General features: G+C 33.2%; 3 protein-coding genes across 3 annotated transcripts in view; 1 reads left to right on the top strand and 2 right to left on the bottom strand.

Annotated features, from left to right (window-relative positions):
• Window positions 1-2,775: 2,775 nt before the first annotated feature.
• On the bottom strand, window positions 2,776-59,250 carry LOC145260592 (V-type proton ATPase subunit S1-like). Its single transcript, XM_080118868.1, has 9 exons — window positions 58,991-59,250; window positions 40,549-40,672; window positions 30,951-31,028; window positions 28,797-29,019; window positions 27,308-27,396; window positions 21,259-21,470; window positions 12,703-12,753; window positions 7,765-7,981; window positions 2,776-5,319 (listed from the first exon to the last, which is right to left on the bottom strand). The coding sequence occupies exons 1-9, from the start codon at window positions 59,089-59,091 to the stop codon at window positions 5,107-5,109; spliced, it is 1,308 nt and encodes a 435-aa protein (XP_079974994.1). The 5' UTR covers window positions 59,092-59,250; the 3' UTR covers window positions 2,776-5,106.
• Window positions 59,213-70,550, top strand: LOC145260594 (small ribosomal subunit protein uS12). The gene is made up of 4 exons (XM_080118869.1): window positions 59,213-59,347; window positions 63,287-63,446; window positions 64,395-64,515; window positions 70,348-70,550. The coding sequence occupies exons 1-4, from the start codon at window positions 59,344-59,346 to the stop codon at window positions 70,492-70,494; spliced, it is 432 nt and encodes a 143-aa protein (XP_079974995.1). The 5' UTR covers window positions 59,213-59,343; the 3' UTR covers window positions 70,495-70,550.
• Window positions 70,551-93,446: 22,896 nt separating this feature from the next.
• Window positions 93,447-120,145, bottom strand: part of LOC145260591 (transcription initiation factor IIA subunit 1-like) — a 99,664-nt gene continuing 72,965 nt past the window's right edge. Inside the window, exons 4-9 of the mRNA XM_080118867.1 lie at window positions 119,559-119,632; window positions 116,985-117,072; window positions 113,144-113,322; window positions 101,610-101,747; window positions 100,065-100,154; window positions 93,447-96,106 (exon numbers count right to left, since the gene is read on the bottom strand). Coding sequence (XP_079974993.1) covers window positions 95,999-96,106; window positions 100,065-100,154; window positions 101,610-101,747; window positions 113,144-113,322; window positions 116,985-117,072; window positions 119,559-119,632 — 677 coding nt within the window. The 3' untranslated portion in view covers window positions 93,447-95,998. The remainder of the gene's footprint in view (window positions 96,107-100,064; window positions 100,155-101,609; window positions 101,748-113,143; window positions 113,323-116,984; window positions 117,073-119,558; window positions 119,633-120,145) is intronic.

The raw sequence follows: 120,145 nt of genomic DNA, 5'->3' as shown, positions 1-120,145 counted from the left end.
TGGGATTTGATCTAATTCTTGCAGCATAAATTGCCAGATAAATTGCATTCTCCCAACTAACTCGTGTTGGGTGCATTTGATCATTTTGAGGCTTAACTTCCAAGAGACAGCAACTTCATGTATATATAGCTCTAAATTAACTTTTGTTCATTTAACATCATTTTTCCTTTGATTAGGAGGTCAGACATCATCTGATATTTTGCAAACTCCCTCTTCAATTCTCACAGGTAAACTATATACTTCCAAAGTTCTTTTTTTTTTTTTTATAAACAAAGGAGGCACCACTTATCAAGGCCCGTAGGCCACTCAAGAATAAGGGTTAATGAGTGTGCAGTAGTCAATGGGACAATATCGTAGTAATCATTAGTAGTGGAAATTTGGTAAATTGGATTACAGTAGGACTCTGGAATACTGTAGCCCTAGGATACAGTTTTTTCAGGTTACTTGCCCTGTTTTATGGTGTTATGTTATTTGATTATATACTGTACTGTATTTTATTACTAATTTTTAATGCCAGATCCCAGGGTCCTACTGTACTTAAGGGGATGGCTCATGAAGAACTTGTTTATGTTGGACTTGATGGTCACACTTGAAGACGACTATATTGTAATCAGCTGGAAAGTAAGGAAATGGAAGAGTTTCACAGGCGTGCAGTTCTAAGAAAGAAGCTTTGTTCATGGAATCTACGTTTAGGTTTAGACACAGATAAAGAGTGGGGAAAATTATTGATGGTCGTTTCAGCTAGATATGTTTTTTGTGAAAGTTTAGTGAGGGGGGGAACTCAGACGGGCACTTGCATTGAAAATAAGAATAAAACAGAGACAAGTTCACAATATCTCTTCTGTGGGAAAGAGAAAAGGGCATCCCCCACTAGGCTACAAAGTCTATTTTGAACTCTGTTAAGACAGGATAAGGTCTTTCTAGCAGATCCTGCTTAGATGTGGCAACAGTACTCCATCCTTCGACGTACTTGGCTCTTATACAGGTAGAGAATTGCATCAGCAGTGGCATATCTACTGGAGCGGTAGAATTATCCCATCATTTTTCCAGTGACCTTGGCAATGGATTTAATGTACGTTTCATTTTAGACCAAGAGTAAAGGTCAGACCCAGAAGCTTGTCAAAACATGAAGCCTCCCAAAGTCGAGAGCCATTTATTTCAATTTATGTCAGACGGAGATCAGAGCATTGATGATGGAAGCTTGGTTTTAGATGCATTAAAATTAACCAGCCAACCTCTTTCCCCATTGTACCACATGCTCAAGATTAGACAAGAGAGAACTTAGTCATTTATAGCCTTGGAAGTGTTGCCATAGATGGTAGTGTTGTCAGCATAAATATCTACGAATGATCTTAGGATGTGATTTGGAAGATCATTGATGTAGATCAGGAAGAGAGTTGGGCCTAGGAGGGACTCCAGCATTAATACTGTGAGCTTCTGATTTATGCCCATCGACCACTACTCTTATGAACCTATTAGAGAGAAATGATTTAATAATTGAGAAGACATTTCCAGCTATATCGTTGCTGGAGATCTTATGGAGTAGACCTTTATGCCATACCCTATCAAAGGCCTTTGATATGTCAACATGTCCTAGAAAGAAGGCCTCTGTCAAGAGATTCGCTAATCCTATGAGATATAACAGTAAGCACATCTGCTGTAGCTCTACCAGAACGGAAACCATACGGCATGTCACTAAGGTTATTTTTGCTGCGGTGGTTGACTACTTCTCTATTTAACAGATTTCAGCAACTTATGCACAGGAGACTTATTGGTTTGTACTTAGAGGGAGATGACTGATCACCTGTATTCTTAAATACAGGGCATACTGATGAGATTTTTCAGGGTGTTGGGAAGCAACTTTCCTTAAGACAACACTTGAACAGTTTTGTAAGTATGGAAGCTAATTCTGGTTGAAGCTTTTCAGCACTATAATTGGCATGCCGTCTCAGGGCTAGTTGCTTTACTGGAATCAAGGTTTTTGATTAGCTTGGCAACATCACGCACAGATATTTGTATGTCGCATAGGGTGCTTTCAGATACAGGAGGAAATATGGGGGGGGGGGTTCGATCACAGAGTAGAATTAGCTGAAAAGAGTCTGGCTTCGTCCGATGCTGACGAGATTACCTCAGGTTCTTTGATGATGGTTGGGATAGCGTACACGCTTCTATTCTGGACCCTGTTTATTATTTGCTCAGCTACTTTGGACTTAACGAACTGAGCATACAACTCTCTCATTCTTTTACAGTGGTTGCTTCTGAAAGTGGCTGTTTAAATCTCAGTACATCTATTCTGTTGTAAGCAATGGAAAAAGTAATTTCTGTGCTAAATAGTAGCAGCACATTCTGAAGAGAACCATGGCTGGCTGTTAGGTTTTTGCTGGAAGTTTTTGAAGGGTATTTTTGAAATTATGTTCAGAAATATTTTTTATCTGGATAAAGACTGATAAAAGAGATAATACACTGATAATTTGCATACAAGACTTTTTTTTTTTTTTTTTTTTGCACATTACCACAATAAAAGTGGTGCCAATATACTACATATAGCAACAAATAAAACCATTCAAAAATGCACAATTATCAAAATTGCTTTGATTTATATTCTTTGTATGCAAGAAATGACCTTCCTTGAATCTTTGCTGTTGATTTCTTTTTGTAACCTCCACCATACCAAAGCAGAAACATCTTGAAAAATCTCACATGCAGTGAACACCGAAATAGTTTTGATAAAACAGTTAAAATAAAAATAAAAAAACAAAAAAGAAAACAAACAAAAACATTTTTAACATTCATTTATTCACAAACAAACTTTTTTTTTGGAATGTTGTCCATCAGTTAGATAAGAGATTTTTTTTAATTACAGTTCAATTATTGCTAGTCAACATTAACAAAAGGGAAGGGAGATATTTTGATCTAAGGTCTCTCTATATACAAATATATGCTGGCTTGGAGGATTCCAATTTTGATATTTTTTATGGAAATGGAACAGTTTGAGAAATGCACAATTCATGTTACTCATTCAGAAAATTTCTAAAAACATACTTTAAACAAACACGCACATATACTTTGAATTTATCCATTCATTCAGTTGGACAGATTAAAGTCCCAGTTTTGCTTGTTCGTATACAATCCTAAACGACATGGAAGAAGAATCTAGACAATCACTTAAAAGTCCAAAGAAATTGCATTTTCTAAACTCAGATAAAAAAAAAAGCTATTGGGAAATGGGCAAATTAGCAGTTTAAAAGACAACCAAAAACTGATTTTTGCTTAAGAAAGGAGGGAAACATGTCAACTGATACATTGAAAAAAAAAAAAAAATGCATGATCATTTAATAATATTACACTAAAGCCGAGTGAAGCAACACGTTTCCTAAAAGTTCTTATAGTTTAATGACATAAAAGTACATGCTAAAATATTCCTTAGTTCTGGATTATGTTTGAAAAAAAAAAAAAAAAAAAAATCAATTTAAAGCCATGATTTGTAATTAGTCATCCATTTCTCACTTCAATAATTTCTATTCTTTATTCAACAATAAATAATTTTAATGTCTATGAGTGAGGAAAATGGACTTTTTTTTTTTCAACATTATGTAGTTGAAAAAATATTTTGATTAATTAAAACCAATTTTACTATCAAATTTGCATACATGTTTATGATATGTATAAACACACACACACATGTAAATAAAATAAATCTCTGCAATTCTAACGTATCCATAATGATAATATAGAAGTAAAGAAACTAATTTTTGGTTATGCAAGAAGAATGGCTTAACAGACATCACAGTTTGGTCTTAATAAAAAAATCAAAGTGAAATAGTCTAGAATATATTAAATTAAGTTTTATTTCATAGAAATATTTCATACAATTCATAATTTTTCTTTTTAAAACATCTTATTTTCAGCAGTAAAAGGTAATATTTTTTCAAAGACAACAGAAAATGAAATAAAAGTTAAAGATTTAAAAACATCGTCATGTCTAGGCCTATAATAGAAACACGTTATGAAATTTATTTATTCAAAAATGTTTGATTTGTGAAAAAAAAAAAAAAAATTAAGTCAAAGTAATCAAATTTCTTTCAATAACAAGTTTAATATGATAAGATGATGATAATCCAAAGTTAAACAGAAATTGTAAAATAATACACTTAAATATGCTAAGTCTTGATGAAAAAGCAGAACTATTTGTAATCATATTTGTAATATAATTTACTGACCTATTAAAATTATTTTCTTGAAAAATTAAAATTATTTTCTCTACACTCAAACAATTGTAATTGACCAATAAATCCAATTACAAATATTGGCAGATAGATGAAATACGACAGTTAAAAATTAACAGAAAAACTGATATATTAGGGAAAAATTAGGGAAAATTACGGAGTAGAATTTTAATAAGAAATATCAGTTTTAGAGTGTATTATTGATTGTTTATTAGCACAAACACATTTTTATGTCATTAAAATGAAGAACAGGTAAAATCTTTCATTAAATATGTGTGCAAATGTTGAATCAGAAATACAATAAAATCTGGTATTTTTTATTTGAAATTTTACCCAATAATTTCCTGTAATTTTTGGTGTACATAACTTTTTGCCTGATACAAAGTTTTACAGTTAATTTATTTTGAATTGTCATATTTCAACTGCATATTTCTAACTACAAACCCCAAAATATTTAGTAACATCTTTAATATTCCAAACTTTTTTCAAAAGTCAAAGAATGTCACATTTTAAAGTAATATTTTTCTAAAAATAGATATAAAGTTCATATTTTGATTAAGAAAGAAAAAAGGAAATTTTAGTTGTCTTAACCGAAATCTACTCCTTATTTCGTTCTGTATCTTTTTTTTTTCTATAAAGGAATTTAGAATTTTTGCAGAAAAAAAAGTCCCCCATCCATTTTTGTTTCCAAAAATAATCGAAGAGGATTGCATATAATTTAATGGAAGAAAGAAAATAGATGAAAGAAGTTTCAAATGCAATTTAAATTTCCAGAATTTATCAGTAGAATTTCTAAAACCTCAGCAACAATTAACGAATGGCCGGGGAGGGAGGGGTGTGGTACAAAAACAAAAACATTAGAATAATCAGAACATAAGATTCAGCCATCAACTGCCGTCACAGTAAATGCTTTCGCTTTAGGGTCATCAAATCTGTCCATGGTTTTGATGTCCATGATCATATAAAGACCAAACGCTATGATCAAGGCGAGGATGAGCGTACTGAAGAGACCCATCCAGATTCCAATGGTGAAGAATCCTGTGCAATCCCAAACTGTTGAAAAAGTTCCATTTACTGCATTGAATGGCTGCAACTGTGAAGAAGAAAAAATAGTATAGTTTGTTAGATTATGGAAATTTTTTTTTCTTTTTTAAAAGCATATATTGAAAATAAAATGAGACAATCTGAACAGTATTGAGAGACGTTTGCAAAATGGGAAGTTTCATTGATTTGCTTACGTTAAAAGAATTAGATGAGTGCTGTTGCGTTAAGATGTAAAACAATTTTTTAAAAATGTTAGTCGGCAAAAGAAAGCAGAGGGAAACACAAGTGGAAGTGATAGAGAGATGTGAGAGAAAGAGGGATAAATGAATACCTAGCCAGAAACAGATTAGTTTGGAAAGCGTCAATTTCTAAAGGCCAGGAAATTGAAACCTAACCAGTGAGGGTTGAGGACGTGTTGGATGGAGAGAAATAATGAGACTGATACAATGCATGCACAATGCAAGTTTAAGAGACCTAGATTGGTGAGGTCAGAGAAATATTAAGTCTGCACCCTATAGGGAGAAGTGTTGCAGATTAGATTTTGATGGCATGAATCTGTGGAAAGAGTAGAGGAGTTCTTGGATTAGCAGATATAGAACAGTCTTAAAGTGTTAGCAGAAAAAAAAGCAAAGGAAAACAAAAGTGGTAAAAAGAGGGATATATAAAGACCTGACCAGAGACAGGTCAGGTTTTAATGTAGTGGAGAAATCTAGTCTCCCACTCAAAACTGATACTCTGGATAGGAATAAAAATGACCAATATAGTCTTGTTGACATTCCTTCATGAAGATGCGCACCTCAAACAATAAATCCATCCCTTCTCCAAAATGATGACCTCCTTAGACAAAACACATACTACACTTTAATCCTAACCAAAAGGCTGGATTTGTTTACGCGTTTCCTGTAGCAACACAGTTAAACAGTCATATTATAGGGTGAATCCTCCTATCAAAAAAGGGGTACTCTGATCAGATCACAAAAATAGTCTGGTCGCTTATCCATTCCCTCAGCAAGTCCATACTCAAAACATTAGCATCATAAGAAAAACGAAAAGTTATCATCTAAAAATATTCAAAAGGTTTGTCAATCATACCGATGAGAATAACATTCATGTTTTTCTAAAAAGGAAACCATAAACTTATTTATGGCCACATATTAAGGCAAAACAATTATTTATGGCCACATATTAAGGCAAAACAATTATCTGCAATAATTGTATTTGGAATGGAAACTTTTTTTTTGATAAAATTTATATTTATGAAATTATGAGACAACTTCATGCTTGTGTTTTTCTTCTGTCAATAGAGTTTTAGTAATTACACATTGAATTATTTAAATTTCTTTTTAATCAAATATTTATTGAAATCAAAAATGCAAAAGTGTAAACTAAACAGAATTCTTAATATTTTTTCAAGCTTCAATAATATTCACTTTGTTCAACACACAAGAATGACACTACATAGACAGTTTTACCCCTTCCTGCATTCATCACATAATTAGCACACCATCACTCTATAAGTCTGTTTTTTTTTTCTTTAATGAAGAGCCAAACCGGAAAATTTTTTGGGGGAAAAAAAAAAAAAGAAAAAAAAGAAAAAACTGGGCAACAAAATTAGTTTTCAATAAATAAACCATTTTATTTCATTTTCATTCTTTAAATTACTAAAAACATTTTTAAGCCATTTGCTGCTTATCAAGATAAGAGTAGAGGAGTCAATTTTTTTTAATGTCGTTTTAAGCAAAAACAGTACTTACTTGTCATGTTCAAAATAGTAATATATCAAAAAATTACAAAAATTCATTGAGTAGAAAATTATTTATAGTTGAAAGCAAATGGCAAATGAGAGAAATTGCATTTCCTTAGAAGATTGCAAATACAAGGGATATACTTATCTCCCTTTTTGTCACTTTAATGACCGATGGATTTCAGACCATAGCAATAAACTTCTTTTTTTTTACTAAAAACTCAACATTTTTGGATATATTACTATTTTCGACATAATTACATAAGTATTGTTGTTTTTGCTTAAAATTACATATTTAAAAAATCGATCTGCTGACTATCTTAACAAGCGCCAACCATTTTAATAAATAAATGAACTCAAGTTTTCATCTTAATGTTTTACATAAAAAAATTTCAGGGAAAATATTGTTTAGCTTTTCTCAGAAACAAGTGAACTAGCTGGTACACAATTTGGTAAGATTTTGCTAGAATGTAAATGAAGAGAAATACAACACAAGTTGATGTACAAATTGGAAGAGATTTAAAAAGTAATCTCCACTGCTAAACGTGAAAGACAAATAGTGTTGATGTCGAAATTCAAACAAGATAGAAAGATGAAAGCAACGTTTTATTTGCTATATTTTTTGTTCTCATAAAATTCTATAAAAATGGAAATCGCAAGAAAAAAAAATTTACAAAAAGGGGGAAAAAAAATGTAGAATTTTACAAAAAGTGGGAATGAAATTCAAGAAAATTTGCCATTTTTCCTCACCTGAATATTTTCCAGTCGTGCCATGACGACACTTGTAGCTTCTGTAACGTTAGATTTCAGCAATGGTGGTGCCGTACAATGGTATGAAAAGCCATTTGGTGCTGCAACATCAGAAACAAGCAAAGCTACACTGTTTGCTGCTTGACCCTTCACAGTGTAATCAATATTAAAGCCTTTTAAGTCCCAGCCATTTCTTTTACTTATTGTGAAGTTCAAACTGAAAATAAAGAAAAAAGTTTTTAGACTTGAAACCAACTGATATAGCCATTTTGAATGCAATTCCTTTCTGGATTAATAAATATGTTAACAAAATATTCAAATACATTTTAATAAAAGAAATTTTTTACTGAATCTAAAGACACCATTGAAATTTTCCTTAAATTCTACCTACGATCACGAGGAATAATCATCGATTAGGTCCATAAAATAACTGAAACATTAGAACATAAAGAAATAAAATACATTTTTTAAAATAGATTTTCCTCATTTCAAAAAACAAAATTAAAACAAAAATATCTCAGTAAAGTATGTGTTTGAAAGGTTTAAACATTCAAATAATTTTCATTCTTATTTTTAGGATTTAAAGTAATTTGTTTTTTTAATCATTCAAATTTGTTCATACATATTCATTAAAGACAAAAATTGTAAACATATCTACATTTGAAATTATTTTGTTCTTTAAAAAGATAAAACTTTTCCCCAGCAATATATCTCCAAACAGACAACACGAGGCGAATATATATATATTTTCCCCCCAAACCTCTGGCCTTGATGGAGAGGAGACAAAATCTTGCTGCTTTTGGAAAAAAGGTACGATTATGAATATCTCCAGTATCAAATAATTCTTATACACTATGCAATTTACTTTATGTATGAAAACCAAAGAGGGGAGATATAACATATGAGAAATATTTGGAATCAAGTCTTCCCTTGCTGTTATTTCAGATCATTTGAAACCATAGCAGCAAGTTTTAGTCTTCTCTCCATCAAGGCCAGAGCTTTTGGGGCAATATCAGATACTAGCATGGATACCCAGCATTGCCTGGGTTGACATGAAGTTCTGTTTAAAACACGCCTGCTTTACTAATTTTCATCATGGGTAATATGAATACCCCCACAACAATTTCAAAAATCAAAGAACGGATAAAAACAGGTAAATGTAATCGCCTCCAAAAAGAAGTATCTGATACCCTCTCCATCAGATAGGGATCACTGTCCTAAGAAAACTCACGATTTTGTGAACCTAAAAAAATAATGTTTATAAACATTAATGCGTGCGTTTATTTTGGTGAATGTGTAGTTTAGCGGACAAAAATATAAAAACTATTTTTATATAAAACACATTGTTAGACCCAAAGGCTGAAATAAAATCAGAAAAAAAATTTCATTTTTATTATTTTTTATCATTTATATTTATTATTTATGGCCGCTATATTGATTTTAAAATTTGGTCTTTCTAAGGTTTGGCAGATTGGCCTTTTTAAGCTCTTTCATGAACTATGTTTTTAGGCGCCATCTTTTTTTTTTTTTTTTTTTTTTGGTAATAAAAGAGCGTAAAAAAGGCCAAATTTGGCCTTTAAAAGGCCAATCTGTCAAACCTGAAAAAACATCCAAATGTTAAACATGTAAGGCGTGCACATTTAGTCGAATAAGAAAAACATAAAAATGAATTTTTTTTTGTTGCTTTTATATCAGCCTTTTGGGTTTTTATTTTTTTTTGTCTATCAAATAATTTACGCTGCTAAACCACGCATTTACCTTTATTTTTTTGTAAGGGCACTTTTTTACTGGCTTTTTTTGTAAAGGAAATTTTCGATTTGCTTTTATTGGGGGGGGGGGGGCTTTTCGATTTACTTTTAATGTAATTCCCTCGCCCCCAATTGAATGTGTCATATTTTGGGGTCAGTTTTGTTTATTAAATTGTTAGATGAAAGTAGAGAATGGTCTCATAAAAAAATAATTAAATTTATCGTTATTTTATGTTTCCAATGTAATTTCCCCCACCCCACTAGAAAAATTACCAATTTAAGTATAGCCCTTTAAGGAATAAAATAAAACAAACAAATGAAATCTTTTCAGTTTTTTTCATAAGGGTTTTTTTTTTAAATATTAAAAAAAGCCAAACATTTTCCTATCTACACAGAACAATTTTTCCAGCTAGAAACTTAATGAAATTACCAAATGATTTTATTTGGCGAACGTTTGTTTTTTACGCATAGCATCTAGAGGCAAATAACTCTAAATAAAACAAGTTTTTAAAAAAGATCGCTGTTGGAATTCCAAATAAATTGAATTAAATATATTATCAATATAATTGTTGTTTAAAGTTTATTAAATAACTATTTTAAATAGAATACTTAAAACAATTCTTTCGCTAAAAACATTAACTAAGATACCACTATTTAGTAAAATCGATTTTTCTTAATGTCATATGCAAATAAGGTGATCTCTTAATTGTATATTTTTGCAAGAATCATACTATATATAGAAATAACTGAAAGATTAAAGTAAGACACGTTTTGTATATATTAATCAAATTGTAAACAAATAAACAAACAGGAATGCGAATTTATATATATAGATTTTATAATTCATATGCAAAACTAGGAAAACAAATGACACACTAAATACCACTAAATTATCGCCCCATTAGTCTCCTCCCGCTTTTCGCCAAAATATTTGAGTCCTTAGTTAATCAAGCCCTGGTCTAACACTTAACAGCTGCTAAATTCCTGACCGACAAAAAATATGGATTTAAGCAAGCCCGTTCAACAGCAGATATCTTAACTATAGTCTCTGAACGTATATACCATTCACTGGACAAAACAGGGGAGGGTAGAGCGGTAGCCCTTGATATATCTAAGACTTTTGACAGGGTATGACATGATGGTCTTCTAAGGAAAATTAGATCATATGGGATCACTGGAAGAATACATAATGTAATTAATTCCTTCTTAAGTAAGAGAAAAATCCAAGTTGTCCTCGACGGTCGTACATCTAAACAATATGATATAAATGCAGGAGTACCTCAGGGGTCTATCCTTGGACCTTTATTATTCCTGATATTCATAAATAACCTCCCTGATGAAATTGTTTCGGAGATGGGTATATTTGCCGATGACACCACTCGCTATAACAAGCATGAGGGGAAAACAAATGAACACATATCTAAGGAAATGGCAGAAACACTAGAGAATGACCTCCAATCTGTAGTGGAATGGGGACAAAAATGGATGGTCACATTCAATGCTGCCAAGACTAAGCTTGTTTCCTTCAATAACTACAAGAAACCTTCTCTACTACCAGTAGCAATGGCCAAGAACACATTGCCCGAAAGTACTTCTTTTAAACTCCTCGGCCTAACGTTTACAGGGAACATGAACTGAAATAGGTACATTGAGAGCATTGCCAAGCCAGCTGCAAAGAAGGTGGGCTCTTTCCACCGTGCTAGAAAATTACTTACGCCTGAAAGTATCCTGTACCTCTATAAGACCACCATTTGCCCATGTATGGAGTACTGTTGTCACATTTGGGCTGGTGCATCTGCTGCTTGTCTCTCACTTCTGGACAGAGTTCAAAAGAGAGTTGCCAACCTGATAAGTCCTGAACTGTCATCTAGGCTTCAGTCTGTCCCATCGACAAAATGTTGCATCCCTCTGCCTGTTCTACAAATACTTTAATGGTGAATGCTCTGACGAACTGCAAGCACTTGTACCTCCTCAACGTGAATACCCCGGACAAACCGGACAAGCAACTAAGTCCCATCCCTTTACAGTAGAGATCCCTAGGTGTAAGAAAGCCTTTTACTCCAATAGTTTCTTCCCCAGAACTGTAAGTCTTTGGAACTCCCTTCCAGGATTCTGCTTTCCCAACTGTACTGATATACAGAAGTTCAAGTGTAATGTGAACAGACATCTTGCTACTCATCTCCCTTCATAATGCCCCTGCAAATTATGTCCCCAATAGTAGCCCTCTACTTCAAAGTGACACTGACTTGTTTGGGGTGAAAATTGAAATAAAAAAAAAAAAAAAATCCTTTAAAATTACCACTATTATAGGTTTTCAAGGATCCTGAAAACGAAAATAACAGTTAAAATCCCAGGAAACAAGTAGTTTATGACGAAATTATAACTTTAAAAAGTATGAATTTAATGTAAAATGAACACCCACTCAAATTTTAGAGTGGGGCACCTTATTTTTTTTAGGGGTAGTGTTTATTTGGTAATTGTGGCCTGGTAGACCAACACAAAACCTTGCCAAGACCCCACCCCCACACACACTACAAGACCTGTAATTTTTTTTAGTGATATCAACAGTTTGAAATGCTGTTTCTTGTATTTAATCTCACTTACCTAAACAATGAGGAGTTATCTTCCCTTCATTTTTGCATATAAATGTATCCTCCCTTTTTATTGATGGGACATATTTATTTATTTTTATTTTCTTAAATATTTAAAATAAATATGCCCTGTCAATAAAAGGGAAGATGCATTTATATGCTAAAAACAAAGGGCAGGTAACTCATCACTTAGGTAAGCAAAGTTAAATACAAAAACAGCGTTTCAAACTTATCGCAAAAAAAAATGTTTTAAAATAACATCTATTTAAAAAGTAATAAAATCATGCATAAAATTTGACAGTAGTAAAATGCCATATTTCAGATCGTGTAGTCATGGGATTGAACCTTGCCAAACAAGTTTAATCATGCTTATAATAGCTGATAACTAGAATCACACATGTCTATGGATAACTTTTATGCACATAAAAAAAAAAATAAAAAAAATTATTTAATATATATGTGTGTGTGTGTGCGCATGCACACACACACACACTACATGCACAAATTTTCATTCAACATTTTGGTCATGTGGAGGAAAACCATAAAACGATTGACATAGTGTTATTTGATATATAAATAAAAAAAATATGATCACTTACTTGCATGTTGCTGTCAGTTGCTGGTTTTCAGAAACCAAAGTGAACCCCATTCTGAAAAAAAAAAAAAAAAAATTTCTTAAGATTTATTTTGAATTCGTGGAGATATTTTGTCTTGTATCATATTGATGTGACAAAGACAGAAAACATCACATTCCAGCCAGAAAACAAATAACTGCAGGTATCAAATCAAGCCTGCAAGATTTTTGTTTTGTTTTTGCAATGCTTTTAATGTAATCGAAAGCAGGCATACACACACTCACATTGAGCAAAACACAGCTGTATAGCTTGTCCTTATTTTAACAGTATCTTGAGGAAAGTCTCATATTTCCATCATGTTTTCTTACTATCCCCCCATCCGTAAACATCTCACCATTTTGGAGGCACAAATATAAAAAAAAGTATATATTACTATAAGAATACTTGATTAACCAAAATCATCTTTTATCAAACCACAGTACTTGTCAAAGAAAACCTGAATAACAAAAACAACTCTAAAATTTAAGAGATATAACAAGCACGTTCAATAACAAAAAATACTAATTCCAAACATCACTACTGAATCAGTACTGGGAGCTTAAAGAAATCAAATGCTCGCCAATAATCAAATTGAAAATATTATAATGAGCCAATACATGTACATTTAGATTATCCATGTAAATTATGTTTGAATGAGAAGTGTGAAATTTTAAAGAACTTACAAAACTGTAGATCTAAAGTAGCAACAAATAGGAAGATGAATTAAAAAAAAATTATTCCATGCTAAAATAAGTCACCTCTTTATTTGACACACTTACAAAAGACGTCATGTAAAGATCAACTGAGTTTTTGTTTGAAAGAAGTTCAGCCAATGAAAACATTAATCCAGGAGAGAGAAATAATAATGAATCTGATCAATTAGTTACACTACTTAGATATATATAAAAACGATCAGTAACAAAAAATAATGTACTTAACCTGATGATTTCCTGCAGGAATGAAACAGAAGTTTCTGTATTGCTTAATTGCCATAAATATATTTTCGTACTAATATATAGTGTCTGAATGATGCATATATTTTATAGATTTTATGGGAATACTTCATTATATGGAGACGTAAAGTCTAGATAAGACTTTGGCCCATCCTCATATTATCAGGTGGACATATGCAATTACATGAATGACTTATCTTGTTTATTATCTTACATTGGTTAATTGTAGTCATGGCTTTCAAATGAAAAAAAAAAAGTACACTCTTACTACATAGACTTTAGAAAAACTACTATTACTAATTTATAACTAGCAAACTTATTATTGTAGCTTTTTGTTAAAACTAAGCTAGCATGAACGCCCGACAAAGCCTGGTCATAAAATATGCTTAAATATCATATTTTAATTCTTGCAGATTTCGTATATATTATTATATTGATTGATTGATTGATTGGTTTTACGGCATATCAACCTATGTGGTCATTTAATGCCGGAGTCCTTTTTTTTTTTTTTTTAACTTTTTTATTGGGAGGGGGGGAATGACTTTTTCAGCCTTTCCTCCCTTTTTTTATAAAATTGAACTAAGAAATTAAATGTTGTATTTATACATGGATGTGTATATTTGGATGACTTTAAATTTCCTTAAATTTTCTTATATAAATTTACTTTCCTTAGGTATGCTAGAATATTTGCTGAGTTGACCTTTTCAAAAAGGTCTTCCATATTGCTTTCTGTATAATATAATTTTCTAGTTGGGGCAAGGTCATCACACCCAACTAGGATATGTTTTACTGTGAGTGTCTCCTGGCATGGGATGCACTCTGGCGCCGATTCTCCATTTAGTATATAAGAATGAGTAAAGTTGGTGTGCCCTATGCGCAGCTGAGTCAGTATCACATCTTCTCGGCGTGATCTCTTGATGTCCGGACATCGTTCCTTAAGTTCAGGTTTGATTGAGTATAATTTGTTGCCCTCTTGCTGACTCCACCGCAGTTGCCATTTTTCCTGTATGTATGCTTTTATCTGGGGTCTAAGATCAGTATGTGGAATCTTAAAATTGTCAGTTGGAAGGTGAGAAGATCTTTTTGCAGCTGTATCTGCCCTGTCATTGCCTTTGATCCCCACATGGCTGGGGATCCAGACAAGAATAATGTTTTTAGTAGTTGAAAGGATATTGATTTTTTCTATTAATTTTGTTGTTAGTGGATTTTCTTGTTTTTGATTTTGTATAGATAATAGGACTGATAGAGAATCTGTGAGAATGATGAAGTTTTTGGTGGTTTCCTCTGAAATTATGTTGAGTGCTAGATCGATAGCTATAGTCTCTGCAGTGAATATAGATGCTTCATTTTGAAGATTTCTCTTCATTGTGGTTTTATGGTACGTTGCTGCACATCCAGTGTGATTGTTGCTTTTAGACCCGTCTGCGTAGATAAAGGTGTAGTCTGAATATTGTAATTTTAAATGTTGAAGTTCGTCGTGGTATTCAATAGGGTTTGTGGTAGATTTGGACTTTTTGTTTAGGTTGAGTTTTATTTCAACTTGTTTCATGGTCCATGGGGGTGTTTTAGGCAGTATGAAGTTGTGAATGCTGGAGATTGGAATTTTCGATTCTTCAATGCTTTCCTTCATTCGGAGCCCGAACGTTTTGATAGTTTTTCTTCTCATGTTAAAGAGTTCTTCATATTTAGGATAGAAGGTACATTGGTATGCAGGGTTGTTTGGGCAAGACTTCAGTTTCAGTAAATATTGAAGGGCTAACTTTTCTCGCCTTAGATCTAGTGGGGGTTCGTGTGCTTCCGTGTATAGACTGTTCACGGGGGAAGTTCTGTATGCTCCTAGGGCCAATCTTAGGCCAGTATGGTGAATAGGGTCTAGGCTTTTTATATATGATGTTCGGGTTGATCCATATATGAAACAACCGTAGTCTAGCTTTGAGCGGACTAGTGCTCTGTAAAGTTTAAGGAGTGTTTCCCTGTCTGCACCCCAATCGGTATGTGCTACCACTCTCAAAAGATTTACAGCTTTGTTACATTTTTTTTTCAGATAGTTTATGTGTGGGATGAATGTTAACTTTTTGTCAAATAAAATCCCTAAGAATTTGTACTGGTCAGTAACTGGTATGGGCATTCCTTCCATGGTTAGGACAGGATCATTATGCATGTTCTTTAGTTTGCAGAAATGCATGCATTTCGTTTTTCTTTTGGAGAATCTAAATCCATTCTCTTCCGTCCATCTCATTACTTTGTTTAAGCACAATTGAAGCTTCCTTTCTATTATAGATATATATCTAGATCTACAGCATATTAGGAAGTCATCCACATATAGGGAGCAATCTACCCCAGGGTTAAGGTTTTTTACAATGTTGTTAATTCGGATACTGAACAGGGTCACTGACAGTATACTCCCTTGAGGTACTCCATTCTCTTGTTCTTTCAAGTCCGAGAGAGCTGTGCCAACCTTTATTCTGAACCGTCTATTTTTTAAAAAATTTTCAATAAAAATTGGCATTCTGCCTTTTAGTCCAAGCGCCTTCAGATCCCTTGTAACACCGTACTTCCACACAGTATCGTAGGCTTTTTCCATGTCAAAAAACACTGCTGTTAAATGTTCTTTCCTTACAAAGGCTTCTCTGATGAAGGTTTCAAGTCTGACTATGTGGTCTATTGAACTTCGGTTTTTCCTGAATCCTGTTTGAAGTTCTGTAATAAGATTCTCTGTTTCCAGGAACCAGATTAGTCTTTTGTTTATAATCCTTTCCATGGTCTTACAAATGCAGCTTGTTAGAGCTATTGGCCTGAAATTCAATGGATCTGAGATATTACTTGATTGGGATTGGATGTTTGAGTTTTCAGATTTGGGGATTGGTATTATTGTGGCCTCTTTCCAGGTCTCGGGTACGTTTCCACTGGACCATATAATATTGAAAATTTCAAGTAGGTATTTCATTGAGGCTTCTGGAAGTTTTTTGAGGATTTCATATGGAATTTCATCGGGCCCTGTAACTGTGTCATGGGATTTGGTTAGCGATTCTTTTAATTCAGGCAAGGTAAGAGGTTGGTTGTATTTTTCAGTATTTTGTGATTTAAATAGAATTTTCTTTTTCTCTTCCTTTTCTCTAATCTTTTTGAATTTCTCTGTTTGTCTGTCACATGATGAAATTTTTGATAAATTATCTGCCAGGTTATTGGAAATATCTTTTTGATCGGTGTATATTTTGTTGCCTTTAGAGATGTGGGATATTGGTGTACTACTACACTTTCCTTCTATTTTCCTCATCATGTTCCAAACTGTTTTCGCCTTGGTATTCACATTAATTTTGGATATATAATTTCTCCAGGTTGTTCTTTTGGATTCCTTTATGATTCGTCTGGCTTTTGCTCTGTTGTTTTTGAAGAAATCCAGATTTTCGCTTGTTGGATACTTTTCGAATTTTCTCAAGGCAGCTCGTCGAGCTCTGATGGCTTTTCTGCATTCTTTTGTGAACCAAGGTTTGTTGTGATTGTTGGTTTTGGTTGTTTTCGGTATGGTATTATTTGCTATGTTTGTGAGTGTTTTAATGAAGTAGTTCAAATGGTCATCTTCATTCTTTTCGATAATTAATTGGTTTTTGCACTGTTCCTGGAAGTCTTCCCAATCTGCTTTATGTAGGTTCCATTTGGGTGTTTTTTGTTCAGTGCTAGTACTTAGACTTTCCAGGATGATTGGGAAATGATCACTCCCACAGGTGTCATTGTGTACTTTCCAGTCATAGTCCATATATATGGAAGGATCACATAAGGTAAGGTCAATGGCGGTGAAAGTACCTGTTGCTGGGTACATATAGGTGTAGTTTTGATTATTAAGGAGGCATAGATTATTTTTATTTATTATGTTTTCTATTTCTTTTCCTTTTTTATTTGTTTCTTTACTTCCCCATATTACATTGTGACTGTTGAGATCTCCTAGTAGAAAAAAGGGTTTAGGGAGTTGTTTTATTAATTGAGTTATCTCAGTTTCGTTGATTGTATCTTTTGGAGGGATGTATATTGAGCAAAGTGTTATAGTTCTATGTAGAGTCACTGAAACTGCAATTGCTTGCAAGTTTGTGTTTATATTTATTTGTCTTTGAGGGACTTCATTCTTCACAAGTATTGATGTGCCTCCAGAAGCTCTGTCCGTATCTTTATTTATGTAGTTGTAAGATGTGTAGTGTTTTATGTTGATGGTATTATTTTCTTTCAGAAAGGTCTCCTGTAGACAGACAAGTGCTGGGCTCATATTTGTTATTAATAATGTGAGTTCATTTTGGTTTGCTTTTATCCCTCTGATATTCCATTGTAATATTTTGTTCATCATTTGGAATTGTGTTCAACTTCCATCGTCTCCAATCCCTCAAATCTATTTTCTGTCGGAGTCCCTGTTCGAGATATAGATCGGGATCTTTCTTTTCCTGTTTTTGTTTGTTTGTTTTTTTTGTCTGGGGGGATTTTTGATTCTTTTCTGGCTTGTGATGTGTTTGATGGTTGTTCGGTTGTTTTTGTAGAAATGGTTTGTGGTTTTGTTTCTTTTTGTGGTTCAGTAGTGTCTTTACTTAATATCATCCTTGGATTGGTTGCAGACATTGCACTATTCATTTTCCTCATTTCTTCTAATAGTTCTTTCATTTCCTTTATTAGTTTGCTTAGGACATCAATTTTCTTGTCAGTTGTATCCGTTACATGTATATGACCATTTTGATTGTTGATTGGATTAGTTTTTTTTGTTGCATCTGCATATGTTTTAGTTTCGATGATTTTCCTGGCCTCTGGGTAGGATATATTCTTTATATGTTTTAGTTTGGTCACTTCTTTTTCTCTTTTCCATATTTCGCAATATCTAGAGCCAGCGCCATGGTTTCCCAGGCAGTTGGCACACTTGAAATCTTTTCTGCAGTCAATGTGTGGGCCACTTTCTCCACATCTTCCACACACTGGTAATCGTGTGCACCGATCTTGATGGTGTCCAAACTTCTGGCACTTGAAGCATTGGAGGGGGTTTGGAATATAAATTTCTACATTTATTTTCATATATCCGACTTTCACTTCTTTGGGTATGGTGAGGGAATCGAAAGTTAGTATATATGTATTGGTATCGATTTTCTCACCGTTTTTTTTAATTTGAACTCTGCGAACATCTAACACATTCTGTTTCTGTAAGTTTGTCCGGATTTCCTCCAAGGGACAAAGTGCAAGTTCGTGGCTTTTCACTACTCCTTTGCAGGTATTTAGGGTTGGATGTCTGTAGCATTTGACTTTGATGTTTTCAAATAATTTTAGTTTCAATATTTCTTTAGTTTGTTCTTCGTTATGGGTTTCTATTAGTAGGCTGCCGTTAAATTGTTTTTTAATAGACTTTGGTTTTAGAGTTTTAAGATTTTTTTCAATTTTAAAAGGTGATAGTTTGCTCAAAGGAGTTTCCTCCATTGATTCTATTACTACGAATGTTGAGTTCCTTGGTTTTATCGTCTCTTCGTCAGAGCTACTGATGTCAGAGACATCAGAGTGGGTTCTCTTTGGGTGGTTGGGTGGTTTTTGGGAGGAATAAGCCATATATTTTGTTTTCTTTTTTCGTCATCTTTGTTCCCCACCCACCTCGGAGTCCTATTTGGGAAGAGCCTGGGGGGAAACCCATTCGCCCAGCCTCTACAGGGATACAATGATGATATAACCGACTTTGGTGGTATCATAATGATTATCTGTTCTCTCTTGATATTGCTATGGGATCTGTAGCAATCCTGAGGGGTTTACAGCCTCGTCATCGATATTCACACCTAATCGATTGACCCTCAGCCACCGCTTTCCATCATATATTAGGGAGTAGGGTTATTTGTGGGAGAGGGGGGATGTGTTGTATTAGTAGTGGGTTTTTGGAATGGGCAATATATGGTGGGGCTTGGCGTGACTGGCCGATTGGTCGGATCGGGCCTCTCCGACCGCCCGTCTAATCGAAGTAAGGGCCAAAGTAATGTGTTGCGGTGCCTAAACTTCTATGTATCCTGGTTTAGGTTCGCTCAATCACCAGGATCACGTCCTAAGACTTTACGGGTAGCAACCCACGGCTAACTGGTTGCCCCATTGAGGGATTTTTACCCTCTGCAGGGGGACAGTCGGTTTGTTCTCATGCCCTACCGACAGGGCAAAAAAATAAATAAATAAATAGATAATTTAATAGAATATATTTGTTTTCTTTTTCTTTCTTTTTTTGTTGTTTCTTTTCCTTTTTAAAATCTGTTTCTATTTAACCCATAGTTGGGACCCTAACAGGTACTACCACTCCGGGTCAGGGTGGACCTGGGAGCAATGGCAATTAAGAGGTGGCTCCACACTCCCCAAGCCCGTAAGCTGGACCTCACCATCGGATGTAGTTTAAGGTCATATCCAGGACCGGGAGTAAGGTAGGAAAAAATAAAATAAAAAGGGGGGGGATAGGCTGTTGTTTTTGTTTTTGGTTTTGCAGAACATAATTAAGTTTTACAAAAAAGATCAGAAAACAAAAAAAACGTCAATGTAGGTGCATTTCGTCTCAGGAAGCCACAGGGCAGCCTGATCTGGTAGCACCAGTATATTATTATAGAGTTAATGTTCTATCTATTTTTATATATCATAAAGTTGCGATTTCAAAAATAAAAAAAAATATATCCATATGACTTTAGTGCATTAGCTTGAATCGAAATCAAAATAAAAACTTATGAAAAAGATATATTTATATAACTTGAGTTCCAAAACTTATGAACAATTCTTGATAAAATTATTAGAAAAAAATTATTAGAAAAAAAAAAAAATAGATTACTGGAGTGCCATCAGTTATAATCAAAAATGAAACAAAAATTTATAAAGAATTCTTGGTAAAATTATGACAAGAAATGGAAGTACATACTAATTAAACGACCTGGATGTAAGCATGACACAGAAAATAGCACACATGCTATTATAATAATAATAATAATAATAGAATTGTAAAAGTAAAGAAAAGGAAATGAAAAAAACAACTGATAGAATTTTAAAGGTTGACCACACGTGTTTTAAACACTTAGTTGTTTGTTGGTTGTTTTCCGACATATCAACCCTTTTCGGGTTATTTAATGCCGAATCCAGTGATTTTGAAGAACAATTTTTTTTAATAGAATATATTTTTTTTTTCAAGTTGTTTTCTATTTAACCCATAGTTGGGACCCTAACAGGTACTATCACTCCGGGTCAGAGTGGACCTGGGAGCAATGGCAATTAAAGGGTGGCTCCACACTCCCCAAAGCCCACAAGCTGGGGCCTAACCATCGGATATAGTTTAAGGTCATATCCAGGACCACTTAGATGGGAGGAACGCACAAATAGCCAAGCTTTGAAGTTTGTATCAGAGATGGGGAGTCAAAATAAAATCTTTGCAGGATTTTGAATTTTTTAAATACTGCTTTGAGTTAAGTGATTTCAGCTGGAAGTTAATTATTTTGTAGGCATTAGATTCAGAGGAAGAAGAAGAAAAAGATCTTTGAGTCGCTTCTGTTTTTAGCACTCCTGCCACTTCTAGTCAGTTTTAGCTTAAAGAAAAAAGAAAAAAAGGATAGATACTCACAATGATGTAGCATTTGAACAGGTTGCAGTCTTATTGGTAACAGTGGTCATGTTGTAGATAGTTGCATTCTCACCAGTTTTTATAGAGAACATAATTTTACTTGCATAGAAGGCACAGTTGGGAAAATCAACATAAATGCCTGTGATATTTGTGTTATTGGTTTTAGGTTCAACTTGCAAAAGATGACGGCCGAGGTAGTTGGAATCCTTTTCCTATTGCAAAATTTAAATAAAATAAACAGAATTGTATTTTCCGAAATTTCTGCAATGTGATTGAGGACGTGTTATATATATAAAAAAAGAAATAATATAAAAATGATACAATGAATGTGTAATGCAAGTTTTTTTTTAGTTTTTTATTATTATATTCACTTCAAACAAGGTACTTTGTCATTAAGACATAAGGGGCTAGCTATTGTGCATTTAGGGGTCAGATTTATAAGGCATTTTAAATAGGATGTTGTGAAGCGAGATTTTTTTCACATTATATTTAAACTTCTCTATGTTGGCACAACTGAGGAAACAGGAAGTCGGTAGGGAATTCTAAAGGCAAGCTGTTCTAAAGAAGAAGCTATTAGAGTATAAAACTTCTGGAGATCTCTACAGTGAAGGGTTGGAATTTTGCTGATTTAACAAGTTGGTTGGGAGTATTTACATCCAAGGGGTACACATGCAGCTAGTTTATTAGAGCATATTCGTTAAAGTGCTTGAAAAACAAGCACAATGATGCAGCATTGTGGCAATGTGACAGGGGTTGAAGCTTGGTAGATAGTGCGGAACTTATTAGATTAGAGAGCCTTTTTAGGCCCTGTCTAAGAAGGAGAGACTAGTGGTAGATGAAAATGTGGCAGGAGTATTCCATGCATGGACAAATATTGTGATTGTAGAGATACTAGTAGGTATACTAGTAGATACTAGCCCAGTAGAGAGTGGCAGACTTGACAGTATCTTCTATATAAGACTAGCGGGGGTACCCAGCATTGCCCAGATGCTTGGGGGGGGGGGGGTATGTAGGCGAGGGTGACCCAGTTTTAATATTAAAAAAAGACAAACACGATGTTAAGAAAAATTGGAAAAGCCAATACAAAGCAAAACAGTGAACAAACGTTTAAAAAAAAAAAAAAAAAAAAAAAAAAAGGGGGGGAAAAAAAGGTGTAAAAGAGGAAAAAAGTTTAGGTAGAAAGACAGGCTCAAACCTGAAACATCGAGGCTAAGGTGGAAAAAAAGTGCCCGACTCATTACTCCTATGCTAAAGAGACATACACTTAATAACGGATAAAATTAAACCTTTAAAAACACTTGCAGGTGGTTGAAACTAACGCAAACGTTTTCTCGGTCAAACATGATGTCATTGTCATAGTAGCAGGAGCAGAGAAAATGAAGGAATGATTTTTTTTTAGCACACCTCCCTGTACAAAACTGATGATTTTAGGGTGAAGGAATTAATGTTTTTGGCCAATTTTTCGATATTTGTTGGGTGAAGGTTGGAACTTTAAAATGATACCTACCTGGTGAAAATCCATGACCCATGTCGAAAGTTTTTACATACAAACACACATACATACATGCACACATTTTCGCTTTTATATATATACTAGCGGGGGTACCCGGCGTTGCCCGGGTGTTTGGAGGTGTGTGTGTGGTGTTAAATAAACGAACCTGAAGTCCTGAGGCGAAGTTTGAAAATAAAATCGGCCAGCTAGAACGAGTTAGTGAAAGATGTTTGAGTTTAAATAAGAACCAAATTGACAGGTGCGCGCACGGAAGTTGTCGAGCATTACGACGCCGTCACTGACCAGGTTTGTTTGTTATAAGCGAAGTAAAAAAAGAAAACAACATTAAAACTTAAGCGCAGGGGGATCAAAACATCGAGAAAAAAAAACACAAAAAAAAAACTAACATAAGGCAAACAAACGATGAAAACAGAAAAAGGAACACGTGAAAAATGGCTTAAATAAGCCTGTTTCGATATTAAAATTTAAAAAAAAATCAGTGGGTATCCGGGTGTTTTTGGGTGTGTGGCCGGGGGTGGATAAGTGAAGTAAAAAAAAAAAAAAAAAACGAACGTTGCGTGAAAAATGGCTTAAATAACACTGGCTCAATATTTAAATTAAAAAAAAAAAAAAAGACATCTCACACCATGATTAAAACCCAAAACGTTTAGATAATGAACCAATGCATTAACCAACTGACCTAACACAACGTACATGAAACTTAGTCAGTTTTTCAACTATTTAAAGTAAATCAGGTCATGACGTCATCTAGCGCATGTGTAGAACCGGTTGTCGTCACAAGAGGACCGTTTTTGTTTTTCATACTTTTCAACTGTTTCCTTCTCCAGCCTTCTTCCATCAGTTTTGGCAATTTTGAACCAAATCATTTAAAAGGTCGACTGTGTCCATATTGCATTTCATATTTGTCATGATATCTCATAGCAGTTCATTTTTCTCAAGTTTATTCAAGTAGGATTGAACTCACAACCTCTAGGTAGAATTAACTTTATAATCTACAATGTCTACATCCAGTTGGCCATATGTATAGTACAATAATGTGGGAGGATTTTTTTTTTTTTACCTTTACTCATATAGTGCTTAATTATTTCTAATTCTACGATTATCTGAAAAGATTAGCAAGATGATGATTGGTACCATTTGTTTTATAGCACATCAACCCTTTTGTGCCACATAATGTATTTATAAAGTAATCATTTGAGGAGTTCTGGAAAGTGACTTAATTTTATTTTTGGTTTCTCCTAAACGAGTTGAAAATGATTATCTTTTTCAGATAATTCATTAATTGTAATTTAGGCACATTTTTTAACATTTTTTGGTGACATTTGGTGTGTGGTAATATTTCTGGCAGATATTCCTGCATTTTGAATAATCGATTAAAATATGTTCGTCCATGAGTAATTGATTGCAGTAAGTGCAGCGTGTGCTTTGAGTAAGTATTTTATTTACCCTCTCTCCAAGAGCTTTGTTATACTCAAATCGTGTCCATTACAGTTCAAACCTTTCTTGGAGCCCCCCCCCCCTCCCATGCCGTCTTATACCATTGGAAAGGAACAACCAAACAAAAACAAATAAATCTGACTCGGCTTTTTTTCTGTTTTAGCAAAAGGCATTTATTATTTACTTTCCAAACAATGCTTTTTTGCTGCTCATTTCATCTTCCATGAGATTAGAAAACACTGCCATCTCAGCACCAGCTTAAAAATCTCTTGCCGCCACCACACATCCATCTCACTCAGAACACATTTATCTTTCTTCCGACCTCACACTGGCCATAGCCAGCCATTCATCGCCTTCGACTTTACGCATCTAATTTTCCTGGTGCATACTTTGCTTCCTTTTTCAGCCATATGCGGTTCTTTTCTGATATTTGCTAATTTGCATACGTGCTCAAGCAGTACATGATATTATAAAAAACCAAGACACCTCAAAAGCATGTGGACCTGACCTCATTCTGGCTGTGCTATTAAAAAAAATGCTCCGCTGAGGTTGCCCCTGTTCTCTCTAAACTCTTTAACAAATGCCTTAATGAATCTTGCTTTCCTGGCTGCTGGAAAACTGCTTCTGTGGTACCAGTTTACAAAAACTCTGGCGAAAGAACTGACCCATTAAATTATCTCCCGCTTTTCGCCAAAATATTTGAGTCCTTAATTAATCAAGCTCTAGTCCACCACCTTACAGCTCCTAAACTTTTGTCTGACCATCAATATGGATTTAGGCAAGCCCGTTCTACTGCAGATATTCTAACTGTAATCTCTGAACATTTATACCAAGCACTGGATAAGGCAGGGGAGGAGAGGGCAGTAGCCCTAAATATATCTAAGGCTTTTGACAGAGTATGGCATGATGGTCTTCTCATGAAAATAAAAACCTATGGTATTATTGGACGAATGTTTAGCATGATTAGATCATTCTTAAATGATAGAATTCAGGTTGTCCTCGATGGGCGGACGTCCAAAAAATTTGATATAAATGTGGATGACCTCAGGGATCGATCCTTGGACCTTTATTATTTCTGATATTCATAAATAACTTAGGACTTAGCTGATAAAATCGTCTCTGAGATGGGTACATTTGCCGACAACACCACGTTCTATAGCAGACATGTGGGGAAAACTAATGAGCACATATCTAAGGTAATGGCCAAAACCCTAGAGGAAGACCTTCAGTCTGAGTGGAATGTGGTCAAAAATAGATGGTAATGTTCGATGCTGCCAAGACAAAGCTTGTTTCCTTTAATAATTACATGAAACCTTACCAACCACCAATAGCTATGGCTAGAGATACTTTATCTGAAAACACTTCGTTCAAGCTCCTTGGCTTAACGTTCACAGGAAACATGATTTGGAATAGATACATCGAGATCATTGCTAAGGCTGCTGCAAAGAAGGTGGGCTCTCTCTATCATGCTAGAAAGTTACTTACGCCTGAAAGTATTCTGTACCTCTATAAAGCCACCATTTGTCCATGTATGGAGTACTGTGATCATATTTGGGCTAGTGCATCTGCGATTAGTCTCTTGCTCTTGGACAGGGTCCAAAAGAGAGTTGCCAACCTAACAGGTTCCAAACTGTCATCTAAGCTTCAGCCCCTGTCCCATCGACGAAATATTGCATCCCTTTGCCTGTTTTACAAGTATTTTAATAGTGGGTGCTCTGACAAACTACAAACCCTTGTACCCCCTCGACGAAAATACCCCCGGCCAAACAACAAAGTCCCATCCTCACACAGTCAAGATCCCTAGATGTAAGAAAGCCTTTTACTCTAATAGCTTCTTCCCCAGAACTGCAAGACTTTGGAATTCTCTTCCAGTTTCCTGCTTCCTCAACTGTACCGACATGCAGAAGTTCAAGTGTAATGTGAACAGACATCTTGTTGCTAAACTCCCTGCAACTTAGGTCCCTGATAGTAACCCCTACATCAAAGTGGCAATGTGCCATGTTTGGGGTGAAAATGTAAAAGAGTTGGAAAAAAAAAAAAAAAAAATAAATAAAAAAAAATAACCTTCACTAGCCATCTATCCTTTGGCTGCTGCGGATATTTTCAAACACACTCATATGCACTCTGTTAGTTAGACAAAAGGTCATGCATGATTTGGAAAATCCAGCACGTTATGATTAGTATGCTCTGGCCTAAAAAATGCCAGAGTAGGCCTATCAACATTCTTTGGTTGGAGCACCTCAGGCAATTAGCAATAAATTAATCCTTTTTCAAAGATTAGAGGATTATAGGGACCATACCTCAACCTGATAAAGCAGGGCCAGAAGAAATCCCAATGATGCACCCTTTGTCGGACTGACTATTGTGGACATATCCTTATCTGTGCCAGATATGCTTTCAAGGATTTTGAGTAACTGTATTCATGTGTGTGCAAGATACACATGTCCGATTCTAACTCTGCTTAATATCATATTTTGTCTTCAGTCGGATAGCATTTCTACATTTTCTCTTCCAAACAGATCCCTAAATTTGACAAGACGTACATAAAGGAGATTGGTTGGATGTTACAGTGATTGAAACAGTGTGAGAATAACATCCGAGATGCGAATGGTAGTTCGAATAATCCAAAGTATCAATTTCTATCACAAAAATTCTGAAATAAACCTTTCGGGTTATTTAATGCCAAATCCAATCATTTTGGCCAAAACTTAATCTCTTCAATATCTTTAAATACTTGTGGAATTTAATTAACAAAGGTGACAGAACTGATGCTGCTAATTGGAGTCATCAATTTATTTTTACTATATTTGCATGAAAACTGGAATTATTTTATTCTTGATAAAACAGCGGAAATTTATCAAACCCAAAACTTTGATGAGAATTTATTTATTATGCAACATTGTTTGTTTCAAATGAACGCATAAGCTGATGGGATTTACATGGATTAAATCAGATGTGGGAATGGTCACTGGTCAACAAGTGCAATTTCAACAAATGTAATTTACTCTTTAAACAAATGGACATACGATACTTCAAGCTATTTACAAATAAAAGAGAAATTACATCCCTTAGATCCCTAAGGGAGTTTAAAATATTTACCTCATGGGGTGCTTGTTCACCAGTGAGCATGGCTGCATAATCCACACCACGATTCTTTAAGGTCTTCAGCATTTCAGCAATCAATTCATCTGAAATAAATTAAGAAAACATTTGGGAACAAAATCATTTAGACATATATATTTTTATAACTTACTAACTAGCTCTACCTATGTATTGAGCACTGCTGAAGTAAATATTGTAAAATTTATGCATATAATTATATCTTCGTATATTGATTTAAATGAAATAATCATGTATATATATATATATATATATATATAAAAAAAAGATTTTTATGGGTACAAAATTTTATGAAGGATTTTAATAGCACTGGGGGAAATGCCGACAAAAAAATCCTCAATTTCAATAATGGCATTTCCCCCAGTGCTATTAAAATCCTTCATATATATATATATATATATATATATATATATATATATATATATATATAATTATTGAGAGAGAGAGAGAGATAAATAAATAGGGAGAGAGATAGATAAATAGAGAGGGAGAGAGATAGAAATGGAGAGAGAGAGAGTTAAATATTTCAACATACAAGCATGATAATGTTCTGGTTTATCCTAAATAATTATTTTGTTTATTTTTTTTTCATTACAATAGATTTGCAGAGCCAAGGAGCCATGCAGCTTTCTGGAGCCTTGTTAAAAATCCAAGAATAGCAATCCTCACAGAACTGTTAACGTTTCATCAAACACTCAGCGTGGTTGGAAAATCAGAATTTTGTTAGAAAACTGGGGGTTTTCTAACCAGAAATTTTTATTCAAAATTCAAATTGTTCAATTTTGAACTGAATTGTAACTGTAAAATATTTGAGATTTAACAAATCCAAGAGAATGACATCTTTGACAATTCCCATGTAGTTGTGATTATAAGCAGGTACAAGTTTAGTAAGAAGTTTTACAATTCTAGTCCACAAAAAAAAGGGGGGGGGTGTATTTGGCTGCAAATATTTTTCACAATTCTTTATATCTCATTAGCATCTACATAATATTGCTAAGGAAATTTTATGATCGTTCATATGTTATCACACTTCACCCTGTTTTTTAAAAGACGGGATGCTAAATATGCAATGCCAAACATGTTTCTTAATTTTATCTGATGTTGCTGTTGTATTGAACATGAAACTCCTACCAAAATACTTCCTTGCCCTTCTGAATGAATCAAAGTTCAAAATTCATGCTGGACATCTATAAAATGTAATATGTTACAAACATCTACAAGGGTTTTGTAGATAGACCCGTATAACCAGACATATTCTGAAACTACATTAACATGAGTACCAAGATAAATTGAACAAAGGTGGTACAAAAATATTGTGTGCCAGATGATCATAGAATGGAAATATGTCAGAAACTCCTTTAAAGCAAGGCAGCAATATACAACTGTGAAATTTCCACAAGTCCCACCCGTAATTCTGTATTTGTAGTAAGTTATTTTGTTAATTGAAAGGTCAATTGATGAAGCTCACCATTATTTCTTATAGTAGCCTCTTCATTCTTTTTACCCGCTAAGTCAGGAAGATGTACAAGAATCAGTTGGGGTTTGTCCTTTTTGATATCCATAATTTGTAGCTTTGATGGTTCATGAATTTCAACCAAATCATTGTGAAAAGTTTTCCTTAAATTATCAATAGCGGACATGGGTTCACGGACAGAAGGTAAGTTGGTAGAGAATTGATCCTCCATGAAATGCTAAAAAAGAAAAATAAATATAATAAAATGAATATCAAAATATTTCTAATTTAAATTTATTACAAATAAACAACAAAAAAGTTTTCTTTTTAACAATAATGAATCTGCCTTATAAACATTTTACTGAAGTTTCATAGTTAATCCAATCTTTTGAAATGTATTAATTCATTAATGTTTTTATACTAGGCAATTTAAATTCATATTCAAATGTATAAAAACGTAGTCTTTTGATGGGACTGACGAAAAAATTTGCTGTAAAGTATACAATAAGGCATATTATTATTCTTATACATCATTATATGAAGAGTAAACAGGTTTGCTGGCTGGATTTGAATTGGTTCAGATTTAAAAATTTTTTTATTTTTTAAATGAATAAATTCAAAAGTTTTTTTAGGCAGAACTATATTATCAATCCAGCTAATAGTTATTTAATTCTAGTATACAACATTTAGAAATACCATATCTATAGTAATCTACAAACACTGTTAGGTATTCCTATTTGTTTTTTTTTAAATACAATTCCTACTAAATTAATTATTCTGTTTGTAATTTGCATTATCACACATGAAGTTAAAAAAAAAAAAAAAAAAAAAAAAAAAAAAAAAAAGCAATAGTTTTGTTGATAATAAAACATTTGATGCTGAGAAATGATACTGCACTTTGATTTTATCTAAAAAAATTAATCTATTATTGCATTATCTTTTAATGGAGGTGGGTAGTGTAGTATCAGGTCTGTTAAGACTATCCTTCCATGAATTACCTCATACTTTTTAAGGGGGTGGGGGCTAATCCTCCCAGATATTTCATCCTCCTTTAAGGGAGAGATAATGTAGCATCTTTTCTGTTATGAGATAATCTTCCCAGGAACTGTCTTCTACCACTATTTTTGTGTGTGTGTGTGTGGGGGGGGGTATAGTATCATTCCTGTTGCCATGATACAATACTTTTAGCCATTAACTTCTCCTTTTATAAAAAAATCTCTCCAAGTATTACCTCCTCTATTTTGTAGAGGGGTAGTGTAGTATCTGTTCCGTTATGATACCATCTTACTAAACATTTTTTTTTGGGGGGGGGGCGTTCGTGTAATATATGTTTCTTCATCATGATACCATCCAACAAGGATTACCATCTTTTCGGGGGAGGTGGGGCTGTCTATCTCTTGCTATGATATCCTCCTCCATGCATCAGGTACTAATTCTTCTTTTTGAATAGTCGAGTAGTATTCATTAGTCATGAAATCACCCCTCCTCCAGAGTCATTACCATTCTCATTGGAATTTCATGTATCAGTATTATATGTTCATTCATCATCATATCATACTACCACTGTAGTAAAAAAAAGTATATATAGTTAGAATTGACATAACTTATGTAACCTGTTCAGTCACCCATTCAGCTAAAGTTAAATTGTTTGAACTAGAAAAAAAATGAGTTTGCAAAGCCAGTTATATATATATATATATATATATATATAAATTCTCTTTTCCTTTCACAAATAGTTTTATACCTTGCGGTGTTATTCTGTTATAATGTGACATAAAGGTGTCATTTATAATATAAATCTCACTTGTCCGTTTAAATGTATGTTTGTATGTCTGCCTAAAATATTCAACAGGGGCGACAGATTTTCACGTGATCGATATATATGTATAGATAGATAGCTGAATAATGTTTTCTAGTCAGCATTGCCTGGCAATTACATAACAAAAGTAATAGAAATGGTATAAAATAAGAATGTATTTGTGTGTATGTGAGGGACAGAGAGCTTAAGTTTGAGGTAGCAATAGTTTTGCGGATTTTTCTTTTTTTTTGTGATTAGTTTCATTGATTTCAAGCATGTAGCAAACAGAAATAAAATTGCAAGGCAAACGAGAAGTGGCCGCTAGTTTTATTAAATAAATGGCAATAATTGAAATTGACCGTGTTATATACCTTGACATTTTTAAGAGCTCCTCCTGCACTGTCCTTGTTGTAAATATCTGCAAAGCGGGAAAAATAATCCAATCCAAACTGAAAAGAAAGAAAATAAATGAATTTAGATTTTATTTATTCACAGATAATTTTAAGAATTTCAAAAACTAATCTATATTATGGAACATGGATGACTACGTGTTGTTTGGCACATGAACAGCTGACCCCTCATCCCAATGTTAGATCTTCGAGAGTAACATGTTCAATATTTGATATTGTTACCCTCTTTCTGTCAGTTTGATATTATTGCAGAGAGTATATGGACTCTAAAGTTTTCCACTCTAAGGAATAGTTTTGGGATTTTAACTATCCTCTTAAGCACAATTGTTTTTATCCCTCTTACACTAAGTTCATCAGGTATATTTGCCAGGTAGTTTCTTTTTCATAAGCAGCCAGCTCCTATAATTATTGGAATAATAGAGATCTTCATAAAATTCCAATTTCTTTTCATGTCATACATTAGACCTTGACATTTAGTTATCTTTTCTCTTCCAATTCTGTTTAAGCCAGTATCATTAGGGACACCAGCTTCAACTAGGTTTCCTCTTTGTCTTCCTCTTGTTCCATATCACTATGACAGGTTTAACAGCTCGGTTTTCTAGATTTGTAATTGTAAGGATTGCATAGTGATAGTGGATCATGTAGGTTTCTAGGGCATTCTTCTACATTAGATAATTTTTTTTCAGTCCGAGTTGCATCATGTCCAGGTTTGATTATAACAAAAAAATTTATAGAGTTCAAATCTTTTTTTTTTTTTTTTTATCGAGATATACTTTGATATACTCATCTGCATATTTCAGTAGTGTGACATAACGCATGCTGTGGTGAAAGTTGTTTTGGAAATAGGGTTGACATGACTGAAGTTATGGGTTTCGAAAAAGTTTTATCTTATAAAGTAAACCTCACATTCTGAAAATTTGTATAATTGTCATTGAAACTTTGTTAAACTTGCACAGCAAAATGAAACTCGTTGCAAAAAATTAAAAGTAATTTTTTTAAATACATTTTATATTTGTTCTGATGAACTCACTTCACTTGTACTCATTAATCGAAAATACTCCAACTATCTGTTGAATCATACTCCGATCCTGTAAGTCTTTAGAAGATTTCCTGATAGGTTCTTCTGAAATTGCTTACCATTGGAAACCTTTCATGGCTCTTTGTTCCCCACCCCTGAAAGTATCAACATACTGAAATTGTGAAATCTGACCAAGCATCTTGCTACCTAACTCCCGATAATTTCCCCTCTATAAGTCTACTCGCTATCACAGAAACCCCTTATGCTTCAGTGGTAATATGCCTCGTTTGTGGATGAAAAAGGTTGAATAAAAAAGAATCTTATAAAAGAAAAATTTGAGAATTTATATTACACTTGAATAGCAAAAATGAACCTCCTGCTAAAAATTGAACAAATTTTTTGCTTTTTTAAAAATGCAACTTATAATCTGTGCTTCAACTAGTTTTATTTTTATAAAGAAAATCATTTTTAAATGATTTTAAGTGATTAATGGGAAATCGTAGGCATTACAAAGCTAGTCTTGCAAGTTTTAATTATTGTTGCGTTATCTCTATTTGTTTCTTCAAAATGTCAATGCAAGACAGTCCTTGCTTACTCATAAAATTGGATTTTCTTAGTTAAAAGTAAAACAACTTGATCAATTTACGGGATTTTTGGAATATAATATCTTTGTTGTCAAGAGTATGTACATCATACAGATTTTTCTGTATGTTTTTTAATATTAGGAGAATTCTGTAGAAGAACCATGTTTATATGCTTTGTGTTCTTATTATCTTTATATGTTTATGATATAACTCAAACGGCATTCACGTGGATTGGATGCGAGTCAACTCCAAATGAGTTTACTGTGTTTCACGTCAAAGTAGTCAACATGTGCTGATCAGCAGTTGAATCCATAGCATTCTTCAGCCATTCCCAGTTCCAGCAATGAACACTAAAAATATGCGAGGGAGCCACCAGCTCCATGTCTTTCACCGTTCCAAGTCTTCAGTTAGTTTCCTTTACAGATAAATTCCTCCTCAGTACATCGAAGAATGTAATCAAACTAACAACATCTTTTCAGAAGATTCATGAATGCCAGTTCTTTTTGCAGGAATGGTGCAGCGTGAAATTTGTTTGGAGAGACAGATGTACATGTGCGTCAAACGCAATACATGCCGAAAACCTCAAGTGTGTGAAGATTTTTGTGCAGGGATCATATCTTGCAGCCATCAAGCAGTATTGTGTGCATCAGCATATGGTATAGCCACAATTTTGCTGGGACTACAATCTACTTTGGAGGTGGCAGGAAGTTGGAAATTCTGTGTAATTCCTTTCATGTAGTCAAATATCATTCTTTTTATGTACTTTAATGTTTTTTATTATACTGTTGTGGTGCCCACCTCACAGATAACAAACTTTTCCGCTTACTATAAAGACAGAGAATACACAAGTTATTCACACTTTGCAGTCAAGACTGACATGTAACCACTATTTGTATTTCTTGTATTTGTTTTTTTATTTTCAATATATTTCGTTTCCACTAAATACAGAGTTGTGTCTTTTTCCAGACCCTTACAAGTCCATAGCACTGGGGATGAAGGATTATTAAGGAACTTTAAAAACCTTAAAACTGGTCCACAAAACTAATGAATCACTTCTCATCAAGGCCAAAAAAGCAGCTCCATGATAAGGATTAATGAGCTTGTTAATAGGACAAGGAATGACACATTGAGTGTAACAAGCAGATTTGATTAAGAGGGTAGTTTGAAAAAAATTTGTTAGCATGAGACTTGAAAGCAGCCATGTTATAGTCAGCTGGGAAGCAATCCTGTAGTATTACATTTCATAAATGGGAATTCTTTCAAAGAAACTTTATTCATGGATATTCCGTTTAGTTTTAGATACACACAGGAACAAAGGAAAATTTTTTGCTGTGAACATTTTACAGAATGAGGGGAGGCAACAATTAAAACTTAACATCTACTATGAAAATAATGATTGACTAGAAAAAGACTAACAACATCTCTTCTGTAAGAAAGAAGCTGTCAGAAAGGAAAAAACAGATTATCTTTAATTTTTAGGTTGAGAAGAAAGTTCTTGCAGAAATTTTAATTTTGATTTCAAATGATGTATTTTCAAATAAGTTTTCATTATAATACCATTACTTTATATATCATTTTAAAGAGCGTTTTTTAGTCTATCTAATCGTTTAAATTACAATCGTTTTAAAACAATTACATCTTTTCAGAACGTTAAATGGAAAAAAAAGTAAATTCACACAATTTTCTTATTTCAATTCAAGCTAAGCCGAAAAGCTGCTGAAACAGCTCGTGATATCAACCAAAGCACTTAGCCCAGGAACCACTATGGAACACAGCACAATAGTGGTTTAAGAAATTTCGTGGTGGCAACAAGAGTCTTGAAGCATAGTGGTCGGCCATTGGCTATTGACAATGATTAATTAAGAGCCTTAGTCAAAGCCAATCCATGCACAACTGTTCAAGAACATGCTTCTGAATTAAATGTAACATATGACGATTTCCAATCACTTCAGAGAGATTGGAAAGGCAAAAAACTTGATAAATGGGTGCTACACGAACTCATCGCAACAAGAACAACCTGTTTCTTGACCAGGTTATGACTTGTAATGAAAAGTGGGTTCTTTACAACAATTGGCGACGCTCAGCTCAGTGCTTAAACACTGACGAAACTCCACGACACTTATCAAAGCCAAAGTTGTGCTAAAAGAAGGTCATACTGTTTGGTGGTCTGCAAATGGTCTCATCTATTATAGTTATTTGAATGTAGGCAAACCCATTATGGTGGGGAAATACTGCCAACAAATGGATGAAATGCATCAAAAACTTTGACAACAACACCCAGCATTAATCAATAGAAAAGGCCTAATCCACGACAATGCTCAACCACACATTGCTAAGCTGACCCTGCAGAAGTTGAATGAATTGGACTACGAAACTGCCTCATCCGCCATACTCTCCAGACCCGTCACCTATCAAATAACACTTTTTCAAGCATCTCGACAACTTTCTGCTTAAGAAATGTTTCAAAAGCCTAAGTGATATCAAAAACGCCTTCATCGCCACCAGAATGCAAGATTTTTACATTACGCAAAAAAAAACAAAAAAACAAGTGTATTTATGCAAAGACACTTGTTTTTTTTTTTTGCGTTGGCAAAAGTGTGCCGATTCTGATGGTGCTTATTTTGATCAATAAATTTTTGTTTCAGTTGAGATATGTTCATCTGAATTTAAAAGTTAAAAATTGTAAGAACTTTCTTGTCAACCTGATAGATTTCAAGTCAATTTTGTACTTTAAGATATCATACACATGATAAAACAAAAATACCATATTCCATAAATCATGTAAGTTGATCAAATAGTTTTATTTTTATAAAGTGAATCATTCTAAGCGATTAATAGGAATTTATAGTCATAACAAATTTCAAAAGTTTGAATTATTGTTGAGTTATCTTCCTTTTCTTCAGATATTTTTGAAAATGGTGGGTGAGATGATCACTTCTTGGATACTTCTAAAATTTGATTAGTTTTATCCAAAAATAAAATTACTTAACTTGTGTGATCTTTGGAATATGATATTTTCATTTCATAATGGGTATGTACATCTTACAGATTTCTCTTTAATTTTGTTTTTTAATATTTGTGGAATTCTGGACAAAAACCCAAAAGTTTTTAATCAACAGATTAGAATTTTATTTATATATATATATATATATATATATATATATATATATAAATGATCAGGATTGCATAGTGATAGTGCATCATGTAGGTTTCGAGATAGATAGGAATTACTGTGTCTCTATACATCTTCTATTATTGTAAGGTGAATAATCCAATGACGGTAAAATCCGAAAATATAACTCCAAGAAAGTTAATTGAATTTTCGGATGAAGTAAAGAATAGATACCCTGTAGCAGACGACGCCGCCTGGCGGTGCCAGGCGCACAATTCAACTAACACCGGTGATTCGACCTTGACATTGGCACAAGCACATGGCGTCAGTTGTTTTTAAACACGTCAAATAGCAAACATGCTCGAATATTCACCAGCATTTTTTTTTTAAATATATTTACAAAACCTTTGAAGATTTAAAAGAAAAAGTATATATTTACAAAACATTTTTTTAAAATAAGTAACAAAACGAATGTATTTAAATAAAAGATATTTAAATAAACGGGTGTCTCTTTCTGTTTCGGATTTTTGCGACCAAGATTGATTTTTATGTGCCGTGTTTTGGGGGGTTCTGTGTGCGTTTTTAAGACAATTCAATATTTATTTTTTAAAACATTAACTTCAGCGACAATTAATATATTTTCAAAATAATATTTTTAAATATTACATTTTTACGAATATTCGCGAGCAAGATTTAAAAAAAAAAAAAAAAAAAAAGACGAGGTGTTTTTTTTTTTTCAATTAAATTATAAACTTTATTTGAACTTTTACAGACATAAAAATAGACTTTATAGATATTTTATAATAATTTTTTAAAAATATATTTAACGAAAAGTTTTTTTTTTTATCATTTCATTGGTGAATAAAATTTCAAAGTAATAAATGGTGAAAAAAAAATATCTCGAAAAGAAAAAACACCTCGTCTTTTTTTTTGTTTTAAATAAAACTTTAATTTTAAAATTTCGATGTTTGAAAAACAGTCCATAATATATATTTCATTATAAAAGTTCTATTTTTGTTTGATAAAAAGAATAAAACAATAAAAAAAAAACAGTCCATTAAGTTCAAATAAAGACTGTTTGAATAAAACTTATAAAAAAAGATACGAATAAAATAATATATTTTTTTATCTCGATTGTTTATACTTGTGATTTTATTATGCATAAAAAATTGCCTCGGCCTAAAAGGATTTCTCCTTCACTGACCACCGACATACATCGCACTGTAAATAAATATTGAATTGTATCAAAAACGCACAAAAAAGAAATGGCCACAACCGTATAGAATGAACCTTTTTTTATAAGTTTTATTCAAACAGTCTTTATTTGAACTTTTTTTTTTTTTAATCTTGCTTGCGAATATTCGTAAAAATGTAATATTTAAAAATATTATTTTGAAAATATATTAATTGTCGCTGAAGTTAATGTTTTAAAGAATAAATATTGAATTGTCTTAAAAACGCACAGAACCCCCCAAAACACGGCACATAAAAATCAATCTTGGTCGCAAAAATCCGAAACAGAAAGAGACACCCGTTTATTTAAATATCTTTTATTTAAATACGTTCGTTTTGTTACTTATTTTAAAAAAATGTTTTGTAAATATATACTTTTTCTTTTAAATCTTCAAAGGTTTTGTAAATATATTTTTAAAAAAATGCTGGTGAATATTCGAGCATGTTTGCTATTTGACTTGTTTAAAAACAACTGACGCCATGTGCTTGTGCCAATGTCAAGGTCGAATCACCGGTGTTAGTTGAATTGTGCGCCTGGCACCGCCAGGCGGCGTCGTCTGCTACAGGGTATCTATTCTTTACTTCATCCGAATTTTCATTTGCACATGTAAAATCCAAGGAAATCACGTAATTGGAAGATGGCCCAAAATAACCCAAAAGGCCGAAATCCATGGAATAATTCACAAATATGTACAAGGAAAAGGGGAAAAATTCTAATAATATTAAAAGAAAAATAAGATATGCTTTTCACACGGCTGCCGAGACATAATGTAAATAAGAAAAATCAGGGAAGAAGAGGAAAAAAAATTAAATGGTGATAGAATTAAATATAAAATAGAAAAGCAAATGTCAAAATGACCCACACAAAAAGATGTTAAAAGGCGCGAAAAAAAAAAAAAAAAATAGGGCAAAAATAGGTCAACTGAAATGTACAGGTTATTACTTAAGAAAAATGTCAGCAAGAGTTGTTAAAAGACACTAAAATGGAAAAAAATAAATAAATAAATTAATAAATAAATAAAAAATAGATAATTAATAAATAAAAAAATTTTAAGGGGAGAGGATGGCCGGTATCTGCAAATTCAGGATAAAGTAAGTATGTAAGTAAATGCATATAGTAAAATATAAGTAAATATACATACAGGATATGAATGTGTGGGTAGATTGATATATTAGATAAAAAAATGGCCAAGCAAAGAAGAAATAAAGAATTAAAATAAAGGATTATTAAGTTATAAAGTATTAAGAAAGTATGTAGAAAAAACGATAAAGTTAAAAGAAAAATTATATATCTATCTGAAAGGTTAAAGTAATAACTGTAATTTCAAAATTACCATAATTAAATTTGGACTTATTTTTACAGAAAGAGATCAGTTCGCTTTTAGAATTTATTATATTGTTACTTTAAGGGGAAGTAATTATAGTTATAGCTTTGGTTGTGCAGAGGCGACATGACTTAGAGCCTGGAGTATAAGACTTAACTTTTTTTATGATAGTCCATTTGATTGAGAAGGGGGCATTATTAGAGTTAATGTTTTAATTAAAAGTGGTTAGAAAAGTTCCTTGGTTATTAGAATTATGGTTGTTAAAAGAAGAAATGTGGTTTGATATTCTTTTCTTAATTAATGTTGAAGTAGCGCCGATATATGTATGTACTTTATTAAAAGCTCGAGGTCTGATATTAATATTAATTATATTATATATATAACTGTATTAGTTAAATAGTTTGAATTTTGTTCATAGTGTTCAACAAATGGTGGGACAATGATTGTATGAGGACTATTTTGGAGGGGATAATGAGTGTTGTTAGTGTTAGAATGGCTGTTAGGAGAAATATTATCCTCATTAATATTCTTATTATCATTATTATTATTGCTAGTTGTATGATTGTAGATGGAGGGGCTGCTCGAGTGGTATATTGGATTAGTAACTATATCAGATGGAGGATGGGAAGAAGGATAACTTGAAGACGAAATATTAGTGTCTGTTATGGGAGGATTGCGTGGGAGCTCAGTAATTGTGCATGAATATATAACATCTTTATGAATGCAATCATTATTGAGTGGGCAAAGATGTTTGTTATTACAATTACAGTTAGTTTTGGGTTTAATTATTATTATTGCTAGTTGTATGATTGTAGATGGAGGGGCTGCTCGAGTGGTATATTGGATTAGTAACTATATCAGATGGAGGATGGGAAGAAGGATAACTTGAAGACGAAATATTAGTGTCTGTTATGGGAGGATTGCGTGGGAGCTCAGTAATTGTGCATGAATATATAACATCTTTATGAATGCAATCATTATTGAGTGGGCAAAGATGTTTGTTATTACAATTACAGTTAGTTTTGGGTTTAATTGGGAAAGGGATTTTTTGGGCTGATTTAATTTTTTTGTTATTAGATGTTAAGATTCTTTGTGCTAAATTAGGCATTGTTGAATAAGAAATCCTGATTGAGTTTTTATTGAAAATAGAACTATATCTGTGAGGGTATTTGAAAGAGTTTTGTACAATGTTGAAGAATTCCTTAGGTATATTAGTTTTGACATTTATGCTAAATGGAGGATTAAACCAAATATTTTTCTTTCTCCTGATGCGACTGGGTGGGTTAGAGGTATTGCAATTAGTATTTTGGTTTGGATTATATATGTAGACTGGTTCATTGTTATTGATAGCGGCAGATCTTGTTATTTGAACTGGTTTCTTATGAGTCATATTGTGTATGATTACAGATTTAAGGTGGCCTGCAGGAGGAGCATAATGGTTGTATTTAATCTTTTCTTTGTGTCCCAAGTTCCTTAAGGCATTATTGAAGAAAGTAGCATTTTGATTAAAAGTTTTTTTTATCAGCAGAAAGAGCAGAAATTCTTCTAAATATGGATGGTACTATAGATTTTATAATTGAGTGGGGGTGGTTAGAAGATTTATGGACGTATAAAAGCGTAAGGTTAGGTTTATGATAGGGGCTATGAGTTTCGGTGTTAAAATTAAGTGTAACATCTAGAAAATTTGAAGTTTTTTTGTTTGGTTTGATAATTATAGAAAGGCCAAAGTTATTAAAGAAGTTATGTAATTTTTTAATTAATACTCTCTTGGCCTGGCTGTTGTAGTAAAAAGGGCATCATCTCTTTAAAGGCCCCCTTGGATATGTTTAAAGTGGTATTTAAGTTCTTTCAGTAAGAAGAGTCCCACTAAATCGGTAACTTTTGCAGAGTCAGAAGAACCAATCCCATCAAGATGTCAAAATTATCAGGGGTGTCCTTTCTAGTCCAAAGCTTATTGTTAAATTGTACAAGGGACTTTCTCGCTAGTTAATTTCTAAATTAGTTAAGTCAGAATTTCTTTTAGCAAAGATTAGAACCTTATTTTAAAGGATCGGAGAAATTGATTGATAATAATTTGGGACACACACACACTACTAGTCAGATTCCGAGTGATCTGCGAAGAAAAGCCTACCCTTCATCTCTTCCAATCAATGTATTTCAAGTCCTTCAATAATCAAAAACGTTTTTTGAAAAAAATTCCAAACACATCAGATCCAATAATTTTGATTAAAGAATTACTGAGCAGTCTCTTTTACTTAAAAGTCTTAAATAAAGACTAAATATTTACCTTGTCTTGTAAAAATACAATAAAAGCCCTGGAACCTTTTGCCAATGGGACAAGAAATTTTGAGTGGAAATTATTTGCATTAATCTTTTTCCCAGCAAAAACTTGTGGGAGGTCATCCATTGATCTATAACAAAAAGAAAGGAAAAATATTTATTTTACAAAAGGAATTTTGAAACAACAAATGTTTGATATTCACATTTGTCTACTGAATCTACTGTGTTAAGAAATTGGGAGTGTATCTATGTAAAATCTATCAAATTAAAATACAGTGCCAGCAAAAAGAAAGTCTGCACTTGCAATTTTTTCAAAAACTGCAAGTTTTAAGCTAAATTTAATGTAACTGTTTGAACAACCTATACCTCATTTGATTTGCCTTTTATTCCTATATAATTTTACCTGTTCATATTTGACTTTTAATTGAAGGAGGCAAAAAGAAAGTCTACAGCAACAAATTCACTTAAAACCAGTTTAAATTATCACCTCAAATCAGTTTAAAATATCCACCAACAGGCAACAAAGCATCTCTAATCATAATTGTTGTTGTTCGGGGTTATACAACGTAACATTTAGTCCATATGCCACGACTTTCTCTTTGTGATCGTCAGGATCTCATTACTCTCCACCTTTCAGAAATCAAGAAATTGGCTGCAGATTGAAATGTGATGAGAAAACGGTATGAAAGACTGTGCAAAAGCACCAAAACGCACTCCCGCATTTATGTCATATTGTTTGGATGTACGTCCGTCGAGGACAACTTTGATTTTTCTATTACTTAAGAAGGATTTAATTACGTTATGAATTCTTCCAGTGATTCCATATGATCTAATTTTCCTAAGAAGACCATCGTGCCATACCCTGTCAAAAGCCTTAGATATATCAAGGGCCACCGCTCTACCCTCCCCTGTTTTATCCAATGAACGGTATATACGTTCAGAAACTACAGTTAAGATATCTGCTGTTGAACGGGCTTGCCTGAATCCATATTGTTTGTCAGTCAAGAGTTTAGCAGCTGTTAGGTGCTGGACTAGGGCTTTATTAACTAAGGACTCAAATATTTTGGCGAAAAGCGGGAGGAGGCTAATGGGGCGATAATTTAGTGGGTCAGTTCTTTCACCAGAATTCTTGAAGACTGGTACCACAGAGGCGGTTTTCCAGCAGTCGGGAAAACAAGATTCGTTAAGGCATTTATTGTAAAGTTTGGACAGAACTGGAGCAACCTCGGCAGAGCATTTTTTTAATAGCACAGCCGGGATGAGATCTGGTCCACATGCTTTAGAGGTGTCTAGGTTTTTTATAATAGCATGTACCTGAGAAGGGGTGATTTTCAAGTCGTCAAGTGTGGCGTCTGTTCGCAGAGGAAAATCAGGGAGTGAGTGGTGTACCGAGTTCAGTGTGGAGTTTGAGGCAAACCGACTGGCAAGCAGATTAGCCTTGTCAGTTGCCGTGCAAGCAACCTCATGATTGTTTGTTAGTGGGGGAATAATTGACTGTCCATTATTAACTACGCTGTTGTAGATTTTCCAAAAATCCCGGGTTCCTAATTTCTGTGCTTCGATGCGCTTTCTGGTGGTTTCAGAGTAATCTGACTTAGCTGTGTCTATCACTCTCTTACAATTATTTCTAGCTTCTATAAACTTCTGTTTATTTGAGCTGGACTTATGTCGGTTGAATCTGCGGAACGCATGCTGCCTTTGACAAATGGCAGCTGCACAAGCAGAAGTAAACCATTGGGGGGAGTGGGGCTTGCTATAGTATTTCCGTGCGGGAACATGTGCTTCAATAGCAGTTTTGAACCATTCAGTTGTCTCATTTGCACACTGTTCCGCTGGAAGAGTAAAGATATTTTGCCATGGGGCATCTCTGATGAGCTCCCTGATGGCTTCCCAATCAGCCTTTTTGTAATACCTCGTTGTTTTGAGTGCCTCAGGGGTCTATCCTTGGACCTCTATTGTTCCTGATATTCATAAACGACCTCCCTGATAATATTGTTTCGGAGATGGGTATATTTGCCGATGACACCACTCTCTATAACAGATATGAGGGGAAAACAAATGAACACATATCCAAGAAAATGGCAGAAACACTAGAGGATGACCTCCAATCCGTAGTGGAATGGGGACAAAAATGGTTGGTCTCATTCAATGCTGCTAAGACTAAGCTTGTTTCCTTCAATAACTACAAGAAACCTTCTCTACCACCAATAGCAATGGCCAAGAACACATTGCCTGAAAGTACTTCTTTTAAACTCCTCGGCCTAACGTTTACAGGGAATATGAACTGGAATAGATACATTGAGAGCATTGCCAAGGCTGCTGCAAGGAAGGTTGGCTCCCTCTACCGTGCTAGAAAACTACTTACGCCTGCCAGTATCCTATACCTCTATAAGGCAACCATTCGCCCATGTATGGAGTACTGTTGTCACATCTGGGCTGGTGCATCTGCTGCTTGTCTCTCGCTCCTGGACAGGGTTCAAAAAAGAGTCGCAAACCTGATAGGTCCTGAACTGTCATCTGGGCTTCAACCTCTGTCCCATCGACGAGATGTTGCATCCCTCTGCCTGTTCTACAAATACTTTAATGGTGAATGCTCTGACGAACTGCAAACACTTGTACCTCCCCGACGTAACTACCCCCGACAAACCCGACAAGCTACTAAGTCTCATCCCTTTACAGTGGAGATCCCTAGGTGCAAGAAAGCCTTTTACTCCAATAGTTTCTTCCCCAGAACTGCGGGTCTTTGGAACTCCCTTCCGGGATTCTGCTTTCCCAACTGCAATGATATGCAGAAGTTCAAGTGTAATGTTAACAAACATCTTTCTACTCTTCTCCCTTCATAATGACCCCGCTAATTAATTCCCTAATAGTAGCCCCCTGCTTCAAAGTGGCACTGTGCCTTGTTTGGGGTGAAAATTGAATAAAAAAAAAAAAAAAAAAAAAAAAACACAGACAGTGTTCATGATGCCCCTAAATTTGGTCGTACTAGAGTTACTTCTAACAGGGAAGACAATGCTATCAAGATCAGCAGCCTACGAAACATATGAAACAGCTCCCCAAATCCAACAACAGTGCAATCTTGTTAAAAAGTGCTCTCTTTCTACTGTCAAGAACAGATTAAAGGAATTTAATTTGTGAGGATATGTTGCAAGACACAACCCAATGATTTCTGTAAAGAACAGAACACGCCGTCTGGACTTCGTCAGATGCAATGAAGATCATGACTCTTCATATTGGTCAAAAGTGCTTTTTAGTGATGAGGCTAAGCAGTGATGATAGGCAGTACGTCCGTTGGAGGAAAGAATTTAATCATACGTGCTCAGTTTCAGCACTGCAAGGTGGTATAGGTTCAGTTTTGGTGTAGGGCATTATTAGTACCAATGGTTCAGGGCCTATAGTTCGCTTGCAAGGTCGAATTAATTTGACCAAGTACATTAATATGTTGACTGAGCATTTTCTACCCTACTTTGGTCGGAATTTGGATGATAATCCCATCTTCGTGCAGGATAATGCTTCCATTCATACACCTGGCAATGTCAAGAGGTTCCTGGAAGAGCATGATAATCCGTGTTTTGATTAGCCTGCACAATCTCCAGACCTCAATCCTATCGAAAACGTTATGGCATTACACTAAGCAACAGCTACACAATAATAAAATTTCAAATTTGGAAGAACTTTGGACAAAAATTAAAGAAAAGTGGGATGCCCTTTCCCCAAAGTATTGCTGTAGTCTAATTTAGGGAATTCCCAAAAGATTGCAGGCTGTCAAATTGCAGAAGGGCTATGCTACTAAATATTAACTAGTTCATCATTTTTTTTAAATTGACGTGAACACTAGAATATTTCAATTAAAAATCAAATATGAACATGTAAAATTATAGAAGAATAAAAGGTCAATCAAATGAGGTATAATTTGTTTGAACAGTTACATTAAATTTAGCTTAAATTTGCAGTTTTTGAAAAAGTTACAAGTGCGGACTTTCTTTTTGCGTATGCTGTATTTTCATGGACATATACAATATTACATACCAAATGTGCTTCAACAAGTTATCTTTTTTATTTGTTGGTCAATTTTTAAAAGAATTACATTGATAAAAAGAGAATAAAATAAGCATTCAAATGATGTTAATTTATTTTTCTTTTATGCGTTAAATGTTTTTATGCTCCAAGTTAAAAATGAAAAAAAAAAAAAACGGTAAAAAATGACAACAAAATGGAAAATAGTTTTTTCAATGTCAGGAAACTTAATAAAGTTTGTCTTCCACAGAATAAATTCGATTCTTAAATGAGAAATAAGGAAACTATTTGTTTAAAAAATAAAACATGTTAAAATTTAAAACAACAAGGACAGGGGTTATGTGATATATAATCTCCAGAGATTTGAAATGAAGCAAAAAAAAGGGGGGGGGGGAAGAAGAGAAGGAGAAAATAAAAAAAGAAAGAACAAAATTAAGTGTAATCAAGATTGTCCATGTAAGGGGTCAGGGAAAGAGTTATTAGGAAATCATTAGACAGAGAAAGGGTGAGCGTAAATGAATTATTTATAGAGGAGGAGGGGGGGGGGTGTCAAAACAAGATATTTGTCCTGAACAAAATAATGAGAAGAAGAGACATTTTAATAAGGGAGAGGGATCTTCACTGTCAATGTCTGGAGTTTATAACCCCTTTCCCTCTAAATTTTAACATGTTTTATTTTTTTATTTTTTTTTTAAATAGAGTTTCCTTATCTCTCATTTAAGAATTGGATTTCTTCTGTGGAAAACAAACTTTATTAACCTGACGAGGACTTGGTCTTAACCAGCCATCTGTTCGAAACATTAGAATTCCAGTGTAGAGACCATGTAATTTTGTGTGTGTCTGTGTGTCTCTCTCTCTCTCTCTCATACACACACACAGAGTAGATACTGAGAGATATACAGTGGATACTGTGGCCCTAAGATACATTTGTTTCAGGTTACATTATGGAATACAATGTTTTTCTGGCCCCTGTTTACGGTATTTCCCCCTGCCTTACAATGTTATTTATGTTATTTGATTATATATATGTGTATTATATAATGTACTGTATTTTTTTTTACTAATTTTTAATGCTGTATCCTGAGATTCTGCTGTATGTATATATATATATATATATATATATATATATATATACACACACACGAAAAAAAATATAACCTGTTCACTCCACTATTGAGCATGTAAAATGGTGGAGATGAGATGATATCTCTATATGAAAATTTAAAGTCGATTGAATTAGAAAAGGGAGTTTGCAAAACCAGTTCAATCTAAAAAATAAAATAGATAAAAATCCCAAGTTAGACTTTCTGCCTTACATTACACATTTCTACAGCTATAGGTTAAACATTGTCACTACACATGGTGATATTCTTCCTTGTTTATAACAGACTACCACAATCCTTTTATTTCTTTTCTTTATTACCTTTAACCGTCAATAAACAGAGGTTGACAGTGACAGAAACAAGAGATACTGTATAAAATAAGCGTGGAGGTATTTTCATGGGTGAGGTAAATAATATACAGTGAGAGAGGGTGAAAATGACAGATGGGAAGATAGGCCATTTCGGGAGTTAATTGCATTTACTGTTAATTACAATGATTAAATTGGAAACATTTTTCAACATAACTCAATCCCAAAACCAAGGAATATTGTAGCATGATTAATATATATCTATTACATAGAAAAATGAGAGCATGGAAAGTAATATGGTTAAGATTAAGCTTAGAAAAGTAAAAGGACTAGTTGTTAAAACTGGAAAAAAAACAAGATATTCTAGTAAAAATATAATCAATTTATAACTTAAAATATTGCAGTATTAAGAATTAAAAAAAAAAAATCAATTTAACATTATATATAAATTCTTAATGCTGCAATATTTTAAATTATAAATTTTTTTATATTTTTTACTAGAATATCTTGTCTTTTTCTTTTCCAGTTTTAACAACTAGTCTTTTTACTTCTTAACCATATTACTTTTTATGCTCGCATTTTTCTATGTAATCCATGATTTTTCCAGGCTTTTTTTTTACAAAAGAGTCGCCACTTATCAAGACCTGGAGGCCACTCGAGGATAAGGGTTAATAAGCGTACAGTGGTCAATGGAACAATGCCGTAATAATTGTTAGTAGTGGAAATTTGGTAAATTGGATTACTTAAGGGAAACAGTTCGTCAAAAACTTGTTTATGTTGGACTTGAAGACAACCATATTGTAGTCAGCTGGAAAGCAGGCAAAAGGAAGAGAGTTCCACAGATGTGCAGTTCTAAGAAAGAAACTTTGTCCATGGAATCTATAATTAGGTTTAGGCACAGATAAAGAGTGGGGGAAATTATTCATAGTGTTTTCAGCTAGAGTGTTTCTCGTGAAAGTTTTGCGAGGGGGGGGCATAGATTGGAGCTCAGACAAGCACTTGCTATGAAAATAACGATAAAGCAGAAACAGGCTCACAATGTCTCTTCTGTGAGAAAGAGGTTGCAGGGAAGAGAAAAGGGATATCCTCACTAGGCTACAAAGTCTGTTTTGAACTCTGTCAAGGTAGCATAAGGTCTTTCTAGCAGCTCCTGCCCAGATGTGGCACCAGTACTCCATCCTTGGATGTACCTGGCTCTTATATAGGTAGAGAATTGCATCAGCAGTGAGATATCTACTAGATCATTAGAAGGATCCCACCATTTTCCCAACGAGCTTGGCAACAGATTTGATGTACGTGTTCCATTTCAGATCAGGAGTAACGGTCAAGCCCAGGAGTTTGTCAAAACATGGAGCCTCCTCAAGATGAGAGCCATTCATTTCAATTGATGCCAGATTGGCATCAGAACATTGATGATGTAAATACAGAAGTTTGGTTTTAGATGTATTAAAAGTAACCAGCCACCTCTTTCCTCATTGTACCACATGCTCAAGATCAGAGGAGAGAGAATCAGAAAGAACTTGGTCATTAACAGTCTTTGATGTGTTGCCATAGATGGTAGTGTCATCAGCATAAATGTCTATGAATGATCTAAGGATGTGATTTGGAAGATCATTGATGTAAATTAGGAAGAGAGTTGGGCCCAGGATGAACCTCTAAGAGACTCCAGCATTAATACTGTGAATTTCTGATTTCTGCCCATTAACCACTACTCTTATGAACCTATCAGGCAGAAATGATTTAATAATTAAGACATTTTCTTTTGTGTTCAATATCATGCGCATTGTCAACAATCCATAAAATAATTATTACCAACTTCTTAAATTGACTAAATGAGAAAAAAGTCAAATGAAAGACATAAGTAAATTAACAGAAAGGGACAAAAAAAAAAAAAAAAAGAGAAACAGAATTAACGGGCAACGTCATAAGCGAAATATTATCAGCCCTAACACAGCAAAGAGCATCGCTTTTGTTAACTTTCTCTATATAACCCAAATAAAATGCCATGCGAGCGACATTCCTGCTATGATTTATGAAGGTATCGACAACAAAAAAGTTGCTATGGTAACCAACAGCCAATCAGAAGAAACCATCTCTCACATTCCTTACTAATTCTGATGACTTTTGAACACCAGTAATTTTATTATAATTTGTTTCAATCAATGAAAGATGAAAATTTTTATTTCGAAAGATAGCTGAGAAGGTGACCTATAAACTGTAAAAATTGTTTGAAATTTGGTTGCAAAATGAACCAGCAGTGATGCTTTAAAGGTTTTTTGATGAGTAAAATTAACATGTAATCATATATTCAAACACTACTGTGTTTGAATGTGTATATAAGTTTTAGAGAAAAAAAACAAACGTTGATTAACTCAGCTTTAGTATAAGAATAGATACATTTACATCAGCCCCCATCCCCCACCAGCTTTTTCCGTTACCAAAATTTAATTATTTAATGGCATTCACGTACAAATGAGCTTTGTATCCTATAATATTGCCTCTTTCCACACAATAGCAACAGCTGTGCCAACGTCAAATATGAATATGGTCGATTATTTCTATACATTTCCACCCACAGGATCAGTGATAGCTCATAGGTGAAATCTTTAGATGCAAGTACCTACAAACTATAAAATCAATAGTTGAAAGGAAAGCTATCCTAGGATGGGGGTCATAATCAGACACCCTTGCAACCTTGAATATGTGCAAGAGATCAAACTCTCAATGCTAACAAGTGTTAAGGGTTCTTTGGCCTTTTGGCAAGGAAAATGTATAGAATCTATTATTTAGAAAAGGTGGGGTGGGATGGGGGGCTTTACTAACTAATTTTTGTTGTTTTTTGTTTATTCCTCACTCGCTCACCAATGAAATGTAATCTCTGTACATATTTATGTTTCAATAAAACTTTTTCAAATTTGAGTTTATCTTAAGTAGGACAACCCCTGGAATGAATGTGGTATTTTGGTGACCGAGATGATTCTAGTTAAGAGTTGGATAGACAATTTTAAGTATTTATGACTAAGGATGACCGACACCCATTATCCCCACACTTTTGAATGGCTTTATGCTGAATTTGTTCAATTTGTAATTTTTTATATTTTCTGCAAGTTGCTCCAAAAGTAATGCCTCCTATTTTTTAAAATTTTGTCCAAATGGAGGATTGCAAACTGAATTGTTACAACTGAATTTATACGTTCATGATCTGAAAGTTTCATCTCTCTGTTGCAGATACTGATGATGTGAGACTAAGAAAGCAACCTTTGTCATGGACATGCATCAGAAACAGAAGTCATTAGATCTGGCAAAAGTGCGTTGAGAATGGTGGTGACTATGTAAGAAAAATAAATTGTGGAGCACAAAAGGTCACTTGTTTTAATGGTACTACTCCAGTCTTCGTAGCTCTTGAACTTTTTCAGTTAAAAAACAGAGGAGACTTTACTTTTGGAATGACCCTCATAGATGATTTATTTCGAGAACTTTCTGGCATCATCATGGCTACAAAAATGTCAGCTCCACCTATACTGAATCCAAAAATAAATGATTCTTGAGAAAAGAAATGAGTTGTTTTTTTTTTTTACAAAGGAATCACCACTTATCAAGGCCCAGAGGCCACTCAAGGATAAGGGTTAAAGAGTGTATAGTGGTCAAAAGGACAATATCATAGTAATTGTTAAAAGCGTAAATTTGGTAAATTGGATTACTTAAGGGGAACGGCTCATCAAGAACTTGTTTACGTTAAACTTGAAGACGACCATATTGTAGTCAGTTGGAAAGCAGGTAATTGGAAGAGAGTTTCACAGGTGTGCAGTTCTAAGATTATGGCAGATAGACACTAGTGTTGAAAAAGCAAAAAGGGATCCTACAGTGTTTGTCTGACTGAAAAGGCATGGGAAGCAATTCTGGACGTGGGTTCAGAAACATTTAAAATGGTGGAGTTGGGATGATATTTCTATATGAAAATTTAAAGTTGATTGTCTTGGTGATATATGTCCTTATACTATAAATATACAAGACCAAAACATATTTCAACGAACGATTAAATTGGATTACATCCGGTTATCAAGTTGAGGAAATATGAGCTAAGCTTATCAGAACCAATTTTAAAAACTACCAAGCTCTGATGATAAGCGGTTAGTGAAAGCTGCAAGAAAGTATGCCATTTCAAAACAGCTACAAAAAATAATGAGACATGTTGGAAGCGTTTCTGGTTGTTCCTATGTCAGATCGGTTCAAAAAGTAGAATCTATATACTAATGACACTAGCTCTTATACAAATTGACTGCCAACCAGAACCATCTAGCTTTATTAAAAACAAAAACGATTTATTCTAAAAAGTTAATCTTGGGAATAATCTACTTTTACCCATGGTTGTTTTAGATCACTTGAAAAACCGGTGGGAGACACTTTATTTTTTAAATTTTCTCATCAACAAATTCAGTCGATTAGACAATGAATGTGATGCTTCTGGTACCATCGTGCTGTATTTATCAGGTATTTGTCCGAGTGAAGACATTGACGGGTAGAAAGCTTATAGAAAAATAGATGATTATGCAGTATAGTTAAGATTTTTAAAAATGTAATTGGGGAAAATTTTTTTATACCAAACAAGAATTTAATCTGCATAGTTTTTCACTTTTGAAGGTTTTTTTTTCCAGATTTAAGTATCGTTTCTAAAGTTTATAAAGATAGGAATTCAAAATTATGTTTCTTTACTTGATTTGAAGGTTTGCTATATTATGTTTGGCAGCTGAAAAATCAAGAATTAAATAAAAGTACAACTAATAACAGACAATTGAGCAAGTATTTCATTTTTGATCGATTTTTATCATTTTTAACTTAAAACTTTTTTGAGTTCTTTATTTGAAAAGCCTTTGCACTATACCAAACGAAGTGTGCAAAATGTTGGAAACCACACAAGGTGACTAAGTAAAAATGATTTTAAATAATAAATTTTACAATCAGTAAACACATGTGAAAATTATATAGATAAGTAAAAAAGTAAAGTTTCTTGCATTTGGTAACAGTTATTTATTGTTTTTTTTTTTCAACTATTTTTTTGCTCAATTATCAAAAATTAATTCAAAAATACAGTCATATATACAATTTTATGAATAGAATTATTAAAAATTTGTTTTAGTCTTGCCTCTAATTTTGATTTCAATAAAAAAATAGTTGCATATTTACTAACATACGGCATAATCACACTGACATGGTGGTTCCTATTAAGATGGGTAACCATTTGGAAACACCATGTGACATATACAAGAAGATTCTCTGCTTATCCAACATTTTTTCCTATATCTTGGACTCCTTTGTCATTAGATATGGTTTCGATTGAGCAACCCTTGTTTCACAATAGACTCTCTGTGCAGACATCCTTACATGATTATTCAGGGATTGAGTAGATTGAATGAAGCCTCCATATGCGCACGCACGCACACACACACACGCACGCAGTTAATCCATTTTTGTAATCCAATACCAATCTGATAATCATACTCTACTAATATTGAGCACTATTTTTTGTAGTTGCCATTTATCAGAATAAATTATTTTTGATTCAGTCACCGAATTAGTACAACACCCCTTATATTTTTAATTCAGGAAAAAGAAAAAAAAAAATTGATTAAAACTAACAAACGAAAAATAATCTTTTAATAAAAACTATTTAAACAAAAATGTTTTGAATTTTTTTTTTTTTTTTAACTAAGCATAAAAGTGCAAGAAGAAAATTAATAGAAAAAAAAGTCCCAAGGTTTCTAGTTATTTTTTTTTTTTAAAGATATACAATGCATGATAAAAATAGATTATTCCCAAGATTGGAATGAATAATCTATTGTTAAAAGAAAAACCGTAGGATGCAACTGTCATAGCATTCAGCAAACTAGATCAGTCCTGTAATATAAAACTATATTTTACCCCAACCAATAAGTTTTGAATAAAATCTGTAGTTTTAGATTTAAATATATCACACACTCACTCACACACACACACACACACACACACACACACACACATTATATCACTATTGAAACAACATACAGACTTTACTTTTCTGGTGATAGCATGACACAAAGAAAGAGGGAAAAAAATAAAAATAAAATGATTCTACTGCTAAAAAATTTGATTATAAACAAATAAATGTTTACTTTAAAAATTAAAAATAAAAAAATTATTGTATTAGTTTTCTAAAATTGCAGATTTTATTCAAATTTAAACACTGCTTACATGGAGGAAAAAAATTGCTTATTCAATAAGTTTTTGATAAGGCACTATATTATTCGATAATTGAAATATATAAGTAGACAACACCTTTTATAACTTACAGCTGTACCTATTCGGCATTGTCCGGGAGTTTTTTCTTTGATTTTTTCTGTCATTTTTAAAAATCAATTAAATACTTTAGTTTTTTTTATAAGAAATTTATTTTTATGACTAGAATACCCGTCCCAGGTTGAAAAAAAAGAAGAATTTTGCACCACTTTTATGTCCTCTTTACAAAGATTAAAATCAAAATATAACAATACTAAAAACGTGTCTAGAATCCTTCTTCCAAATTTGAAGACAATCCATTACGTGATTTTGATTCTAGAAAATGTCCAATTTAATGGGTTTTAAAAATAAATTGAAATTCAGAGATTCTTGTTGCATTGATCACTAATGACTATGGATCAAATTCAAATGGGAAAAGTGATGCCCATATTCTGTCCCCCAAATGGTGGAAGCTTTTTTTGTGAAAATTCAGATACTTCTGATTTTTGTTTTATGTCCAGCTAAAAATCCCAAACTACAAAACAAACACAAAATCAGTATATTCCTGATCAGTGATGCCCTAGATGAAGGATATCTAAAAGTCAGGAAAACAAAAAAAATCATTCATTCTTTAACATTAAATTGGCACAGATTTTGTCAAAAGTGGATAGGTTTTTACTTTTTATGGTTTTATACAAAAAGAAAAATAACTGACTTTATTTTATCAAAAAGTTACTTCCCTTATGCCAGCTCATTCGAGAAATCTAAATAAAAGGAGGTGTGTGCATGTGTGTGTGTTTAGAGAAAGGAATAGGCTGGGCAAAGGAGAAAAAGGGGTCAGGATAAGGAATGGAGAAAATATGGTAATAGAGACAGATAAAGAAATAAATGTTTTTATAGAAAATTTATATTTTTGTCCTGGGCAATGCCAAGTAGCTTGCTAGTGAATAATATTTTGCAAAACTTTAAAAAAAGAATTTATTGAAACTTATCAACGTTAGTGCCTTATCTCATCATCAGACGAGAATATCTTTTCAATTATTTTCTGCTTACATTTTAGATAAATTCAAGTCCTTGTTTTTAAATAAAATCTAAATGTTGAAAACCTAACTTTTATCTAAAGTTTTAATTAGTGGTTCTCATGTGTTAAGTTAAGATTGTTTGCCTTTTTTTTCTTTTCCTCCTCAGGTTTCTGCATAGCAGACAGGACACCGATAATGGCACAGATATGATCCCTTCTGATCATTAGTACAAAATCATTACATTGTATTTTTTTTTACAAATATTTTCATTTTGATTGAAAATGTAAGTTTTTTGAGGTTTTTTTACCAAATAATCAAATGAATTCATCTATTTATCAGAATGTATTTATTTTTAATAAAACATGCCATAATAGATTTTAAGATTTTATTTATCAACCAAACTTTTTTCCAGTCAGATTTAAAAAAAAAAAAAAAAAAAAAAAAAAGATTTGAGGCCCTTTTTGTACATTTGCAGCAATATTTTATAATATAAATAAGTTTTCTTTGAAAAATACTTGGTGAAAGTTAGGCACTTGTGCATTAGTGTTATTTTAGACGAATAAAATGTTCAAAGTTTTCTTTTTGTCAAAAATTATTTTGCGTGTACTAACATTTTAGTGTGAGGAAAAATGGTTATAATCAAGACTGTCTGCTCTTTTTGACTTCCAGTTTCTGCGGGACATTGGTGATGACGCGAATAGAATGAATGATTATCTTCCTCTCATATCACGTGAAAGCCCTTCCCCTCTCATGTTAAGAATGGCTTTCTAAATTTTTATTATTATTATTTTTTAAAACTATTTGGAACTTTGGTACATGTGCATTACTATTATTTTTGATAATTGTTTTAAGAACTTCTTAAAGGGGTGAACAGTTGATCTGAAAATGTCAAATTTTCGTATAATTTTAGGTAAAAACAAAACAAAGGCACTAATGTAATACATTAACACAAAATGAAACGTTAATTATCGGAACATTTTAAATTTTGTAAAAAAAATAACAAAAAAAAAACACATTATACGTATTCCAATAATGACTGTTCAAAATTATCTATAATTTTGAACATCATACATTTTCATTTCATGACAATTTTCATTTATGGTAGCAAGAAAGACACAGTTAAATATTTATTGAAAAGAAACAAAATGGCAGAAAATGTCTTGTTTTTGAGAAGAAGAAAATAACAAAACCCTTGTTATTAAGGGTTGTTAGAAGTGAAAATAATTAGAAATGTCTCTTGTTTATAGGATGTTCCGAGATGAAATATCAAAGTCCTTGTTATTAAAATTTGTTGTTGCCAACGGTGGGTGAACAGCCTTTGTTACTTATGAGAAGTAAAGAGCGAAGTTAGTTGTTTTTATTAGAGGAGAGTAAAGCATACGAGTCGTTGCACCAACCTCTGCCACCACTGCTGGTCAGCTGAAGTGGCGAGCCTTTATATATTACGCATGCAGACATAGTTCACGTGTGAATGAATAACAGAAAACTTTTGCTGTCAGATTTGTCGTAATGATGCGGTTATCCTTGCCATAGGGAAATGTTTGTTTCCCTGATTCCGCGTTTGTTTTATTTCTATTTAAACCTGGTGTGTCTGTGAATGAATTTAGACTAAGTTTGTTACTTATGACCTGTTTTATAATTATTTTTTATCACATATATTCGTATTCTATCTGTGGAAATCTGGTTTTCTCCCTCTTAGTGCAAGCTATTTCCTTGGGCAATGTGTTTTGCCCAATAATTCTTCGCTATAATAAACTGTGTATCATAATGGAAGGATGGATACAAAAAGCATAGTTTCTGACAACTTAATGCTTCGTTAGCAGTCAATCAAATATTGTACTTAGCACCGGTCGGCGCCATTGTTGCTTATGAATCAACACCGTGGCTGACAAACATCAGTTTGTGTATCTCCGCTCCTGCTAATGCAATCTGTGTTTTGTTTATATGTAGCTTTAAGCTCGATGGAGATCTTATATTTCACTATCATAAAAAAGATTAATTCAAAAATTCAGAAAGAGAGAAACTGCAAAAACTATTAAGACGTATTTCGTTTCGGGTTTCTGGAGATCGCATTTTGCATATTCTCAAGTCATGTGATATTTTGACGGCCATGTTTTCTATGTTTTGAAATAGGACCTACAATTGTCAAGATTGCCAAAAATAGAATTTATTGAATTATCAAGTTTTATCATATGTTTTAACGTGGAAGAGCTGTACTACCAATTCAGTATAACGAACTGACTTAAATTAAGGATCTGCTATTTTAAAGAACAAAATATCAGAACGTAATTGTGGATGATTGTTTTTTTTTTTAATGCATCTAGCACATATTCTACCAGATTTTGGTACTTGTAGAATTTAATCAAGACATTAAAAAAATGAAAATATCAAAAAAAGGTTATATTGTACGTATCCGTTTTGGACTGAAGATCTCCGAAAAAAAAAAAAAAATTCACTTAATTTGATCGTTTTCTTTTGTTTTTTTTTTTTGTTTTTACAGCGGAAAAAAAACACGTTTTTATGACAGCGCGTTGAAGTAAGCCATCTTTGAATTTTTTGAACACGCCACGGAGTGATAACTCAGTTTAAAGTGCCGAAACTCCCCCCACCCCACCCCCATTTTTAATACTAGCTTTTCTTCCTAAAAATCGAACTTTTGCTCGGTAAAGTTTTTTCGTTTTATAAAAACAAAACAAACTACTTGATGAAATTTTTTTTTCGATATTTTCATTTTTGGTCAATTGTACGATGTGCATCTGCACCAGTGGTGCAGGTGCACATCGTACAATGTAATTCAAGCCCTAATTTTATTTTCAATTAAAGGAGCAAGGACCAAGGTTTCATTCAAAAAAAAAAAAAAAAAAAAAAGTGACTTTTTTTTAAAAAAGGTTTTAAACTTCGGACTTTACAGGTAAATTTCTAAAAAAACAGTACTTTTTTTTGTTTTAAATTTGAATATATTATTTATTGACCTTTTCTCTTCAATTTGTGATATATAAGACTTTGGTACATAAATTATTTACTTTTTAATAGACATTTCAAAATGGGAGGCGTGAATTATTCGACCCCCTATCTTTCCAAGCTTATAACTCCTCGAAAATTGTAATTCAAGCCCTATTTTTTTTTTTTTTCAATTAAAGGAGCAAGGACCAAGGTTCCATTAAAAAAAAGAAAAAACAAATAACGTGGTTAAAAAAAAAAAGGTTTTAAACTTCAAACTTTACAGGTAAATTTCTAAAACACACTACGTTTTTTTTTTTGTTTTAAATTTGAATATATTATTTATTGACCTTTTCTCTTCAATTTGTGAGTAAATTAATTATTTACTTTTCGGTGAGTAAATTAATTATTTACTTTTTAATAGAAACTTGAAAAGGGGGGGGCGTGAATTTAAAAAAAAAAAAAAACGTTTGTCTAAAATATTATATTCGGTTTACTGGAAAGAACATAAAACTTGACATTGACCCTGAAAATATCGTAAAAATAGAATCAATAGAAAAATTTTGATAGATTTTTAAAGTTTAAAAATTGAAAAATATTGAGTTCGGAAAATTCATTACTGTTTAATAAAAAAAAAAAAAAAATAAATAAATAAAAAAAATTTCTATTACTTTTAAAACAACTTTAATAGTTTATTTTGGAAGTATAATCCATAAAGAAAATAAACAACTCACTTTTAACAGAGAAATTACGAGATTTTTATATTTTATTCGCAGTTTCGTGTTAGGGGTATCAAAAATTCCTACAAAAATTCTGATACACCTAGACTGCACCAGTGCTGCACTGCTGCAGTGCTGCACCACTACTGCACCAGCGTATTATAAACACCCCAACCTTCCCATGTTAAGAACGGCTTTCGAGGTTGGGTGGTGGTGTTTATTCTGTTCTTAACATAAGGAGGTTAAGGTTGGGGTGCTTATAATACAGTGGGGCTGGGGCAGTGGGGGGGCACGTCGTAAAAATCGACCCCATTTTTAATGTCTTAATTAAACTGTACAAGTACCCTTTTTTTTAGCGCTTTTTCTCCTATTAGGACGAAATTTTGTAGTCGATAAATGGGGTTTTCAGATAAGATTTAAAAAAAAAAAAAAAAAAAAAAAAACAATGGTATCTAGTGATTTTTTTTCTTTTGTTTGCCAATTCTAATTACAATAGTAGTTTCTAAATTATGCAGTCGAAATTACTTGAATATTATTGAATCATTAAAAAAAAAAAAATTTTTTTTTAACTTTAATCGTGTTAAGTGAAAAATTGCGAACATCTTGTTTAAATGGAAATAGAAAATTACCTCCTTTTTTAACTCTCCTGTGTCTTACGATCGTTTTCACCGAATTCTATTTTTTATTTTCTTTAATAAATAATTTTCTACCTTATCGATTTTCGTAATTTTTGGATATAATCATCTTAAAAATACGAGACACCATTGTTTTCATGTGAAATTCAGTTTTGCGATTTCCGAAATTTTGTCCTATTATGTAATTGTTAGGTGAAAATGATTTTAAATAACATGATTTTAGCACGGTAACATTTTTTTTTTTTTTTTTCAATTATTCCGAAGATAATGCAAGGGCATGGCAACATTTGAAAGAAAATTCTTTTCGTGTTTGAAAAAGAAAAAACAAAAAAACACGAGATCAGCTGAGATAAGAATGAACTTTAATACATTACGAGGATGAAATGATTTAAATTATAATTCGGAGTATTTAAACGAGACAAAAAAAGCGAGAAATGGTACGCTTTGGATTTGAATTATTGGTACTCATGTACTTAATGATCCGTGATGAAATAATTACGTTATTATTTAAAAAGCCATTCTTAACATGGGGAGGCGAGGGTGTTTTGTAGCTATTCTGTACTTTAACTAAAAAACTGTACTTTGAATAAAAAACATATCAAAACTTTAAACTTGGAAATACGATTTAAAAAATAGCGCAGGATCAGTAAGTGCATTAGCACCGATTTATTAAATAAAATAAAAGGCGATCATGTTTCAATTTAGCCAGACTAAGTTCAACCCGCATAGATAACAAATGAATAAAAGGAAATACCGTTGGGAAATTAGCCCCAAACAATCTCCTAAATTGTGCCGAATTTTCGTCACACACACACGCATATATATATATATATATATATATATATATATATAAGGAGGTATATTTGGTAAAAAAAAGGGGGGTGCTCAATACTTTAATAGAGCTAAATATGTTTTCATTATTTCAACCTCTTTTTTTTTTTTTTTTTTTTTTTTTTTTTTTTTTTGCTTGAATCATTACAGGTTGTTTCAATCGACAGGACAATAATATTGTTCTGCCGATCTCATCAGATAATTTAAGTCACTCCGAGGTTGAAAAATATATATATGGGGGGGGTGCAAACCAGAACGCCCGACTCAAACTACCAGTTATAAGTATTTAAGTTCCGTAATTGTGGGTAAATTATAAAGGGTATGATATCTTACTTTCTTCCTGGCTAGAACTTAAAATGCTTATTTAAAAAAGAAATAAAAAACACAAACATGTCACAAAGGAGTGGGTAACCCAAAATAAGTTGTTTTTTTTTTTAGACTTGTTTCCACCACCGTATATCTCCTTAAAAATAATTTATATCGCCAACAGTGACGTTTACCTAATAAAAACAGATAAGGAACATTTTGAAAGGTTAGTAAAACAAAACTTATTAGAATTAAAGGTCACGGGTCACGCCGAGAAAAAAATAATAATGTATGGAATTAATATTTTGATTGTTACCTTGTCGGTGACCAGATCAAGGCTGGAACGTCACCTCCATTGGCAAAATTTAAAGTACTTATTAAAAGTACTAAAAAAATAGAAAAGGTCAGTATATTCATGTTTAGTTCGTTTTTGCATAAAACAAACAAACGCGCTGCCTGTTTGTCACAGGGTATTAAGTAGAATCGTGAAACTCCGTAAGGTTTATACTATTTTCTGTGGGCGTTCGTAGAGGAAGTAGTCTTGTCTGCTAAAAAAATATAAAAACGAGATCTCGTGTAAGTCGAGATAAATTATTACGAGACTCTCGCGAGATTTAACGTGATTGCGCAGGCGCAATCTCTCTATCCTTTCACTTGTAAGCCGCCATCATGGGTAAGTTACAAATTAAACACCTCCTTCCATTTTTTACAGATTTAAATAATTTTAAGCTGTTATTTGACATTTTTAATTTACCATCACTCTTCTGTAAGGATTTTCTGTTCATTATTCACTTTTTATTTGAAGTTTAATTATCGTTGTTCGTAATATTTTATTCTAACGTCCAAACAATATCCAACCCCTTTCCTCTTGAAAGCATGCTTAAAGTATTAAATTGTTCAACTTAATTTATTTTTTTTTTCCTTACCGAATGAAACATTTAAGAAAATCGAGAAATAATTTCTAATCGAATTCGATATTTTAATCGATTAAATTAACTTGTATTGATTTAGTTTTATCTATCGTTAATTATCATTGCCAGTTATTGCAAGTCGACCACGTGTGTATTAATAGTTTTTACATATTTTATAAAACCAATCGATGAAATTTAAGATGGAATATATCTTAAATTTCATTATTTTAAAAGTTGATTTCAAGTGTTTTACTATGAAATCGGCATTTTTATATAATTGCATTTTATAAGTCTCGAACTTGCGCGGTTATTTTAACTAATACAATAAATGCAATAACTTGTCTGATTATAATTTATACCTCTTTGTGTGTCTAACTCCAAGATTTGCTTTATTTTGAGTGCAAAAATGTCACGTTAATTGCCTTGTTTGTGGTCTTTATTTTTAAAGCTTAAATCTGGTTACTCTATTCAGTAACCATGACTTTTTTTTTTTTTTTTTTTCATGTCAAGCTTTGTCCAATTTTGATGGTCGAAACCTATGTATTCTTCCTTAAATATAAACTTATCATCTTATTCGTCCTGGAAATAATTCTGTAAAGGAGTTATGTATTTTTTTTTCTTTCCGTAAAATTATTTAAAAAAAAAAAAAAAAAAAAAATTGTAGGTTCCGGCATGTAACGATCTTGTAGGATCGCATAACAATTTTGCCAGGCGAGCAATTATACATAAATCGAGAGGAAAAAAAATATGCTCAAATGAAACTTCACTTCATCTGTCCTCGATCAGTGAATGGAAATTCTAAACTGAGACAGATTTTATTTTTCCAATCCTTGGGGTGGGAGATACCCATATTAAAAGGTTTGTCCTTGCTCAGGGAGGTAAGTAAAAACGGAATAATTACAAAAGCCCCCACCCCTTATTTCCATTTCGTAGCGGTGACTAGTCAAATAAGTCTACCGTGCTGTCTGTCGTGAAGAATACAATTTATAATCGATTCTATTTTTATAGAAAGTTTGTTTACATACGCCAACACTAAGACCGAGCAGCAACGCGTCAACGCGACCCATTTTTATATTAAAACTGATCTTATCAAAGATAACTTTTTAAGTGTTTTTATTATTTACAAAAACAGATTTTAGTACTTGTAAACATGCAAGTGAAATATGGCAGTTATAAACAAATCAGAAAAACTTGTGAAAACCAAATGTACGCCAAATTTTTCCTAGCCTGGCAAGATTTTGAGTGCTTGGCGACTGAATTGGTCATATCTATTGAAAAATAAATCGAGGTTTAATGTACTTAACATTCATATTACTCTTCTCTGGTATTGGAACTCTGAAATTGAAATTAATTTAACAGTAAGCAATCTAAGTTATGTCCCCTGTTTCTGTAATCTTTGATCAAAATCGATCCTTCGCGTTGTCTAAGCACTAGATTTGGTGAACGAATGTATCTTTATGGTATCATAATAGACTTTCTCACACACGCACGCAAATGAGGCAATGCCTTTGATAACATTTTTTTTCTTTATATCCAAAAATAAAATGTATAAATAAGAGTTTATGCTGCATTGCTGTCAATTGTCTTCTACATGAGTATGCAGACAAATCGAGTTTTAACCATCTCCCTTGGATGGTTAATAATGGTGACTAGTCTCTGAATAAAAAATTGAATATCTTAAATATTAGATTATTTTCCGTATATTCATAAGTATTTTGAGTTTTTATTTTTAACTGACATATTTCACTTGTGTCTACCACAAGAACCACAGATTTTTATTTTTAATTGTCTAGTTAAAAAAATTTTTTTCTTCCACTGAAATTTAAAAGAAATGTAAGTTAAATTCTCTGGATTGTGTGGTATGGACTTCCATTTCCAATTGGTTTTCGTACAGGGTGGGGTTAGCCTTCGAGGTTAAATCGACAATGTGATCCAACAACCCAACCCTCTACTAAATCTTTACCCATGTCAAGGAAATTGAAAACTTCCCTCCAGACTGGAGCGTCTTACTTCCCCTCTACAAGAAGGTAAACACTACTGCATTAATTATCGTATCGGCCTTATCGATGTGTAAAAATCTATCCTATCCTGTTCAAGCGGTTTTAAAGAGACAGATGGACAAGGCCAATGCAATGTGGATTTCGCCCAGGCCGATAATGTACTGATCAAATTTTCACAATTCAAAAAATGCTTAAGCCTTGCTAGTTACCAACGTCTGCACTGCATTTGACTGTTGATCGTGGAGCCCTTTGGAAGGTCGTACATGCCGATGACATGTTCACAAAACTGCTTGCCCTAATCAAACCCTACTAAAGTTGGCATGTATAGTCGGGAGTCATGTTTAGACATTCACTCTGGAGTCGGATAATGGTGCGTTCTCTCGCTAGTGCTCTTTGAATTACACTATCGATTGGATCATATTGAACACGCTGGCCAACTTTCATGGTGTAACAGTAAGTCGTGGTCTGCAAATACCGAATATCTACTAGGCTGATAATATTGCTGACATTAAATTGGGCATTGATAAGATGCAATTGTACGCCTCAAAGATCACCATGAAGATGAATGCCAATAAGACAGTTATTTCCAAATGAAAAACAACTGCTTCTCAATGCAGAAACCATTGAAGAGGTCAATCAGTTCAAATATCTTGGTTCTATCATCACAGCAACAGGCCAAGAGGAGGAAGACATTCTCAACTACATCAGCAATGCTCATACTACCTTCCATCGACTTCAGTCGCGCCTCTGGTCTCAAAAAGAAGTAAGGCTGGACACCAAAGTTGGAATCTACCTAGTCCTCGTCCGCACTATTCTCCTGTATGGCTGCAAGCTAGTGACTTATGCAAACTGGAGGCATTTCACCATCACTGTCACATTGTCAATTTCCGCTGGCAGCAGTTATCTTCTACTGTACAATTTTCACTTGCTGCAGGATCCACTCCCACCAAAAACCTTTCCTTACCAGATGCCTTTGCTGGTTCAGCCATGCCCTTTGTTGACACCCACATGACTTCATCCATGAACTTGTCGATCTTCACCACCAGGCCAGAAAAAAACATGATTAACTGAAAACCTCGCTCAGGACTGAAGCACTACACTGAATTGATTCTGGGCACCCGTTACTGCAACCACATATGGCCTGCACTTACGATGGAAGAGGCTTGAATCGCAGTACCTGGTCAGCCAGTGTTTGGGATGTGGTGTCCACCCAACCGACCCATGACATGGTTATGAGGAATCATTTAGAGTTAAAGTCAACTGAGAAATACACATGTACTAGTGAGAAATACATGCTTTATGTTAACATTAGTGAAGTTGTCAAATATGGCCGTTTCATTTGAGCCATATTGCATAACTATGCATATTTAAAATTGTATTTTTCTATGCAAAAATCTGTCTTTCTCGAAAGATTTAAACTTTAAATGATTCCCAATATAACAATATTGGTTATCTTCAATCTCCTCCCTTCCCCCCCCCCCTCCCAAAAAAAAGGTCCATAATGTTTGGAACAAAATTTAATGTCAACAGTTTTTTTTTTTTTTTTTTTTTTTTTTTTTTTTTTTTTTTTTTTTTTTTTTTTTTTTACTCTAAAACCATTCACTCCATGATTTAATAACTTTGCCTAAGTGTTTTAATATAAACACTACTTGCTGGCGACAATTTTAAATGTTTTAAAGTTTTAACTTTTCTTTTTGATAGGTAAGCCTAGAGGCTTGAGAACTGCTCGAAAGCTGAGAGACCACCGTCGTAAGCAAAGATGGCACGATAATGATTACAAGAAAGCCAATTTAGGTACCAGATACAAGGCCAATCCTTTTGGAGGTTCTTCTCATGCCAAAGGAATTGTTTTGGAAAAAGTGTAAGTGTTTTTTATTTATTTAAAAAGAAAATACAACTTTGTTATATATGGGTCATGGAATTGCATTCATCTGCAAAAAGATCTTATCGGGTGATTATGTGTAATTATATTCATGCTGATATTCTATATAATTTATACTTGCGTAATATGGTCATAGTAAACAAAAACCTGTTTCCGTATATATTTATGGATGCATATGTTTTTTAAAAATTTGCCTATCAAACTGTCAGTTTTTGGTCTACAATCATGAAATTTAATATATAGGGTATTCGAACCCATGTGAAACTTTATATCTGGGTTTTAACTGGCGGAAAATCTGAAAATTAAAAAAAAAAAAAATGAAATTTGGCAGGTGAAGACCAGACTGCATTGCGAATATTCATATCACGTAATAGCTATTGGTTCATGATTTAATTTTTAGCCTTGCAGCAAACATGACTTCATAACTCAACCATTAATGTCAGAGAGAAAAAGTAAATCGTAAGCTAAACGTTTTCGTTTTGAGATTTAAAAAAACTTTTAATCCTTACTTGGGTCTATTATAATAAATACGAAATCTGCATTAATCAAAACCAGCATATTTTATGACCTGGTAATGCCAGGTGGCTTCCTAGTAGGTTCATAAGTTATATCTAATCATTAATTAAACCAATTTTCTCACGGTAATGTTTTAATTTTTACTTAATAAAATTATTGGGTGTAAACGATTGACTTTATAACCGCCATACCTACTAAAAAGATATATGAAAAATCAAGTCCAGAAGCATTTTTTTCTCAACTTTTTTTAAAATATGCATATCCTTAAGTTCTAAGGATATTGAACTAAAATTGGCAGTGTTTTTTTTATTCCTTAGATTTTAATTTCAATGTTTTTTTTTTTGTTTTTTTTTTTTTTATGTAAATGCACACATTTTAAATGCTTTGCAATTGTTTTTTTCTTGTTACCAGTGGTGTTGAAGCCAAACAGCCCAATTCTGCCATCAGGAAATGCGTGAGAGTTCAATTGATCAAAAATGGAAAGAAAATCACAGCTTTTGTACCAAACGATGGTTGTTTAAATTTTATTGAGGTAAACACTTTTTACGTTTTTATATGGAGAGGAAATGCCCTTCCAATGATGATCTCTTCTGTATGACCCGATAATATTTCAACATGAGGGCGTACACGGTTCTTGAGACTGACGGATTGAGGTGTTCAATTTTCAGTATTTACTTCAACAGTGCCCAATACACGAGTAGATAGATAGTTTTGGAAATGTATGGCAATTAAGTTACAAAGAGCATTCTATGTAGGGAACTATCATACCATACAAGACAATAATAGAATAGCGTAGAAGCCTGCCAACTTTTGAGTGAAGCCTGGCTATTGGCTTATGAAAAAACAATGCTTAATCTGATGGGTTAGCTTGCTAAATTAAACACCATTTTACTCCTATTCTTTACAATGGTAAAATACTGGCAATTTTGTGTACCTTAATTGCTATTTTGGAAAATTGTATAATTATTAAATGCAGGAACTGATAATTAGCTGAACACACTATTCAGCTTAAGTTTTCTTCCAATATGATTTGATAATGTTAGGTTTCTTGAAACTGAATTGAGATCTATTTATTTTTAAGATTAGCTTAGTGGTTGCATTAAGTAATTTTGTGAAATTTTTGTATTGCTTAACTGATGAAACGCTAAGTGACGGGCGGACTTAAAACTAATAGTTTGAAGAATGTCACTTATCTGATAAGCAACTTTTCATTTTCATTTAAAACTTGTGGTGGAGGGGGTCAATTTTAGACATTTTAACTTCACAATACTGTTTTTTGATATTGTGTGTATATCATTCAAACACTGTAGTGTTCTAATATGGTTGAGTGGCAGTTTTAGTTATTTAGAACTGATTTAAAGCTTCACCGCTCACTCATTTTTCAACCAAATTTCAAACAATTATTACAGTTGAAAGATTACCTTCTCAGATCATCTCAGTTATATTGTAAAAAAAAAAAAAAAAAAAAAAAATTCAGTTTTCCTTCAGTAAAACAAGTTATATATTTACTGGTGTTCAAAATCGTTTTGAAAAAAGTGAGACGCGCAACGTTTTTATGACTAACACCCATGTATAGTGGCGGGCTTCAGTGACTACTGTTGTTACCAATTCACCGCTCTCGCAAAAAGTAACAAGTGAAACAAAGAATGAAAGGGAGATAATTGGGATTTTATTAAAAGCATACAACTGCCGTACATTGTTATTACATATGTGTATGTTATATCTATGGGGGCAATTAAGACTGAAATTAAACAAAAGCCAAATAAATTTATTGGAAGCCTGGAAAAATCATGGATTACAATAGAAAAATGGGAGCATGAAAAGTAATATTGTTAAACTTCAACATGGAAAAGAAAAGGACTACTTGTTAAAACTGGAAAAGAAAAGGACTAGTTGTTAGAACTGGAAAAGGATAAGATATTCTAGTAAAAAAAAAATATAAATTTTATAACTTAACAAGATTCTTAATGCTGCAATATTTTAATTATAATATTATATAATCAGTTCTTGATCCTGCAATATTTTAAGTTATAAATTTATATTTTTTTACTAGAATATCTTGTCCTTTTCTTTTCCAGTTTTAACAACTAGTCCTTTACTTTTTTATGGTCACATTTTTCTATTGTGTGTGTGGAGTGTGACAGTGGCTAAGTTATAAATATGAACTGAAAACGTGGGTGTTAAGTTTCTTTTTTTTTTTTTTTTTTTTTTTTTTTTTCTCCTCCAAAGAAACCCGTGTCTAACGTCGTGGAGTAAATAAAGTATATATCTGCATTATTATTAAATTTTATAAACTCTGCCAAATATGGTTGACAATGCATTTAATTTCATATCTTCTTCCAATGATGATCTTTTTCTGTATGACCCGATTCTACTCCAGAATGTGAGGGCATACTCCGGTTCTTGAGACTGATGGATTGAGATATTTTTACATTGCCCCATCTTCCTTGCTTAACCTTTCTGATACCTGTATTTGAAAAAATGGTTTAAAAATTCCACGCAACAATCCTCAATTGCTATTTAGGATTTTAAGAAAATTGAGTTTTCTGTTCAACATTTTTCCTCCTTCACCAAATTTAATATAGGTACATTTTTTTTGGGGGGGGGGTAGCTGTAGGCAGCATGACGACTACTAATTGTATTTTGTCTAAAACTCGTTAATTGAAATGTACAGATGTTAGCTGCACTCATTAGATTGGTGAAATATTCGGGGGAGGGGGGGCTCTTTATTGCTAACAATTTAGTGTTTATAAAGAAATGCTGGGCAAACCTCTTTAAAATGAATGCTAAATGTTGTCCAGTTTATTCATTCTTGTTTAGCTGATGTAAGATTTGTGGCAGGGCCACTTAAGCATGAAAAAAGTGGAATTTGGTTGAAGAATTTAAGGCAAACTTTTGATTTTTAGATTAAAACTGAATTTCATTTACTATCGGTTCAAAATCGTTTTGGTGCTTTTTAGAGATGACGGGCAATATTGAATTGGTAAAATCCTATGTATCTAGAAAAGTGAAATTTTCTGTGTACATTTCCCTACCAAATTACTGTCAATTTTCAGTCTACACTCAAAATTTGGGAAAATCTTTTCAATTGATTTTTCAGCCAGAAATTTGGCTGTCAAGGGGTCAAAGTTCAACGATTTTGATTCTTGAAAGCTCTGCCAATTTTGGGTCTAAATACTTGAAATTTTAGATGTAGGTTACTTTAACATGGATCAAACTTTGATTTGATCTCAAAATATGTTATGAGGTCAAAGTTAAAAAAAATTGACCTCTGAAATTTTACATAAAGTTTATTCAGACATAGGTCAAGCTTTTTAATCGGTTTTTGGCTGAAAATTTGTCTGCCAAGTGGCCTCTAGGAAACTATTCAGCCAATTTTGGGTCTAAACATTTGAAATTTTACAGACATGCAGCAAGTTTTTTTTTTTTTTTTTTTTTTTTTTTTAATCAGTTTTTGGGCGAAAATTTAGCTGCCAAGAAGTTAAAGTTCAAAAGATTTTACCTTTGTGGCCTTTACTAAACTCCTCTGTCTATTTTGGGTCTAAATACTTGGAATTTTACATGTAGATTACCTGGACACGAGTAAAACTTTTTAATATATACACACACTTCATCCAAAAAGTTATGAACAGTATATAGGGTCTGAGCAAAGTAATTAATAAAAGCTATAGATATTAATAACTTTGGCTGCATTCATTCTGAAAAGTTTGATTTCTCTCTACGTTGTCTCACATAGCATTTACGGCCACTGCTAAAAATTGTTAATTAAATGTTTTTTAAAAACAATTATATTAAAAAAAGATTTATTTTCCTTAATTTTAAGCAACACAAATTATGAAAACTTTGTACTTTTTTAATTATTTTCACAGCTCGTCCAAAATATTGGTGATATGATGATACGTTATCCGTTCTCTGAATCTTTTTGTGGATTAACAAACGCTGATCACTTTTTAAATTTAATTTTCTATTTCAGTTTATTGGGCTAGACATAAACATGCTATATTTTGAATCCTATCTATTAAAATTTGTGTGTATTATTGGAATTTGTATACAAGTTTTTGTTTAATGATATGCACGCATTCATTGATACAGCATAATGGGATTTTTTATATATAAACAAATTTCTTTCAATGTGACCTTTTCTGTATGACTTAAATATGATGGCATATACTGGTCCTTAAAACAGGCAGATTGTGTTCTATTGAAGATTTTTTTTTTACTATATACTGCCCTTGAAACTATAGATTCGCAGCCTCTCTGAAATGCCATTGAACTATTCTGACTTTTTCACAGCTAAGCGGTGTTAAAAAAAAAATCTCTGTAAATAGCCTGCAAGTTATAAGGTTATTGCTTAACTGATGAAATGCTAGTGACGGGCGGACTTAAAACTATTTAATAGTTTGAAGAATGTCACTTATCTGATAAGCAATTTCTTTTGGGACTAGTGATGGGGATGGAGAGTACTTTTTTAGAAATTATAATTCTTGGGGAAAAAATTTTTTTTTTTTTTTTATGTAATAAAAAAAAAACTTTTTGCCTGGTTATCAGATACTTATTGCACCCACTTTTTTTTTTTTTTTTTTTTCTAGATATAAAATTACTGATTTTTATTTTAACTTCAAAAAGTCAAAACATCTAATCGTGAATTTTCTATCATATCTTCTTCCAATGATGATCTTGTTCTGTATGACCTGATATTAGCACAAAATATGAGGGCATACTCCGGTTCTTGAGACTGATGGATTGAGATACTTCAAACCCCTCCCAGTCTTTGATATTTAAGAAAAAAAAAAATAAACAAATAATTTAGAATTGCTGATTAGGATTTAAAAAAAAAAAAAAATTGGTAAAACACGCTTAAATATATTTTAATTTGTGCAGATTTTGTATTATTTTACATCCAATACTCTATTGTACCTAATGTAGTGTTAAAAGCTAATAACTTTGCTCGAGCGAATTTGTTGCTTGCAACACTTTAATAATGGAAAATGAAGGTAATAACTTTTTTTTTTTTTTATATATATAACTTGTAAAATAAAGAACTAATTGTTGAAATCAATTAATATTATTTTATCCAATTTGGTTTAATGGAGATGAACAAAAATCAGTGTCGCATTTAATACGAGAATTTTCTTTTAAATATTGACCAATTTTATTGCTTAATTGATGAAACACTAGTGACGGGCGGACTTAAAACTATTCAATAGTTTGAAGAATGTCACTTATCTGATAAGCATTTAAAAAAATGAGATCTTTGTATCAAACTATTCGAGTGAAGTTTATAGAAAATGTTTGGTCATTTAAGATTATGTGGGATTATCGCATTGAAATTTTAAGTCCTTTTAGTGTCTGATCATGTCTGCCTTGATAAGATCTTGTAACCATATGACAGGTTCTTGAGACGTCGCTGCTTATCCATTACATTTTCTAAAATTGCGGTTGATATTCATAATCACTATTTTTAGTGTTTAATTTTTTTACATTTCCCTTAATTATTGGTGATATGATGATACGTTATCCGTTCTCTGAATCTTTTTGTGGATTAAAAAACGCTGATCACTTTATTTTTTTTTTATTTTTTTTTATTTTTGCTTGTTTCTGTGCTGGTAAGCTTTATTTAAATCTAAGGATGAAAACGTTTAAAAAAAAAAAAAAAAAAACTGGTGACATGATGACACTGTTATCCGTTCTCTGAATCTTTTGTGGATAAATTGGTACTGATCACCATTTTAGTTTCTAATTTTCTTGCAAATTTTATTTCCAAATAAACCAGTGTGATTCTTGCTATGAATCCTGAGCTTTTTTAACTTTGTAGGAAAAAAAAAAATGAATATTTAATTCTAAACATTCACTAATGCATTCTCATTTTACTTATGAAATGTTTAAATGAGATTATTGATTGAAACTGTCAAGGATAGAAGTGATATTTTTCATCTAAAATTTTAATGGCTTGAGAAAAATACCCACTTGACTTTTTATTTAGAGTGGAGGATTTTTTTTTTTTTTTTTTTTTTTTTTTTTTTTTCCAAATCCATTTTGAGGTGGGGAAGGGTTATATCGGAATAATTTAGATGTGCAATTTTAGCAAATGATGAACTGAAAATCCATATCCCCCCTCTCTCTCTATCTCTCTCTATCTCTCAACAAAAAAAAAAAAAAAAAAACTGATTTTGGTTGACTTCACTGATTTTATTTTCTGTAAATGAAACCGGCTTGTATGAGGAAAACTGTTGACGGGCGGTCTGATGTACAAAATCTTATGAGCTGATCGTCACAATTCTGATAAGCTAATTTTAATGTTTGTTTGCAAACCAATGTGAATTTATGAATTTTCTATCCTTTCATCCCTTTTTCTTCCTTGTAGGAAAACGACGAAGTTTTGGTTGCTGGATTTGGTCGTAAAGGTCATGCTGTTGGTGATATTCCTGGTGTCCGATTCAAGATTGTGAAAGTGGCCAATGTGTCTTTATTGGCACTTTTCAAAGGCAAAAAAGAACGGCCAAGGTCATAAGTTCATGTCTAACAAATTCCAATAAAAAGAAATTTAAAAAAAAAACAAAAAAAAAATTAGTGTATATCTTTTCTTTTTTAACAAACTCTTTAAACTGGTTCATTTCTTACCGCTTATTTTTGAAATGTAACTCTAACAAAGCGATGATAATTTTATTATGGTAATATTTTAAGCTTTGATCATAAGTCCAGATGGGTTTGATAGTATCTGAACGTTTCAATTTTCAGTCATGGCTTTTTATTTTGTTGAGATTTATTAGTAGCTTAGGTGTGTGTGTGAGCAAAAAAGTGGTGGCAGGCTAAAACCCGTACCGGAAAGGAGGAAAATGTGGGTGGGGGTGATGTCTTTGCTGTTGCGTCCATTACCAAACTGTAAGTGACGTAGGTTTAAATTAAGGCTAGTCAATCAAAAAGGATGACTTTCGAAAATAGCATCCCTCTGCCTGTAGAAAAGTGCCCAGTTGAGGGTGAAGGAATTTGATTTTTAGCCAATTTTTCGATATTTGTCGCCCGAAGGGTTGAGCTCCAAAACCATATCAATCTCATGAAAATTCGTCCTTGGTTTTATTTTAACACTAGCGTTAAAATATATTTTAATTTGTGCAGATTTTGTATTTTACATCAATACTCTTGATTATTATATTGTACCTAATATAGTGTTGAAAGTTAAGAGTAATTTTGCTCAGGCGAATTTGACATATGGCAGATTCTCTCTACATTGCTCGCAACACTTTAATAATGGAAAATAAAGTGTTGTGGCTCTTTAGGGACACCTGGTTCTCATGAAATAAAACGCATTAACAACTTTATTTTGAGATTTTTTTTTTTTTTGTAATATGAGAAAGGAGTTTAAGTTAAAAAAAATAAATAAATAAGACCATTTTTTAATAGGACTCATATAAACTTAATTTTGCTGTTCATCAGGTAGTGGTGATAAAACAGTACTTAGGTTGTTGATATATGCGGTATAAAAAATGTCCAGTTCTGAAGTTTTCCCAGAACTTGCTGCACCACAATATGATCCGGGTATAATAAAAAAATTTTTACTTCACGTCCCTTTCAACAATTGGCATTGTCTCCCTTTGGTGAATAATTGTGGTATAGCAGATCATTTCTTTTGCATCCGTGTGCGATGCAGCTAAATCTGCAGTTTTGCCCATCACTTTCTAGTTTATCCCGGTGAATTAGCATTGGAGTTACTTTATGGATTCCCATCATAGCACAGTTTATAAGATGCTAAGCTTTCTCCATATACCTGCTTCATCTCAAATGTTTTATGTTGGTGTGGGAACTGTACACTGAAGATTTGTGCAACATTTGTCCTAAGGGATCTCTTTGTTACAGACTATTTGACCAAGATGGTCAAGACATTTCCCCCTCTCTATAGTCCAGACCTTGCTTTCTGTGACTTTTAGTTATTCACTAAGCTCAAGGAAAACCCTTAGAGGTTGTTATGAGACATTTGAGATGAAAGAGTCTGTGATATGCTCACACGAAAGGACTTGGCACCTTCCAGAAGTTGTTGGAATAGTACAGGTGTATTGCAGTTTACTTTGAAAAGGGACTATCAATAAAAGTGTCCATACAAAAAGTCTGGAAACTTAGAGGCATCTCTATCAAACTTCTATAATCTGATTCAGATGTGTGTTCTTTGTGTAAAAATGATTGTGTACCTTACATCATGTACTGTCTACATGCTCACAATCACTTCAAATGTACACATGGCGACAAAACAAGGTGTTAGAAATAATTATGAAATTTTTGAACACAATGAGACAGCAACCTATCAGTCAAGGAACCAATAATTCAGTTTCACAAAGGTGAAAAAACTAATGTAGAGCCAATGATTGGGAAAATTCTGTGGATTTCAGGACATCTCTACACTTTCAATCCACATAATCCAAACAGAAAAGTGGCCAGACATTGTAGCATGGTCCGATTTCAAAGAAAAGTGTCCTCCTCATAGAATTGATAATCCCCAACACATGGACGAAGAATGGCGCTGGATTTTGTTGAGAGCAAAAAGACTTCAGCATGAACAGACATTATAATTTCTCCTTGTTGATCGTTTTTGTTTTTTTAATACCCTGCCTGGTGGCAAAAGCTGCTTGGTAACATCAGGAGTGGCAGTACCTACTGGAACTATTATCACCCTGGTTGGTGGCTGATGAGGACAGGGTATCGCACATGCTTTTACATGTCTGATAAAATTTGTATAATACTAAGACTCTTTGGAAAGATGAAGTGACATCCTGGAAAGACAGGAAACGGTTAATAATAACATGGATAGTCCAACGAAAGAAAAATGCCCTCAGGGTATCTGTAGCTGGGAGAGAGAATATATCACCCATCATAATTGCTCAAACAGAAATGATATAGACATGCTCCTGGTTACATGTGATTGCAGAAGAAAATATAACAGCTTGCGAGGGTTATGAATCCACAAGGCATGCTGATGCATGCAACGTAATTGACCTATTGGAGATTGTGAATCAGGAACAACCCTCCCACAGTATTCAGGATCCTATTGCTGAGCAACAACGGTCTGGAGACTTAGCAAGCCAAGAATTCAGTGGCATAAGGGTAATCAGACAGCTGCGTGGACGAGATTAGATGAGGAGCTCTCTTTTTTGCTCACCACTCACCTTAAGAGTCCCTTTGATCAACAAATGACATCTTTCGCTAGGATAATATTCAACGTTTGTATGGAGGGGTACAGTAACGCATAAAAATAAAAAATAACGGCCAAATAGACGACAGCCGCAGAAAGAAAAGTTAAGATCAGAACAGAGAATGCTGAGGCGTCAATTAAAAGATGCCCCAGATCATGAAAGATTGAAAATTTAGAATATCATAGATGATATTCAAAAAAGTATTCTGGTGATCGCCAGGGCTGAGAACCAGAGAAAACATTGAAAGAAAAAGTGCCTGGCATGTAAATCATTCCACACAAATCCTTATACTTTTGCAAAGAAACTTTTCATGGAATTAAAAAGTGATAAGTTTGATGTACCGAGGGAGGAACTCGAGAGTCATTTGAAAATAACATTTGAATGAATTGAATCCCAATATCTCCTCTAAAGGATTTACGAAAACCGAAAGATCTGATGGTAATGTTCAATGATAACAATAAAACTGAGCGAAGTCTGAGATTTTGTGCATAAAGCCTGCACTGGTACCACCCCTGCATGAATAAGATATCATACAAGTTATATAAAAACTGTCCATGTGTGTGTACATTTCCATACCTGTCAATTTTCGGTCTAGAAACTCAAGATTTGACATAAAGCATATTGAGATTTAGGAAAATCTTAATCAGTTTTCGACCAGAAATTTGGCTGTCTTTAAAAACTCTAGCAAACTCCTCCACCAATTTCAGGTCTAAACACTTGAAATTTTAAATGTAGGTTACTTGGAGATGGATCAAACAATTTGATTTGAGATCCCAAAAATAAATGTTAAGGGGTTAAAATTGGGGTCAAAGTTAAAAATAAAATTGACCTCTGCGGTCTCTACCAAATTACTAAGCCAATTTCTGGTCCAAACATTTGAAATTTTACATAAAGGGCAAGCTTTTTACCCGGTTTGGGTCGAAAATTTGAGCTGTCAACGGGTCAAAGTTCAAAAGATTTGACCTTTGCAGTGTCTAGAAAACTATTCAGACAATTTTGTGCCTAAACATTTGAAATTTATACATAGCGAGTATTCAGACATGCGGCAAGCATTTTAATCAGTTTAAAAAAAATTTGGCTGCCAAAAGGTCAAAGTTGAAAGAGTTGACCTTTGCAGATTCTAGTAAATTCCTCCGTCAATATTGGATCTAAAGACTTGAAATTTTAGATGTAGGTAACTTTGTATTTTGATTTGAGACCAAAATAATAAATGTTAAGGGGTCAAAATTGGAGTCAAAGTTAAAAAAAACTTGACTTCTGCAGTCTCTACAAAATTACTCAGACAAATTTTGGTCTAAACATTTGAAATCTTACATAAAGTGTATTCACACGTAGGGCTCATTATGAACAGCAATGCCGGGCATAAATGCAAGTAGTAAATAAGCTTGGTGTTGAGAGTAATAGTAAATTAATAGGAAATAATTTTGGGTTTGAGATTAATAGTGAATTAAGAGTAACTAAGTTTGGAGTTTAGAGTAATAGTAAATAAGTAGCAAATAATTTGGCTCTTGAGATTAATAATGAATTATTCGTAAATAAGTAGAACTTGAGAACAATAGTAAATTAATAGCAAATAATTTTTGGTTTGAGATCAGTAGTTAATTAATAGTAAATAAGTTTGGATTTAAAAGTAATAGTAAATTTGTATCAAATAATTTGGGGTTTGAGATTGATAGTGAATTATTTGTAAATAAGTTTGGAGTTAAGAACAATAGTAAATTAATAGCAAATATTTTTAGGGTTTGGGATTAATAGTGAATTAATAGTAAATGAATAGCAAATAATTTTAGGTTTGAGATTAATAGTGAATCAATAGTAAATAAGTTTGGAGTTGAGAGCAATGGTAAATTAATAGCAAATAATTTTGGGTTGAGATTATTAATGAAATAATCCTTTTTATATATATATATATATAATTAACTCATTCCCCTCCTCTGTGATTTTGACCTTAATAGGATTAAAAATCAAGACATTGCATGCAAATGTTTATATGCACAAACTGCAGCACACTATCTGAGGTGTGTTATAGGCATATCACCTCTCCACTTCCTCGATAATCATAGATTCCTATATTTTTTCTGTTGAGAGTCCAATGCCACATTCAGTTAGAATCAATGGAAGTAGTAAAATCTTTTCTCTCTAATAAATTCCTCCTTCCACTGCCACCACTTACACCATTTCTGGGATCGTCCACAAGGAACAGTTACGAAGTTTTTGGTTTGGGTTTTCTTTACTTCATAGTTGCTTATAAAAACTGGAATGGAATTTTACCATGCCTTTCCGTTCTATGCTTTCCGCTGGGTGAAACGCACCATGGACTTAACCGAATCGAACAGTTATTTTTACCATTTTTTTTTTTTACTTAAAAAAACTGGAATAGACTTTTAACATTAAACGCACCATGGACTTAACTGAATCAAACGGTTATTTCTGCCATTTTTAGAGGGGGGTGCGCTTTATTTTGTTTTGTAGTTGCTTAAAAAATCTGGAATGGAATTTTAACATTCTTTTTTGTTCTATGCTTTCTACTGGGTGAAATGTACCATGGACTTAACAGAATTGAAGGGTTATTCATGCCATTTTTTTTTTCTCACTTTTCGCTCTGTTTTTTGTTTTTGTTTTTGTTTTTCGAATTTGTTTTTATTTTTTGTTTTTTGTTTTTGTTTTTGTTTTTCGAATTTCTTTTTTTAAGAAGTTTTACGTTTGTTCGCTGTTTTTTTTGGGTTTTGGTTTTCCCGATTTTTTAAAGAAGTTTCTTTTTAATATTTACACAGGGTTATTACTTCGCTTATTCTTTGCTTTACCCCCCCCCTTACATACACACCTCCAAACATCCGAGCAATACAGGTACCCCCACTAGTTGTAAATAAGTTTGATTTAAGAATAATAGTAAATTAGTAGCAAATAATTTTGGGTTGGAGATTAATACTGAATTAATCTATCTAGCATATCTATTAAAATAATGTTTTCTGCGTGTGTGTGTGTGTACATTTCCCTAGCAAACTACTCTGTCAATTTTTAATCTACAGACTCGAGATTTGACAAAAGGGTTATTGAGATTTGGGAAAATCTTTTTAATCGGTTTTTGACCAGAAATTTGGCTGTCAAGGGGTCAAAGTTCAACGATTTGAGTTTTGAAAACTTTACCAAACTCCTCCGCCAATTTTTGGTTAAAACACTAGAAATTTTAAATGTAGGTTACCTGTACAGAAGTACAAACTTTTTAATATATATATATATATATATATATATATACATATGCATATAAAGTTTTTAACAGTACATAGGGCCCGAGCAAAGCCAGGCTGAACTGCCAGCAATAAAATAAAAAAGGTTCCATGCTATGATTGTGAGCCTCGTTACTCATTGCAGTAGCATGCTAGGACTTGTCATGTCCCACTTGTGCTATTGATATATATCGGAACATACGCACGGCCTTATCACGTTGACACACTGGTTCTCATTAGATCACCACAGTTGCCTGGCCAATACTAAATGGCTATTTTGGAATATGAAATCAATACAAGCTGCTGTATGTAGGAGGACTTCAACACCTCCATGCAAGAACTGCAAAAAACCCTAACGCCATCTCCCCTGAAGGAGATATACAGGGTACATCGCCTGTGAATTTAATCTCTTATCACTTCCTCCTTTGGAAGAAGCAGGTTCAACCCGCCTAGGATAAATGCCATACAACAAACAGTTGGGTATCTGCAGATTAGAAACAGATGCTCGTTTGAGTTCTGTACTGATGGAATGTTTAGGTTCAGTTTAACTTTCTCCATTGGTTGATGAAATCCTGCAGTGGCGTACAATTGTTGTTGGGTGTCTGAGTGACAGCATCAACATGTTCATATAGAACTGCTGTGATTTCTCTTACAAGTTCTACAGTTGCCGTTGAATTGGAAAAGTTGCTTTCGTGAACGCCAAAATTTAAACGTTCCAATTCGTATTTGTTTTGAAAAATATTTCTTCTGATCCTGATTTATATTTGTTGAAAGTGAAACAACGCTCCAGTGAAACGGTCAAAAAAAAAAAAGTTCCTTTTAAATCCCATTAGTGGCAAGATTCCTTTTTTGCTTTTTAGCCTGAACCTCTTTCGGGATGAAAGGGACCTCAAGAGACAGAATAAATCCACTCAAGTTTGACGCTCGACATGTAACATTTCCTATTATTCTGACTGGCTTTTCTCCCCCCCACTAAGTTGATTATCATAGACTGAAAATTCAAAACCCATGGTTATTGCAGCTGCTCTTTGTAAATGACGTTAAAGTTTTAGGTAATGTGTAGATACAGCGGCCTGGAAAGAAAATGGACACTGAGTTCAAGTTTTATATGAGGTGCTCAGTGCCAGAGATGCACAGCCACCAGTGGCTCAAATATCCGTTTTCTATGGTATTTCATTCTTCCACCTATGCTCTAATTTTGACTGAGCAATATGACTCTGTTATTCTGGTGTAGTTGTCCCTTGAAATAACATGGTGAAACGAATATGTGCTTTTTTTTTTTGCTTTTTTAACATTGTAGTCACCACTTATCAAGGCCCGGAAGCCACTCAGGGATAAGGGTTATTGCATGTACAGTAATCAATAGGATAATATTGTAGTAATTGTTAGTATTGGAGATTTGATAAAGTGTCTTACTTAAGGAGGCGGTCTTTCAGGAATTTGTTTATGTTCGACTTGAAGACATCCAAGTTGTAGTCAGGTGGGAAACAGGCAAGCGGAAGAGAGTTCCACAGGCGTGCAGTTCTAAGAAAGAAGCTTTGTTCATGGACTCTATGTTTTGATTTAGACACAGATAAAGAGTGGGGAAAAATTATTAACAGTGGTTTCAGCTAGATGGGTGTTTTTCGTGAAAGATTGGTGAGGGAGGACCAGAGATTGGAGCTCAGACGAGCACATGCCACGGAAATAACAATAGAACAAAGACAGGTTCGCAATGTCTCTTCTGTAGGAGAGAGGTTGCAGGGAAGAGAAAAAGGTATCCCCCACTAAGCTACAAATCTATTTTGTACTCTGTCAAGGCAGGATAGGCTGTTTTTAGCAGCTCCTGCCCAGATGTGGCACTGTGGCAGCAGTACTCCATCCTTGGACGTACTTGGCTTTTATACAGATAGAGAATTGCATCAGCAGTGAGATATCTACTAGAGCGGTAGAAAGATCCCACCATTTTTCCAGCGACCTTGGCAACAGACTTGATGTACGTGTTCCATTTCAGATCAGGAGTAAAGGTCAATCCCAAAAGCTTGTCAAAACATGGAGCCTCCCCAAAACGAGAGCCATCCATTTCAATTGATGCCAGATGGGGATCAGAGCGTTGATGATGTAAAGATAGGAGCTTGGTTTTAGATGCATTAAAAGTAACCAGCCACCTCTTCCCCCATTGTACCACGCTCTCAAGATCAGAGGAGAGAGAATCAGAGAGAACTTTGTCATTTACGGCCTTTGGTTTGTTGCTGTAGATGGTTGTGTCATCAGCATAGATGTCAACAAATGATTTAAGTATGTGTTTAGGGAGATCATTGATGTAGATCAGGAAGAGAGTTGGGCCCAGGATGGACCCTTGACGGACTCCAGCATTAATACTGTGGGCTTCTGATTTCTGCCCATCAACCACTACTCTTATGATCCTATCTGAGAAAAATGATTTAATAATTGAGAAAACATTTCCAGTAATACCGTAGCTGGAAATCTTGTGAAGTAGGCCCTTATGCCATACCTTATCAAAGGCCTTTGATATGTTAAGAGCAAGGAAGCCTTTGTCGAGAGATTCACTAATCCTATGAGATATAACACTTAACACATCTGCTGTAGATCTAGCAGAACGGAAACCATACTGCATGTCACTAAGAAGGTTATTCCTGCTGAGGTGGTTGACTTCTTCTTTATTTAATATGGATTCCAGCAACTTACTCATGACACACAGGAGACTTATTGGTCTGTACTGAGAGGGAGATGACTTATCACCTGAATTCTTAAATGCAGGGCATACTGATGAGGTTTTCCAGGGTGTTGGGAAGCACTTCTCCTTAAGACAACGCTTAAACAATTTTGTAAGTATGGGGGCAAGTTGTGGTTGAAGCTTTTTCAACACTATAATTGGAATGCTGTCAGGGCCAGTTTGCTTTACTGGAATCAAGGATTAACTTGCCGACCTCATGCACAGATATTTGTATGCTGCATAACGTGTTGTCTGTTATAGGAGGAAATACAGGGAGTTGATGGCCTTGGTCGCATAGGGTAGAATTAGCTGCAAAGATCTTGGCAAATAGTTTGGCCTTGTCTGATGCTGACAAGATGACCTCAGGTCCATTGATGATGGTTGGGATAGAACGCACGCTTCTGTTCAGGATCCTGTTTGCTATTTGCCAAAACTGGTGGGAAACAAGTCGCTTTGGTTTTAACAGACTGAGCATATAGTTCCCTTGCATTTTTTATTACTCTTTTACGGGGGTTGCTGGCAGTCCTGAAAGCAGCTTTAGTCTCAGTACATCTATTACGTTGGTAGCTATGGAAAAAGTGATTTCTGTGCGCGATGGCAGCAGCACATTTTGGGGAGAACCATGGCTGGCTGTTAGGTTTTTGTTGGAATTTTTTGGATGGTATGAATCAGTCTATGCCTACAATTAACCATTCGGTCAGGTCTGATACTATAGAGGACACATCCTTTTTAAACATGGAATGCAGAGGTAGATCAGATATAAATGTACGGAAGTTATCCCAGTCAACCATAGACTATTGATATATTGTATGGTGGAGAGGTGCCTCTGAAAACTTATTACATTTCATTTTTATCTTAACTGATACAAACTGATACTAAGTGGTCGGAAGATCCCAGAGGAGATAGAATGGAACATGAACATAGCTCAGGGGAAGTTGTGAGAAAAGTTCTAGAAGGCTTGCATACTGACCAGTAGTATCAGGCAAACAGGTGGGTTCGTGAACAATCTGAGTGAGGTCATAGGCAATGGTGAAATCATGACAGAACCTCCCCTCATCATCTGTCTTGTTTGAGTTGGTCAGCCATTCCACATTGTGGACATTGAAGTCACCGCAAATGTGAATGTTAGCCGAAGGATGAACAGACAGGATGTGGTCGATTTTCTCAGATATACTCTTAGAGATAGTAACTCTGCTGTTGAGGGGGTGATAGAAGGCAAATATAAATGTGGTTGTGTAAGCAAGTGCAATCCAGAAGCACATATAAGGTAAATTAGGGTCTTCTCTAGAGATATTCCTACCACACGAAAAGCCATCTTTAATGTAGGCACATATTCCATGCCCATGGTGATCTTGGGGGTCAGATTTAGATGTTAAGTTAGAGAATCCTTTAATTATGAACTCATCTAGGGAAGTGGTCGGCCCTATGCCAGTTTCACTTAGGAAACGCTCACTAGCAAAACATGTTCTGGCATATGCGCCAGACAGGCAAAGGTGTCCGAGGCTGCACTCCCAAGATGGCAGTGCATGATCCAATTCGAGATAGTGTTAGTTTGTGCCATATTAGTCAACAGTAAGACATCTTTCAGTGATACTCCGCTGTAATTTGTGATGTTTTCAGTGGAAATAACCCTCATTACAGCAAAATGAGTTCAACAGAGAGTGAAGTAGAGTTTGATGTGTCAGGCTATACCTGTAAACGTCGAAAGAGTGTAGAAAACTGGGTGAAAACGAAGGCTAAAAAAGAAAGGAACAAAGGAGAGGCATACACGAGAAATACTACAAAGCAACAAGTTTCAGAATACGTTGTGGGGCCAGCATGTAAATGCAGATGTTTTGATAAAATAGAACTGGACAACATAAAGGAAATATTGAGTTAATTTTAGGAAATACGCGACTTTGACCAACAAAATGCGTATATTTCTAAGTTTGTAAGTGAAGTGTTCTTATGTCAAGGATGATCGTCCGGACACAACGCATGATATATACGATGATACACGCAAGCACATTGCATAGTGTTTGTAGAAATGCTTTTTTACAGCATACATGATATTAAAGAAAAGTGTGTGCGAATTGTGTTTGCTAAACAAAGCTTAACAGGTGTGATTGATCATGCAGTTCCATCAACGAAAATTAGTGATGAACAAAGGCAGTCAGTGATAGAGCACATTGCTAGTGTGCCTAAGGTGTTGAGTCACTACAGACAAAAAGCCCCCACAGAAAGTATCTGCCTACTGGACTGAACATTATGGACACATTGTACCTTGATTGGTTAAAAGTAATAAGTTTGGTTGAGCCTGTCAATAACCATTATTATCATGATATTTTTAACATTGAATTTAATGTGGGTTATAAAACAACCCATAGTGATACGTGCAACTATTATTATCTCGTGAATAATGAACTACATGGATTAAGTGCAGAAACAGATAGTGAAAAAAAAAAAATCAAACAACTGCACAATGAAAAAAAAACAGCATTTAGATGTAGAAAAGAACTTTTTAAAGGTTTGCAAAAATAACCAGGATCCATGTGTTGCTGATTTATGATTAGATTTGCAACAAACACTACCTACTCCAAAGCTGACTACAGGAGTCCAGTATTACAAACGTAAGCTTTAGACATACAATTTTTGTATACATGACATACAAACAGGAAAAGAAGTCATGTATTTATGAAATGAGTTTATGGGTAAAAGAAGGTCTGCCGAAATAGTGAGTTGTCTGCAACATTACATCGATGCTTCTGTAAACAATAATGTCAAAACATTCCATCAAATGTGGAGAACAAAGTAAAAATATTATGATGCTAACTTGCCTCCAGAAAATACACAAAGGTAGATTCAACAAAATTGAGCACTTTTTTATGATACCTGGCCATTCCTATTTGCCCTGCAATGTGGATTTTTGGAACATAGAAAAGAAAAAGTGTTGAGGTTTATTCACAACCTATGCTGACCTTATCAAGGCCTGTCATCATGCAAAGCCAATCACATGCAGAGGAATAGGTTTGTAGATGTGGCAATGTTTCAAACGCAGATCACTAAGAATGCAAAAGGTGGAACTTCAAAAATGACGAGGTGTTGGTTTATGTCGTCATCAAGTCAACATACCAACAAAAAAATCTGTTTTTGTCAAGTTGCATAAAGGCAGATCAAATCGTACGACAACTACTTGCCCCAGAAATACCTAACGTCTGTTAAGCTGGATGTTATTAAGACACTGTTAACCTTCATCCACCTCACCACAAACAGTTTATGGTGGACGTTATTGCTGAGCAAGAAACTGATTGACGTACTTGATGTTGATAACCATGATGACCTTAATGATGACCTGCTTGATTACTAAGGCTCACCCACACCTCCTCACAAAGAACAGTTCAGAAGTGGTATGGTTCAGAAGGGAGAGACTTGTAGCAGATGCACCAGCCCAAATGTGACAATACTCCATACATGAGCCTTGTAGAGGTACAGGATACTTTCAGGTGTAACTTTCTGGTACGGTAGAGAGAGCCCACCCTCCTTGTAGCAGCCACGGCAATACCCTCAATGTATCTGTTCATGTTCCCTGTGAATGTTAAGCCGAGGAGTTTGAACCAAGTACTTTCAGGTAATGTATTATTAGCCATAACTATTGGTGGTTGAGAACGTTTCTTGTAACTATTAAAGGAAACAAGCTTAGTCTTGGCAGCATTGGATGTTGCTGTTACTCTCCATTTTTGTCCCCATTCCACTACAGACTAGAGATCTTTTATGGTTTCCGTATTTAAAGATATGTAACAGTTCTACAATTAAAATCTATTTCCCTTTGCACGAGGTTATTCTTACATGCAGTTTTACTATTTATCGTTTTTTTTTTGGGGGGGGGGAAATTTGTTATTGTGCTTAAAAAAAAAGTTTATTTTTAGCAAATAGCTTGAGATCTTACTAATTTGCAAATTGTTTTTAATATTCCCTCTTAAACCTGAAAAACATTATTTCCCCTAAATCTGAAACTAAAAAAAGTATATTTTTAACAAAACAAAACAAAACATCATGCCAGCAGTCAGTCTAAATTAAAATCAATCGTTTCTTATATTTATTTTTCCAGGCTTAAAGAAAAATTGAGTTTATTTTTGTTAAAAAAAAAACTTTGAGGTTTTAAGAATTAGCAATTATCTGTTGTCTGTTTGCTTGAATTACATCCGAGCTGTTGGAAAACTGCTTCTGTGGTACCAGTATTCAAGAATTCTGGCGAAAGAACTGACCCATTAAATTATCGCCCTATTAGCCTCCTCCCACTTTTCGCCAAAATATTTGAGACCTTAATTAACCATGCTCTAGTCCAGCACCTTACAGATGCTAAACTTCTGACCGACCATCAATATGGATTTAGACAAGCCCGTTCCACGGCAGACATCCTCACTGTAATCTCTGAACGCATATACCATTCACTGGACAAAGCGGGAGAGGGCAGAGCGGTAGCTCTAGATATATCCAAGGCTTTTGACAGGGTATGGCATGAGGGTCTCCTCAGGAAGATTAGATCTTACGGTATCACTGGTAGAATACTTAACATAATTAAATCCTTCTTAGATAAGAGAAAAATCCAGGTTGTCCTCGACGGTCGTACGTCTAAACAATATAATATAAATGCGGGAGTGTCCCAGGGATCTATCCTTGGTCCTCTGCTGTTCCTGATATTCATAAATGACCTCCCCGACAAAATTGCCTCTGAGATGGGTATATATGCTGATGACACCACACTCTATAGCAGGCACGACAACAAAACAAATGAACATATATCTAAAGTAATGGCAGAAACACTAGAGGATGACCTCAAATCAGTAGTGGAATGGGGACAAAAATGGATGGTAACGTTCAATGCCACCAAGACAAAACTGGTTTCATTCAATAATTACAAGAAACCTTCTCTACCACCTATAGCAATGGCCAACAACTCTTTAGCTGAGAGTACGTCTTTCAAGCTCCTTGGCCTAACGTTCACAGGAAACATGAGCTGGAACAATTACATCGAGGGCATTGCCAGGGCCGCTGCGAGGAAGGTGGGCTCTCTCTACCGTGCTAGAAAACTTCTAACACCCGAAAGTATCCTGTACCTCTATAAGGCCACTATTCGCCCATGTATGGAGTATTGCTGTCATATTTGGGCCGGTGCATCGGCTACTAGTCTCTCGCTCCTTGACAGGGTTCAAAAGAGAGTCGCAAATCTGATAGGCCCTAAACTGGCATCAAAACTTCAGCCTCTGTCCCATCGTCGAAACGTTGCATCCCTCTGCCTGTTCTACAAGTATTATAATGGTGAATGCTCTGAAGAAAAGAACTGCAAGCACTTGTGCCCCCACGACGTGAACACCCTCGACAGACCCGACAAGCTACAAAATCCCACCCCCACACTGTAGAGATCCCTAGATGTAAAAGATCTTTCTACTCCAGTAGTTTCTTCCCCAGAACTGCTAGACTTTGGAATTCCATTCCAGGTCACTGCTTCCCCAACTGTACTGACATGCATAAGTTCAAGTGCAACGTGAACCAACATCTCGCTGCCCTAATCCCTACATAGTACCCTAGTAGATGTTTCCCCTGATAGTAGCCCCCTACATTAAAGTGGCAATGTGCCTTGTTTGGGGTGAAAATGTAATTAAAAAAAAAAAAAAAAAAAAAAAATTACATGCCTAGAGAAGCAGTTGCTGTACTTAGTTGTATCTAACTACATAAATAGTACCCCCACACCTTACACAGAATAAGACATTGTCTAATGAGAACTTTTGCACGAGAAGCACGACGGCTAAATTGTTTCATCCTATCCCCTCCTCCCTCCGCACTTTTGATAGTCAGTGTTTTCATGTCAAACTGATAAAACAGTTATGTCCCTGTCTTGTCCCAAAACCAAGACTGGTGAGTGCGATATGAGTGACCCAGACTCCAATGTTTTAGATGTACGCATGTCCATCATGTTTTTGTAGTTTTGTTTGCGTAACTCTTTCAGTCCCATGCCTATTTGTTGTTAAAACCTGTATGAATAAAACAGATTGCAATGGAAGAGTTTGTCCTTATAATCCAGTCAACGATAACTCATTTTTCTTCTCCTCAAGACTTACAGAATGGAGATTGACTCAACACTTTCCTTCTTACAATTGGCTGTCTTGCCTTTTTTTTTTAATTTTTTTTTTTTTATAAATGGTCATCCTCCCCTCTTACAGATGGATGAAACAAGAAATGGTGGAACGAGGGGAAGAGAAGCATAGATGCTGAAGTTTTAAGGTTTTGAGTGAACCTCTATACACGCCTATACAGTTTTATTTTCTATTCACTCCAAAAATAAATTTCACTAAACAATATGCGAGAAGAAACTGATGCAAAAATGTTTGAATGTAAATAAATTTTATTGTGATAGAAAAGTTTTGCTGATTTTTTTTTAATACTTGATTGAATTGTTTGAACAACGTAACATTTTTCTTTAGAGAATAATAATGAGTACGTAACCAGATCAATTGATGGATTTATCAATCGCCGACAGTGAGAAGATGTAACACTAGGGTTGGAAAGTGGAATTGAAGAGCCGGAACTTTGAGGAGGAGCAGTCTGCTCAAGCAGCTCTGTCAGTATCACCTCTGGTGATTTGTTACAACTAGCAATCAACACAGAGAAAAGGCCATTTCAGAAATAGCATAAATTCTGTTGATTTTGATGCTAAGGAAAAAGAATGGATTCACTTTTCTAATCTGTGGCAGACGAAAGTCCATTTTACAAAAGTATTTTAGTTTAAATTGCATGGAACTTTGACTTTTTTCAAATGATAATTTCTTTATATTGTTTTATCACTCTAAATTTTCAGACTGGTTAATTTACATAAACTTAAAACTTTATTATAAACGTTATAGTTAGTCAAAATTATTGAATGATTACGTAAAATTTGAGAGTATTCAGGCGATAAATAAAAACCTTAATATTTGAAAAGTTTCCTTAAAATAATGTAACAACATCCTTCATTTTTAGCCACTGAGTGCAAGTTTGAAAGTATTACACAATAGCAAAAGATTAATTAATCTGACACCTTAAATTTATCTTGTGAGATTTTCAAAGTTAAACCCAAATAGCATTAAAGTTGACAAATCAAACTTTGCTTTTGACTAGCCAATTTCCGTTTGTTATTGTTGTACTATGTTATTTGCAATATAACATATTTACCTACAATTTACTTAAAAATGACCTGCTTATATGAAACATTTAATCTAAAAATAAGTCAACAAAGGGGGATAATTTACTTTAAATTGAAGAATATAAGTTTAGTTTAAAAAATGTACAAACAAATAAAAATCAAAAACTAAAATGACTTCACTGCATCCTAGGCAAATAGGAACTTAAATTTAAAAATAATTTATCAACTAAGAAATTTGCTGGAGGCAAATTAAAGTTAGGACTGTTCAAATTAGAAAGAGAGATAAGACAGGAGCCAAAGGATTAACACACTTGAAAAAAGTGCATTATAGTTAAAAAAAAAAAAAGAAAAAAAGAAGGTGGATGGGTGGATCAAAATGAATATACAATAACTGTTATCAAACACAAGAAAATTTACTTTTCTATCTATCTATCTATCTATCTAATTTCAATATCGAAAGATTTTTTGTTACTCAATAGTTATTGTAGTTAGTTAATCTATTGTTAAATTTAGCTTCCAAAATAATTTTTGGAAATTGATGGGAAATATCATGGGTTTGTGGAACCTTAAGTCTAAGAGACCAGTCAGATTAGGATAAGCTTTTCCACCCCCTCATTTATTATCTTTTATGCTTGAAATTACGATTGTAATTGTTTAAACAACGTAACATTTTTCTCCATTTTTTTTTTTTTTTTTTTTTTAAATCAAAAAATTAACATTGTATAAGGTACTATTTTGGGGGAAGGGGTTGCATTTTCTTCACATTAAAAACCGATTTTGTGTAATTTTGCTATCGCGAGAGATAAGTAAATGGAGGAGGTTCTATAGTTTTTTTTTCCATTTAATGTCACACACACACACGCGCCAACTGATTCTCTAAGCACGTCATTCAAGCAAACTGTGACGACAGATAATTGCTAATTCTAAAAACCTCATTTAAAAAAAAAAAAATTTTTTAAAAACAAAAATAAACTCATTTTTTCTTTAAGCCTGGAAAAATAAATATTATAAGAAATAATTGATTTTAATTTAGACTGAATCTTATTTTTAATGTGGAGAAAATGCAGTCCCTTCCCCAAAATAGTACTTTATACAATGTTAAATCAAGCACCATTTTAGAGGATGACTTACCAATTGATCAAAAGTGACGATAACAAATGCTTAAATCTTCCAATCAGTAAAAACACATAGGAAATTGATATAGATAGAAAAGTAATTTTTTTTTCAAACTTTTTTTGTTGTTAACTGTAATGCACTTTTGTCACATCTCTTATCCTATTGTTTGATTCTATGAACATAGTCCTAAAAAATATTTTTGAATTAAATAGCCCCCCCCCCGTACACTTTTTCAGCAGTTTTTTTCTAAGACTTTTATGAAAAAAAAAAAAAAAAATCCATATTTAAATAAACAAACGGATTTAATCTGTAAGTAAAATAAAAAAATAATTTAAAAAAATTGACAGTAAATTCTAAAAATCAATCCAAAAAATATTAGGACAAGGGGAGAGAACTCATTTTATCTAATCGAAAGTATTCAGCTCAAGGTGATACTTAAGAAAGATCGCCTTGACTCACTGAAATTCATTTATTCTCATAATAAATACAGATTTAGAGATACTTTAGAAATACTTATAGGAGAAAGATGAGAAAGCAGTAAAAAATTATCGGGATCAATCAGTGCTAAAATTTATGAGATAATAGAGCATTAAATGAAAAGACACCGAACAGACACAATTTTCTCCACATTTGAGCAAAGATAAAATTTTACTTCAGTTAAGAGAAGACATTTTTCTTTCCTTTTTGAACCAAGGATGAGCAACGACCTCTATTTTCCCCATTTTTGATGACCTTTTGTCTAATTTGTTACAGCGAATTATTTATTTGTTGTAAGGAGAAACATTTTACAAAGTGAAGTATTTGTTCTGTCCTTGGTCAGTAAGAGAGGAATTCTTCTAGACAGCAATTTTATTTCTGACCCAATCTTTTTTGGGAAGTTGTTTTTCCCATATTCAAAACTGACCATCTGTTTAACTCATAGGGAAGCAAATCAAAACATTAAATGGAAAAAAACTATAGAACCTCCCCCCATTTACTTATCTCCCATGATAGCAAAGTTACAGAAAATCAGTTTTTAATGTGGAGAAAATGCAGCCCCCCCCCCCCAAATAGTACCTTATACAATGTTGATCATTCTAAACTGTAACTTTTTTTGGGGGGTGGGGGTGGGGGGGTGGAGGGAATTGAAAAAAAAAAAAAAAAAAAAATCTACTACTATAAGGTCAAAAACTGTAATTTTATAAAAAATAGTAACTTTCTAATCTCCAAATAATATTGACTAAAACAACATTATTAAATAAAGAATTAAATTAGCAAAGTACATTAGTTACTTATTAGTTGACTATTTTTTTTAGCAAGTTATTTGTGTGTGTGTGTGATTGGCTATTAAAAAAAAAAAAACTAGAAATCATCTGATTCAGTATTATTCTATCATGCATGTTTTAGTAAAATATTGTTTTTTGTCCAGAATTCCTCATATATTAAAAAACAAAACTAATGAAAATCTGTATGATGTATGTTCCCATGATGAGACAAAAATATATTCCAAAAATCGTGTAAATTGATCAAGTAATTTAATTTCTTTTTTTTTTTTTAAGAAAATCATTTTTAAGCGATTAATCTGAATCTGTAGGAATTACAACATAAATCTGACAAATCTAAAATATTGTGTTATCTCCCTCCGTTTTTGTTTATTTTAAATTGTTTTCAAAATGGTAGACAAAACAGCCGCTATTCTGTTACTCATAAATTTGATTTTCTTATTTAAAAATAAACTACTTGATCAATTTACATAATTTTTGGAATATGATATTTCCGTTTCATCAATGGTACATATTTTTCTTTATTTTTGTTTTTTAACATGGGTGAATTCTAGACAGGAAGCAAAAAATTATGAGCAAAAACTTGTGTAAATTATGTAATAAAATTAAAATGTAAAGAAAAAAAATTATGCCATTTAACAATGCTTCAGAGAAAAACAAAAATATTGACAGGTCAAGAACTATTTCTGAATTTTTTGAGATGATGATTGATAATTTGTATTATCTGGACTACTGTTCTCATCTTATGCGTTATTTGCACAATGTTTCAACTGATCTAACCTATTACCATCTTTAAGTGTATCTTGTCAATATCGTAAATCTTTCTGTTGAAGTATGGAATCACAACGGATAAAGTACTAAGTAAAATCCAGTTCTATGTGAAACTCTTCTGGAGATTGAAGGTTCAATCCTCATTGAGAGTAATATCAAAAGTATAATCGTGAATCCAAACTTCTACCCAGCCATAACTGACAGAACGAGAGTCTGCTCCTTCCATGGATTAAATAAAGAGTTCCATTTGAAATTCTGTACAGATTTCTGAGCTCGACCGAAAAATTCCCTGACTTTGAAAAGATGAACTTGAAAAAGGTTGGAGGTTAGATTGGCTGAAATGTTAGTAGAATAACACTCAAGATGAGAACAGTTGTCTAAATAATCTAAATAATTCCTCCTAAATGCATAAATCTCTGACAGGATTTTTTATAGAAACGCATATACGAGGGTAAATCAAAAAGTTTTAAGACAAGTGATATAAATTCAATCTAAATGAAAATAGAGCAACAAAACAAGGTTTAATTGCACTACTGATTACTTAACAACAAATTTGACAAGTTACAGCATTCTAAATCTTTTATTCTTTTTTTTCAGATAATATTTTATAATATTAACTTTTTGACAGTCCAAAATGAGCCAATTTGAAGTACGTGCAAACATTAAATTTCTAACAAAACTGGAATGGAAACCGACGGAAATCATTAAAGTTCTACAAAATGTTTATGGAGACTCGTCACCTAGAGCTATCGTTGGATCAGACGATTCAAGGATGGTAGGAATGATCTTCAAGATGACCAAAGAGAAGGTAGGCCTTCAACATCAAAAAATGCTCAAAACATCGAGCTTGTCAGGAATCTTGTTGAAGAAGATCGGAGAATAACAGTGAATGAGATTGCTAAGGAGCTTGACATTTCATTTGGGTCAACCTTTTCAATTCTGAAAGATCTTGGTCTGAGTAAGCTTTCTGCTCGTTGGGTGCCTAAAGCGTTGCAGCAGAATCAGTTGAATCTGAGATCAGATCTTTCATTGGCCCTTCTGACTAAAACTGAAGCAAATAACGCAAACTTTTTTGAACGGGTCATAACCAGTGATGAAACATGGATTTACCTGTACAATCCTGAAAGCAAAGTTCAGTCTAAACAATGGTTACCAAGAGGATCAGCAGGCCCTATCAAGTTCAAAGCAGAAAGGTCAGCTCAAAAAATAATGGCAACTGTTTTTTGGGATAAAGATGGAATCGTTTTATTAGATTTTCTTGAAGGACAGAAAACTATCACTGCAAGCTATTACGAAGGAGTTTTGAGAAAGCTGAAGACTTCATTGGCTAAGAAACGACGAGGAAAGCTCCATCGTCAAATTCTGTTCCATCATGACAACGCTCCAGCACACACGGCCAAGACTGTAAGAACAATTTTACGCGAGTTTCGCTGGGAAATCCTTTCACACCCTCCCTATAGTCCTGATTTAGCGCCTAGTGATTTCTTCCTATTTCCAAAACTGAAGGAACATTTGAAAGGAATAAGATTTCAATCCATAAATGAAGCAAAGAAAGAGGTTGTGACCTAGTTCACTAGACAAGTTCCAGAATTTTATGAAGAAGGAATTTATCGATGGAAACATCGCTTACAGAAGTGTATTGAGTTAGGCGGATCGTATGTAGAAAAATAAAGTTTTCAACTTCCATAAATAAAGTTTTTCTTCAATTTGTCTCAGAACTTTTTAATTTACCCTCGTACTTAAACTTATTTGAATAAAAAGTAATGAAACTGTACAAATGTATGGAGAAAAAATTGCTTAACACAATTTTTCTACCCAGCTTTATATTTTTCAATTCATGTTTGTGTTTCTTTTACCTATTACAAAGCTTTTTTATCATTTGAAAAATATTATGCATTAAAAATACTGGTTGAAATGGGACATTTAAATTTAAATGAGAGAAAAAAAATGTCCAATATTCTTCCTATATTAAAAAACAAAAATCTGTATGATGCACGTACCCGTGACAAAACGAAAATATCATATTCCAAAAATTACTTAAATTGATAAAGTATGTAGTTTATTTTTAAATAAGAAAATCAAATTTTATGAATATCCCCCCAAAAAGCGGTTGTTTTGTCCACTGTTTTAAAAACAATCTGAAAAAAAGAAAAATAAATAACAAATGGAGGTAACTCAACATAATTCAAACTTGCTAAATTTATGTTGCAATGCCTATAAATTCCCATTTAAAAATGATAAATGATTTTCTTTATAAAAATAAAACTCTTCGATTAATTTAAGTAATTTTTGGGATATGATAATTTCCTTTTGTCACAAGTACATACATCTTACAGATTTCCCTTTATTTTTGTTTTCTTAAAATAAAGAAATACAGACAAGAACTAATACTTTTTAATACATGTAGTAATAGTAATAGTAGTATTAGACTCGTTATTTAATTCAATATTAAAAAAAACCCCAGCATATTTCAAAGAAATGGCGAATTTCATTGTTAAACTGAAGGATCTGGGCACTCGTTTTTAAATTTGCCTATAAAAAAAAACGAAGGGAAGGTTAAAATGCCCTTAAAACTAGATACAATCGAATGGAACATTGTTTTTAAGGGTCAAGGAGAGAATTTTAATGGCAAAATGTGATATGTGTATTAATAGCAGAAAACTGATAGGGGGACATAGTTTTGAAAGCCGGTTTATTATAATTGTTTGTAGATTTCTGATTACTTTTTCATTGTAGTTGAAAGATTAAAGCCTAAAGTTATTTTCCAAAAGGAAAAAAATATTTTTACACATGGAAAAGACAAGTTATAATGAAAAAGGTTTTCATGGCAACATTCATAAACTGACACGTTCAGCTAAATTTTGAAGTTAAATTCATTGAAAAAATCCCTTGTAAGATAAATATTAGTTTTCTGGGTCTATTTCAAAGATAATTAGTAAAGTCCTAAGATATTGAATTAAAACAAACAAACAAACAAAAAAACAAACACCTTATTTGTATAAAAAAAATAGCTTAATTAGCACCCAAAAGCAAGAGATTCTGGCTTTGCAGAATCAAAACAAACAAAAAATTGTCTAACATGAGGTCTATAGAAGCCCAAAATGTTAGAAAGTCAAAAGGTTATCTGAAAATGACGTCGGGTGATTGAAGTGAGGGAGGGTTGCAAAACTGACTGTTTTTTTCCCCCCAGGCTTGCATTCATATATTTCTATCATAAATGTTTATATAATTTTTACCATTTTTTCAATTTTATTAGTTTTGTGTATTCAAATTTTTTTTATTTTCCAATTTTCAGCGTAACATAATTTCCCTATAATCTATTCATATTATGTTATGCTAAAAATTACACGTTCATTCATGCAAGGAAAATATAAAAATTATGCTAGAAAATATAATCTAAAAAAAGAGAAATTTTTTTGCAGTTGTGTGAAAATATTTAATAAACAATGCTTAATTCAATGATAATATCATTAGTTTGAGAAATTAATTATTCTTTGAATTAATATCGATTTCGTTAATGTAACAGCTTTTTTCAAAATGTTCCTGAAAAAATTAATTTTTTTATTATTACAATTTATAATGCTTTATTTTCATAAAAAAAGCAAAAATAAATTCATTCATTTCTTTTTTACTATTGAAAACCATAACTTTAATAAATATATTTTTTGTTTAAACAAAATAATGCATTTCCACTAAGATTCAAATAAAAATAATGGTTAATTATATTTGATCAATACTGAAAATTTAATTAAAATTGGTTAATTTCCTGATTTTTGGTGAATTTTTAGAAAAGGAGAGGTCATCTGGAGCATTGGCTATTCATTTTACACGTACCGACAAACAATCATGAAGAAAAAAAAAAGGTGTTTTTAAATAAAATGTTGATAATTTATGTAAAGTGTTGACTGGTAGTGAGAAGGGATATTTACTTCTTAAAATTACTGAGAATTTAGAAAAAGAGACAAATTGATTTTTAAATGAGTAAAACAATGGCAGCAAAATTCACAAATGCAAAGAAAAAAAGATGATGTGCCGCTTTTAAATTTTAATAAATGACATGTCTGTATAAATGGAGAAAGAGTGGGTCATTTTGAGCAAGTTTATGTAAAAAAAAAGAAAAAGACTTCAAATTTTTTTTTTTTTTTGCTGTCATGTCAAGGTTATCCCTTGACGTAATGTAGGCATTATTTATTTACAAATCATACAATTTATACTAGATTTATGCAGACTTAATGAGGATTGTTTACGTTGCACAATAATTGTCTTAAATCTAAAACAAATAAATAAATTTGTATTCAACCATTAAAATTTGTTTGGTCTTTTTTTTCCTTAAATATCAAATATTTATGATTTGGGAGAAAATCTTAAGTTTCAACATTAATAAAAAATAAATCGGATGGATTATCATTTTTTTAACATAAATTGTTATTTTGTGTGATTCCACACAAAAGCACATTAACAAGAGACAGTTCTATGCCAAAGAAACTTACAAAATTTAAGTAGGCGTCTCAAATCAGATGACTGAAAATGGAGTTTATTTAAATTGATAATTATCACTTGACACAATCTTATGTAAATGATTTTTGAAATGAGTTTTAATCAATATAATATGAAGTTTTGGTTCAGTCCAGATCCATGTACCCGTGACAAAAAAAAAAAAGTATCATATTCCAAAAATCACATTAATTGATCAAATAGTTTTATTTTTAAATAAAAATAAATATCAAGAAGTGACTGTCTTGCCCACCATTCAAAAAAAATCTCAAAAAATAAAGAAAGAAAATCAAATAAAGAAGATAACTCAAAGATAATTCATATTTGCAAGATTTATGTTCTTTATGCCCAAATCCTATTAATCACTTAAGAATAATTTTCTTTATAAAAACAATTACTTGATCAATTTACGTAATTTTTGCAATATGATATTTTTGTTTCATCACGAGCATGTACACCATACAGATATTTCTTTATTTTTGTTTTTAAATTTTAGGGGAATTCTGGACAAAAACCAAAGTTTTACTAGAAAATTAACTGGATTTGTTAAACAAAATTCACTAAAATAAGAATTAATGAACAAATTTATCCTATTTTTTTCATCGACAGCCAAGCATCATTATCATCTTAGACTTTGTTATTTAAAAATAAGTGTTTTTTTTTTTTTTCTTTCTTCCTTTCAAAATAATATTCACATCTGGTCAACTTCTGTCCAAAGTCCATTTAGCGATTGAATCAAATCGTTTTGAAAAAGTTTTCAATAAGAACTTCTAAAAATAAAGAAAATAAAAAAATAAGCTGCATAAATTTATTTTTTTTAAAACTTAGAAATACTCATTTGAAAATTTTAGGGAGATAAATCAAAAAGTATACGTTTATTTATTTCTTTTTTTTTTTGCGAGTGATATTTCTGCAAAAATTCAAGATTGAAACTGAATTGAATAATAAAAAAATTTGTTAAAAATTCAAATGTTTATTTTTTAATGATTTTTGTTCCAACTAAGAAATTTTCATTTTGTTTTTATTTTAAAAACAAACAAACAAAAAAAAAACTTAGTTTATTTGAAAATGAGAAAGAAAAAAAAAACATTGATAATTTCACATGGTCTATTTCAGTCTCAATAGAATTGATTTAAAATATTAATATTTTTAAAATGAGTGTTGCAAATGTAAAAAAAAAATAAAACCTCATAAATATTATTTGACACCTTTTCCTTTCTATCAAGACAGAAAAGGCAGGGAAAAGAAAGAAAGGAAGGAATATAAGTTTTTTTTTTTCTGTTGAGACATATCTTCATCTGACCACTTCTTGTTAATAAGTACAATAATTGAATTGATTAAAAAAAAAAAGTGCCCCCCCCCAGCATAAAATACTGTATGTTTTAAAGAATTCTTTTTTTGCTATTTTTCTTTCAATCAAAAAAATATTTCTTTCTTAAAAAAGACTTTGTAGTTTATTTAAAATAATAAGGAAAAAAAAAAAGGAAACATTATTTATAAGTAATACAGAATAAAACATGTTTCATCATAAAATTTGTGGACATATACCCCTGCCCCCAATTATTAAATGATTAAAAAACGGGTAGTGTGGGAGAGAGGAGAGATAAAATCATTAGGGGTGGGTGGGTAGAAGTGTGGGTTTAAAAAATATAATTTTTTTTTTTTTCAATTATGGGTTTTCACCACTTCACTAAAATGATCACTGAAACAGAAGATTCTAAAACGCCAGTGTTTGAATATATGAATAGAGTCAGCTTGTTGTCATATCATTATGTATATACATAGACACAACTAGTTATGCATAGATTTGCATGCATACGACAGGATTGCATGTACATTTTGTACTTTCAATCGCACATAACATATGGTATCTACGTCTGTGCTGGTGTTTTTTTTTTTTTTGTCCAAAATGATTTTCGACCAGTGTTAAATTGTCCCCAGCAACAAAGACATATTTGTTGATCTTGCCAAAGCAATTATCAGAAAAAAAAAAAAAAAAAAAAAAAAAAAAAAAAAAAAAAAAAATTCTGCATCTCATAATGGCCGGCCATTTTTTTTTTCTTCAAATCTTCCTACGTGGAGCTGAGATTACCACTCGGCATCGCCCACTCCTTTATGAAATACTGCATCTTTCCCATTGAGATTCATGATGCCATCCTTCAGCTGGAATTTCCACTTATTCTTATTTCGGTGGATCTAAAACACACAAACAAAATTAAAACATTTTAAAAATTGAAAAGAAGTAAAAAAGCAATAAATAAATGCATGATACTAAAAAATAACAAAAAAATAAAGGATTTAAGAGAGACACTTCCTGCTCAACTAAATATTCCTTTGCAAAATGATTATGACATGTGAATTGAAGTAATACTTGCATATTGTTGAGTTGCTTAGCACAGTTTGCAGAGCAGCACAACACTAATTTATTTCATTCTTCGTCAAGACTAACAAATTTTTTTTACATATCTCATTACATATTACAACATGCCATTTTTTTCTTGCATTAAGAGATCTCTAGCAAAAAAAAAAAGACAGTGAAACAGTTACATATATAAAAGGCAAAACGGCCGTGCACGTTTTTGTATGTCCAACAAAGGCTTTTTTTGCTGGGGTTCTTGTGGGAGGGGGTTACTATGTTTTAGATTGGTTGGTTGGTTGTTTTTGTTTTACGGCATATCAACCCTTTTCAAGTTATTTAATGCTGAATCCAGTGATTTTGAAGAAAATTTTTTAATAGAATATATTTGTTTTTTTTTTTCAATTTAACCCATAGTTGGGATCCTAACAGGTATTACCACTCTGGGTCAGAGTGGACCTGGGAACAACGGCAAAGGGTAGCTCCACACTCCCCAAAACTTGCAAGCTGGGGCCTCACTATCAAATATAGTTTAAAGTCATATCCAGGACCACTATGTTTTAGAACTTCTTATATACTCCCTAGATCATAATATCTATGATTTGCGAATGGACGTCGGGTCTACATTTATTTACATTGACTTAAAAAAAAAAATTCATGCTATTCCGTCCTTTTGCATGTTTGTTGATCTTTTTCATATAAATAAAGCGAAAATCATCGATGCAAAGGTGTCAGCGGCCTTTCGTGCTGGGACGTCTTGAAAGCAATTAGCTTTGATCAATGTGGGGGAAACCCTTCATATCAGACGATTGCTAAATTGCTATTCATTTGGACATTCCCTTTTTGTGGGAAACTGGTTTTCTGCCTACTAACACTTTTTTTTTGTGCTCAACACACACCTCAAAACACCCGGGCAACGCTGGGCACCCCTGCTAGTCTATTATATAAATCTCACCTGTCTGTTTAAATGCATGTATGTTTGTATGGCTGCATAAAACTTTTGACAGATTTTCACAAGATCAGTATCGTTTTAAAGCTCGACCTTTCGGACGACAAATATAAAAAAATTGGCTAAAAACATTAATTCCTTCACCCTCAACTGGGCACTTTTCTACAGGGAAGGGTCGTTTTTTTTTTTGCTGATATTTTCAAAAATCATCCCCTCTTTTCAATTGACTAGCCTTAATTTAAACCTTCGCCACTTCTGGTTTGGCGATTGACGCAACAGCAAAGACATCATGTTTTTTTTCATGTCCTTTTCCTCCTTTGCAGTACAGGTTCAGGCCTACCTGCCTACTACCATTTTTTTTTTGTGAGAAACTATGGAAGATCTACTGCTATGAACCAGAGACGAAGATACAGAGTTCCCAGTGGAAACATGCAAGAAAGCCAGACAGAGAAAATCCACTCAGAAACTTATGATGATCCTTTTTTTGACAGCAGGGAATGATCTAAATGCACTGGGTTCGCACTAGACAGACAAGGAATACTATGTTGAGGTTTTAAGGGAGTTCAAGAAGAGATTCCATAAGAAGAGGCCAGCATTCTTCAAATTGAGTCGGTGGCATTTCCACCATGACAATGCACCAGTCCACAACTCCATGCATTGTCACAGACTATTTGACCAAGATGGGCAGCAAGACAGTTCTCCTCATCCTCTCTATAGTTCAGATCTTACTTCCTGTCACTTTTGGTTATTCCCGAAGCTCAAGGAAAACCTTAGCGGCTGTCGTTATGAAACAATTGAGGAGCTGAAAGAGGCTGTGACGAGGTCATTGACATGCTCACAAAAGAGGACTTTCACGGGACGTTCCAGAAGTTGTTGCAATGGTACAAGTACATTGCAGCCAGAGAAGATCACTTTGAAAGGGAACAGAGTTTCATGTGTGTACTATAAATAAAAGTGCCAATATGAAACTTATTGAAGACACCTTGTACCACCTAAAAACATAGGATAAATTCAAAACTATTATTTAGCAATAAAGTTAGTATATATCCAATTTGATAGTGCTCAATATAAAATAATTAGTAATAGAGCAAATACCTAAGTAATTCGGCTTATATCAACATAAGGTTTTGATCCAATAATTGCTTTAAAAGTAAATAAATGCGTTTTGGCTGTGAAGATACAATTGGTTTGAAACCTTGTCAAATCAATTCAAACTAAATGACTTATATGAAAATCATTTGCTTTAAATTGACACGAAAGAGTTTCAGGCTTTTTTTTTTCCTCACAAAAGACTTGCTTATGACATTAAATGATATGTCGGTTCCTTTCCAAAGGTAATATAAAGACAAAAACACAAGGACTAAGAATTCAGGTGATCACTCATCTCCCTCTCAGTACAGACCAATAAGTCTCTGTGCATCATGAGTAAGCTGCTGAAATCTGTGTTAAATAGAGAAGTAGTCAACCATCTCAGCAAAAACAACTTTCTTAGTGATGTGCAATATAGTTTCTGTTCTGCTAGATCTACAGCAGATGTGCTTACAGTTATATCTTATAGGATTAGCGAATCTCTCGACGGAGGCTTCTTCTCTAGGGCAATTGCTCTTGACATATCAAAGGCCTTTGATAAGGTATGGCATAAAGATCTACTTCACAAGATCTCCAGCTATGGTATAGCTGGAAATGTCTTCTCAATTATTAAATCATTTCCCTCTGATAGGTACATAAGAGTAGTGGTTGATGGGCAGAAATCAGAAGCTCAGTATTAATGCTGGAGTCCCTTAGGGGTCCATCCTGGGCCCAACTCGCTTCCTGATCTACATTAATGATCTTCCAAATCACATCCTTACATCATTCATAGACATTTCTGCTGACGACAATACAATCTATGGTAGCACCTCAAAGACCATAAACAACCAAGTTCTCTCTGATTCTCTCACCTCTGACCTTAAGCACGTAGTACAATGGGGAAAGAGGTGGCTGGTTACTTTTAATGCATCTAAAACCAAGCTTCTATCTCTACACCATCTATGCTTTGATGCCAATATGGCATCGGTTGAAATGAATGGCGCTCGTCTTGGGGAGGCTTCATATTTTGACAAGCTTCTAGGCTTAACCTTTACTCTTGATCTGAAATGGAACACATATATCGAATCCATTGCCAAGGTCGCTGGAAAAATGGTGGGATCTTTCTACCACTCCAGTATATATCTCACCCCTGATGCAATTCTCTACCTATATAAAAGCCAGGTTCGGCCAACGATGGAGTACTGTTGGCACATCTGGACAGGAGCTGCTAGAAGCAGCTTATCCTGCCTTGACAGAGTTCAAAATAGACTTTGTAGCTTAGTGAGGGATGCTCTTTTCTCTTTCCTGCAACCTCTTTCCCACAGAAGAGATGTTGCGAGCTTGTCTCTGCTTTATCGTTATTTTCATGTCAAGTGCTCAGCTAAGCATCAATCTATGGTCCTCCCTCGCCAAACTTTCACGAAAAACATTCGTCTAATCAAAACCACTATCAATAATTTCCCACACTCTTTATCTGTGCCTAAACCTAAATGTGGATTCCATAAACAAAGCCTCTTTTTTAGAACTGCACACTTGTGGAACTCTCTTCTGATTGCCTGCTTTCCAGCTGACTACAATCTGATTGTCTTCAAGTCCAACGTAAACAAGTTTTTGATGAACCGTCCCCCTAAGTAATTCAATTTACAAAATTCCCATTACTTATGTTTACTACGCTATAATCACATTGACTAATGTGTACCCATTAACCCTTATCCTCGAGTGGCCTCTGGGCCTTTACTGATCGGGTGATTCCTGTGTAAAAAAGAAAAGATTTTTCTTACTTTTTCATACTGGCAGACAACAACATTGTCTGTGTCGAATAATTCAGAGACATCTTCTTCACTGACATCATCACCTGAATTTAATGGTTCCTAAAGCAAAAAAAAAAAAATATGAGGTCATTTTTAGTTACAGTGATCATATGCAAAGAAAAGAGACATTTGTAAAAGAAGTAGTGGGATGATCTTTCGAAAAAAAAAAACCACTGAAGCTCATCACATCACTCGGTTCACATCAGCAAGAGCATCTGGCCTATAAATCGTTTTGCCTCCAAAGAAACCCAATCAGAAATAAGATTGGAAGTCAAATTTCAAAATGCTATCCAACACACGCCAGAAATATAAAACTGACGTTAACTTGAATATGATGATTAGTCGTTGCGATTTCATAACTTGCCGGCTTTCTTCATGTGCCTTCTGTCAGAATCGGTAACTGTCTGGGAATTTTGTAGTGAACGGTTCTACTGGACATGCAGCCAAGTGGATATAAATGGTGCTGGATAAGAGATATTTTTGAATGAATTCTACTTGAAGTTTGTGAGTTCAATCCCAGGTGAAGGATTAACTGATATGATATATAAGAAGAGAGGAGGAGGGTTGTATTTACTTGCCTCCTCACAAGGGCAGAGACACAAGGATGTATTCAATATTGGTTAATTGGATGGGAGGGCGTGTAAGTTCAATGACATTTTCAGGTGTCAAGGTAGTCTAAATCCTTTGAGGTACATCCAGAAATGAATGATGGCACCTGTGCATTTCTGCTCCAGAATTTGAACCACATATTAATATTTATTTCTATAATTTTCAAATGATAAATCAAATAAAACCCTTTGATAATCTTTTATCCATTTTGATCCAAATTAATTATACTTATCCAAGTTTTAGAATACATATTGTTATAGGGGTCGATCTCCAAAATTTTAAAAGGAATTTGTGAACAGAAGGACAGGAACTACAACTTGATATATATAGAGAAAAGTATATGGTTCTTATCCAGAATTCCCTCTATATTAAAAAAAAAAAAATGAAGAAAAATCTGTAGGACATACATGACCATGATAAAACGAAAATATATTCAAAAAATTATGTAAATTGATAAGTTTATTCTTGAAAATGAAAATCATTATTTATGAATATATAAAGAAAGACCATCTTGCCCACCATTTTAAAAACAGTCAAGAAGCAAAGAGAGACGACCCATCCTTGCAAGATTTATCCTGTAATGCATATGAATTCACATTAATTGCTTAAAAATGATTTTCTTTAAAATAATAAAACTACTTGATCTATTTACATGATTTTTTGGTGTATAACATTCGTTTCATCATGGGGATGTACATCATACATTTTTTTTTTTAAATATAAAAAGAATTGTGTACAAAAACCAAGTATATTTACCGATTTAATCGTTGTAGATCAGGAGAGAAGGGATAGTAAAAGTTCCCCGCATAACAAGCAAAAAAAAAAAAAAAAAAAACAAATGCCAGTGAATGAATTTAGAGTTGAAAACAAAACAAAGAATTTTACTCAATCGAGAAAATCGTTTACCTCTTCAATGCCACCTGATTCTAATTCTTCTTCATTAACCACATCATCTTCAGCATCTTCATTTTCGTCATTGTCGTATTCATCTTCATCTTCCGAACTAGTGTCCTCATGGCCGTCAAGCTGAATTATACCTGAAGGCTAAAGAGAAGAGGAAAATCAGAATTAAAACAAATTGAAAATTTTAAAAATTAGGAGGGGCATAATAAGTCAATTTACAAATTTCCTTCATTTTCTTCCCATCCAAAGTAATAATGGCCGATGCAATACTGATTTTTAAATTGCACCATCCTTAGCAATATCTAAAACTGTAAAGTACACTTTTTATATTTCGGAAAGTGCTATTTGAAGTTATTTATCTCCTTGCCATGGCAGGAAGATCTGACAAGGTTGGGAAAGTAGGATTTGAAATCAGTGCCCTAGAGAAAGAGCATTCTGGCTGAACAAAAATATTTTGGTAGCTGTATTGACATTTCATGGTAGGGCAAGAAAGTCAAGTCAGGATGTGGACTTCACATTAATAGGGAACGCACCGTTCTCAAAAATTACCTAAAATTTATTTGAGTTAAGTATGAAACTACTTGTTTTAACTCCTACTTGAAAAAAAAAAAAAGAACTGATTTGGAAAACACCAATGAAAAATAAGATAGTAAATTCTACTTAATTGTTCTAAACTTTGATTTGAGACATTACTAATAGATTTTAAATAAAATCAATTAATTTTCATACTTTTATTTCTCATTATGAGCTGCCTCAGATTTTTAGTGAGTGGACACTGATTCAACTCCCTATTGGCAAGAATAGTCATTAGAATATGTTTGTAATGCTTGTGCTTATGACATTTGTGTGCTATTCAACATTTTGTCAAGTTATTATTTTATATGGATGTTCTGTATCTTTCTTGTTAAACTGTCTTAACTACAACAAGCTTCCCAAGTATTGCCGATATGTTGCATGCTGAAACTGCTTATCACTTTTTGTTTTTTTGAAGAGACACAATGGTGACCCATTATGCTCCACTACCTAAAGAATTTTACCAACTTTTATACCTTTGATTAAAACCAGTTATATTTTTGCACAATGTGATAAGATTTCAGAAAACTAAAAAATTAACTCATCATGCATGTGTTGCACATTTATACTAAAAAAAAAAAAACTTTTCATACATGTCAATAGAAAATTTATTTATTATACTGAAAAAAAAAAAAAACACTTTTCATACATGTTAATAGAAAATTTGACTTCTTCTTTCAAAAATCAAACCATTATGCCACATAAGAACATAATATTTATAAATATACAAATGTACGTATGCCAGCAGCATGAATCCTAAGACAGTTGAACTGACTTCTCTCAGAGGAAAAAGTTTCATGTGAACATCAAGTTCACAAAGAGTTTCCAGTTGCAGTTATATCCTAGTTAAGGAGGATGACAACATTAGATTTTTTGTAGAGAGGTGTTGAGGTCCTCCTACATATGGTGCTTGATATTCCCAAATGGTCACCCACCCATCTAGTACTGACTAGGCGTAACATTGCTTAACTTCAGTGATGTAACGAGAACCAGTATGCCAACATGATTATGCCACATATAAAACATACATATCTAATGCATTTAGCAAACTCGGATTTTACGAGAATACAGAAAAAAAAAAAAAAAAAAAAAATGGGAAAATGGAATTCTCAATCACGAGTCTTTTACAGGTAATCCCAAATGTTATTATTGAGGACTTCATTTCTTTCTTTCTTTTTTTTTTTTTTTAAATTTTCTTATCAGTTTGTTCAAGCTGAGATGGGGCATCCTACCGAATGCTAAATGTTCACCTACTAACTCAGATATTCCAACCGAGAGATCTTTTTAAGATTTTGACTGTCCCTTAAAGTGCAATTGTTTCAATCTCTCTTGCACTTGGTTAATCAGGTATATTTGCCAGGTAGTTTTTTAAATTCTTTTTCATGAGTCCAGTTGTTCCTATAATAACTGGAATGATACAGATCTTCTTAAGATTCCAATTTCTTTTCATGTCATACATAAGACTTTGGTATTTCGTTATCTTTTCTGCTTTCAGCTCTGTTCAACCCAGCATCATTGGAGGACACTAACTTCTACTAAGGTTGCTTCTTTCTCTTTCTTGTCCCATATCACTATGTGAAGTTTTATGGTTCTGCTTTTTTGGAATGTAGCCGAAGCAATTGGATAGTTATAGTGGATGGTGTATTTACACATTTTTGTGGGTGATGTACACATTTTCGTGGGTGATATACACATTTTTCGTGGGTGATGTACACATTTTTGTGGGTGATATACACATTTTTCGTGGGTGATGTACACATTTTTGTGGGTGATATACACATTTTTCGTGGGTGATGTACACATTTTTGTGGGTGATATACACATTTTTTGTGGGTGATGTACACATTTTTGTGGGTGATGTACACATTTTCGTGGGTGATGTACACATTTTTTGTGGGTGATGTACATATTTTCGTGGGTGATGTACACATTTTTCGTGGGTGATGTACACATTTTTCGTGGGTGATGTACACATTTTTGTGAATGATCTAATGTGTAAACCAATGTGTGATCTAATGTGTAAACTAAACAGGATATCTTTTCATAAAATAGGTATTATATACATACACGCACATTATATAAACATCTAGAATTGTCTTTACAGAAGTGATTATGTTTCTGTATTTATATCAGGATACAAAGTTTAAAGAATAAAACAAAAAACTTTTGGCCATAAAAAGTTACGTACAAGGTGTGAATGATATTTGTAATCTCTAACTACTAATGTTATCCTTATTTTTATTTACTTTAACTGTTAGTGTTGTCTTCAAGAAAACACAAGTGAATTTGCGTGAGAAGTGAGAAAGGCATAGATGAAAAAAAAAGAAGCTCATTAAGTGCATAAGGACAACCACAACGTGCCATACAAAATGAGAAAAAGACAATTTCTATGAGCAAAATTATTTACATTCATCAAATACTGTAATAAACATCCAAATAAAGACATCACCTAAAGCTTAAAGTATGTCTTATCTAGGTTGGACAATTTGGTTCATACAGAGGACAAAGTTCAAAATCATACCCTACATATTCATGTCTCATGAAATATTATCACAATGCATATTTGAATTACAAACAAATTGCAACACAGTATTAAATTAAGATGAAAAGGACTTCCTGCAAAATTTGTTTTTATCATTTCTATTGTTTGAAGCAACATTTCTTAGTGTGTTTCTTTGGACATGATTTCATTGAATAATCTGATTTCAAATTTTAATTATATAACTTGTTTTGTTAAGAATAATTGGTCAGAATGCTTAATTAATTACTGAAGAAACAAAATTAAAAAAAAAAAAAAAAGAAAGTTACATGCACAGATTGTCATGGATGACCATGAAATCCTGCAAATACAACTAGAATATTTTTTTGTTTTGCATCAAAATTAAATTAAGTGCTTGTACAGTATAATGAGATTTCAAATACATTTAAGATAAAAACATTATTGCATACTAATGTATCAAATTGAAATTAATAAAAATTCCAAAGATTTGAAACATGATCAAGTAGAAAAATAATTATGAATAAAAATAAAATTTATTGAATTACAAGATGGAAAGAGAAAAGTGTCGTCCTAAAGAAAACACTACAACTTTATTTTAAACTATTATTGAAAAAAATGAATTCAGGTAACTTAATTATGTAGTAGAGCTGACATCTATTCAATGTAACTGCTTTCAGTTTCAATCACAACCTTGATATGGTTCTGGAACTCGAAGCATGCCTTTTCCACAAGCGCCAGCGGGAATTCAGCGAATATGCAGCAGATGGCGGTGATCAGGCTGGTTTTATTGTTGTGGAAGGTCATGTGGTGATGTTCTCAACATATGACCAAATGAAGTAGTCCAACAAGTTGAGATCAGGGTAGGAGAGGGGCAGTGAGAGAAAGGTACAAATTTGTAGCACTCCTTCTGAAGCCAAGCCGGGATCTCTTTGGACTAGTGGGCAAGCACAGAGTCCTGCTACCATACCCAAGGTCTGCCAGTGGTCACCTGATTACACCAGGGGATCACCACACTCTTCAACACATTCAAGTACACTTTGGTGTTGACTTTCAAGCCGATTTTGAAAATATGAGGTAGCATGATGTGAGCCCTCATTATAAACCACACAAAAGACCATAACCGTGGCCGGAAACTTTGTTTTCATCACCCTAGGCATGTCCCTGTTATTCATGGCAATCCAGCGATGCATTTTGAGGGTGCTGGCAATGGTCCTGTTATCATAACTTGGATCGGTAGAGAGCATGAATTATACAGTGGCGCATCTCCGATCTTGCTCGTTGAACATTGTGTCACTTTCAGATATAGTAAAAGGCTCCTATCGCTCGAGATTTGTACACAACTGGCCAACTAGTAGATGGTCCGCTAGAAAAAAGAAAACCAGTTGTTATCAAATGAAAATGTAATTATGTCGTCTTTTTCAGGGCGACAATTTTATCGTTCTACTCTGTATAGATTTTTATCATATTTAATAATGTTGAACAATTCTTAAAATCTAGGGAATTGCAGTTTTGACAAAATAATTTCAAAATAGGAAACAATGAACCACTAATATCCATTTTTTTTTGTAAAAAATAGTTTAATCAGATCTACTACTGGATCATTTTTCGTGATTTTTGATATGCAAGTATGTAAGTTTATTTACCTAAATTTCATTTTTTGAATCCTATTATACTGCACAAGCATGTACACACACACACACACACATGAAAGAAAAAGAGAGATGTGAGTGGCTGGAAAGATGGTGGGATCCTTCTACCGCTCCAGAAGATATCTCACTACTGATGCAATTCTCTATCTATATAAAAGCCAAGTACGTCCAAGGATGGAATACTGTTGCCATATCTGGGCAGGAGCGGCCAAAAACAGCCTATCATGCCTTGACAGAGTACAAAATAGACTTCGTGGTTTAGTGGGGGATGCCCTTTTCTCTACCCTGCAACCTCTCTCCCACAGAAGAGACATTGCGAGCCTATCCTTGTTTTATCGTTATTTTCATGGCAGGTGCTCGTCTGAACTCCAATCTCTGGTCCTCCCTCGCCAATCTTTCACGAAAAACACCAGTTTAGCTGAATCCACTATGAAAAATTTCCCCCACTCTATATCTGTGCCTAAATCAAAACGCGGATTCCATGAACAAAGCTTCTTTCTTAGAACTGCACGCCTGTGGAACTCTGTTCCGTCTGCCTGCTTCCCTCCGGACTACAACTTGGATGTCTTCAAGTCCAATGTTAACAAATTCCTAATAAACCGCCCCCTTAATTAAACACTTCATCAAATCTCCACACTAACGTAATGTACTTGCAATAACACTTATCCCCGAGTGGCTTCCGGGCCTTGATAAGTGGTGATCAATGTGTAAAAAAAAAAAAAAAAAAAAAAAAAAAAAAATCTAAAATAGAGATGAATTCAAGGCAAAGTAAAGACAGAAAGGAAGAAAATAGAAAGGAACAAGAAAAAGAGAGAAAGAGAAATAAAATCCAGCAAATAGTGATAAAATTATAAGGAGATAATGCTCTAGCTATTTGAAAGAAAAATAATTTTTTTTTTTTTTACACAGGCATCACCACATTATCAAGGCCAAGAGGCCACTCAAGGATAAGGGTTAAAGAGTGTACAGTAGAAATTGGACAATATAGTAATCATTAGTAATGACAATTTGGTAAATTTGATAACTTATATGGAACGGCTCATCAAGAACTTATTTACGTTAGACTTGAACACAACCATATTGTAGTCAGCCGGAAAGCAGGAAAACGGAAGACAATCCCACAGGTGTGCAGTTCTAAGAAAGAAGCTTTGTTCATGGAATCTATGTTTAGGTTTAGGCACAGATATAGAGTGGGGGGAATTATTGATAGTGTTTACAGCTAGACGAGTGTTTCTTGTGAAAGTTTGGCGAGGGGGGACCATAGATTGAAGCTCAGTCGAACACTTTCCATGAAAATAACGATACATCAGAGACAAACTCGCAACATCTCTTCTGTGAGATAGAGGTTGCAAGGAAGAGAAAAGGACATCTCCTACGAGGCTACGAAGTCTATTTTGAACTCTATCAAGGCAGAACAAGTCCTTTCTAGCAGCTCCTGCCCAGATGTGGCAACAGTATTCCATCCTTGGACGTACCTGGCTCTTATATAGATAGAGAATAGCATCAGCAGTGAGATATTTACCGGATCGATAGAAAGATCCCACCATTTTTCCAGCGGCCTTGGCAACAGATTTGATGTACGTGTTCCATTTAAGATCAGGAGTAATGGTCAAGCCCAGAAGCTTGTCAAAACATGAGGCCTCCTCAAGATGAGAGCCATTCATTTCAAAATGATGCCAGATGTGGATAAGAATGTTGATGATGTAAAGAGAGAAGCTTGGTTTTAGATGCATTAAAAGTAACCAGCCACTCCTTTCCCCATTGTACTACGTGCTCAAGATCAGAGGAGAGAGAATTGGAGAGAACTTGGTCGTTTACTGTCTTAGATGTGCTACCATAAATGGTAGTGTCGTCAGCATAAATGTCTACAAATGATGTAAGGATGTGATTTGGAAGATCATTAATGTAGATCAGGAAAAGAGTTGGGCCCAGGATGGACCCCTGAGGGACACCGGCATTAATACTGTGAGCTTCTGATTTTTGCCTCTCAACTACTACTCTTATGAACCTATCAGAAAGAAATGATTTAATAATTGAGAAGACTTTTCCAGCTATACCATAGCTAGCGATCTTATGAAGTAAACCTTCATGCCATACCCTATCAAAGGCCTTAGATATGTCAAGAGCAACTGCCCTAGAAAGATTGCCACCGTCGAGAGATTTGCTAATTCTATGCGATATAACTGTAAGCACATCTGCTGTAGATCTAGCAGAACGGAAACCATATTGAGTGTCACTAAGAAGGTTATTTTTGTTGAGATGGTTGATTACTTCTGTATTTAACACAGATTCTAGCAACTTACTCATGACGCACAGGAGACTTATTGGCCATTACTGAGAGGGGGATGACCGATCACCTGAATTCTTAAATACAGGGCATACTGATGAGATTTTCCAGGGAGATGGGAAACTATTCTCCTTAAGACAACGTTTAAACAGTTTTGTAAGTATGGGCGCTAGTTCAGGTTGAAGTTTTTTTGAGTACTATAATTGGAATACTGTCAGGGCCAGTTGCTTTACTGGAATCAAGGTTTTTGATTAGCTTGGCAACATCACGTACAGATATACGTATATCACATAGCGTGTTTTCAAATACAGGAGGAAATATTGGGGGTTGGCGGCCTTGGTCGCAAAGGGTAGAATTAGCTGCAAAGTTCTTGACAATGAGTTTGGCTTTGTCTGATGCTGACGAGATTACCTCAGGTCCATTGATAATAGTTGGGATGGAGCACACGCTTCTGTTCAGGATTCTGTTTGCTATTTGCCAAAACTGGTGGGAACCAAGCCGCTGCTCAGCTACTTTGGATTTAACAGATTGAGCATACAACTCTCTTGCGTTCTTTATTACTTTCTTACAATGGTTGCTGGCAGTCCTGAAAGCGGCTTTAGTTTCCATACATCTATTACGTTGGAAACAGTGGAAAAAGTGATTTCTGTGCGCAATGGCAGCAGCACATTCTGGAGAGAACCATGGCTGGCTGTTAGGTTTTTGCTGAAACTTTTTAGAGGGTATGAAATGGTCAATACCTACAATTAACTATTCCGTCAGGTCTAATACTATAGAGGGCACATCCTTTTTAAACATGGAATGCATAGGTAGATCAGATATAAATGTACGGAAGCTATCCCAGTCAGCCTTAGTGTATCGATATACTGTACGATGGAGAGGTACGTCTGGGGACTTATTACATTTCATTTTTATCTTAATTGATACAACAGAGTGGTCGGAAGATCCAAGAGGCGACAGAACAGAAACTGAACATAGTTCAGGGCCAGTTGTGAGAAAAAGGTCTAGTAGGCTCGCATACTGGCCGTCATTGTCGGGCACACGGGTGGGTTCCTGAACAATCTGAGTGAGGTCATAGGCAATGGAGAAATCATGACAGAACCTCCCCTTATCATCGAAAATCATCTTATACTTATTTAAAAAAATAAAATAAAAAAAGAATAAGTAGATTTTGACAAAAAAATAAACTAAGAAAACAGAGAATGGCGATCAATGTAAGGCTAAGTAGGAATCCACTTTTTTGGATAAAAAAGGCAGAATTGCATAAAAAGTATAGAACTCCTATCAGTGCATATTAGCGAATAAAATAGATACAAAAACTTTAAATGATGATAATTAACAAAGGAATCACATGACTGCAGTAATGATTCAGTATCTCAACCCAACCCCATCATCCTTTGTTTGACCCACTTAGAATTTAAAAACGACAAAATCTAAACAAAGTAAAATTTATTAGTTCAAATAAATAAATTAGTGAGGAGGGTAATAAAAACTAAACACTTTAATTGGTTGGAAGTTAAAAGACACAGTTTAACTAAAAGTAATCCTACAATAGAAATCCATGCATTTAGTCTGATGATTTTCCCCAGGTATGACACAAACTTTTCTGCATATTTTATGTATAATAAATATATTTTTTATACTACTAAGCTCTACTATTGTATTGAAGTAAATACTGAAATTATATCATATGAAAAGTCAACTTCTAAGTTGGAACAGATGTGCTACAAAAAACAAACCTTATCCAGACACACAAAAGATTTGATATCTTTTCAGCTATAGCTTTAAAACAATAAATATTTAAAAGGTTCCAATTAAATATTGCCAACAATCTCACAGAATATAATCACTAAATAATAAAGATAAAATATGTGAAACAGGGAAGGGCCAATGAGACAAGAAGTAATGAGAAGGGAATAGGAGTTAAGGTTAAACACAAACTAATAATAAAGTGCAGCACATTTTCAAAAGTATATTTCATTAAACAATATTTGCCAACACACTGGTGATTCATTATTTTTTAATGCAGATATATTTTTGGAAAATACTAGACGAACTGTTATGTCATAGCTAGCTATAGAATAGTGTGTATATAGAATTAATGTAAAAAAAGTGCAAGTTAGTATGCAGAATTAATGTATAAATGCATAAATTTGAATGCACGTGAAAGCAAACATAGCGACCAGTGAAAACAATATGGAATACATTAGATAATAAATGTCTTAACATCATTGCCCTTAGATTAAATGCAAAAATTTTTTGAAAAGAAAAAAATATAAGGAGGGAATGTGCATTATAACAGGTCCACCCTAGTTTTTTTGTGTGTTAACAGCCTTAAAAATATCAGGAAATAATTAATTGATTAAGTAATATTTAATTGCGAGACCTTTTCAAAGCAAATCTTAAAAAAAAAAAAAATGGAAAAGCCCACCACCGCCACACAGTTTTGAAGATTTTAAAAATATTTGGAACTTATGCCCCCTCCTCACCACCAAACTTGAAAAAATGCTAACAATTACATGTCTCGTATACTCTCTATGTAGCCAAGAAGTGGGTGCTCATTTTACATTAAATTTATATAAAAAAGTGTTCCCCAATTAAAAATGTTAAATTTTCATTATATTTTAAAAAATTCCTTCTTTTATATTATCTTTAAAGGCTGTTGAAACGTATTAGCTAAAAAAAGATTTTGATTTCTTTTTAAGAGGTAAAATACGCTGGGTTAGGTTGTAAAAAATACCAAATATTCTGTTAAAATATTTAATCGATAAAGTGGATTTTTTTTTTTTTTTTTTACATTGGAAAAGCATGTTTTTTAGTTTGAAAATATTACCAACTTGCAATGAAAATCATTTTAAAAATTTGTGGCACTAAAAACGGACAGTTTTTTTTTTTTTATTAACTTTGTTTTTATATCAGTTTGTTTATGTTAGAATTCTTTAAAAAATAATATACAGAAATGTAAGGAAAAAAAGAAATATACAAAAGAACCATTCATAAAATGCCACTGTAAAAAACATCCACCACCAAAGTATGAAAAAAATATTTGTGTATTTTATTATTATAAATAAAAAAATACTAAAAACACTTGAGCAGAACTATTTTATTTATTTGTAATGCAAACTAATTTTTAAAAACTTATTTTTGGTTTTATATATTTATATTCATTTTGTTTATATTAGAAGTGTAGCAAAAGAATGTATAAATTTATTTAAAAATAAAGAAAAAATAAGACGGTCCTGTAAATTGTTGAATTAAAAAAAAAAGCTTTTATGGCTTTGTTTTTATTTATTTACGCATGCGCATAATTTTTAAAATCGGAAATTGTAAATCGGAACTGGATGGACAGGTTAAACGGCCAAGCAAGACGATTGGAGTTTTATATTAAACATGCTAATTATTATTGTCAAGGTTTTAAAAAATGTAACATTCCTCTCTGATCCCTTCACGGTTACTCTTGTGTAATAAGCTAAGCTTTCTATTTTGGTGGTAGTTCACCGACTCACAACCATAACTCAATATGCCTACCCAGCCCAGAGGCCAGGATCTCATTGGCCCAGTGTTTAGGTAGGTTCTCTCCTTTCTCAAAAGTTTAGCAATTTACATAAAGATTATCATCTGTATTCAATTATTTCACCCTAAAATTTCCAGTGCCTCTTAAGATTCAAGCTGACATCAAAAGAGAAGAAAAATGTATAAGCCTCAGCATTAATCTATATTTTATACATTAAAATTTCAGTGAAGTTGTGGATATCTGAAATACTTGTGATGTTTGTGCAGCATAATAGGATTGCAAAAAAATGCACTTTAGGTAGAAAAATACTTATATACTTACTTGTCATGTCGAAATTAGCAAAAATAAAAAAAATTATGAAAAATGATAAAATAGAAGATCTGCTAGGACTGTTTTACAAAATACAAATATTAGCAATCCGTCATTTTCTATTTTGAAATGGCAATAACAATATCAAAATCATAGATTGCAGTTAACTCCCCTGGATTTTAAGAACTTTTCAATAAAACTCTATAATTCTTTAAAAAAATGTTTTAATTGTAATTATTTTTCTTCTTGATCATTTTTAGTAATTTTTGAATTTTATTATTTTTTTTACTAATTTCGACATGACACGTAAGTTTGTCAGTGTTTTTATCTAAATTGTATTTATTTGAAATCTCATACTGCACAAGCACCATCCATACTCTCTCTCTAGAAAAAATACCGTCTCCTCTTCTGGGTGGTTAGTTCTGAATGTCATTTTCTAAATTAGCATATCCTTGCATAAAAATCCATCTTAAAAATATGCACACTAGTACAACCCCAAGTGCATTATTTCACTCTCTCTCTCTCTCTCTCTCTCTCTCTCACACACACACACACACACACACACACACACACACACACACACACACACACACACACAGTCTTCAGTATATCATTCTCTCCCAAAATATGGAAAATAGTTGAATGCTATTTGCATCAATCAATAGTGTTTGATATGAAACATAACAGCAATGCGAAATGACTTACGGCTGAAGCGTTGACTGTTTTATGTGTCACTTGAGTGGTATCAACTGAAGCAGTAGTGTGAACTGGATTATGGACTAGTGTGTTGGCATTGGGAATCGTGATTGTTGCCGAGGCAACCTGTGGGGATGACTGAGCAGATTGGTGTGGAATGTTGGTCACAGTAATATAATGATTATTACCTGTGGAAAAAATAAAAAAGAATTAAAAAAAAAAAAATGGAGAAAAAGATTAATTGAAAGGCAACACTAAGTCATATAAATATGTATTTATGAATGAAAAAGTGTTTTGTAACAGTTATACATTCTCTAATAAAAATGAAGACCACTATATATATATATATATATATATATATATATATATATACATACATACACTCAGTTCTATCTTACTAAATATTGAGCTACCAGTGTTTGCAAGTTGATGATTGATTTGTATAGTTAACTAAAAAGAGTTTTCTAATTGATTTAAAATTTAAATCTGCATCTTCTATATATATTTATATAAAAGTCAATGTTTGTGTGTTATGCAAACTAATATGCTAACAGAACAAGTTTCAATAAGGGTTACATTGAAATTTTCCTTAAATTCCATGTGAGGACACTAAGGGCAATTACTGGTTTGGTTAAAAAATAATTGGAACATAAAAACACGATTCAATTTTATTTGTTTCATAACACAAAAATAAAATTAAAACAAAGAATATATCAGTGAACATAAAATAATTATTTTTAAGATTTAAAAAGTAAAACTAATGTATTTCAATTTGATAAATCCATTTTACAGCTACAAAACACAGCATCAACAGGGAGGTGACAATGACTAAGTGGTTAATGACACAGACTGATAACATGGGCATGGGAAGTTCAAATCCAGGCAGTTTCATAGAGACACTTTTACTTAGAGACGTTGGCAACCTTTATGTAGTCCGTCCTGTAAGTATGTAATGTCTTTTGAGAACGAATTCTAATTAGAACGATATGGAGAAACGAATGCTAATAATAACCATCCGATTCATTTGAAATGAATGAATGCTGCTCAACAACAACAGCAGCAACAAGTAGATTTTTGGTCCTTGTCCAGAATTCCCCCTTTAACACAAAATCAAAGAAAAATCTTTATGATGTACATGCCCATGACAGAACAAAGATATCATATTCCAAAAATCAGATAAATTTATCAAGTAGTTTTATTTGTATAAAGAAAATCAATTTGGAGTAATTAATGGGAAATCGTAGGCATTACAAGACTGAGCAAGTTTAAATTATTGTGGAGTTATCTGCTCTCATTACTATGTTTTTTATGAATATGACATTTTTCATTCAATCACAGATATGTATATCATAAAAATATTTTGTTTTTTAATAGGGAATTCTGGACAAAAACTGTTTTTTTTAATTACTTGATCTAATATTATTGAAAATGCTATTTTCAAGGGAAAAATTATAAACAACCATATTTGAAACTTTTTTTAACGAATATATATCCACACAGGCAGCGCTAGTATATTTATCTATACTCCTATAAATTTTTAAAAATTTCTTTTGTGTATTGATATTCATATTAAAAACCCATTTTTTTTTTTATTTATTCAAAAAGAAAATAAACTTTGTTATATATGGGTCATTGAATTGCATTCATCTGCAAAAGATCTAGTTAATTTGCATATTTAGAAGAACGATATGCAATAAAATTCTGTTGTAAACTTGGAAAAAAAATGCCACAGAAACTTATGGAATGCTTCAGACTGCTTTTGGATCATCTTGCGTGAAACGAGTATCAGTTTCTGAGTGGCATAAGAGATTCAAGGAAGGCAGGGAGTCTGTGAGAAATGAGGTATGGAAGAAGTAAAGTCAGAAGACCAGAGTTGATTGGCCAAATAAAGAATTTTATGGATAAGGACTGTTGTGTGTCTATAGTGCACAGTTTGATGTCAGTGTGGGAACTGTCACACAATTAATTGCGAGGAACTGAAAATGTAGAAGATTTGTGCAATGTTTAACCCAAGGGTACTCAGAGAAGATCAGAAAGACATTGTCATGACAGCAGGAGATGATGGAGCTGATCAATTCAAATCCTGCACTTCTTGATGCTCTGGTGACCTGCAATGAAAGCTGGATCTACTGCTATGAACCAGAGACCAAGAAACAGTTCCCAGTGGAAGCATGCTGGCTCTCCCAGACCCAAGAAGGCTAGACAAAGCAAATTCATTCAGAAACTTATGATGATTCCTTTTTTTTGACAGCACGGGAATGATCTACATGCACTGGGTTCCCACTGGACAGACAGTCAACAACAAGAAATACTATATTTAGGTTTTAAGGGAGTTCAGAAAGAAATTAGGTCAGTGGCATTTTCACCAGGACAATGCACCAGTCGACAACTCCATCTTTGTAACAAACTATTTGATCAAGATTGGCATCAAGACAGTTCTCCTCATCCTCTCTATAGTCCAGACCTTGCTCCCTGTGACTTTTGGACAGACAACAAGGAATACTATGTTGAGGTTTTAAGGGAGCAGGAAGAGATTCCATCGGAAGAGGCCAGCACTTTTCAAATCAGGTCAGGGAAAACCTTAGAGACTGTCGTTAGAGACAATTGAGATGAAAGAGCCTGTGATGATGGTTATTGACACATTCACACAAGAGGATTTTTCTGGGGCCTTCCAGAAGTTGTTGGAACAGTACAACAAGTGCATTGCAGCCAAAGAAGATTACTTTGAAGAAGGACTATCAATACAAGTCTGGAAACTTATTGAAGGCATCTCGTATATCTATCAAATGTTGATCAGAAGTTTTTACTTTCATTTTTGTTTCCCTTTTCCTTTTACTAAATTTCTTTTTAATAGGATTTAGGCAGTTAAATTATTATAGCAGCATTCGGTTATTAAATTATTAATTGAACCAAACTGTTATCAAACTATGATTTTAGCAATGTTCTAATATTTATTATTGGTTGTAAATCACTTTAAAAACATTTCAATCGTTTAATGCAATGTAATTTGCAAAAGAATTTTTAAGCAAGTAATAACTTTTTATTCAACAGTTTTAATTCTTCCAAATTTTTAAATGTCACAAAGTAATTCTTTCTTTGTTTTTTTCATTTTCAACCATTAAAAAAGGATTTCAATGGTTAACTTGTTTTACAAATAAACTGAAATGCATTTTGGCAGATTTAGTTTTGTTATTAAATTATTTGTTAAACAGTTGTTCGCTATTTCTCTCCTACAGTTTAACAGATGCTGGGGTTCTTTAAAGTATAGAATAATAAATTTTTCATGAAGGCATAAATCCACATGGATCGTCTAGGTCTCTACATGTGTTTGTTTTTCTTACTATTTTCCATTCGACTACCGGCGAACATCCGCTTTCTTTGAGTTTATATATATATATATATATATATATATATATATATATATATTTACTACACAATGATAACTAGTATTGTTACTAATGGTTTCAGAACATAATAAAAAATGCCAAGATGAATGCATATGGATACGAAAATAAAAAAAAAGGTCAGAATTACTTTGCAGGACATATCAACACCTTGTTAATATATATAAACGTACATTTGGCCCAGTATAATAGGTCAAAAGGAATCAATTCAATAGTGCCTACATTTCCTTTTTTCCATATTTACAACAAATTTTGAAATAAAATTTCTATAAAATGTTATAAAATCTTAATTACACAATATTAAAGTATCACATTTGCACCACTGGAAATAAATCCAACAGCTCAGATAGTTATGCCTTTTGTCTATACTGAAAATGCTTGTCATGCAAGACATGCAAAATAGCAGTGCATTCTGATGAAACGTGCGCTTCATTTCGATCACTTACCTGCTGGTCGGAGGGTAAGACCAGCTGCCAATTGCTGTTGAAATAAACCAGAGCTGAGAGCCACGGCAGCTGTTTGAGCTGGGCCACTCTGAGGAAAAAAAACAAACAAACAAAATATCACTTTAGAACAAATGAGCATAGAACTTAGAAGAATCACAACATGGACAGAAAAATAAGTTTTATTTAATAGGTAGATGTAAGATTGCATTCAGATTAATGTGGTAATGTAAAAGCTACCTGCCTAACAGGAGGAGAATTAGTTGTCCTCTGGTCATCTGCCTCTGTAGCAAACCTAGAATAGCAAATCTATCAACACAACAATGTTGCTTCTGCATGTGTTCTGGGATGTTCTGGAACAAACCTTCTGACTTTGGATGCAACTGCTGGGCCTTGCTGATTTAGATATAAAAACCTGCAATTTTGCAGGTCAGGTGCCTCTCTATCTAGCAAGCTCCAGCCTCTATCCCATCACCACAATGTTGCATCCCCGTGCTTGTTTCACAAGTACTTCTATGGAATATGCTCTAATGAACTTGCTACACTGGTGCTTTTCAACATAAAATACCCTGAGTGACCCAACAATCAGCAAAATCCCACCTATTTCAATGCAGAGGTCCCCAGATGCTAGAAAGCTTTCTACTCTAATAGTTTCTTTCCTCAAACTGCTAACCTTTGTAATTCCCTCCCTGTTTTCATAACTGCACCAACACAAAGAAATTTAAATATTATGTAAACATCATGCTATTAAATTCCCTACTTCTAAAAATCTGGCCCCTAATTCACAGTAGTCCCTTACGTCTAAGTGACAATATCTCTTAGGGTAAAAAAAAGCTAGTCAACAACAAGGGTGTCATAAAGACCAAACAACCCTGAGGCACGATATTCGTGAGTTCTGTGTAGGATCTGATTTATACAGCAACAATAAATCAAAAGCAACTAACTTTGGCTTTCCAAATATCTAAGAACACATTTTGTAATTTCCATATGTTTAATTGTATAATACTGACTCAATGGGTTATGAATAATCAGATTAAATAGCAATTTTAGCTTTGTCTTTCACAAAGACATAACAGTTGAACTCTCAGTGAATACTGAACCCAGTAAAGCAATAAGAATATAGATACAGAATTATCAACAATGTAAAGTTGTGAAAAATTTTCACTACTTACTGTTACTAAAAGAATGCAAAATTATCAATGAAAAGAATTATCTCCCTTGACTTACACATTCCTTTCCTCCATTGTAATTTGCTTTTAAATAAACAATGACTAACAGACATTCTGATTCTTCTCATCTGGGGAGGCTCCCCAGAAAAAAAGTCTTAATGATTCTTCATTTTCTTACATAAATAAAGTTTGTTTTTCTTAAAAGAAAGAAATCCTAGATTTTAGAATGAATAGAAATGTTCAGTTTTAGAATTATGCAAACTCATGCAAGATGTTAGAAAAGAAAATAAGAACAGAAAAAAAAAGGAGAACGAACAAAGGCAAACAAAAAAAAAGAAAAAATAAAGAAAAAAGGATAATCATCCAGCTGTAATATGATTTAACTGCAGAATTTTAAATTCTACCATCCCTTTTATAAATTTTATTTTTATACTTAGAAAAAAAAAAAGTAATCGTAAAAATAAGAGGCCCTTATAAAATAATTAAGAAAAGAAAAGCATAATCTATCAAACTTCAATATTCATTACTGAAAACTTGAATAGCAAAAAAGTGCACAATACAATTAAATAACAAAAAACAATATTATAATCATAAATGTACATTTCATTACAAAAATAAAGAAAAAATAGTCATCATCTAGCCATTTTTGAAAACTTAAGTCTTAATTTGTTAATGCTTGTTAATATTCTTTTTTCAATTTATTATTATTTTTTTTAATTTTGTTTTATTTATTTCTATTGTTAATTTATTTTAAATCTTTCAAATAATTGATTTTTAGGGTTAAGTTGGAATTTATTTTGTGTCTACATCTAGATCACAAGTTATGATTGTTTATGAGATTTGGTTGAGACAGTCCAGAATCATATCCAAAAATTACGTAAAATGCTCAAGTACTTTTATTTTATAAATGGACATTTTTAAGCAATCAATGGGGAATTAAATAGGCATTACAACATAAATCGAGCAAGTATAAATTGCTGAGTAATCTTCCATTGTTTTTTATATTATTTTCAAATGGCAGTAAAAACAATTTCTCCTTCTCTTATATAAAATAAAACTACTTGATCAATTTATGTGATTTTTTCAAAATATATTTTCTATCCGTCATGGGTATGTACATCGTACAGATGTTTTTTCGTTTTTGTTTTTTTTTAATACAGAGAGAATTCTGGACAAGAACCTTTGGTTTTACTGGGTTATCACTTTTTTTTCTCTTAAGCGGAATCCACAGTGCCTTGATAAGTAAATGTTATTTTTTCTGATTTTCAATATCATTTTTAGTATTTTTTGGTTTTACATATCATTTGACAGAAAATCATAGAATGCCTGTCAAATGACGTGCAAAACATTACTTAATCAGCAATGAGAGTTCTACATTATGCAACATGCACAAATAAAATTACAAAACCAGTTCTGTGCCAGTTGTGTGGTGACCAATTTGGATTGGAACTGAAATTGTTTGAGTCATGGGATTTGATACAACTGGAAAAAAAATAAAACAATAAAAAAAGTTTAATTGAGATCTAAAAAACAAAAACAAAACATTTTTAATCAATATAATCTTAAAAATACATTTTTATTTCAAAATAAATAATTCAGTATATATATCTACCATGATGAGAGGTCCACCACCGATACAAAGAAGTGATGAAGATCTCATGCTACTCCAACACAAAGTATATATATTATATATATATATATATACATATGAAAACATATATATGATATATACATATGATATATGTGATAGATACATATGATATATAGATATGATATATTACATATATATATACATATATATATATACATATGATATATAGATATGATATATACATATATATATATACATATATATATATACATATGATATATATGATATATACATATATATATATGAATATGATATATAACATATGATATATATGATATATACATATGATATATATGATATATATATATGATATATATGATATATACATATGATATATATAATAT

This window comes from Euprymna scolopes, chromosome 36, assembly GCF_053919585.1.
Source record: "Euprymna scolopes isolate OS-2025 chromosome 36, ASM5391958v1, whole genome shotgun sequence".
NCBI lineage: Eukaryota > Metazoa > Mollusca > Cephalopoda > Sepiida > Sepiolidae > Euprymna > Euprymna scolopes.
This window is presented reverse-complemented; position numbering and strand designations above follow the sequence as displayed.

What these genes read in the sequence shown, in the direction of transcription:
- LOC145260594 (XM_080118869.1), top strand. An exon ending in GGAATTGTTTTGGAAAAAGT is followed by an intron (nt 63,447 to 64,394) that starts GTAAGTGTTTTT and finishes TCTTGTTACCAG; the next exon opens with TGGTGTTGAAGCCAAACAGC. An exon ending in GTTGTTTAAATTTTATTGAG is followed by an intron (nt 64,516 to 70,347) that starts GTAAACACTTTT and finishes TCTTCCTTGTAG; the next exon opens with GAAAACGACGAAGTTTTGGT.
- LOC145260592 (XM_080118868.1), bottom strand. Translation starts at nt 59,091, where the DNA reads ATGAATATACTGACCTTTTCTATTTTTTTAGTACTTTTAATAAGTACT. An exon ending in TTGATCTGGTCACCGACAAG is followed by an intron (nt 40,673 to 58,990) that starts GTAACAATCAAA and finishes TTTTTGTTATAG; the next exon opens with ATCAATGGATGACCTCCCAC. An exon ending in GTGAACAAGCACCCCATGAG is followed by an intron (nt 21,471 to 27,307) that starts GTAAATATTTTA and finishes ATTTTGCAATAG; the next exon opens with GAAAAGGATTCCAACTACCT.